Source organism: Dama dama, chromosome 2 (genome assembly GCF_033118175.1).
Source record: "Dama dama isolate Ldn47 chromosome 2, ASM3311817v1, whole genome shotgun sequence".
NCBI classification, from domain to species: Eukaryota; Metazoa; Chordata; class Mammalia; order Artiodactyla; family Cervidae; genus Dama; species Dama dama.
Genome location: NC_083682.1, coordinates 48058627 through 48201959, shown reverse-complemented (window position 1 = coordinate 48201959; position 143333 = coordinate 48058627). Strand labels below are relative to the sequence as shown.

General features: G+C 41.6%; 1 protein-coding gene across 1 annotated transcript; it reads right to left on the bottom strand.

The window, feature by feature from the left end:
• Positions 1-28107: 28107 nt before the first annotated feature.
• On the bottom strand, positions 28108-137412 carry DEUP1 (deuterosome assembly protein 1). Its single transcript, XM_061159767.1, has 15 exons — positions 137298-137412; positions 136800-136952; positions 121298-121467; positions 119163-119258; positions 111885-112019; positions 106618-106731; positions 104428-104670; positions 97047-97192; positions 92286-92391; positions 85028-85225; positions 83042-83128; positions 55236-55259; positions 51684-51835; positions 45718-45832; positions 28108-28426 (listed from the first exon to the last, which is right to left on the bottom strand). The coding sequence occupies exons 1-15, from the start codon at positions 137410-137412 to the stop codon at positions 28250-28252; spliced, it is 2031 nt and encodes a 676-aa protein (XP_061015750.1). The 3' UTR covers positions 28108-28249.
• Between the last annotated feature and the right edge of the window lie 5921 nt (positions 137413-143333).

The following is a 143333-nucleotide window of genomic DNA, read 5'->3' as shown; positions in this document are numbered from 1 at the left end:
CTCAAAAGTGAAATATTTATTTTTTGAATAAAGGAGATAATAGCCTTAAACTGGACATTTGTCTTATTTTGCCAGGAGGTGGTCTTTGCTCTCCGGGGACCACAAGAAGGTGGTATCTGTCTGTGGGGGTCGTCCCCTGGCTGGGCAGTGTCCCTCTGGCCTTCAGTCCCCTGGGCTTTGTCCACCTTGCCCTTCACTCCCTACTGTGAATCACTTCCAATAAAATCATGCTATTTGACTGGCTCATTTTAAGATTGAGAGAATCTTGAGAGGGCCAGAGAGGAGGCATTAATCGGTCTGTTACAGCAAACTAAGAGTTGTCCACAAGCACTTTAGACACCGGTGAGCAAAGAGCACCACAGACCTGGACTTGAAGGGTCAGGTCAGGCTTTGTTCTGGTCCTGCAGAGGGGCCACTGGGGACAATCCAGCTGAGTTCTGGGTGCAGGCTGGCCGTGCTGGACAGGCTGCTTGATTGTATTCCGCGGGCATCGTCCGCTGTCCTGCCTGCTGGATGCAGCGGGCCACTTTGTAAAGTCAGATGCACGGCAGCTGTTCCAAGGGTGTCTGTTCCCTGGTCACTGCTGCCTAGGGGAGGTTTGTGGGGAGAGGAGCACTTATTTAGTCTCATGGTCTGCGTGACTTGCTCCCTGACTGTGAAGGCATGCTCTGAGTCCACTTCCTCCTGTAAAAGTGGAGCTTATCTAGCCTCATAGGATTGCTGAGGGAGGAATCAGTTGAAATAGTGTATTTATGATACCAAGTCTTAACGCCTGGGACCCAGTAGTTACTTGTAGTAATTGATAGCATTTAACATGTGTATGTGTAATACAGGTCATATATGTGTACACATGTTACTTTCCATGTATTCATTGATTTCTCATACAGCGCTAGTAGGTAGGTACTGTTAGTGATTGATTTTACAGATGAGGAAACTGAGGTGCTGGTTTGATCTCTGGTTGGGGAACTAAGCTCACATATGCCTTGGGGCCAAAAAAAACAACAACAACATAAAACAGAATCAATATTGTAACAAACTCAGTGAAGACAAAAATGGTCCACATTAAAAAAAAAAGCAAAAAAGTCCAGGCAATCTGGCTCCAAAGTCTATCTTCTTCATTGTGAAGATCTATTGTGTGTGTGCACGCTTAGTCGCTCAGTTGTGTTCAACTCTGCAACCCCATGGACTGCAGCCCACCAGCTCCTCTGTCCATGGGGATTCTCCAGGCAGGAACACTGGAGTGGGTTGCCATTTCCTCCTCCCGGGGACCTTCCCGATTCAAGGATTGAACCCACGTCTCGAGTCTCTCGCATTGGCAGCTGGATTCTTTACTACTGCATCACCTAGGGAGCCCTGTGAAGATCTATTACTTCTTAATGAAAGCTAATTTCCTCCTCTCCACTCTCCCAGCCTAAAGCAAGTTTCTTGCCCAAAATGTGTGGACAGTCTTAGACGCCGTCTTTGGACCAGCAGACTGTTGTGATTCAGCTTTATCCACCGAGTGTCTGACACCTGCTCAATCTCTCACCCTCATGGTGATGGAAGAGAAAAGCCTGTTCCACAGGCTCCTCGTGAAAGCATCTTAGTGCTCGTGCTTAGGACATTCTGGGGGTAATGTGAGAAGAGTGTGATGCTTGAGAAGCAAGGACCGAGTCCTCCCCCGCCCCCTTGCAAGCCAGGTGACCTTGGTCGTCCACGACGTGAGCTGCAGCTGCCCGCTGCATCAGGCAGGGTCATGTTACTACTGATGCAGAGGGTATTGAGGGGATGCATGGGAACAGACAGGGGCCTGGCCCTGGGCCTCGGACACTAGATGCTCAGTAAACAGCCCTTTCCTTCCTCCTTGTCAATGTGCTCAAACCCCCAGGGCATGCCTGGAGGCCGGCCTCCTGGGCACCGCGTGTCACCCTGGCAGCAGAGCCTCAGGTGGCTTTTCTGTTCACCCACTGCTTCCTCTTCACTGTCCGCCCGGAGGCCTGGTGGACTTGTCTTGGGTTCTCACTGAAGTCACTTACCAGGCAGGCTTGGTGAGAGCAGGCTGAGAATGGACTCCTGGAAGTGAACACAGCTTTGATGTGAGCCCCCTCCTGGCAGGAATGAGACGCCAATTTACTCGGGACTTGCTGGGTGGAACTGAACAGTTCTCAGGGTAAACGGTACTCTCCTGTGGAGGCACTGGGTCATGATTTGATACACAGCTTCTAAATTATGCCCAGTTCAAACAGCTTCAAAGCCAAGCCGAATGGTTTATTAGGAGTGTCACAGAAAGTCGTGCTGTGGTTCTTCAGCAGGATCTGGGGCTCTTGGTTTTTGGAATCCTCATTTCTGAGCCTAAGGTTTCTCGAAGAGCAAATTCCAAAAGAGGAATCAGGTTAGAAACAGGAATAGAGGCCATTATTAGGGTCTTTCCTGGTGGTCCAGTGGTTAAGACTCCTTGCTTCCAGTGCAGGGGCCGTGGATTTGATCCCTTTTCGGGGAACTAAGATCCCGTATGCTGTATGGTGTAGCCAAAATAAGCCCCCCAAAACCATTGTTGTTGGTTTGAAAGGTGTTACTTGATGTGTTTTAAGAAATTTGTACCGAGATGTGTCTGTGTGTCTGCTGGTTCTAAAGTCGCCCCTTTAATTCCTGCCCAGCTGGTTCAAAGATGGAGCATCACACGCCGTCTTCCCTCCTGCATCCTTCATGAGCCACCAGGAAGGAAACAGGAGGCCAGACTCATCTGTAAGAAGGAGATGGTGTTTAACACCTGCTTCAGGGTTGTTCAGGACTGTGAAAGAGATGATTGTCGTCCTCCTTTCCCGCAAAGGATCTTAACATCATTATTTACTTGCTAGAGGCAGAGAAAGAAGGACATCTCTTGAAATTATGGCTCTTAGATTTCATTTTGGAAGTCTGCCATCACATACACATGTGTGGATGTATGTGTATGTGTGTGTACATGAGTATGTTTATCTTTTATAGCTCTATATTAAAAATGCCCCCAGTGCTCCGTCACCTGAAGATGTCTCTTTTGCTTCTTTTTTTTTCTTAGATTTTTCTTGATGCAGACCATTTTGAAAGTCTGTATTGAATTTTTTACAATATTACTTCTGTTTTTTGTGTTTTTGGCATTTTGGCTGTGAGGCCTGTGGGGTCTCAGCTCCCCGACCAGGGATCAAACCCTCCCCGACACCGGAAGGCAGAGTCACAACCTCTGGGCCTCCAGGGAAGTGCCTATCACTTTACTTTGAATACTTTTTTTTTTTTTTGGAACCAAGTTTAATTCTATGTTCTCTACAGTATTTGCCACAGACTTGCTTAAACATTAAAAATGAGATACAGAATCTTTGGATCAAGGAAATAGATGAGTAGCTTCCTCCCGATCCTTCCAGAATATCTATACTAGGATTGTGTAGGTGCTTGCACATACTCTGAAGTTCTGTCCCACCTGCCCTGTGCTTCAAAGACCAGGGAAGCACAGTTGTGAACCTGTGTCCTGCCTCACCCACTCTATTAGGCATCTTTGTGTCTTGCAATAGCCAGGCTGTCCTCTGTTGTTCTGAATATTTGCTCATTATTCTACAAGGCAAATGTTTCTGACTTCAGTGTATTCCAGCTGGGTCATCCATATTATCTCACCACCTGCCGGGTCTGTGGAAAGGAGCCAGTCTTTTCAAAAAGCTTTTAATCTGTTGAGCTGTTGAGTAATAACTTCAGGAAGGTAGACCAGAGGGAACTTTGGGTGCTCAATGATGCAGTGGTTAAGGTCTATGCTTCCTTTGTTCACTTCCCCGTCGTACAGAAGGCTGTCTTTGAACCCTCCCAGGAAGGAAACTTCTCCAGCCTGGAACTGTTCCCTTTCTAACTGGAACAAAGCGCAGCTAGCCACATGGATCACAGCCGCTGTTGCAGAGAGCGCAGTGAGCTTTTTGGGTTTAGGCCCAACTCCCAAGGCATCGCCTTCTTTGGACTGGAACAAATTCAGAAGTCCAGGTAAACTCCTTCTGCAAGGCCCTCCACCTGGAGTTACTTCTACCTCTAACTATGTTACAGCTTCCTTGAAAGTCTTTCCATCTAGTTCCTTCACCTAGATTCTCCAGAGACATTGAAATTCCCTGCCAGGCTGGGTTTTCAAAGATGTAGTAATATCCACAAAAGACATATTTAAAGCCAAAGTATATTAAAGACTGACAAGTAAAAATATAGAAAAAATACATGTCAACAGATTGAACAAAAGCCATGGTGGTAATTTTTTTTTTTTTTTTTAATTTGTTGGAGGCTAATTACTTCACAACATTTCAGTGGGTTTTGTCATACATTGATATGAATCAGCCATAGAGTTACACGTATTCCCCATCCCGATCCCCCCTCCCACCTCCCTCTCCACCCGATTCCTCTGGGTCTTCCCAGTGCACCAGGCCTGAGCACTTGTCTCATGCATCCCACCTGGGCTGGTGATCTGTTTCACCATAGATAGTATACATGCTGTTCTTTTGAAACATCCCACCCTCACCTTCTCCCACAGAGTTCAAAAGTCTGTTCTGTATTTCTGTGTCTCTTTTTCTGTTTTACATATAGGGTTATCGTTACCATCTTTCTAAATTCCATATATATGTGTTAGTATGCTGTAATGTTCTTTATCTTTCTGGCTTACTTCACTCTGTATAATGGGCTCCAGTTTCATCCATGGTGGTAATTTTAACATTAGCAAAACAATTACAAGATGAATATGCTGTAAGGGGCAAAGGGTGTCATATATTATTAGCAACAAATGATATTATGATCATGGATATGTATGTTGCTGCCAATATAGCATCAAAATATATAAAGCAAGTGACTACAATCGACTAGAAAGAGAGCAACAGTTTTAGTTGGAGATTTTAAGTGGATAGATCAAAAGCTGAAAAAAACAAAGATACAGATTTGAATCACAATGTTAACAAACTTGATCTAATAGATAAATATAGATTTTTTTCATTCGAGAGAGAATAAACAGTTTTTAAGCGCACACATGGGACAGAGATAAAAATTAGCTTAAAATTTTTCAAATTTGATGAAAAAGATAAACTCAGAGATTCAAGAATGTATAACAGTTTCAAGAAGACCACACTTAGGCATCTTAAGGTCAGACTTGTGAATAAGGTAACCATCAAAAGGTAAGAGTATAAAGTTTTTGAATGATCAGAGCACATGCAGAAACAAAGGAAACAGTCATATGTAGGAAGTTATTTTAAAACATCAGTGGAAAGACCATGTGTCATGTAGACTATGATGGAAAAAAACAAGACCAAACACCTGTCATGTCTGTAAATGTAAATGGTCCAGATACACTTGAAGAAAAGGACTCAAACTGGATTATAAGGAAAATCCAAGTATACGCTATGTAAAAAAGATACACCTTGAAGTGATTCAGAACAGCTGATAGGCAAAGAGTATGATATGTCAGTGATACATGTGGAAATAATGCCATTCAAGGAGTGCTGAGAGGAACATTTACAGCTTTAAATACTTATATCTGTAATCATGAAAAAATGACATTTTCAGAGAAACTAAAGGGAGGCAGTGTTTACAACCTCACTGTTACAGGTGAATGGTAGCAAAAACCTAAGAGAAAGGATGCATGATGATGAAGTATATAATTCACAATGAAGATGCAAAAATTATAGATATGTATAAAATCACATTTTTCTCATCAAAAATTACAGGGACTACAAACAGTGGTAGAAGCCTATTAGTATTAATAAGTAGAGACTTTAGTTCACCATTTTCAGCTCATGACAGGGCAAGTAAATAAAAAATAAGGATTTAGAAGACCCAAACCACATAATAAAATATCAATAAATCTGACTTATATCAAATTCTGTGTCTAAAAACAGAGGCTCTCTTTTCAAGTTCCAGAAACATTCCAGAAACACATACAAAATGTATGTGTTTGTCTACTTCCTCTAAATGATGAGCTCTGAGATGAGATGGTGACCAGCAAACAGTTCTGAACAGAGAGCACAAGAGGGAAAGATATAAACGGTCAATGAGGGGGGAGGCACATCTTTATAAACAGAGGTATTCCTGTCCAAATAATAAAAGAATACCGCTTTACCTGTCAAATTGGCAAAACACAAAAAATAGCATGCTCTAAATCCTTGCTTTGTATATATAAACGCACACCCAGGTACTGCGTCAACTCTGCGAAATGTCAAGCAGAACAGATAACACGGACAGTTCTTCCCCGTTCCTGATCCTCTCAGGCAAGCATCCAGGGTGAGCCCTGCCCCTGCGGAAACGTGCTGGCTGCCTTAGGGCCTGCGCTTACTGCCCTTTCCTTCCTCAGGGGCCCCGGGCAGGACGGCGTGTCCCCTGAGGCTCACAGCTGCACGTGTATGCTCAGCCGCTGTCGTGTCTGGCTCTCTGTGACCCCGTGGGCTGCAGCCGGCCCAGCTCCTCTGTCCGTGGAATTCTCCAGGCAAGGATCCTGGAGTAGGTTGCCATTTCCCACTGCAGGGAATCTTCGCGACCCTGGGACTGAACCTGAGTCTCCTGTATCTCCTGCATTGCAGGTGGATTCCTTGCCTGCTGGGGAAAGCCCAGGCCCACTGCTGGGGACCACCCATTTCTGAAGAGCCCCCAGGAACTCCCTGCTGAGCTGCCGTCACCTAGCACGTCGAGTCTGCAGCTCTGCCCCAAGGGAGTGTGTCCCCAAGCTGGCATTTAACCTGTTACTGACAAGTCAGGTTGCTACATGAAACTCAGAGCACATTTTCACAAAGCAATAAAGGTGCATATTTGATGGTTAGATTTCCAGACCACCCCACAAAACACTACTTGAACTTCAGAAACTTAGAGCCAAAAGACCCATCTATAGAAATTACTGGTTCAATCTCCTGCCTCCTCCTGGAACACCCTGATCCATTCTGATGAACTATCTATGATTAGGAGAGCGTACAGCTGGGGAGGATGGGCCCCCAATCCTGGTATAATATTGACAAAACAAAAAGCAGGAGAAAAAGGATTTTGAAGAAGATGCCACATCCAAATACTTCCTCCTTCAAGTTAGGTTTGGGATTTGACTTCCCGCCTACTAGCCTAACCATCTCCAGTGAAGAGAACTAATCTCAGCTATATCCAGAATGATCATTTGAGTCCATGTGCTTGACGTAACTATGGGGCTGGGGGCCAAGAATGATGACAAACCAAAACAGAAATTAAAACACACACCCACACACACAAAGAATGATGACAAACCCAGATGTCATGTTAAACCCTTCCTGCCATTTTCATTCCTCATGTGTTGGCTCAGATTATGATGATTTAAATGAAGACTTCTAGTTAGTGATGGTGAGTCAAATACATGCTCTTTCCTGATGATACGACAACAGTGAAGGAAAAAAAGAACTTCATCCCAGGATGAAGACAAAGTGAGCAGCTTCCCCACCCCCCATATCTAGCACCCAGAATGTATAAGGAAGATCATAACCTTAAGATGGAAAGTAAAGCATCTTCTCCAGGTAATTTAATAGACCCAGGAGAAAAGACCTAAGGACACGAATGTTGTCAAAGAGTGATCTACTTGGGATCAACCTTCAGTAGAGCCCTTGGTCGGTAAGCTCCACGAAGCCTCGCCCGTGAACACACAGCTTTCTAGTGCCCTACCCTTAAATGAAATCAGCTAAGGATCACAATGCATTTTTTTTTTTTCAGATGTGCCTCATGACTTGAGGAAGTCTTAGCTCCCTGACCAGGGATTGAACCCAGGCCACTGCGGTGAAAGCACCGAGTCCCAACCACTGGACTGTCAGGGAATTCCCCACAATACAATTTTTTAAAAGAGAGGCCAACATAAATAATTACAATGCAATAGAAAGGAAACAGGCCACAGTGAATGAATAATGATTACTGGAGCAAAGATTTTCTAATATGAATGTGAATATAGATACTTTGTGCATGCATGCATGCTCAGTTGCATCTGACTCTTTGGAACCCCATGGACTGTAGCCTGCCAGGCTCCTCTTTCTATGGAATTTTCCCAGGAACCCTGCTGGAGTGGGTTGTCATTTCCTCCTCTAGGGGATCTTCCCAACCCAGGGATCAAACTTGTGTCTCCTGCATTGGCAGGCCGATTCTTTACCACTGAGCTACCTGGGAAGCCCTCACAGATGCTTTATGGTGTTAATTGTGTGAGTGTGCTGCACAGTGGACAAAACTGAGATTGAAATGGAAAGACTGAGAAAGTGAACACCAGTCTATGCAATTCAAACAAAACTCCTGTTCAAAGAATGATCATATTTACATGACCCACACCAGAGTTGAATAAAACACACACTTGTGTCCATGATGCAGTGAAAATCCAGGAGGTAGGAAAACGGGAGCAGCATATACCTGGGGAAAGTGAGCTTGTGATACAGATATGAGAGCAATGATAAGAGAAAGAGGATTTTGAAGATTCTAAAACCAGAGGGGTTACATATCTGCTGCTCCTATCCCCTTCAGGTTAGCTTTGGGAATGGACACTTGCCATCTAGAAAAGCAATGAAGACACATTTTAAGACCTCTAACTGTGGCCAGATCTCTCTACAGTTTTAACATCTAAGACTCCACTGAATGAACGTATAGTGTTTCTTGTTGTTTGCATTAAGCTCTATAAACTACTACAGCCTGTGGGCCAATTTCAGCCTACCACCTGTTTTTGAACAGATGGAGAGCTAAGAATAGCTACTTTTAAAAAATTAAGCCTTTTATTTTGAGATTATGTCAGATTCAAATGCAGTTGTGAGAAGTAATGCAGAGCGATCCTGTGTTCCGTCTACCTCATTCTCCCCAGGATTGACTTCTTCAAACCCGTAGAACTAGGACCTAGCTCATCTGGGATACTGACATTGGCATGGTCCAGACACAGAACAGAGACCAGAGGATGCTCTGCTCCCCTTTTTAGCGACGCCCACTTCCCTCTTGCCCTCACTCCCCGCACTGTCCCACAGTAACCACTCACCAGATCTCCATTTCTATGATCTTGTCACATGTATTTGTTATTTTTTTATATAGCAAAAATGTAGCCATTTGTGGTTAACTTTTCTGCTCAGCATAATTCTTTGGAGTGTCCTCTAGGTTGTATTTGAATTAATTGCTCATTTTTTAATTGCTGAGTGGTTATTTCATGATATAGATGTACCCTGCAACCACTTGCCCATTTTAAATTATTCACGTGTTGAAGGACATTGTGTTGTTTCCAGTTTGGGGCTGTTATGGATAAGGCTGCTATGAACATTCATGTATAGCTTTTTGTATGTGAACATAAGTCCTTCTCTGGGATAAACACCGAGGAGTGCAATCGCTGGATCATATGGTGGCTGCCAAACTGTTTTCCAGAGTTGCAGTACCACTTTACATTGCTACCAGCAATGTGATCCAATTTCTGTGTGTTCTTGCCAGCATTTTGTGTCATCGCTGTTTTAAAATTTTATGTATTCTGATAGATCTGTAGTGATATCTTATTGTGATTTTAATTTGCATTTCCCTAATGACCAATCATGTTGAGCATCTTTTTATATGTTTATTTGCAACCTGTATATTCCCTTCAGTGAATGTGTCTTCATATCTTTTCCTCATATTCTAATTGGATTGTTTATTTCTTAACCTATTTTTCTGTTGAGTTTTGAGACATTTGTACACATTCCAGATGCTAGTTCTTCTCTGGATATGAGGTTTGCAAATATTTTCTCCTGGTGGTAACTTTTTTCATTCTCCTATAAGGGCCTTTGGGGCTTCAAAGGTGGCTCAGCAGTTAGACCTGCCTCCCAATGCAGGAGACTTGGGTTCAATCCCTGGATTGGGAAGATCTCTTAAAGAAGGAAACGACAACTCACTTCAGTATTCTCTCCTGGGAAATCCCGTGGACAGAGGAGCCTGATGGGCTAGAGTCCTTGGGGTCACAAAAGAGTCAGACACGACTTAGCGACTAAACAACAACAAAACAGGGCCCCTAGCAGATCAAAAGTTTTTAGTCTCTGATGACTTCCAATTTATCCGTTTTCCCTTGTATGGAACATTCTTTTCTTTCTCATCAAAGAACTCTTGGCCTAGCCCTAGGTTTAGGGGTTTTTCCTCATAGATTTTTCCTATATTTTTGTTCTAAAATGTTATAGCTTTACATTTAAGTCCATGCTCCATTTTTGTATAATTAATTTTATAATTTTTATTTTATTTTCCATTTATTTTTATTAGTTGGAGGCTAATTACTTTACAATATTGTAGTGGTTTTTGTCATACATTGACTTGAATTAGCCGTGGATTTACATGTGTTCACCATCCCAATCCCCCCTCCCACCTCCCTCTCCACCCAATCCCTCTGGGTCTTCCCAGTGCACCAGGCCCGAGCACTTGTCTCATGCATCCAACCTGGGCTGATGATCTGTTTCACCCTAGATAATATACATGTTTCGATGCTGTTCTCTTGAAACATCCCACCCTCGCCTTCTCCCACAGAGTCCAAAAGTCTGTTCTGTACATCTGTGTCTCTTTTTCTGTTTTCCGTATAGGGTTATTGTTACCGTCTTTTTAAATTTCATATATATGCGTCAGTATACTGTATTGGTCTTTATCTTTCTGGCTTACTTCACTCTGTATAATGGGTCCAGTTTCGTCCATCTCATTAGAACTGATTCAAATGAATTCTTTTTAACAGCTGAGTAACATTCCATGGTATATATGTACCACAGCTTCCTTATCCATTCATCTGCTGATGGGCATCTAGGTTGCTTCCATGTCCTGGCTATTATAAACAGTGCTGCAGTGAACATTGGGGTGCACGTGTCTCTTTCAGATCTGGTTTTCTTGGTGTGTATGCCCAGAAGTGGTATTGCTGGGTCATATGCCAGTTCTATTTCCAGTTTTTTAAGAAATCTCCACACTATTCTCCATAGTGGTTGTACTAGTTTACATTCCCACCAACAGTGTAAGAGGGTTCCCTTTTCTCCACACCCTCTCCAGCATTTATTGCTTGTAGACTTTTGGATAGCAGCCATCCTGACTGGTGTGTAATGGTACCTCACTGTGGTTTTGATTTGCATTTCTCTGATAACGAATGATGCTGAGCATCTTTTCATGTGTTTGTTAGCCATCTGTATGTCTTCTTTGGAGAAATGTCTGTTTAGTTCTTTGGCCCATTTTTTGATTGGGTCATTTATTTTTCTGGAATTGAGCTTCAGGAGTTGCTTGTATATTTTTGAGATTAATCCTTTGTCTGTTTCTTCATTTGCTATTATTTTCTCCCAATCTGAGGGCTGTCTTTTCACCTTGCTTATAGTTTCCTTTGTTATGCAAAAGCTTTTAAGTTTCATTAGGTCCCATTTGTTTATTTTTGCTTTTATTTCTAATATTCTGGGAAGTGAGTTATAGAGGATCCTGCTGTGATTTATGTCCGAGAGTGTTTTGCCTATGTTCTCCTCTAGGAGTTTTATAGTTTCTGGTCTTACATTTAGATCGTTAATCCATTTTGAGTTTATTTTTGTGTATGGTGTTAGAAAGTGTTCTAGTGTCATTCTTTTACAAGTGGTTGACCAGTTTTCCCAGCACCACTTGTTAAAGAGGTTGTCTTTTTTCCATTGTATATCCTTGCCTCCTTTGTCGAAGATAAGGTGTCCATAGGTTCGTGGGTTTATCTCTGGGCTTTCTATTCTGTTCCATTGATCTATATTTCTGTCTTTGTGCCAGTACCATACTGTCTTGATGACTGTGGCTTTGTAGTAGAGCCTGAAGTCAGGCAGGTTGATTCCTCCAGTTCCATTCTTCTTTCTCAAGATTACTTTGGCTATTTGAGGTTTTTTGTGTTTCCATACAAATTGTGAAATTATTTGTTCTAGTTCTGTGAAAAATACCGTTAGTAGTTTGATAGGGAGTGCATCAAATCTATAGATTGCTTTGGGTAGTATAGCCATTTTGACAGTATTGATTCTTCCAATCCATGAACACGGTATGTTTCTCCATCTGTTTGTGTCCTCTTTGATTTCTTTCATCAGTGTTTTATAGTTTTCTATGTATAGGTCTTTTATTTCTTTAGGTAGATATACTCCTAAGTATTTTATTCTTTTTGTTGCAATGGTGAATTATAAAATTATTTAAAAAATAATAATAATTTTATAATTTTTAAATTGCCAAAAAATAATTATTGTATAAAGCCTGACAAATTCTCTTAGTTTTCCTTCACCCAAGAATATCTTGACTTCATTTTCTGAGGACCTTTTCACTGTGTATGAGATTCTTGGTTAACAGTTCTTTTCTCTCAGCCCTCAAAAATACTGTGCCATTTACTTCTGGTCTCCATGGTTTCTGATTAGACATTCATTTTAATTAAAATCGTTTTCTCTTTAGAGTTAAGGTGTTTTCTATTGCTGCTTTCAAGACTGTTTTGTTTTCAGTTTTCAGATGTTTGTAATACAGGCTTTCCCTGTTATCTAAAAGTAGAGAGTTCTATGAAACATTTTGCATGCCGAAATGGAGTAAAGCAAAGAAGCAATTTTTTTTTCATAAAAGCAAAAATTTTCTTCAGATTGCTTTCAGTTAGTGAAAACAGGTACTAATGTAGGTCTTCTGTTTTAGTGAAGTGGTTTAAAGTAAACTTTTGAAAAGCAGGCAAAACCTGTGTGTAACAATACAGATTTCTTGGGTTTATCCTGTGGGCTTGTTCAGACCCTCAGGAGGTTTACAGGCAGATCTCTTTGAGAGCTTTTCCAGTACTAACCTCTCTCCCCTGTCCTTCCCAGAGTCCAAAGACGCAGCTCTTAGGTCCCTTGTTACAGTGTTACATGTTCCTGAGAGCTGGTAGATTTTGTTTCTAATTTTATTACAACTTTATCCTATATTGGAGTATAGTTAATTAGCAATGTTGCATTTGTTTTAGGTGTACAGCAAAGTGATTCAGCTATACATATACATGTACCTATTCTTTTTCAAGTTCTTTCCCATTTAAATTGTTACATGATATTGAGCAGAGTTCCCTGTGCTATAAAATAGGTCCTTGTTGGTTATCTATTTTAAATATAGCAGTTTGTACAAATCAACCCCTGACTCACAATCTATCCTTCCCCAACCTACCCTTCCTTCCTGGTAACCACAAGTTTGTTCTCTAAGTCTGTGAGCCTCTTTCCCCTTTGTAAATAAGTTCATTTGCATCATTTTTTTTAGATTCCACATATAAGCAATATCATATGATATTTATCTTTGTCTGACTTACTTCACTTAGTATGATTATCTCCAGGTTCATCCATGTTGCTGAAAAGGCATTATTTCTTTCTTTTTAATGACTGAGTAATATTCCATTGTACGTACGTATCACATCTTCTTTACCCATTCATTTGTCAATGGACATTTAGGTTGCTTCCATGTCTTGATCATTGTAAACAGCACTGCAATGAACATTGGGGTGCATGCATCCTTTCAAACTATGTTTTTCTCTGGATATATGCCCAGGAGCGGGATTGCTGATTATATAGCAGCTCTAGTTTTAGTTTCTTAAGGAACTTCTATATTTTTTTTCACAGTGGCTGCAGCAATTTACATTCCCACCAACAATGTAGGAGGGTTCCTTTTTCTCTACCCTCTCCAGCATTTATTGTGTGTGATGACAGTGATTCTGGCTGGTGTGAGGTAATATCTCAATGTAGTTTTGATTTGCATCTAATTTTTAGTGTTGCTAAGCATCTTTTCATGTACTTTTTGGCCATCTGATGTCTTCCTTGAATATATCTCTACTTAGGTCTGCCCATTTTTTGATTGGGTTGTTTGTTTTTTCATATATAGAGCCACATGGGCTGTTTGTCAATTTTGGAGACTAATCCCTTGTTGTTAAAATCATTTGCAAATATTTTCTGCCAGTTTCTGGGTTGTCTTTTTATTTTGTTTATGATTTCCTTAGCTGTGCAAAAGCTTTTGAATTTATTTAGGTTTCACTTGTTTATTTATTTATTTATTTATTTTTTAATTTTTTTTATGGAAGGATAATTGCTTTACAGAATTTTGTTGTTTTCTGTCAAACTTCACCATGAATCAGCCCTAGGTATACATATAACCCCTCCCCTTTGAACCTCCCTCCCATCTCCCTCCCCATCCCACCCCTCTAGGTTGATACAGAGCCCCTGTTTGAGTTTCCTGAGCCAGACAGCAAATTCCCGTTGGCTATCTATTTTACATATGGTAATGTAAGTTTCCACATTACTCTTTTCATTTTTTATTTTCATTTTAGCTGGTAGATTTTAATTATCATTCTGTTTTTTCTGTTTTTCAGGTTAATGGTAACAGTAGTGCTCAGTGACTCTTTGTGACCCCCAAAGTCACATAGCCTGCCAAGCTCCTCTGTCCATGGGATTCTCCAGGCAAGAATCCTGGAGTGGGTTGCCATTTCCTTCTCCAGGGGATCTTCCCGACCCAGGGGTGAACCTGCGTCTCTGTGTCCCCTGTATCGGGTTCTCTGCCCCTGCACCGCCTGGGAAGCCCAGGTTTTCAAGCTGGGTAGCCTCTACTGTTCATTGATTGTTTCTTCCGTCTCCTCCATTCTGCTTGAGCTCCTCCACTGAGGAGGAGTTTTGATTTGATATTGTGTTTTTCAATTCTGAGATTTCCACTCAGTTTTACTTTGCATCTTCTATTTTTTTGCTGAAACTTTCCATATTTTCTTCCTCCATTATATTTCTGATTGCTTGCTGAATCATTTTATGATGGCAGCTTGAAACCTTTGTGGGCTCATTCTGACATCCATGTCACCTCAGTGTCCTGCACTGACTGTCTTTCCTCATTCAAGCTGAGGTCTTCCTGATTCTTGGTATGACAAGTGAGTTTGAATATTTGGGGCATTGTATTCTGAGATTCTGGATGTTATCTAAATTTTATGTTTTGGAAGGCCTATTCTGACAATGTCAGATGGGGTGTAGCAGCATTCCTGCAAATGGTAGTGGAAGCTCCAGTTCTTGACTCAGCTTTTGCTGATGCCCAGGGAAGGGGCTCCTCATTACTGCTGGATGGGGGGAGTTCTGGCCCCCAGTAGTCTGTACTGGTACCACCCTGGCTGAGAGGGGCAGGGTGCCTCATTACTGCTTCCTCCATGGACTCGATCCCCATTGTGGGGCAAAGGAGGAGGACCTCATTACCTCTCAGCTGTGGTTAATATCCTGCCTGTCCACTAGACCTCACAGACGCCCGCAGTGGAGAGGGGAAGGGATGCCTTGTTATCACCTCCTCTGCTCTCCCCACTGGGACTGCTGGGGTGATGCCCCCTCCTCTCCTGGCAGTGATGAAAGTGCTTCTGTCTTGCTGCCCTACTCAGCCTTCCGTACACCACTTTGATGCAGGCTTTGGGTTGAGGCTGGAATTCTAGGTGCTCTGTCCACCTTTGCTGGTGTGGTTGGGGCGGGGATACAGTTCATGGTGTGTGACTGAATGAGTGTTATTGTCTAAAAGGTTTCTACTTTGCTCTGCTGCCCTTGCTTTGTCTTCTGTGTAGAGAGAGCAGGCTCTGCTGGATTTTTTGTTTGTTTGTTCGTTTGGGCCCTTTGCTCTTTCAAGGTTGTCAGCTTTTTCAGCTCCAAGTAAGTGTTCGCCTGGGCTCCTGTACCAAAGTGTTATAAATTGGGTGACTTAAACAGCAGACCCAAAATTTGGAGTGCCTTATACATCTAGCATAGTGTCTTCAGTGAAATAAGGGCATTTTCTCCAAAATGAAGCTGTTATGTTTGGCCATTAAATCCTCTATTTCCTTAAGTACTCATATTTTTAATATACAATAGTGACTAAAACTAAATTTTCTAAGCTCTGAGACTGTTTTTGACTCACGTTCATTTTTGTAAACCACCGTATTGCAATATGATTGACATATAAAAACTGTATATGTTTAACATATACAACTGGATGCATTTGGAGATATGTATACACCTGTGAGGGTTTCCCAAGTGGCTCAGTGGTGAAAAACCTTCCTGCCAGTGCAGGAAATGTGGGTCCGATCCCTGGGTCAGGAAGATCCCCTGGAGAAGGAAATGGCAACCCCCTCCAGTACTCTTGCCTGGAAAATCCCATGGACAGAGGAGCCTGGTGGGCTACAGTCCATGGGGTCGCAGAGAGCCAGACATGACTTAGTGACTAAACAGCAACAAACAACAACAGTGAAACATCTGTGAAACCACCTATGCCATTAATATTTCTGTCACCTCTAAAAGTTTTCTCCCTCTCTATTTATTATTAATTGATTATTTCCAGAGCTTCAAGTGTGTGTATATATAAGTATGTATATGTTGCTTACATATACATACATGTACACACACATATGTATACATGTTTATTCTCCCAAGATTTTCTTGGGTGCAACTCTTATTAATAAAAAAAACTTTTGGTTCTAAACTAAACTTTTTATGCAGCAACTGAAGCGAAAGAGCTGTTTTAGTTTGGTTACTTTTATCCATCAAAGTCATTTCGGAATGACTCATCAAATAATTTATCTCAGTCAAGAGATATGTTTGGGATTTGTAATGGTTTGAAATCAAACAGTACTGATTTTTGGAAGATTTTCCTAAAGCTGATGAATATGAGGAATTTCAAAGCTGTTCTTGTCTTCAGAAACAAACAACAACAAGAAAGAAATCATACCAAAATGGGAAGAATGTTAGCTCAGTTCTTTTCTGTTTTGTTGCTTTAATGTATACAATTTTCTGATAGAGATCTGTTGTGTGCACCTTAAATACAACATATACAGTCCATGGAATTCTCTAGGCCAGAATACTGCAGTGGGTAGCCTTTTCCTTCTCCAGGGGATATTCCCAATCCAGACATCGAACCAAGGTCTCCCGCACTGCAGGTGGATTCTTTACCAGCTGAGCCGCCAGTGAAGCCCAAGATTGCTGAAGTGGGTAGCCTATCCCTTCTCCAGTGTATCTTCCCCAGCCAGAAATTGAACCAGGATCTCCTGCATTGTAGGCGGATTCTTTACCAACTGAGCTATCAGGGAAGTCCTAAATACAACATAGCATCTACTTAGCATGGGCCCTTTGGCCTCATCTTATATAATAATCTTTCAGGAGATTCAGTAGACCTGATAAAAGACACATTGACCAGATGAGGGAGAAGCCTCATCCTTTATTTTCTGTGAAGTGCACAGAGCCCAGTACATTTTATCACTGATGGTTCTTCCCATGAGGAGAGCAACCGTATGGTTTCTGCATGAGAAAACAAAGTCCAGGAGGCCACATATCAGGCTTCTCCTAAGCTAGCAGGGGTCTTGGTGATCAGTTGTCACCTATCACTGTCAAGACAAGTGTGGTTCAGTCTAGCCCCTTACGTCCTTTGCAGGGAGAGGAGGGTGCATCGCTTTGAGTTGTTAGGGGCGGCCTCTGTCACCGGGTGTCTTCCCCAGAGTTGTACTGTTGTTCAGTCACTCAGTCGTGTCCGACTCTTTGTGACCCTGTGGACTGCAGCGCGCCAGGCCTCCCTGTCCCTCACCGTCTCCTGGAGTTCATGACTCATGGAGCTCAGACTCATGTCCATTGAGTCGCTGACGCCGTCCCACCATCTCATGCTCTGTGATTCCCTTCTCCTGCCTTCAGTCTTTCTCAGCATCAGGGTCTCTTCCAGTGCGTCGGCTCGTCACGTCAGGTGACCAAAGCACTGGAGCCTTGAGTTTACCTGAGAGTATCACACTGGGTGGAATGTCTGAGGCGGAGACCCTTGATGGGGTTTTGAAGAAAAAGAACCCTAGGCTGTGGGCAGCGTCCCTACTGCCAGCAACTGAACTCCAGGGAGTCACACGTCTTTGACTAAAAAACCCTAGGCTTGGACAGACCAGGGCTTCCACAGATACATAAGGTCGTTTCAGTGGCGACTCTGGTGAGCATCTGCTTTAGGGCAGCGTGGCCTGGTAGAAGCAGCATGGACTTTGCAGCTCCACTGACTGGTCATGTTCCAGATATCTGACCTTGAGAGAAATCACTCAGTCTTTTAAGTTCAAAGTAAAGCGGGCCTTATTGTTATTCTTACTTTGTCAAGAAGGAAATGGCAACCCACTCCAGTACTCTTGCCTAGAAAATCCCAAGGATGGAGGAGCCTGGTAGGCTGCAGTCCATGGGGTCGTGAAGAGTCGGACACGACTGGGCGACTTCACTTTCACTTTTCACTTTCATGCATTGGAGAAGGAAATGGCAACCCACTCCAGTGTTCTTGCCTGGAGAATCCCAGGGACAGGGGAGCCTGGTGGGCTGCCGTCTATGGGGTCGCACAGAGTCGGACACGACTGAAGTGACTTAGCAGCAGCAGCAGCATTCTTACTTTAAGGGATGATTTTAAAGATTACATTGAACATAAAAAGCAACAATCATCAAAATTGACTCAGGAAGAAATAGAACACTGGAACAGATCTGTAAAAAGGAAAAACACTGAATTAAAAATTAAAATGTTCCCACAAAAAGCCCAGGCCTAGACAGCGTCAGCAGTGAACTCCATCAGATAACTGAAGAAGCAGTGCTAGTCCTTTACAGACTCTACCGGAAAAGAGAAGACTAAAGGAGACTTCCCAGTTTGTTTCATGATGTAAAAAATTACCCTGATACCAAAGCCAGGAAAGAATGGCGAGAAAACTGTAAGCCATTGTTGCTTATGAATATAGACACAGAAATCCTCAACAAAAGGTTAGGAAACTCAATACGGCAAACATGTGAAAAAAGTACTTCACGATCAAGTAGAATTTATCCCGAGAATGCAAGACTGGTTCATCCTAAAGCAAGTTTATATACAATACTATATTGTGGTGGTTTAGTTGCTAAATTGTGTCTGACTCTTGTAACCCTGTGGACTGTAGCTCACCAGATTCCTCTGTCCATGGAATTCTCCAGGCAAGGAATATACTGGAGCGGGTAGCCTTTCCTTTCTCCAGGGAATCTTCCAGATCCAGGGATCAAACCCAGGTCTCCTACAGTGCAGGCAGATTCTTTACCAACTGAGCCAGCAGGGAAGCCCAGTATACTATATTAATAAAGAACAAAAGCTACGTGATCACCTCAATAGATAAAAAACAAATGCATTTGACAAAATCTAACGTCCAATCATAAAAGCTTTCAACAAACCAGGAATAGATGGGAACTTCCTTAACCTAATAAAAAGCATATACAAAAAAAGAAAAAAGCCAACAGCCAACATCATTGTTAATGGTAAAAGGCTGAAGTGTTTTTCATAAGCTCAGGGACATGGCAAACAATTTGCTTTCACTATTTCAAGTTGGAGTACTGGAGTTTCTAGTGCGTGCAATCAGGTAAGAAAAAGAAAGAAAATGCACACAGAAAGGAAAGGAAGAAGTAAAAGCTATCTTTATTTAAAGACAATATGATCTTTATGTAGGAAATTTCAAGAAGCCACACTCTGAGTAAATAAGCTCAGAGGGTCACAGATGGCAAAATTAATGCACAGAAATCGACCACATTTCTATGTAATAGCAATGAATAATACAATAACAGAATTAAAACAATTTAATTCACAATAGTATCAGAGAGAATAAAGGAATAAATGTAACAAAAGAACTCAAGACTTACATCCTGAAAACTGTACAGTGTTTCTAAGAGAAACTAAAGAAGATCCGACGCAGCAGTTAAGAATCCACCTGCCAATGCAGGAGACGCAGGAAAAGCAGGTTCGATTCCTGTGCAGGAAGATTTCCCTGGAGGAGGAAGTGGCAACCCCCTTCAGTATTGTCTGGAGAATCCCATGGACAGAGGAGCCTGGCGGGCTACAGTCCACAGAGTCGCAAAGAGTGGGACACAACTGAGCATGCATGGAAATAAATGGAGAGGTATTTTATGTTCACTGATTGCTTGGATGACTCAATTATTAAGCTGGTAATTCTCCATAAACTGAGATTCAATACTGGTTGATTTGGAGAGAATTGTCATTTTAACCCCTATCAAAAATTCCAGCAGGATTTTTTTCAGGGGAGGCGGTGGGTATAAACTAAAAACCTGACAAGCTAATCCTAAAACTTACCTGGAAATACAGAAGGCCCAAAATAGCAAAAGCAATCTTATAAGCTGGAGGATTTACACTTCCCAATATCAAAAAACACTACAAAGCAATAATTAAGACTATGTGGTGCTGGCATAAGAATAAACACACAGATCAATGGAAAAGAATTAAGAGTCTAGAAATAAGGCCTTATATTTATATTCAGTTGATTTTTCAGCAAAACGTACCAAGACAATTCAATAGGGTAAAGAATAGTCTTTTCAACAAATGGTGCTGAGACAGTGGGATATCCATCTGCATGTAAAAAATGAATCTAGACCCTTACACTATACAAAAATGTTAAACCAAAATGGATCATAAACCTGGTGTAAAACCTAAAACTATAAAACCTTTAGAAGAAAATGTAGGAGAAAATATTTATGATGTTGAGTGGAACAAATATTTCTTAGATATGATACCAAAAACACAATCCTTTATGGAAAAAATTGATGAATTGTACTACATCAAAAATAAGAACTTATGTGCTTCAAAGAACACTGTTAAGAAAATGAAAACAGAAGCCACAGACTAGAAAAAATATATGCAAATCATGTATGTGATAAAGGACTTGTATCCAAAATATAAAAGAATTCTTATAACTCACTAAAAGGGGAATTGATTATAACTTGGCAAAAGGTTTGAAAAGATGTCACCAAAAAAGATATATGAATGCTCAATAAGCCCACAAAAGATGCTCACATGGTTAGTCATAGGGAAATGCAAATTAAAACTAGCCTGAAATACCACTTCACACACTTGTGAAATGGCTGTCACCAAAAAGATAGAGGATATGAGAGAGGATATGGAGAAATTGGAACACTTAGACCTTGCTGGTAAGAAAATGGTGTAGCTACTTAGGAAAATAATTTGATAGTTTCTTTTAAAAGTTAAATATACATTTACCATGTGAATCAGAAATTCTGCTCATAGGAATGTACTCAATAAAAACAAGACATACTTACACACAGACCTGTATGTAAGTGTTCTTAATAGCTTCATTCATAACAGCCCTGAACTGGAGACAACTCAAACGGGCATCAACTAGTGAAACAGTGGTTAAAGAAAATATGGTTTGTCAGTACAACAGAATACAATTCAACAACAATGAGAAGAACAAAATATCAATGCATGCTACCATATGAACCACAAAAATATACCAAATGAAAGAAACCAGATGTAAAAACCCACAGAGTATCTGAGTGCATTTATATGAAATGTCCAGGTAAATCATACAGACAGAAAGTAGTTTAGTGGCTGCCTGGAGCTGGGCCTGGGAAGGAGTGATGGCAAGCGGGCACTAGGGATCTTCTGAGAGATGATGGGAATGTTCTAACACTGGGTTGTGGTGATGTTTTGCACAACTTCATAAATTTAGTAAAAATCATTGAGTTGTACCCTTGAAATGGATGGATTTTATGGTATGTAAATTATTAATAGAACTGGTAATGATTAAAATGAGCTTATATTACAGAGGTTGGCACATGGTCCCCAATAAATGATAGTCTGATTCCTTCAGGATGTATTTCATCTTCTGAGCTCAGACCTGATGCCTCAAGAGGCCAAGGACGGAAAATGCTCACAACTAGCGTTTACTGAGTACTCATCTTTGTAGCCTGGAGAATCCCATGGACAGAGGAGCCTGGAGGGCTACAGTCCACGGGGTCGCAGAGAGCTGGACACGACTGACCGACTAACACTCACTCTTCCAGACTGCGCTTCCCGCCTGCTTTAAGAATCAATCTCATAAGAGTTCTCTGACATAGGTGGTAGTATGATGCCTGCTCTACAGGAAAGGAAATGGAAGCTTCGTTAAGGTCATGGGGCTGTGGCGTGGAGAATCCCGTGTCCCGCAGACTTAACCCGGCCAAACGCCCTGGGACCCTTTAAAACCTAGGAATTCCTAGTCTGCTCGTGGGGCCGGCTAGGTTGTTCGGAGCATCTTCTTTGTTCTATACTCGGTCCTGCTGAAACTGTTGCTGTTTGAGGCCCGCTCTTCCAGGCTACCTGGCAGTTCTGCTGTGTGATGAGACTGTAGCTCAGCATAACAGTAATTGCCTGACTGGCCCTGACTCACGTTTCTCCTTGTCAATACAATATACTAACACATATATGTGGAATTTAGAAAGATGGTAACGATAACCCTGTATGCAAGACAGAAAAAGAGACACAGATGTATAGAACAGACTTTTGGACTCTGTGGGAGAAGGCGAGGGTGGGATGATCTGGGAGAATAGCATCGAAACAAGTATACTATCAAGTGTGAAATAGATCACTAGCCCAGGTTGGATGCATGAGACAAGTGCTTGGGGCTGGTGCACTGGGAAGACCCAGAGGGATCGGGTGGAGAGGGAGGTGGGAGGGGGGAATGGGATGGGGAACGCATGTAAATCCATGGCTGATTCATGTCAATGTATGGCAAAAACCACTACAATACTGTAAAGTAATTAGCCTCCAATTAATAAAAATAATTGGAAAATTTAAAAAAAAGACTGTGACTATGACCCCTCTCTTTTTATGAGGTGCCAAATTCTGTTTTTAGTGAAGTACAGTTGATTTTGGTGGGCTGCAGCCCCTAGGGTGGCAAAGAGTCAAACCCAGCTGAGCGACTGATCACACACGCACACACATAGCTGATTTACAATGTTATCTTAGTTTCAGATTCTTCTCTAGGTTATTACAAGATATTGAATTCAGTTCCCTATGATACACAGTCGGCTCCTGTTTATTTTATATATAGTACTGTGTATCTGTTAATCCCATACTAACGCATCCCTCCACCGCCTTCCCCTTTGGTGACCATGTGTTTGTTTTCCATGTCTGGGAGTCTTTTTTGTTTTGTAAATAAGTTCATTTGTATCATATTTTTAGGTTCCACATATAAATGATATGGTATTTGTCTTTTTCTGTCTGACTTGCTTCACTTAGTGTGATAATCTCTAGGCTCAACCATGTTACTGCAAATGGCATTATTTCTTTTTTTGACTGAGTAGTATTCGATTGTGTGTGTGTGTGTGTGTGTGTGTGTGTGTGTAAAGCACATCTTTCTGTCCATTCATTTTTGATGAACATTTAGGTTGCTTCCATGTCTTTGCTATTACAGTGCTGCTATGAAGCCTGGGGTGCTTATCTCTTTCTGAACTAAGAGTTTTTGTCTTTTCTGTATAATATGCCCAGGAGTAAGACTGCTGAATCATATGATAACTCTATTTTTAGTCTTTTAAGGAACCTCCATACTTTTTTGTATAGTGGCTGCACCAATTTACCTTCCCACTAACAGTGTAGGAGGTTTCCTGTTTCTCCACAGCTTCTCCAGCATTTATTATTTGTAGATTTTTAAATGATGGCCATTCTGACAGGTGTGAGGCGATGCCTCATCGTGGTTTTGATTTGCATTTCTCTGATAATCTGTGGTGTTGAGCATCTTTTCACGTGCCTGTTGGTCATGTGTATGTCTTCTGTGGAGAAATTCTTTTTAGGTCTTGTGCTTGTTTTCGATTGTGTTGTCTGTGGTTTATTGTTGTGGTTGTTGCTGGGCTGTATGAGCCACTGCGACCCCTTTTGACTCGTGCTGGAGGGTGGTGACGTGAGGCGGGGAGCCTCTCAGCACTGCTCACCGGGTTTCTGTGCCTCGGGCCAGTGTGCTGCCTCACACCTGCCTTGGGAGAACCTGAAGTTCACGTTTCCTCAGGCTTTTCCCTCAGCCCGTGGCCCATCCATCATCGTCCTTAGGCCACAGCACAGGCTCTCTGAGGAAGAGCCTTTCATCAGACTGGAATGGTTTACCCTTTAGGGTTCAGCTCTGGGTGCTCTCCAGGTTGCGGGTTAGACAGTGAGACAGCTTCAGGTGCTAGCTGGGCCCAAATCCCTCTCACAACTGCTGCATTCCTGGGGTTGTAATGGTTCCTTTTGTTCTTTATTGGATTCCTATGAGACATTAGTTAACACGTGTAAGAGGAGCGTGCAGACGCTCAGCTGGTCCTGTGTGAGGCTGGGTATGAGTCAAGTCTCCCACACCCACCAGCATTCAGACCTGTTCACACTATTGTGCTCCTTTATGCAGCTGACAGTCTGACGTGGCTAGGAGTTTGTCTCGTATCTAAACTGCCTCAAACTTCCTCTGCTTTTTACCTTTGCGTTCCCCATGTCTGGATTCATTGCACCCTTTAATCCCTGCTTCTCAAATACCTGCCATGACCAAGACCTGTGCTGGGTGCACAGAGGAGGCACAGAAGCCCTTTACTCCTCTTTTCCAGGAGCTTTCAGGCCAGTTGGAGAGACTGGAGGAAGTGTAAGGAGGAAATGTACATTCCCTGAGCGAATGGGATGGGGAGAGGATAACCCCACAGCATGCAGTCAGGTTAAGCATGGCGGAGACAGCGCAGGGATCCAGACAAACCCACCGCAGGGCAGGCCTCTGTTTAGGGAGCGAGGTGCTGAGAGACACTCTCCCACAGCGGAGGGCAGTCTCAGGACCGTGTCCTCCGCTGAGCCGGAGCAGTGCTGCGGACAGGATCCAGAGTTGGCTATCATGTTCATGGAAACGTGGGCGTTCTGTGTTTTTCCAGCAGCCCCCACTCCCTCAAATTTGCTCAATTCTCAAACCAGTTTGCTCCTGGATAATTAAAAGTAAGGGCTTCCCAGGTGGCGCAGTGGTAAAGAATCCACCTGCAATGCAGGAGACATGGGTTGATTCCTGGGTCGGGAAGATCCCCTGGAGAAGGAAACAGCAACCCACTCCAGTATCCTTGCCTGGAGAAGCCCATGGACAGAGGAGCCTGGCGGGCTACAGTCCATGGGGTCGCAAAGAGTCAGTCAGACATGACTGAACACGTATGCACAATCTGTTAAGAAGTAAAAATATATATCTGGCCCACTACGAGGCCAAAGTTAACTCAAGTTCCACCTCCTCTTGGAGGTGATTCCCAGCGGTAGACGGCCTGATGGGTCTTCCTCAAAGGGCCTGTGTCAGGAAGCATTTAACAAGAGGCTTCCTGTGTGCTGTTTGGGATCTGTCAGGAACCCTCTGGCCCTTATTGATTCCTGAATATTCAGGAATTAAGAGGAGAGGCACGCCTTTCCCGGGGCTGAGGAATCCAGGCATTTCTCATTACAGTGATAAGTACCCTCTTCCTTTTTATGAGCCAAATGGTAAAAGGTGATCATTTGCAACTCTCTCTCTTTGATAGGGATCATCTTATGTTTCATAAGTCTGGAATTTTAATCTTTGTCTTTGCTGAGAATAACCACCCTGTAAGACAGTATATATGCCCACGCCATGTTGATTAAAACACCTTTGCTCCATCAGAGCTTTGGTCCCCGTGTCTTTCTTTCTCTCTCTCTCTCTCTATTTCTGGCTAATTCCTTGGAGCGTGGAGGCCTGCTGAGCTCACTTTCTTTTCTTGCCTGGGATTCTAAGCCCCTCTCGAGAAGGCGCACTGTGCCTTCACCCACTCGAGAGGGCGCCTGGTGCCTATGTGCAGCAGCGCGAGCCCTAAGAAACAGGACTCTATTGGCTTTCCACGTAGACCAGGGGATGTCAGCCTCTTTCTCTCTCTTACTCTCGGAACCACTAGGTTCCGGTCCATTAAAGGACCAACAGGCCTGTGGCCCTCCTCTTCCTTCTCCATCATGTTGTAGCTCAATCATGGGCTAAACAGACTTTTTTTTATATTGGTTTAGCCTTTTCCTTTTATTATTTTTAAAATTTATTTTTTTAAATTGAAGGATAATTGCTTTACAGAATCTTGTCGGTGTCACACAAATGAGGTTATAACTACTCTTTGCTGATGTAATAACAGGACCTCTGCCTTTTGTTCACTCCCTCCCACAGCAACACCTGGGGCAATTGCTCCTGGCCTCCTGGATCTGGGGAGCGGGGGAGGGGGAGGGGAAGGCTGAGGGGGAGGGGAAGGCAGAGGGGGTATGGGGGGGAGGGGGAGGACAGGGGAGGGGGGGAGGGGGGGAAGAGGGGGAAGGGGCAGGAGAAGGGGTACGGGAGGGAGGGGGAGGACAGGGGAGGACGGGGCGGGGGGCGGGGGGAGAGCAGGGAGGCGAAGACGGGAGGAGCAGCAGGCAGGCCTCAGTCCTCTCCTTTCGATGTTCAACCAGAGCTGCTTGCTTTTTATCTCAACAGTGTATGTGTTGGGCGCCTCAGCCTATGATTTCTTTTGAATGTTGAATCCTGCTGTTAAGCAAAACCCATTGAAAACCACTGTTTTAAGAAACTGGGTATGAAGAGGAAAGCTGAAATAGTGACTTAAAAGGAGCTTGCTTTGCAAAGCAACTATACGCCAATAAAAAACAGACAAAAAACAAAGGCAAAGACAGAAGTTTGTGATCTGGAGAGGCAAGGGCACCGTCAGTCCTGGACACACTCCACGTTCACGCTCTTGACTCTGTCGTGTGTGTGTGTGCACGCTCAGTCGTGTCCAACTCTCTTGCGACCCCCTAGACTGTAGGCGCCTCTGTCCCTGGGACTTCCCAGGCAAGAATGCTGGAGCAGGTTGCTGTTTCCTTCTCCAAGGGACCTTTCCAAACCAGGGATCAAACCCTGAGACTCCTGCATTGCAGGCGGATTTTTTTTTTTTTACCACTGAGCCACATTGGAAGCCCCCTGACTTGGTTAAATTTTAAGATAATTGTCATCTAGATCTTTGTTTCCGCATGCAATTTCCAACCATGTGTTAACCCTGAAGAGAATGAAATGGCATTCAGACGTAGCATGTTTTAAATTTTTGCATTGTTTGCATTTGTATTAGGGATATAAAGGTTTTAGAATTTGTCCATGGACTGTTCTTTTCCTAAACACAAATTTTCTTTGCCTCTTCTAAAGATAATATTTCCCATCTTCTAAAGATAACACTGAAAAATACCCTTTGTGTCCAGGATAGAAATCACTCAGTAGTTTAAGGAATGATAACGCGGGTTGTTTTCCTCACGTGGAACTCTGTACCTGCCGATGTTCTGTTGTGAAATGTGGTTTCTGCGGCCACAGTGCTACTCACCACCTGCATGCTCTCAAGAGGTGACGCTGGAAAGTGGTAAAAGGCAGAGCCGGGAGTCAGAGGCTGGCGTTTCTCTCTTACTCACCATGATTCTACAGTAAGTTCTTAACAGCTTGAGTCCCAGGAACAAGGATACTAGCCTTGCTGACTTCCCAGGCTTGTTCTGGGTAGAAATAAATAATTCTTTGTGAAGCCTTTTTGCAAATATCAAGAGCTCTACAAATCCACGTGGCTGTGTCACTGAAGTAAACAGGGCTCTGCATCTCCCATGGCAATGACACTCATCTAAAGGACGTCGTGACTTATCTCTCTGTATGTGGAGATTCAGTTTCTTCAAAGAGAAAAATAACACTATAAAAGCTGTAGGGCTTACCTGGAATAATGAAACAAGGATTTTTCATAATCTTTATATAAATGTCATTTTTAAAGAAAGAAAAATGGATTATCACACTTGTTTATTTGTAACTTGAGTTTTATTGTTCACTACCATGCTATTACTCTTTTATACAGATGGAGCATTTGCGTTTTAAGTCCAAAGGATTTCTCATTCCTTTATTATATTTAAAACAGAGGTATTACAAAGGAGAAGGTAACAGCAATGCTTTCTACTTTATCTTATGTCCATGGAGTAATTAGTACATGAAGCATTAATCTTAGGCACATGTTTAAAGCGTGCAGACAGTATGTTCCACATCTTTTTGTGTTAAAACAGAAAGACATTACAAAGATGAATGCAGAAACAGTAAGCTATATGGTTTTTTCTAAAAGAAATTTTAGGATATTTACATAGTTTAAAATACTAAATATTTTTCATTAAAAAAAAAAATCCTTGAAATTTCAAGCCTAGTACAATGGAGCTGCACTTCATCTGTTAATGCTTAGAATATAGTAAAGCCCTTTCCCTCATCATGTGACGTTACAGAGGAAATGGGCTCCCGTACACATGACTAAAGTGGGAGAAAGCTGCATATTTAATTCCAGACAATTCCTTAGACTGGAGGGAAAAAAATCTCTTTTGGAGTAGTCATGTTTATTTTACAGTAACTCTGTAGCTGAACAATTTATTATGTTAATACAGAAATACAAAGAGCTTTATCAGACAAATACTTACTATTTTCTAGCTGCCTTACAGAAATGATTTACTCAAGAAAACAGAACAAAATTTCTCAGTTTCATTAATCAGCTTTGTAAATATTTTGCCAGAGCTTTGTTTCCTGGGGTGGGGGAAGCAAATAAAAACATTTAAAAGCTCATATGTGTCTATTTTGTTTTAGCTTGGTGTATTTATTAAGAGTAAATTCTGTGTGTCTTTGCAGTTCATCAATATGTGTATTTAGAAGTTTTTCAAGTTCTTTTGCTCGCTTCTCCTCCTCCAGAAGGAAATGCTGTGCGGCCAAAGAAGCCGGGAAGGATATATCTGGGGGAGACTAAAGAAAGAAGAAGAAAAAGTTAGATGAGGAACACAAGACCTTTTACAATCTTCGCATTTCTTGGTATGCTTCACCCCTGACCAACTGTCAAACACTGCAGCTCCGAATGAAAAATATATCTTAAGCTGAACTCTATACCAGTGTAATGCAGTCACTGCTAATGAGGTCCTTAAGGAATAAATTTAAAAACTGGCTTAAAAAGGGGGCTCATGGCTGCATGCAGTTAGCCAGGTGAGGCGGGATAAAAGCATGATGTTTGGTAGGAGGGTAAATATTGTCTGTCCAGTTGCAGCTGAGATCACCTCAGTGACGAGTGCCGGGTTGCACCCTTCATGTGGTGTGGAAGTGCTCAGTTAACTGTGACCTGTCTAGTGCTTATTTACACACACACAAAATGTGTGACTGAGGAATAAAGAGCAATGATAGATAATTTTATAGTGCTTCGTTCAAAATTAATGTTTTAGGTTACTTAAAAAAATAAGTTGGGGAAATTTTTACTTTTTTTAGTTCTGCAGCACCCCCAGGCTCTTCTTCAACTTTTTATTGGGAGAATTGGGATTTTTATAAAGCCTAAGAGGAGTCCACGATCTGTATGCAGGTGAACTCTTACAGGGAACCTAGTCCACAAGCCTGGTCTCTGGCAGGGGTGTATGGACTGGGGTGAGGGCGGTGGCATGCAGCCAGCTCACGGGGCAGCCCCAGCGCAGCTGCCGGGCCAAGTACCACGTCTTCACTCCAATAGCATATGGCAGTCTGGGGGCATGGGACGCCGCGGTTGATCTGGTAAATACATTCTTTTTAATACTAAGGAGGAAGGTCAGAAGTAGCTAGCATTCTTCTGGGACAGACAACAGTACACATCTGCGTTCTTGCCCCAACATGATGTTTTATGCTAACGATGCTGTCATAATACACTCTGGAGGAGCCTGGATCAGCTGGACATTCCAAAGACTGCAGATATAGTAACACGAGCGTTGTGCTAAGACATGATGACCAAGAACTGGTAAGCATGCTGAAGGCTCGGAAAGACAGAGGTACTTCAGAGAGTTAACAGGGAAACCCCAGAAGCAATTCAGGGCTTGACACTCTGTTTGTAGGTGTCTGGAGATATGGAGCATGTCAGGACATCTTTTTAAGCACAAATTAATGTACCTTGCATTTCTTATCACTATGAAAGAAGCATAAAGCTTGGTAGCTCTCTTGAAGTTTTGGAGGCAGCATGTTCCACTCAGGAGGATAATCTGAATCATTTATTATGTGATACAGAAGGCTGTTTTGTTTGTTTGTTTTTAAGAAGGGCCCAGAGCAAGAAAGGGCTCAGCAGTCAGTTGGGAGTGGGGCACAAGCCGTCTTGCTCCTTGGGTGAAATGACTTAGCAGATTTCATACTAGAAGTTGTGGTATAGAAAAATTGTGGTAGACTCTCTGTGAAGCCTCTGGCCAGTTTCAAAGGGAAAGCTGTATTACAATCACCTGCAGCAGATCACTATACTGTTTGCAAGACAGTTCCTGTCATGCTCGTGAGCCCTGGCTGAGACAGAGCACCCAAGAAGCAGACAGAATGACTTGGCCTAGCCTCTGATGTAGCTATTCCCATGGAGTTATGCGTGGGTCCACCTGCACCATCTCCCTGCACCCAGGGTCACCTAGCGACTGTTCCTGCTGAGTGTCTGATCTGCTTGCAATAGAGACCAAAGCTGAGCTCCTGATAGGGCACCATCCAAGGAGACCAACCAGACTCTTGATGGCAAACAGATTACATCAGGTCCCTCAAACCTTGGAAAGGGCAGAAAGGGCAGTATGCCATCCTTACCAGAACTGACATGTACCCTACAGTCTGTATCCCCTGCCTTCAGGGCTGTGGCCAGCACCACTGTCTGAGGGCTCACAGAGGAACTGGCGGATTGACCTGAGATCCTGATGAAAATAAACGAACCTACTTTACAGCAGAGGAGTGTGGCAGTGAGGGCATGATCAGGTGTCCACTGGTTCTACCACGGACGGCATATTTGTCCTCAGAGGGTGCGAACCTGATAGGCTTTCTGAAGGCACCGCTGAGGCGTTAGCTTGTCAACCATGTCCTATGAGCACGGCGAGCCATTCATCAGAACATGGTGTGGACTTTAGACCAATGGCTGTCACAGGCTACTGCGTTTGTAACAGTGATCTGGGAACAGAAGGGAGGACGCAGGAATGGCTTCACTCCCTGCTCACCCTCCTGGAGAATCTGTACCTTCTCTCTCTCTGTCTTTCGGCTCTGTTGGTCTACAGGTCTTCAGTGTCAGAGAAGGAATGCCTCTCACCGAGTGAGACCGTGGAGTCTCCGCAAACTTAAAGCTTTGGCAGCATCTAGTCACAGGACTCTTTATGCTGACAGGTCGGAGGGACAGAGAAGAGGTGTGCTACCGGCAGAGGTACCTGACCTGAGCATCATTAGGGGCGAGGCTGTTACTACACGGGGGCAGGGAAGAATACGTCTGGGACTCAGGCAGTCCACGGAGGGCCTCGCTCAGTGCTCTCCTGCCCAGTTTTAAGTACAGATGCAAACCACACCCTGCTGAGGGCACAGGAACAACCGCTTACCCCATGAGTAAGCTGGTCCGGGTGGTCCAGCCACCGGGACCAACAGGAGTGTCGGCTGGTGGGGAGGAGATCTAGAGTGGGTGAGGAGACTCGAGATGGCATCAAGGGCTACAGGTTGTTCCACTGACCCCCCTCCTGTAAGTTTCCTCAGAAGTCATGACCAGTCAGCATCTTGGAGAAGCTAGGCCTGAATGGAGTGAACAGTGTGAAGAGAACATGGGTCTGAATGGTGCACACAGGGGAATGGATGCTGCCCGTGTGTACCCAGACCCTGCCACCAGGCTGGCACGTCTGTCTTCCAGCTGCCCTGGGTTTTGGTGCTAACAGCTCACAGGTGGCCCCGTCTCTGGAGATCGCCCTATGGATGAACTGGAGCCTCCTTCCTCACCTGGGAAGTTTCAGTCCCCCCTCTTCTCAGGGGCAGTGACTTATTGACACGGGGGTACAAAACACCAGTGTGGAAGACGGTGGCATAGACAGGCCCTGAGCTCACCTCCTCTCAAAGGCCTATCAGAATCACAACTGTCTGCAGAGCAACTATCATAGAAAAGGACTGGAATCTATCAGAAAAGATCTACAATGAACGACGTAAGAAGGAACCACAGCAAGACATGTAGTGGATCCATGACACAGTGAAATCTCACACCCCCCGGGGAGTTGGCTCACACATGGGAGAATAATTAAACTGCAGAGGTTCTCCTACAGCAGAGAGACTCCTGAGCGCCACACTGAGATTCCCAGGCCAGGTTACAGTACTGGGAAGAAGAGCCTCCAGAGCATTTGGCTTTGAAGGCCATCAGGGCTTACTTGCAGGAGCCCCACAAGATTAGGAGAAAAAGACTTCACTCTTAAAGGGCTCACACAAAATCTCACGTGTACGAGGACCCAGGGCAAGAGCAGTAATTTGATAGGAGCCTGGGCCAGATATACCTGTTGGCCTTGGAGAGTCTCCTGGAGAGGCAGGGAATGGCTGCAGCTCACCCTGGGGACAAAGACACTGGTGTCAGACACATTGGGGAACATTCAACTGCACGAACACTCTTGGCAGCTGATAACTTGGGTCATTAGCGCCACGACCTGGCCCCACCTAACAGCCTCCATGTGACAGTGCTGGGACACTTCAGGCCAAACAACTAACTGGGGGGGAAACACAGCCCTACCCATCAGCAGACAAGCTTCCTAAAGACGAAAGGACACACAGCCACCTGTGGATACACCTAGACAGGGTCTGGACCACCAGAGGGCCAAGACCCAACTCTACCTACCAGTGGGCAGGCATCAGCCTCTCTTTCTAGAAAGCCTGCACAAACCTCTAGACCAGCCTCACTCACCAGGGAGCAGACACCAGAAGCAAGAAAACTATAATCCTGCAAGGCACACCAGACCTTCCTGGGACTAGCCGGCCCTTGCGGGATCACTATCAGGCTAACACAACCTCCAGACACCTTAGTCCTCATACTCAACTGTATCATGAACTGCCTGCCCCACAATGATCTGAAATGAGCTCTGGGATCCCTGGGCCCTGCAGCCAGACTCCAGGAACTGGGTCTTCCTGACAGTAGGCGGGCACTAACCCCGGGATCTGGCTTTACCTGCCAGTGAGTGGGCAAGACCCTCAGTGTTTGGGACCCTGATCCTGCCCAACAGCGAGCCAGCACTAGCCCCAGCCTCCTTCAGATTCCACAACCAGGCACTTCACGACCATGCCCTACTAAACAGCAGCCAGCACAATCTGCACAAGACAGGGTCTGGCAACCAACCAGACGAGGGCCCGACCAAGCTTCCTGGAGAACCCACACACCCTGCCACAGGAGAAGGACCCATGCAGCCCTCTCAGGGGGAGCCTCTAGCTTGGGCGACAACAGGGGAGTGCACTGCTCAGATGCAATATGACGCCTTCGCCAAGGTCAAGCAATGTTAACTGATCTACTGTATGCATGAAAATACAAATAGCAACTTAGACAAGATGAGCTGGCAGAGGAGTATATTCCAAATGAAGGAACAAGATAAATCTTTATAAGAAGAACTAAGTGATGTGGAGATAGGCAATCTACCCAAGAAAGAGTTCAGAGTAATGATCATAAAGATGATCAAGGAACTCTGGAGAAGAATGGATGCACAGAGTAAGAAATTAGAAATTAAGAGTTAGAAACTATAATTAACAACCAAACAGAGATGAGTAATACAATAACTCAAATGAAAAAATACACTACAAGGAATCAATAACAGAATAAATGATTCAGAAGAATGGATCACTGAGCTGGAAGACAGAGTAATGGAAATCACTGCTGTTGAACAGAAAACAGAAAAGAAATGAGGACAGTTTAAGAGACTTCTGGGACAATATCAAGTTTTGCATTAAATATTAGTATTTGCATTAATATTAATATTTGCATTAAAGGAGTCCCAGGAGGAGAAGAGACAAAAGGGACCCAAGAAGATATCTGAAGAGATAATAGCTGAAAATCTTCTGAACCTGGGAAAGGAAATAGCTACCCATGTCCAGGAAGTACAGAGACTCCCAAATAGGATTAACCCACAGAGTAACATACTAAGACACACAGTAATCAGAATAAAAAATTAAAGCGAGAATACTAAAATCAGTAAGGGAAAAGCAACAAATAAAATGCAAGGAAATTGCCAAAAGGTTATGAGCTGATTTTGCAGCAGAAACTTTGCAGTTCAGAAGGGAGTGGCAAAATATATTTAAAGTGGTGAAAGGGAAAAACCTACAACCAAGAATACTCTGCCCAGCAAGGCTCTCATTCAGATTTGATGGAAAGATCAAAAACTATAGACAAACAGAAAACAAAAACAAAAAACTTTGTAGACAAACAGAAGCTAAGAGAATTCAACACCACCAAAGCAGCTTTACAAACATTAAAGGAACTTCTTTAGGTGAAAAAGGCCATAACTAGAAACAAGAAAATTATGGAAGGAAAAATCTCACTAGTGAAGGAAAACATAGAGTAAAGGTAGGAAATCACACACACACAAAGCTAGCAGGGAGGTTAAAGGACAAAAGTAGTAAAATTATCTATTTCCACAACAAGCAGTTAAGAGACACACAAAACAATTAGATATAAAAATGATATTAAAAATGTGGTAACTGTGAGGGAAGGAGAGTACAAATGCAAGGCATTTTAAATGTGTTTCAAATTAGAGATCAGCAACTTAAAATATTTATATATAACTATATGTAAGGACTGCTATACATACATATATAAAACTATATATATATACACTGCTATACTAAAACCTCATTGTAACTACAACTGAAAAATCTATGATAACAACACACACAATAAAGAAAAAGGAATCCAGCCATAACAGTAAAGAGAGTCATCAAATCACAAAAATAAAGGAAATAAAAGACCTACAAAAACAAATCTGAAACAATTAACAAAATGACAATGAGTACATACATATTAATAATCACCTTAAATATAAATGAACTAAATGCTCCAACCAAAACACACAGACGGTCTAAATGGGTCAAAAGATCCAAGATCAAAAGACTGGCATATTGCTGCCTATAAGAGACCCATTTTGGATCTGGAGACACATAAAATTAAGAGTGGGGGGATGGAAAAAGATATTCTATGCAAAAGGAACTCAAAAGAAAGCCAGAGTTGTAACACTTATATCAGACAAAATAGACTTTAAAATAAAGGCTCTTACAAGAGACAAAGGACACTACATAATGATCAAAGGATCAATTTAAGAAGAAGTATAACAACTGTTAATATATATGCACCCAACATAGAAACATCTCAATATATAAGGCAGATGTTAACAGACATAAAAGGAGAAATTGATAGTAATACAATCGTCCAACAACACAAGAGAAGACTCTACACATGGACATCACCAGATGGTCAACACGGAAATCAGACTGACTATATTCTTTGCAGCCAAAGATGGAGAAGCTGTATACAGTAAGCCAAAACAAGACCAGGAGCTGACTGTGGCTCAGATCATGAACTCCTTATTGCCAAATTCAGACTTAAATTCAAGAAAGTGGGGAAAACCACTAGACCATTCAGGTATGACCTAAATCAAATCCCTTATGACTATACAGTGGAAGTGAGAAATAGATTTAAGGGACTAGATCTGACAGACAAAGTGCCTGATGAACCATGGACGGAGGTTCATGACATTGTACAGGAGACGGGGATTAAGACCATCCCCAAGAAAAAGAAAAGCAAAATGGCTGTCTGAGGAGGCCTTACAAATACCTGTGGAAAGAAGAGAAGTGAAAAGCAAAGAAGGAAAGGAAAGATATACCCATTTAAATGCAGAGTTCCAAAGAATAGTAAGGAGAGATAAGAAAGCCTTCCTCAGTGATCAATGCAAAGAAATAGAGAAAAACAACAGAATGGGAAAGACTAGAGTTCTCTTCAAGAAAATTAGAGCTACTAAGGGAACATTTCATGCAAAGATGGGCTCAATAAAGGACAGAAATGGTATGGACCTAACAGAAGCAGAAGATATTAAGAGGAGGTGGCAAGAATACACAGAAGAACTGTACAAAAAAGATATTCACGACCCAGATAATCACGATGGTGTGATCACTCACACTCACCTAGAGCCAGACATCCTGGAATGTGAAGTCAAGTGGGCCTTAGGAAGCATCACTATGAACAAAGCTAGTGGAGGTGATGGAATTCCAGTTGAGCTATTTCAAATCCTGAAAGATGATGCTGTGAAAGTGCTGCACTCAATATGTCAGCAAATTTGGAAAACTCAGCAGTGGCCACAGGACTGCAAAAGGTTGGTCAGTTTTCATTCCAATCCCAAAGAAAGGCAATACCAAAGAATGCTCAAATTACCACACAATGGCACTCATCTCACACGCTAGTAAAGTAATGCTCAAAATTCTCCAAACCAGGCTTCTGCAATACATGAACCGTGAACTTCCAGATATTCAAGCTGGTGTTAGAAAAGGCAGAGGAACCAGAGATCAAATTGCCAACATCTGCTGGATCATCGAAAAAGCAAGAGAGTTCCAGAAAAAACATCTATTTCTGCTTTATTGACTATGTCAAAGCCTTTGTGTGGATCACAATAAACTGTGGAAAATTCTGAAATAGATGGGAATACCAGACCACCTGACCTGCCTCTTGAGAAACCTGTATGCAGGTCAGGAAGCAACAGTTAGAACTGGACATGGAACAACAGACTGGTTCCAAATAGGAAAAGGAGTACGTCAAGGCTGTATATTGTCACCCTGCTTATTTAACTTATATGCAGAGTACATCATGAGAAATGCTGGGCTGGAGGAAGCCCAAGCTGGAATCAAGGTTGCTGGGAGAAATATCAACCTCAGATATGCAGATGACACCACCCTTATGGCAGAAAGTGAAGAAGAACTAAAGAGCCTCTTGATGAAAGTGAAAGAGGAGAGTGAAAAAGTTGGCTTAAAGCTCAACATTCAGAAAACTAAGATCATGGCATCTGGTCCCATCACTTCATGGCAAACAGATGGGGAAACAGTGGAAACAGCGTCAGACTTTATTTTTGGGGGCTCCAAAATCACTGCAGATGGTGATTGCAGCCATGAAAATAAGACACTTACTTCTTCGAAGGAAAGTTATGACCAACCTAAACAGCATACTAAAAAGCAGAGACAGTACTTTGCCAACAAAGGTCCGTCTAGTCAAGGCTATGGTTTTTCCAGTGGTCATGTATGGATGTGAGAGTTGGACTATAAAGAAAGCTGAACACTGAAGAATTGATGCTTTTGAACTGTGGTGTTGGAGAAGCTTCTTGAGAGTCCCTTGGACTGCAAGGAGATCCAGCCAGTCCATCCTAAAGGAGATCATTCCTGGGTATTCAATGGAAGGACTGGTGTTGAAGTTGAAACTCCAATACTTTGGCCACCTGATGTGAAGAGCTGACTCATGTGAAAAGGCCCTGATGCTGGGAAAGATTGAGGGCAGGAGGAGAAGGGGACGACAGAGGATGAGATGGATGGATGGCATCACCGACTCAATGGACATGAGTTTGGGTGGACTCCGGGAGTTGGTGATGGACAGGGAGGCCTGGCGTGCTACAGTTCATGGGGTTGCAAGGAGTCAGACATGACTGAGCGACTGAACTGAACTGAACTGAATAAACCTTAAAAGTTTTTCACAGAAAGGAAACAATAAAGAAAATGGAAATACAACCTACAGAATGGGGGAAGATATTTGCAAGCAATGTGACCAACAAAGGCCTAATTTCTAAAATATCTAAGCTACTTATACAGCTCAATGACAAAACAAACAAAAATCCAAGCAAAAAATGAGTAGAAGACCTAAATAGACGTTTCTCCAAAGAAGACACACAGATGGTCAACAAACACACGAAGAGCTGCTCAATATAGCTAATTATCTGTTGTTGTTCAGTTTCGAGGTCATGTCCATCTTTTTGTGACCCCATGGACTGCACTGCTAATTATTAGAGAAATGCAAATCAAAACTACAGTGAGGTACTACCTCACACAGGTCATAATGGCCATCAACAAAAAGTATACAAATAATAAATGGCTGGAGGGGGTGTGGAGAAAAGGGAACCCTCCTACACTGTTGGTGGGAATGTAACGGTGCAGCCACTGTGGAGAACAGTATCCAGGTTCCTAAAAAACTAAAAGCAGGGTTACGATCTGATCCAGCAATCCCATTCTTGGGCATATATCTGGAAAAGATGAAAACTCTAATTTGAAAAGATATATGCCCCCTAGTGTTTATAGCAGCACTGTAACAGTTACAACAGTCAAGACATGGAAGCACCTAAATAATGAACAAAGAATATGTGTCCCGCATCTATATACATACACACATAACACACACAATGGAATATTACTCAGGCATAAAAAAGAATGACATAATCCAATTTGTAGCAACATGGATGGACCTAGAGATTATCATACTAAATGATGTAAGTCAGACACAGACAGATGTCATATATCACTTATTACTGGAATCTAAAAAAAAAATGACATAAATGAATTCATTCAGAGCAGAAATAGACTCACAGACAGAAAACAAACTTGCAGTTATCAAAGAGGAAAGTGGGAGAGGGATAAATTGGGAACTTGGGATTAACAGGTACAGACTATTTGTGTAAAATAAACAAGGACCTACTGTTTAGCACAGGGAACTATAGTCAATATCTTGTAATAACCTATAATGGAAAAGAATCTAAAAAAAAATAGACATGCATATATAACTGAATCACTCTGCTGTTCACTGGAAACACTGTAAATCAGTATACTGCAATAGAAAACAAACAAACCTACACTGGCCAAACTTCTTATCTCCATGGGAACCAACTCTTTTGTGCAATCCATGTTCCAACTCCTGGTGAGACCAGACTAAACTAATCTCTAACTAAGATCTCATCCTTATCTAGCCTTCCTCCCCTCCCCTAGCCTGCTTCCCTCATTGCTTCCGCTGAGAATACTCCCTTAGTAAATCACTTTTACAAGAATCTTCATCTCAGGTTCTAGGAAACCTGACTTCAGACCGATCATCTCCTAGATTCTGGCTCGAGTGAGTGGATGACATCAATGCTAGTTATGGAGGGAGAAAGGAAAAGACAGTAAAAGAGGCCCATTAAGGGTAATGTCTTAGTTACTTTTGATTCCCCAGATTCTAGCATAGGTTCTTGCACAAAGTATGCTTTCAATAATTTTTTGAATTAATATGTTAATGAAGGAAATATATTCAACTCTGAATAATGCTGAGTTAGAGGTGACTTGGGATACAGATTGTCAAGTAGACAGTGGGATATATCAGACCCAATCTCAGAAGACAGGTGTGGACCAGAGAGGTATATTTGGAAGTTATAGGTAATAATTAAAGCTGTGACTCTGACTGAAATCATCCAAGATCTGAAAATAAAAGAAGAGGAAGAAATGGAAAAGTGGAATCCTGGGGAACACTTCATTTTAGGCACCCACTCCCACGGTCACGTTCTTGACACTGTCGTCAGTGATAACTGCATTACTTACTAATAAAGATTTTATGTAACCCACCTAGTATGCTTCCGCTGACTTAGTCTAGTATTCCCACTCTCTCATATCTAACTCTCTCATATCTCCCTTTTCTAACTATGCTCGCATTCCATATCCATCATGATAGCCATTCAGCAACTTGTCCCTCCCTTTATCCTAGCTCAATGCTAGACACATGGTAAAACTCAGGCCTAATTAAACTGCTTGCACCGAGCGTGTACCTGAGCGGCTGAACGCTGGGCAAGTGAATGGAGGAGAAATTACATTATACAGGGACTAGTTTCACTTAAAATTCATGAGCGCAAATTCACATGGTCAGTTAGCACTGCCCGGCCATTCTCCTGCGCTTCCCTAGTATGCTCACTTCCTTAATCACGGCCACGAAGCCTTGCCTCTTTCTCAGGACCTCATCCCTCCGTGCCACTAGCATTTAGAGCCGTAGTTTAAGCCACACTGTTTCAGAGACCCTTCCTTCTACCCACACTGTGGATTCTATTCCGTCTTACCTTCTTAATGACCCTGCTTCTACAAATAAACCTCACCCCTTGGGTCCCACTCCACCTCTTTCACCACCAGACATTCCTCTCTCTTTAAAGATTCCCACTGGAGCACTAAACATTATGGTCTAAGGTTTGTCTTGGGAAAGCTTCTTCCATTTACACTCTTCTAAGTATTATCATCTAGTTTGATAGATTTATGTATCAGTCTCATGCTGATTAAAATGCCCCTTTTTTATTTCAAGCTCTGATCTATTCCTTGAACACCAGATTCACATATCCTATTGCTTGTTTAGTTTGCATGTTTAGTAAACACTTAAGTTTAAATGTCTAACCTGGAAATAATGAATTTTCTCCATTAATACTGCTCCTTCCTTGTCTTCCACATCAGAGAGTGGTGCTACTATGTACCTGAGGCTCAAGCAGAGATCCTAGGAGTCATCTCTGAGTCTTCTTTCCCTCATTCTCCACAGCCAATCCACTGTCAAGTCTCATTTGCTCTCCAGAATATTTCCTGGATCCAACACCTCCTGGCTCCACCTCCACCATCTCCTGCTTCAACTACTGAAATAGCCTGACAGTTGTTCTCTCCACTTTTACCTCTGCCCATCTATAATTTCTTTATTTGGTAGTCAAATGGATCTTCAAAAAATTTCAAAAACAGATTATATTCTCTACCATTTGCAACTTTCTCATGGCTTCCCATTGCTTTAAAATAAACTCCTAATAGCTTCCCATGGCCTACTGTCTCTACAGATCTGGAGTTCTCCTGCCTATTTCTCTGTCCCTATTTCATTACATACTTCTTAGCTCCTGACCACTCACTTCCCCTTTTCTGGTTCTCAAACTTAACAAGCTTTGTTTTGCCAAACAGATTTGCCCCAGTCATTCCATCTGCCCAAAACTCTCTATGTCCAGATTTTTGCAAGGCTGGATCCTTTTTGTTATTTAAGTTTCAACCTAAATGTCCCCTTCTCAGTAATCATTTTCCTAGCCACTTAACCTAAAGTCATCCCCCACACTGTCATCACTTCCTATCACATCATTTGCTATCTTTTCATCAATTTTTATAGTATTTATAACTTTTTGATTTTTTAATTTGTTTCTAGTCATTAACTGTTCCCTCTTTTTGGAGATAAAATTCACATAAAGAATAACCATCTCAAAATGAACAATTTGGTGTGGATTTAGTATAGTCACAGTGTATTAAAACCACAATTCTATCTAGTTTCAAAGCATTTTCATCATCCCCAAAGGAAACTGTACCCATCAAGCCTTGCTCTCTGGCTTTCCCGGCCCCTTGTACTCCTGGCAAGCACCAATCTGCAATCTGTTTTAATCAGATTTACCTTTTATGGGCATTTTTATGCAATATATAACCTTTTGTGTCTGGCTTCCTTCAGGTAGCGTGATATTATCCAGGTTCATCCACGTTATAGCGTGTATCACCACTTCTCTCCTTTTCATGACTGAATAGTCTATGGTGTATACATACTACTCTTTGTTTATCCATTCACCCACTGACGGAGTTCCCCTTTTTTTTCACCAGACTGTAGACTTGTCTGTCTCATCAATGAGTGTTTAGAACAGAACATGCCATATAGTGAGTGCTCAATACATGTTTACTCCATCAGTGACTGAGGGGATGATAAACACTAGTAGTTAAGGGACACGTACAGAAGGGACAACCTTGGAAGCAGACTGGGAAAGAGTGATCAGAAAGGCAATGGGACAATCAGTGGAGAATAGTGTCTTAAAAGTCAGAGAACATGCTATCAAGAGAAAAAGATTAAGGAAGATGAGTTCTTTAAACTGTCTATTTAATTAACAACAAGGATGTCATTGGTGGTCCGAGCAGGAACAGCACTGATGCAGAATAAAGAATGCAACAGTGGATGGAAGTCACTGAACTCAGAATGGCAGTCTGGGCCGTGTCTTTCAGAAGCCTCCAGGGCTGCCGTCACAGCCAAAGTTCCCCATGCCCAGACCTACAACAGTAGAGAATTTTCTTTCCTGGATGACTCTGTACTTATGAGCTCCTCAAGTAATAATGTAGAATTTTAGAGGTGGAAAGAAATCCAGTGTTCATTAAGTTATACAACAGACACTCTTGCATGTCTTTTATGTGCCTACTAGTGCCAGCCATTATTTTAGGTGCTAGGGCTAAAACGGTAAGCAAAAATAGAAAAAAAATCCTACTTTAATGGAGCTTAAATTCTAGAGGAAGGAGGCAAACAAAATATGTTATAATAAAGTGCTATGGATAAAACAAAAAACAGAATATGGTGAGGGAGGTGCTACTGTAGGGTAGTTCCTCAGGTGCTTCTGATGAGATGATACTTAAGCAGAAACTAATCATCCTAAAGTCACCTGATATTGGAACAGTGAAGTCACATCACGTGCATGCTCAGTCATGTCCGACTCTTCGTGACCCCATGGTCTATAGCCCACCTGGCTCTTCTGTCCAGGGAATTTTTTAGGCAAGAATACTGAAGTGAGTTGCAATGAAGCCTTTGGCAATTTATCACTTTTTTCCCCCCTCTTGCTGGGTTGGAGTATATGTTTACTTTGGAGTCCTTAAAAAGAGTTTTATTGATACAGAACTTGCTCTTGGAGGTTCCCTTAGCTTAAATGAAGAAGTTTATTTACTTCATTGTTATGGAATTTTATTCTGTTCAGATAATTTTGGCATTTTATGTTGAGATGAAACAAAAGAGCATTGCTGGGCTTTCAGTTCAGTTCAGTTCAGTAGCTCAGTCGTGTCCAACTCTTTGCGACCCCAGAGACTGCAGCATGCCAGGCTTCCCTGTCCATCACCAACTCCCAGAGTTTACCCAAACTCTGTCTATTGAGTCGGTGATGCCATCCAACCATCTCATCCTCTGTCATCCCCTTCTTCTCCTGCCCTCAATCTTTCCCAGCATCAGGGTCTTTTCCAATGAGTCAGCTCTTTGCATCAGGTGGCCAAAGTATTGGAGTCTCAGTTTCAGCATCAGTCCTTCCAATGAACACCCAGGACTGATCTCCTTTAGGATGGACTGGTTGAGATCTCTAAAACTTCCAGAGTTGATGGTTTTAAGTCTTCCTCTTCCACAACAGCTTAACTACTTCTTACTACCAGCAGCTTACTTCTTTCTTACCAACAGCTTCTTACTACCAGCCTCTCCCAAAGCAGCTGACAGATTCCAGAAAGGCAGAGAAGTATTCATGGCACGCCTCGACCAGCTCAAACATTTTCTGTTGTTGTTGTTGTCGATATTGTTGTTTGTTTTTATCATTTGTACCCAATATTGGTATATCATGGACAGGCAGTGAAAAATTACATAATACACTTTGAATACTGTGAAGGTAACTGCAAGAGCACTACTAGTTTCTGATGTAAAAAACCTACATATCTTTGAAAAATGTGATTATGTTCAATAAATCAAATCACAAGGTAGAAAATTTCAGCAAAGAACTGGAAACTAAAAAAAAAAGAAATCAAATGAAAATTCAGGAACAGAAAAAAAGTTAACCTACAGTATGAGGCCACTTGCTCAAGGCTGGGGGCAGTGGCTCTTTATGCACAGACAACAACACAGGAAAGAGAACCGGGGTGCGGAATTTAAAACCTTTCCCACCTGTTTTACGAGGACAGCATAATCGGGTACCAAAGCTTGACAAGGATAACAATGAAACGTTACAGGCTAATTTCTCTCATGAACATAAAGTAAAACTCTAAACCAATATGAACAGATCAAATCCAGTGATCAAGTGTGGATTATTCTAAGAATTCCAAGTTGGGTTAACAATCTAACATCAAGAAAAAAAAAAACCACATTAACAGATCAAAGGAGAAATTATATGGTCATTTCAACAGCACAGGAAAAAGCAATTGATAAATTCAATACCAGCTTGTGAAAACAAATATAGCAACCTAGGAATAAAAGGAACTTCTTAATCTTTTAATGAGGAACATGCAAAATATTTACAGCAAAATTATGCACAATGGTGGCATATTGAATGTTTTCCCTTTGCAATTGAAAATGAGAGAAAGATGCTGGCAATATCACTTCTACTGCTTTACATTTACTAGAGGTCCTTGTGTACAATAAGGCAAGAAAAAGAAAAAAAGGTATAAAGATTTGAAAGAAGGAAGTCTAGCTATCATTATTTTGATTCTGAGTATAGAAAAATCCAAAAGAATCTATAGAACTGGAAAGCATATATAAATCTAATTGAATATTTCCATGGAAACGGGACTGAGGTTGTTCCTTGCACCATATGCAAAAATTGATTCCAGGTCTATAATTAAGTAAAAAAAAAAAAAAGAGCCAAAGCTTCCAAAAGATAACAGATAATATTTTTATAACTTTGGGACAGGCAAAAGTTGTAAATAAGACACCAAAAATATCAAGCATAAAGAAAAATATTTATAAGTATGAACATATTAAAATGAGGAACTTCTGGTTATCAAAACATTCTATTAAGTGAGGAGGCAAGTATGAATGGGAGAAGATATTTGCAATACCTATAATCACCAAAGGGTTTAAATCTAGAATATACAAAGAACTCCTATAAATCAATCAGACAGTTCAATAGAAAATTAGACAAACAGATATCAAATATCAAAATAGTCAATAAATTTATGAAAAGGCACTTACCTCATTAGTTTTCAGGAAATAAGAATTAAAGTCACAATAAGATGTTACTACCCACTGACCATGGGCTTCCTAGGTGGCACTAGTGTTAAAGAACCTGCTTGTCAAACGCAGGAGATATAAGAGATGTGGGTTCAATCCTTGGGTCAGGAAGATCACCTGGAGGAGGGCATGGCAACCCACTCCAGTATTCTTGCCTGGAGAATCCCATGGACAGGAGCCTGGTGGGTTACAGTCCACAGGGTCGCAAAGAGTCAGATATGACTGAAGCGACTTAGCATGCATGCATGCACCCACTGACCATAAAAGGTAAAATTAAGACCAATGTAGTTAAAAACTGCTGGAAAGAATACAGAAAAGGAGAATACTCATAGACTACTTGTAGGGCTGTGAACTGACTCAAACAGGAAGACAGCTTGACAGTAATGCTGAAGCTGACCTTGTGCGTATTCTATGACCTAGCAACTCTGAGTGAGGCGGCTCAGTGGTCAAGAATCCACCTGCCAATGTAGGAGACATTGGTTTGACCCCTGGGTCAGGAGGATCCCCTGGAGAAGGAAATGGCAACCCACTTCAGTATTCTCGCCTGGGAAATCCCATGGACAGAAGAGCCGGGCAGGCTACAGTCCATGGACTTGCAAAGACACAACTTAGCAACTAAAACAACAACAGTGACCTAGTAATTCCATTCTTAGGTATAGATCCAATAGAAACATGTACACATGTGCACCAAAGGACACTTACAAGAATGTTTTTAGGAAAAGTATTTGTAGTCACCTCTGAACAGGAAGTAATTCAAATGTATGTCAATAGTGGAATGGATAAATTGTATCATTATGGATAAGGGTATCATTATATATGGTATTTATATATAATGTAATACTAACAGAGAAAAATGGATAAACTACAGTCAACAATATGGATACTGACTCTTATCTAACAATGTTGAAACAATGGTGGGAGAACGAGTCCATACAAAAGAGCACATGCAGCATGATCCCATTTATCTAAAATTTACAAATGGCTACAGCCAAGTTATGGCCTTAAACGTCAGGACAGTGGTTATCTTGGCGGGAATGACTGGAAGGGCATGGGAAGGGGGCCTCTGGAATACTGCTAACGCTCTGCTTATCACCTGGGCGTAGCTGCCCTTCTCTGTTACCTTTTCAATAATTCATCAAGCTGTCCAGTTCTGATTTGTGCATCTTCCTGTATGTATATCAGAGTCAGTAAAAGAGATTTTTTTTTAAACAGTCACAAAAGATCACTTGTAGCTCTTTAAAATATACAGATCTTTGAGGCTCATGGAATGTCCAGAAGTGACTTGCATATTTAAAAGTCACCAGTAATTTCAGCCTGTACTTGAGGTGAAATACTTCACGAAACATTATGGATGCTTTTTCTTCTATAGATAGTCACAGCTGAATTACTTGCAGACCTATCTTGGAGTCCTATTCAAAGAGCAATATATTTTTTTAAACTACTGTGTACACATCAGTAATATCAGTATCAGTGTAAGAGTATTCATTCCATAAAGGAAAAACGTAGTAACCAACAATCAGGAACTCACCATGGGGAATACCTCATCATCACTGACCAAAGGGCTGGTTACTTCTTTGGTCTGAAACGGCAAAGCCGGCAGTGGAGGTGTGGCACTTCTGCTTGGCTCACGATCGTGGCTAAATCTAAGAGAGAAGGGCTCGGTGTCATTGCTGTTCTCAAGGACACCTGCTTATTTATGGAGCTAAGAATTTAAATGTCTCCAATTTCTAACTGTGAGGAAAGCACAACAAAATATTTGGACTTGTTATTTGGGTATTACTTTGAAAATAATTTTGCTAACAATTTCAATTCCACTTAAAAGACCTAGAACAATTAATAATGAAGCAGGAAACTTTCGTAATTGTTAAAAATATTCTGCCATTCTTATTGCCTATATGGTTTCCCTTTCTGTGTTTTACTGTTTTGTCTCTTTGCTATTTAATTAAATAACATTAAACCAATTTGAGAAAAATTTCGAAATAGCTACCACGGCTGCCCTTGACAATTCTAAATAAATACTCTTTTTCTATTATCATTTTACTTAACCTCACTGGCTTTCTTAACATAATCATTCTTCTCTTTTTTTTGACACTAGAATAAGTCTCTGTACAAAATAATAATTCTAATTTCTATAGAGCTTAATACTTTATAGTATGTTTTCAATTTACATCATCTCCTAAACTCCTCCACACTTAGTTGTATGACCTTGAGCAACAGGTAACTATATCTACTTGTAACTTTTTTTCATTTATAAAGGGTTGTTATGAGAATTGAACTCCACAGTTTGATGAAAAGCACAGTATAGAATTTGTTGTTTGTGCCAAAATATAGGGTAGAAGATTAGACTGAATAAAATGCCAGTGGGATTTTAAATTTTGGTGTGCTGACTAAACAAATGAATAATAAAATAAACAAAAAACCAACTTACCCTGAAATTTCACACAAAAAGGTCCTAACGGTATGGGCTGTTTGGAACTAAATAAGTATCTTCCCTGAACATTAATTCATGAAAATAGGGTTTAATCAAAATCATCAAAGACCATGGAAACATAAAAATCCTTTCAATGTATTTATTTTTACTAACAATTCAAATTCTCTACAGGTATTAATTAACCATTTTCAAAGTCTTCATATTTTAACTTCACACCGTTCAAAAAATTTACATTATTTTTCTCTGTTCTTATCCAAAGACTATCTATATAGACTTCTTTTATTATGCAAACATTTTCAAAGCTATGCATACAAATAGCAATAAAAGTTAAGTGAGGCATCTGTAAATTAGTACATAAAAACAAACAAAATATGCTTTCCATTTTTACTTATCTTGAAATAGATCTTTTTTTTAATCCATTCTTCCAAACCATAATTACCATGGAAACAGAACAGCAAATTAAACTGAAATAACATGGTTTATGATGTGCAAAATAAAATGAAACATCCCACAATTCAAATAGAATTATAACAGTTGCCTTGTACATCTGCATAGAATCTTCAGCTGAACCTTTTAATCTGAATGAGTCCATTTATACTTCAAAGCACAGTGGAAAAAAATAAGATAATTATAGAAGTGGTTCAAGAAATATACATCCCTCTGTAATCTCAATTATACAGAGATTTCAGGGAAAGTATTATTTGCCCTAAATTATCTAAATAATTATCTCAATTATCCATTTTGTTTTGGATGTATAGATACAACTTTATGATCTTAATTACTAAAATTTATATATGAACATTTTCTTTATTGTAAGGTCAATAAAGTGCAGAGAATGAAAGGAAAGACTACATCATGAAGCAAAGCACTTTTGCTTTAAATCATCTTTGTATCTGATAGAAAAGTTCTTCTTCTAGATTACAGCTATTCAAATACTTCATAAAACCACCTTGCAAAAAAATGCTAAGTATATCAATTTAAAAGCTATCTTAAAAATTATTTCAGAAAGCTTTTACTACCATCTCACAAGCTGGTCTATTCAACTAGCTTTTCCATAGACCCTATTCCAAGGCCCCTCCTTACTTGGCCAGGAGAGCAGGAGCCGGCGTCTTTGTTGGAGAGAGCTCTACCCAACTCAAGCCGGCTTGACAGCTGAGTCAACCGCACAGTTTACAGCCAATCCTGGCCCTCCATTAAGTTTACAAGCCTCCCTGGGCTACATACAGCATGAAACGGGATCCCTTCACAAACTAAGCTAATTTACCACTTCTGGCCTCCCCTTCTAACACTCCACATGACACTCCCTTACTCCATGCACTACCCCTTATTTCCTAGCCTGGAACTCTTCAGTTCACTATGTTTTTCTCCTAACTGAGCAAGACCATGGTGCAAAATGGACTCAGCTTGCTTTTTTGCTTCCAGGTAAATAACTATTCATTCCTTGACAAGGGATCCTGTAGAGTGATTATGACAAACCTGACTTTGTGGTGTTTTAGTATTAGAAACTTTTAATTTGCTGACTAGATCTGAAGCAATTTTATTGATTAGCTTGTGATTACCAAAATCTTTCCAGTACATGATATAATTCTTAAAGCCATATATTCAGTTTTAAGTATGAACTGTATATAGAGAGAAAACTCCATACACTACAAAACTGATTTGCCATTAAAATTATATGTTATATATTAATAGTTATATTATATATATTATAATATATAATTATATATTATAAACTATATTATAACATATAATATATATATATATATTTTTTTTGACAGGAAATAGCATTTATTGGTGAGCATGATTAAGGAGGGAACAGAGCTGATGCTCATGAGTGCAGGGCCCGCCATTTGTCCAGGGGACCAGGATTAGGGATGTATTTGACCCCACAGCCGTCTGGGATGAGTCATATATATATATATTTATTTACAAATTATATATATATTTATATATATAATTTATAAAATAAATTATAAAAATTATAATATAATTATAAAATATAATATAGTATAGTATATTAATAGTTATATATTAATAGTTCTGGATACCACTATTCTAAGTTAGCTTGTAAATGATCCTTAAGCCTCAAAACTCTGACTGAATTCTAAAAGCGTTGAAAACATTTCCTACCTCATTGCCCGATTCAGTTTCACCTCAGTCACTAGCCTTGTTTGTGTTTCTGGTCCCATCACACTGCTTGCAGGATCTCAGCTCCCTGACCAGGGACTGAACCTGGGCCACAGCAGTGAAAGCCTGGAATCCTGACCATAAGGCCACCAAGGAACTCCATTAAGTTTTTAAAGTGCTGAAAAACTTTTTCACTGGAAAATAAATCCTTTCAAATATCCTAAAATGCTTCACATTTTAAGTGGATGAGCACAAAAATCTTATCACTTCTAATAGGAGTGAAAAACAACAAAAACTTAGTTAACTTCCAAGTAGACAAAAGATTATTTTAGTAATATATTATACAAATCTTCCTCAGGCAAAAGCAAGAAGGGGTTAAAAATTAGACTACAGACTTTAAAATGCTGTGGAACATTAGTTCATATACCTTTGTCTAAGAGCTTTTTCCTTTCTAAAATACTTTAATAAGACCTTATTGCATTATCCATTGATATGTAAATATGACTGTGTGTTTTTTGACTATTTTCTTCCTAATAAATACATACAGCTTTTAGTATTTGACTTCACTGAGCTGTGCTGTGAGGGAAGGAAAGGACACTGCCTTTTACACTTGCTAAAATTAATAGATATGTGCTTTACAGGTCTCCACCAGTGAGTTCACAGTGTCCTTGCCTCTCAACAATTCTTTCCCCATAGTGGGTTTTACATGGTACTAATTTATTCAGAACATTTGAAATGCTGTTTTCTTTTTTAAATCAGGTCACTGGAGAACACTGAAATCAGACAAGCCATTAAAACAAATTTAATGAAACTTTCAACAAATGAGACTGGCAGGACACAGAGCTCTGCGGTAGGAACCGTCGCCCGAGCTGCTTATTAAGACAGTCTCCTGCTGAGCATTTTACCTCTTACACCGCTCCGTGTCCCCTAGCGCCTTGCTTCAGCTAGGCACTCAACACATTCTGTACTGCCCCAGCAAGCCAAACAATAAAAACACTCTTTAAAAACAGCAAAAGGCAGAGCAGCTGTCTTTTTGTTTAAGCAATAACATCTAGTACCTGCACCTAAGGCTTTCCAAGTTATTCCCAACAAACAAGAACAGGAAACAATGTTCTGCATTAACAGGGATGCAGTACAGGCCAGTGGCTGGAGAAGATATGGTGAAGACCCTTCATAACATCACCAGGGTCCTGTTTTTCTCTTACGAGAGAAAAACTGTATAGAGGGGGTGGGGATGAGACCCATGGAGAAATGAATCCTTGGGCAGAGAAGCACTTTGTAAAGGGTTTATTCTGTATTAGAAATTATATTCTTACCCCCCAAATCAAGGCTAGCTTTTTCTGGACAGATTTTCAGTCACACTGGCCAGTCCGCATGGGGACACTCACCAGAGAGCTGCCCTCTGGCTGGGGCGCACGCCCCTCATCCTCCCCACATCCCTTGGACTCCTGGGGCATGGCCCGAACATACGGCCCCTGGAGCTGCGCCCCTGGAGCAGGCTTCTCATTGCCTCCCCTGACCACCTGAAGGGCGATTAGTTCAGCACTTCTGAGTGCCTGCTGTTTCTTACACTGGGTTAGAACATATCCTCCCGGCACACACAGGGCTAGGGTGGTGACAGCGGGGGAGGATGTACCACACGCACGGGGATGCTGAGCAGACGTGTCGAGCACGCTCCTGGGCTTATGGACTGTCTAGAACTGGGCTGCTTGGTGAGCTGGGCATCACCCTTCCCCAACAGCACACTATCTTCAGAGGAAATGTCAGATTCAGCCATTTGTTTATCCACCAAAATATACTTTTTAGGTACTGGGAGTTGGAGAAGTATTCATATTATTGTAAATATTAACAATTTTGTTAGAATAATAATATCAATGATAATGTCTAACATTTAGGGAATTAAACATTTTACAAAGAAGTAGGTTTTCTCCTATAATCCTCAGAAAACCCTTATAGTTATTATCCCTGCTTGTCAGATGGGAAAATAAAGGTTAAATATTTGAATTCCCCAAAGCTGCAAGTATTAATTATTTGTATGTGAAATTTTCATGCTAAGTATTATGAGCTTTTAAACAAAAGTTGTATTGATGTTAGGTCTGGGCCCATTGATTCACCATTTCTCAGCACCACGGAATGTTAATAAACTTGATATCAAATAAGTTTGGGGAATATTGCACACCATACCTGTTCCTGGAAACTCACAAAGTAATGAGCACATTAATGGCTTTGCAAAATCCTGTAGAAAAGAAACTTGTTTGTTTTGCTGAGCATTTTCCCAGTACTGGAAAATGGTGAAAGGACTCCAGAGACAGTTCTGACTCCAAACATATTTTATTAAAGTTGAAGAAATTAGTCAAATGTTAAGGCTGATGTATTTACTTAAATTTGAAAGTAAGACATTTTAAAGAGCCTGGGGATAATGTAGGCAGCAGGTATTGATTTTCCACATGCTTCTCTTCACTCAGAGAAGACCTCTCTTACACATCCACAGGTTCTTGCCTATGAAACGACCGCAGTTTGTCACCACTGCTGGAGTGTCACTATAAAGTGTACATATATTTGAAGTTAAGCCAGACATGCTATCTTCCTGTATTCCTACATAAAAAAAGAGATTACTTTTGCATATTCTGTATGCCACATCAGGTTCTAAGAAAGCTCTGAACTGACAAAAATTCATTTTAACAGTCTACTCATTTCACTGTTATCCTTTGAAAGCTACTGAGACCATAGAATTTCATGTATCAGTGTATCTAGACTATGGAATTGTCCCCATAAACAAATTTTAAGCAGCTGAAGGGAAAGTGTATAAAATTACAATTTGATTATTTAAAAACAAATTTCACTTGAATGTTTGTACATTTATATCCTTATGTAAGTGGAGCCAGCATACCCATCTTCATTTTTACCCCATTTTTATTTGGCTTTGATAGGCATACCTTCCTGCTTCTTCATAGGTATTTTGATTAGCCCATGTTGATTTTCCACTGGCATGAAGTTTTGCGAGATCATTTCGGAGCCTTTCATTCTCATATTCCAGTTTGTTAATAGATGTATGCCTTGAATGTTCCCTGTTAGTGAAGTCTACACTCTAGAGAATAAAATAAACTATCATTGAAAAAATTGTTACTTACAAGTGACGCATATTTTCTGTGCATTTGCACACATGTTGGAAAGACCCTTTCATGTAAGGTGAGGCGTGGGACTTTACTCCTGTGTACCTCCTAAATGCCTCTCTTCACCCCCACCTTCTCACAACGCAGGTCCTCAGTGACGGCTGCCACTGAACACTTCACAAGGGAAGGGATGCCCATGCTGCAGTACAGAAGAGGCTCACTGCCTGCATTACTGTTCTCCGCAGCTAGAACAAATTGCGAGTTTTAAGACTTTCTGTGTTAATACTGTACGCCTCCTAGTGCTAATCGATTAGTAATGGAACTAACATTACTAACAATACAAAAGAATTAACATATCTTTTAATTTTAAAAGATTTTTTTTCACATTAAAGCAATATATGTCATTATAGAAAATCACATATCAACCCCTCACTGTTGGGTGATATGAAAAATTATATATTAACTCCATATGATGGCAGTCTGATTCTGGGCCATTCTATACCAGGATCACTAGATCTTGGATGAGACTGTGCCAACAACACACAGTCTTGAGCAATGCAGCATCATGAAAAAGTTTCACTGTCTGGTATGGGCAACCCAATGGTTAATGTAATAGAAGAATAAGAAACATATTTAAATCACAACATGAAAAATTTAGAGCAAGATTAAAGATTTCTCATGCTCTTTTAATTAAATGCTGTAAGAAGTTTTTTAGGGAGAGTCTAAACTTTTCTTCTCACAAAATTTTAAAAAACAGGATATATTCTGACATGAAAACTCATGAAAATGCTTTAAATAACCCCATGAAGTCCTTTATAATAAAACAATGATTTGAATACCCATGAATTATGTAGTTGCTGATTAAACAATAGTTCTCTGCTTTCAGAAGAGTAAGTAATATTTTAGTACAAAAAGCATAACATGAGTAAAATATCCTTTTGAAGCTCCAATTTTCTATGTTTAAAAGCTCATAAGACTATAGATGACTATGGCTTAGAACTGTCATTTTTAAGTTTCTAAATTTAAGGCTTTGAGTGGCATTGCATATGGGCTGGAATGTGATAAAGTCACTCAAAAATTTTTGACTAATTGCACATGTAAAATTATTCCTATACTATATTAATATAAATATTGATAAATAAGAATAGAAATGTATATATTAAGCATTTAAAATGTTTACCTGTTTTATGTTTTGCTTCAAAGGACAAATCTGTTCATTAAAACTTCTGTTTACTGCCTAATTATTATGTGTGTGTGTTAGTCACTCAGTAGTGTCCGACTCCTTGAGATCCCATGGAGAACAGCCCAGCAGGCTCCACTGTCCGTGGACTTCTCCAGGCAAGAATACTGGAGTTGGTTGTCATTCCCTTCTCCAGCGTATCTTCCCAATCCAGGGATCGAAACTAGGTCTCTCACACTGTGGGCAGATTCTTTACCATCTGAGCCACCTACACTATACTTTTATAGAAGTTTATAAATCTTTAGAAAGGTCTACTTTTGAATGGAAAAAAAATGCCCCAGGAGGTCAAACATTCTCAAAACAATATTGGCCAATGTGACCTTTGGGAAAGAAGGGTCATTTAAGGTATTTCTCTGCTTGTTAGGCCCTTGCCTTTAGTATATGTTAACTTTGCTCATTTGAGATATACTAGTACAGATAAAAAAGTAATCTATAATCTGCTTTAAAGGAGACAGGATTGCTTATTCTAAAATTTGAGCCCATTTGTGATAAATATAAAGAAGGCAGACCTAATACAATTTTCCTCTCCAAAGGAGAACACTCATGGGCAGATCTGTTTGAAAAACAATCTTGGAAAAGATTGTTTCCTAAAGACATCTCCTAGTCAAAATACATAACTCTTGATAGTCTCCTGCTCTGTTACAATTTCATTCAAAAATTTCCTATAAAATTAGATTTCACCTGTGACTTTTCGGCCCAGTGTTGGCTTAAAGTATTTAAGAATGATAGTAATGATTTTTTTAAAAACCCACAATTTTCTAAATGTACCATAAGTAAACAAACATTGTAAGTATGACCTGAGAGAATTACACAGGTGATGGATGTATACAATTTGTATTTAAAAATATTTTCCATTTTCCTGGATAGCATTTTTGGTGCTCTCTCATTTCATTTTTTTTCTAAATACTTTTCCAATGATTTCAAAAATACATCCTCCAGTAGATGGTTATCATGTGAAAAAAGGCACTGATTAAATTTTACCTATGTATTGTTGATGGGTTCTTTTTACAGGCCCAATCAATTTCTTATTCCCTACCCCCACCCCCCAAACTTTAAGGTTTCATAGTTTTAACTGACTTTTCTTCTTGAAATGGTGAAACCTCATGCTGTCTGTTTACCTGGACACACAGTTGGGTTACTGAACTGTCTGAATGACAGTATTTTATAAGAGTACTTTTTCTCTTAAACAATAGACTAACAAAGTATTTCTATAGAAGGGCTGACTTTAATCATGTTTTAAAATTAGTATATTAATTTACAGCATGTAAATGAATGTTTTAGATGCTTAAAGTTAGTCACAAAATCGTGTCCAACTCTTGGTGATCCCAAGGACTGTAGCCCACCAGGCTCCTCTGTCCATGGGGATTCTCCAGGCAAGAATACTGGAGGGGGTAGCCATTCCCTTCTCCAGGGGATCTTCCCACCCAGGGATCAAACCCGGGTCTCCTGCATTGCAGGCAGATTCTTTACCAACTGAGCTACTAGGGAAGCCTTTTAGATGCTTATGAGGGTACTAATTTTTTAGGTTGTTATTTTATTTAGCAAACTGTATGGATAGTGAAAGGCCAATTAGTCTTAAAAATTACTGTAAGTTCTGAGTTCTGACTAAATCTAATTTTATAACACCTTCCCTAAGTGAAAGAAAATTTAACAAATACAAATATAAGTCTAAGTAAATATGGAATCACAAAAAAGCCTATCATGATAAACTTGATTCTTTGCTAATTACCCAGGAGCAGAATAAAGATAAACCCCTCACTTTTCTCTATATAGTCAAGCTTTTGCACAAATCCATGGAAAACATCTTTTTCAAGGCAATAAACAAACAAAAACACACCAAAAAATATCCAAATAAACCAAAAACCTCTTGCTAATTCTGTCCTTAATTATGTCACTGAGACCAGAGTAAAACTCACATGCCAGGTGGTTAGTTCCATTAGTAAATTTTGCAAAGGAAAATGGGGGTTGTCACAGCTCCAGGTGTGCAATAGGTAAAGTACTGAGTGCAAGACTGCTGTTTCTACTATTGGGTGGGTGTGAACTTTCAACCTTTTTTCCCTAAGTGTAAATAATCAGGGAGCTTCACACTTAAGCAGAAAAGTTATCAAAGCTCTAGTAATTCAGAAATGACCTACCTTCATATCAATAATTCCACTTGTCTAGGAAGGAAAAAATAATTGTTAATTTTAATATTATAGAAATACTACATATTTAGAAGACTTAAAAATAATGATGTAAATATTATGGTTTTTATTGCCTGAGGTAAAATTTCAGCACAAATTATCTAATTATATGCTTACTTATTCATTCCAATTATTTTAGAGAGAATTAACTATCTAATTATGGGATATTAACACATAACAGATATGAATTTTCTTTATGAAATCTTTAAACTAATAAGTGGTAAATAAATGACATAACAGATTATAAAAGCTTAAAAGACACAAGAGTCATACGGAACTCTTTTTTATTATTCAGTAGACACTTGAGATTTTTCTCTTATGACAATGGCTTGACTATGTCAGTTAGCAAAGTTAATTCCAAATCTTCACATATAAAAAATGGAGAGCAGTTATAGTCAGCTTCCTCTATGGGGGGAGCATGTTCAAGATGGCATAGCATAGCATAGCATAGTGTGAAGACCCTGAACTCACCTGTTTCAGGGGCAAACTATAATAACTCCATACACAGCAACTACCTATGGGAACAACCTGAAGACTAGCAGAGAAGATTCTACATGTCTAAAGATATCAAGAAGGAACCATAACGAGATGAGTGGAAGGGGTGGACTAAGAAGGGTGTAGTCAGAATCACATCCCTGGATCAGCAACTCTCAGACTGAAAGAATACCACCACTGCAGACATCCTCCCCAAGCAGCAAGGGACCTGAACCCCACATCAGGCTCCCTAGCCTGGGGGTGTTGTCCTGGGAAGATGAGCCTCTAGGATGACTGGCTTTGAAAACTAGCAGGCCTTACCTTTGAGGAAGCCAGAGGGCTACAGGGAACAGAGACTCCGCTCTTAAAGAACACACACACAATTTCTCATGCTCTGAGTCTCAGCACAGAGGCAGCAGTTTGAAAGGAGCCTGGGTCAGATGGACTTGCTCATCTTGGAGAGCCTCCTGGAGAGGGGCGTGGCAGCTAGGACAACCCTGGGGATGGAGGTACTAGTGGCAACCATTCCTGGGAGCTTACTCTACCACATGGACACCAGCACTGACAAGCACCATTTTGGAGACCTCCCTTTAGCCTCTTTGTGCCAGAGGTTACCTGCCCACCAGCTGGCTGGCACCAGTCCCAGGACTTCATGGACTGAACATTCAGCTGTGCCAGGATCTGGCCCCACCCACTAGAGGGTTGACACCAACCTTGGACTTCATAGGCCCCATGATCGGCTATGCTGGGATCCAGCCCCACCCACCAGTGGAAAGCAGCCAATACATGAGGCAGTGGCTGGCAGCCCCCTTTGCAGGGGGCCAGCCCTGCCAACCAGCATGCCCACAGTGGCTGGCCATGCCACAAGAGGAGGGTTCACACAGCCCACGTATGAGGCAGCCCAAGAGCACATAACTCCAGTGAACACAGGGAGTGTTCTGCGGGGCCCCATAGGATATCTCCAACATAAGGCCACTTCTCCAAAATCAGGAATCATAACCAACCTACCTAGTATGAAGAAATAGAAAAGAAAATTGGGCAAAATGAGGTGAGAGAGGTATAAATCCATATGAAGAAGATGTAGGATAAGCAATCTACCCAGTAAAGAGTTAGAGGTAATGATGTTAAAGATGTTCAATGGACTCAGGAGAAGAATGGATGAATACAACAATAAGTTTAACAAAGAGAAAACACAAAGAACCAAAAAGAGCTTAATAATACAACAACTGACATAAAAAAATACACTACAAAGAATAAACAGTAGATTATATGATAGAAAAGAACAGACCAGTGAACTGGAAGATAGAGTAGTGGATATTACCCAAGAAGAGTTTATGCTGATCCTTTTCAAACTATTCCAAAATACTGACGAGGATGGAATGCTTCTGAACTCATTCTAGGAGACCAGTATCAGATGATGCAAAAACCATACAAAGACACCACAACAAATAGTCACAGGTCAATATCACTGCTGAACATAGATGCAGAAGTTCTCAACAAAATGTCAGCAAATCAAGTTTAACAATACATTAAAAAGATTATACACTGTGATTAAGTGGGATTTATCCCAGGGGAATATGGATGGTCCAATATTCACAAATAAATCAGTGTGACATACCACATTAAAAAATTGAAGAATAAAAGTTATATGATCATCACAATAGATATAGAGAAAGGTTTTGACAAAATTTAACATCCATTTATGACAAAAGTTCTCCAGAAAGTAGGCATAGAGCAAACATAGCTCAACATAATAGAGACCCTATATGACAAACACATAGCCAACATCATATTGACAGTGAAAAGCTGAAAACAGTTTCTCTAAGATTAGGATTAAGAGAAGGATACTCATTCTTGCCACTTATTTAACAGTACTAGAAGTCCTAGCCAAGTAATGAGACAAGAAAAAGAAATAAAGAGATTTCAAATTGGAAAGGAAGAAGTAAAACCATCAATGTTTGCAGATGACATGAAACTATATATAGAAAATCCTCACAATGCCACCAACTATTAGACATAAAAATTAATTCAGTAAAGTTGCAGGATACAAAATTAATATACAGAAATATTTTGCTTTCCTATATACTAACAATAAACAAGAAAGAGAAATTAGGAAAACACCCCTATTTACAATCACATTAAAATAATAAAATACATAGGAATAAATCTACCTAAGGAGGTAAAAGACATACACTTGGAAAATTATAAGACACTGATGAAAGAAATTGAAGATATCACAAACAAATGGAAGATATGCTGTAAATTAGGAGAATTAATATTTTAAAACTGACCTTACTCCACAAGGCAATGTGCACACTCAATGCAATCCTTATCAAAATATCAATTGTATTTTTCACAGAACTAGCAGAAATAATTGTTAAATTTGTTCAAAAACACAAAAAACCTTGAATAACCAAAAAATAATGAGAAAGGAGAACAAAGCTGGATATTTCATGCCTCCCTGAGTCTGGACTGTTCTACAAAGCAAAAGGGGGCGTGGGAAGCAGGGGATGAGATGGTGAGATAGCACCAGCACCCAGGGGGCGTGAGTGTGAGCAGACTCCAGGGGACAGCGGGGGAGAGAGGATGAGATGGTGAGATAGTCCCACCACCCAGGGGGCGTGAGTGTGAGCAGGCTCCAGGGGACAGCGGGGGAGAGAGGATGAGATGGTGAGATAGTCCCACCACCCAGGGGGCGTGAGTGTGAGCAGGCTCCAGGGGGCAGCGGGGGAGAGAGGATGAGATGGTGAGATAGTCCCACCACCCAGGGGGCGTGAGTGGGAGCAGACTCCAGGGGGCAGCGGGGGAGACAGGATGAGATGGTGAGATAGTCCCACCACGCAGGGGGCGTGAGTGTGAGCAGACTCCAGGGGACAGCGGGGGAGACAGGATGAGATGGTGAGATAGTCCCACCACGCAGGGGGAGTGAGTGTGAGCAGACTCCAGGGGACAGCGGGGGAGAGAGGATGAGATGGTGAGACAGTCCCACCACCCAGGGGGCGTGAGTGTGAGCAGACTCCAGGGGGCAGCGGGGGAGAGAGGATGACATGGTGAGACAGTCCCACCACCCAGGGGGTGTGAGTGTGAGCAGACTCCAGGGGGCAGCGGGGGAGAGAGGATGAGATGGTGAGATAGTCCCACCACCCAGGGGGCGTGAGTGTGAGCAGACTCCAGGGGACAGCGGGGGAGAGAGGATGACATGGTGAGACAGTCCCACCACCCAGGGGGCGTGAGTGTGAGCAGGCTCCAGGGGACAGCGGGAGAGAGAGGATGAGATGGTGAGACAGTCCCACCACCGAGGGGGCGTGAGTGTGAGCAGACTCCAGGGGACAGCGGGGGAGAGAGGATGACATGGTGAGATAGTCCCACCACGCAGGGGGCGTGAGTGTGAGCAGACTCCAGGGGACAGCGGGGGAGAGAGGATGAGATGGTGACATAGTCCCACCACCCAGGGGGCGTGAGTGTGAGCAGACTCCAGGGGACAGCGGGGGAGAGAGGATGAGATGGTGAGACAGTCCCACCACCCAGGGGGCGTGAGTGTGAGCAGACTCCAGGGGACAGCGGGGGAGAGAGGATGATATGGTGAGACAGTCCCACCACCCAGGGGGCGTGAGTGTGAGCAGACTCCAGGGGGCAGCGGGGGAGAGAGGATGAGATGGTGAGATAGTCCCACCACGCAGGGGGCGTGAGTGTGAGCAGGCTCCAGGGGACAGCGGGGGAGAGAGGATGAGATGGTGAGACAGTCCCACCACCCAGGGGGCGTGAGTGTGAGCAGACTCCAGGGGGCAGCGGGGGAGAGAGGATGAGATGGTGAGACAGTCCCACCACCCCGGGGGCGTCAGTGTGAGCATACTCCAGGGGACAGCGGGGGAGAGAGGATGACATGGTGAGACAGTCCCACCACCCAGGGGGCGTGAGTGTGAGCAGACTCCAGGGGGCAGCGGGGGAGAGAGGATGAGATGGTGAGACAGTCCCACCACCCAGGGGGCGTGAGTGTGAGCAGACTCCAGGGGGCAGCGGGGGAGAGAGGATGAGATGGTGAGATAGTCCCACCACCCAGGGGGCGTGAGTGTGAGCAGACTCCAGGGGACAGCGGGGGAGAGAGGATGACATGGTGAGATAGTCCCACCACCCAGGGGGCGTGAGTGTGAGCAGACTCCAGGGGAGAGCGGGGGAGAGAGGATGACATGGTGAGATAGTCCCACCACCGAGGGGGCGTGAGTGTCAGCAGACTCCAGGGGACAGCGGGGGAGAGAGGATGAGATGGTGAGATAGTCCCACCACCCAGGGGGCGTAAGTGTGAGCAGGCTCCAGGGGGCAGCGGGGGAGAGAGGATGAGATGGTGAGATAGTCCCACCACCCAGGGGGCGTGAGTGTGAGCAGACTCCAGGGGGCAGCGGGGGAGACAGGATGAGATGGTGAGATAGTCCCACCACCCAGGGGGCGTGAGTGTGAGCAGACTCCAGGGGACAGCGGGGGAGAGAGGATGAGATGGTGAGACAGTCCCACCACCCAGGGGGCGTGAGTGTGAGCAGACTTCAGGGGGCAGCGGGGGAGAGAGGATGAGATGGTGAGATAGTCCCACCACCCAGGGGGCGTGAGTGTGAGCAGACTCCAGGGGACAGCGGGGGAGACAGGATGAGATGGTGAGATAGTCCCACCACGCAGGGGGCGTGAGTGTGAGCAGACTCCAGGGGGCAGCGGGGGAGAGAGGATGAGATGGTGAGACAGTCCCACCACCCAGGGGGCGTGAGTGTGAGCAGACTCCAGGGGGCAGCGGGGGAGAGAGGATGACATGGTGAGACAGTCCCACCACCCAGGGGGTGTGAGTGTGAGCAGACTCCAGGGGGCAGCGGGGGAGAGAGGATGAGATGGTGAGATAGTCCCACCACCCAGGGGGCGTGAGTGTGAGCAGACTCCAGGGGGCAGCGGGGGAGAGAGGATGACATGGTGAGACAGTCCCACCACCCAGGGGGCGTGAGTGTGAGCAGGCTCCAGGGGACAGCGGGGGAGAGAGGATGAGATGGTGAGACAGTCCCACCACCCAGGGGGCGTGAGTGTGAGCAGACTCCAGGGGGCAGCGGGGGAGAGAGGATGAGATGGTGAGACAGTCCCACCACCCCGGGGGCGTCAGTGTGAGCATACTCCAGGGGACAGCGGGGGAGAGGGGATGACATGGTGAGACAGTCCCACCACCCAGGGGGCGTGAGTGTGAGCAGACTCCAGGGGGCAGCGGGGGAGAGAGGATGAGATGGTGAGACAGTCCCACCACCCAGGGGGCGTGAGTGTGAGCAGACTCCAGGGGGCAGCGGGGGAGAGAGGATGAGATGGTGAGATAGTCCCACCACCCAGGGGGCGTGAGTGTGAGCAGACTCCAGGGGACAGCGGGGGAGAGAGGATGACATGGTGAGATAGTCCCACCACCCAGGGGGCGTGAGTGTGAGCAGACTCCAGGGGAGAGCGGGGGAGAGAGGATGACATGGTGAGATAGTCCCACCACCGAGGGGGCGTGAGTGTCAGCAGACTCCAGGGGACAGCGGGGGAGAGAGGATGAGATGGTGAGACAGTCCCACCACCCAGGGGGCGTGAGTGTGAGCAGACTCCAGGGGACAGCGGGGGAGAGAGGATGAGATGGTGAGACAGTCCCACCACCCAGGGGGCGTGAGCGTGAGCAGGCTCCAGGGGGCAGCGGGGGAGAGAGGATGAGATGGTGATATAGTCCCACCACCCAGGGCGCCTGAGTGTGAGCAGGCTCCAGGGGACAGCGGGGGAGAGAGGATGAGATGGTGAGACAGTCCCACCACCCAGGGGGCGTGAGTGTGAGCAGGCTCCAGGGGACAGCGGGGGAGAGAGGATGAGATGGTGAGACAGTCCCACCACCAAGGGGGGCGTGAGTGTGAGGAGGCTCCAGGGGACAGCGGGGGAGAGAGGATGAGATGGTGAGAAAGTCCCACCACCCAGGGGGCGTGAGTGTGAGCAGACTCCAGGGGGCAGCGGGGGAGAGAGGATGACATGGTGAGACAGTCCCACCACCCAGGGGGTGTGAGTGTGAGCAGACTCGAGGGGGCAGCGGGGGAGAGAGGATGAGATGGTGAGATAGTCTCACCACCCAGGGGGCGTGAGTGTGAGCAGACCTCAGGGGACAGCGGGGGAGAGAGGATGACATGGTGAGACAGTCCCACCACCCAGGGGGCGTGAGTGTGAGCAGGCTCCAGGGGACAGCGGGAGAGAGAGGATGAGATGGTGAGACAGTCCCACCACCGAGGGGGCGTGAGTGTGAGCAGACTCCAGGGGACAGCGGGGGAGAGAGGATGAGATGGTGAGATAGTCGCACCACGCAGGGGGCGTGAGTGTGAGCAGACTCCAGGGGACAGCGGGGGAGAGAGGATGAGATGGTGACATAGTCCCACCACCCAGGGGGCGTGAGTGTGAGCAGACTCCAGGGGACAGCGGGGGAGAGAGGATGAGATGGTGAGACAGTCCCACCACCCAGGGGGCGTGAGTGTGAGCAGACTCCAGGGGACAGCGGGGGAGAGAGGATGAGATGGTGAGACAGTCCCACCACCCAGGGGGCGTGAGTGTGAGCAGACTCCAGGGGGAAGCGGGGGAGAGAGGATGAGATGGTGAGATAGTCCCACCACCCAGGGGGCGTGAGTGTGAGCAGGCTCCAGGGGACAGCGGGGGAGAGAGGATGAGATGGTGAGACAGTCCCATCACCCAGGGGGCGTGAGTGTGAGCAGACTCCAGAGGACAGCGGGGGAGAGAGGATGAGATGGTGAGACAGTCCCACCACCCAGGGGGCGTGAGTGTGAGCAGACTCCAGGGGGCAGCGGGGGAGAGAGGATGAGATGGTGAGACAGTCCCACCACCCCGGGGGCGTCAGTGTGAGCATACTCCAGGGGACAGCGGGGGAGAGGGGATGACATGGTGAGACAGTCCCACCACCCAGGCGGCGTGAGTGTGAGCAGACTCCAGGGGGCAGCGGGGGAGTGAGGATGAGATGGTGAGACAGTCCCACCACCCAGGGGGCGTGAGTGTGAGCAGACTCCAGGGGGCAGCGGGGGAGAGAGGATGAGATGGTGAGATAGTCCCACCACCCAGGGGGCGTGAGTGTGAGCAGACTCCAGGGGACAGCGGGGGAGAGAGGATGACATGGTGAGATAGTCCCACCACCCAGGGGGCGTGAGTGTGAGCAGACTCCAGGGGAGAGCGGGGGAGAGAGGATGACATGGTGAGATAGTCCCACCACCGAGGGGGCGTGAGTGTCAGCAGACTCCAGGGGACAGCGGGGGAGAGAGGATGAGATGGTGAGACAGTCCCACCACCCAGGGGGCGTGAGTGTGAGCAGACTCCAGGGGGCAGCGGGGGAGAGAGGATGAGATGGTGAGACAGTCCCACCACCCAGGGGGCGTGAGCGTGAGCAGGCTCCAGGGGGCAGCGGGGGAGAGAGGATGAGATGGTGATATAGTCCCACCACCCAGGGCGCCTGAGTGTGAGCAGGCTCCAGGGGACAGCGGGGGAGAGAGGATGAGATGGTGAGACAGTCCCACCACCCAGGGGGCGTGAGTGTGAGCAGGCTCCAGGGGACAGCGGGGGAGAGAGGATGAGATGGTGAGACAGTCCCACCACCAAGGGGGGCGTGAGTGTGAGGAGGCTCCAGGGGACAGCGGGGGAGAGAGGATGAGATGGTGAGAAAGTCCCACCACCCAGGGGGCGTGAGTGTGAGCAGACTCCAGGGGACAGCGGGGGAGAGAGGATGAGATGGTGAGACAGTCCCACCACCCAGGGGGCGTGAGTGTGAGCAGGCTCCAGGGGACAGCGGGGGAGAGAGGATGAGATGGTGAGACAGTCCCACCACCCAAGGGGCGTGAGTGTGAGCAGACTCCAGGGGGCAGCGGGGGAGAGAGGATGAGATGGTGAGACAGTCCCACCACCCAGGGGGCGTGAGTGTGAGCAGACTCCAGGGGACAGCGGGGGAGAGAGGATGAGATGGTGAGACAGTCCCACCACCCAGGGGGCGTGAGCGTGAGCAGGCCCCAGGGGACAGCGGGGGAGAGAGGATGAGATGGTGATATAGTCCCACCACCCAGGGCGCCTGAGTGTGAGCAGGCTCCAGGGGACAGTGGGGGGGAGAGGATGAGATGGTGAGACAGTCCCACCACCCAGGGGGGCGTGAGTGTGAGGAGGCTCCAGGGGACAGCGGGGGAGAGAGGATGAGATGGTGAGAATGTCCCACCACCCAGGGGGCGTGAGTGTGAGCAGGCTCCAGGGGACAGCGGGGGAGAGAGGATGAGATGGTGAGACAGTCCCACCACCCAGGGGGCGTGAGTGTGAGCAGGCTCCAGGGGGCAGCGGGGGAGAGAGGATGAGATGGTGAGACAGTCCCACCACCCAGGGGGCGTGAGTGTGAGCAGACTCCAGGGGGCAGCGGGGGAGAGAGGATGAGATGGTGAGACAGTCCCACCACCCAGGGGGCGTGAGTGTGAGCAGACTCCAGGGGACAGCGGGGGAGAGAGGATGAGATGGTGAGACAGTCCCACCACCCAGGGGGCGTGAGTGTGAGCAGGCTCCAGGGAACAGCGGGGGAGAGAGGATGAGATGGTGAGACAGTCCAACCACCCAGGTGGCGTGAGTGTGAGCAGGCTCCAGGGGACAGCGGGGGAGAGAGGATGAGATGGTGAGAAAGTCCCACCACCCAGGGGGCGTGAGTGTGAGCAGGCTCCAGGGGACAGCGGGGGAGAGAGGATGAGATGGTGAGACAGTCCCACCACCCAGGGGGCGTGAGTGTGAGCAGACTCCAGGGGGCAGCGGGGGAGAGAGGATGAGATGGTGAGACAGTCCCACCACCCAGGGGGCGTGAGTGTGAGCAGACTCCAGGGGGCAGCGGGGGAGAGAGGATGAGATGGTGAGACAGTCCCACCACCCAGGGGGCGTGAGTGTGAGCAGGCTCCAGGGGGCAGCGGGGGAGAGAGGATGAGATGGTGAGACAGTCCCACCACCCAGGGGGCGTGAGTGTGAGCAGGCTCCAGGGGGCAGCGGGGGAGAGAGGATGAGATGGTGAGACAGTCCCACCACCCAGGGGGCGTGAGTGTGAGCAGGCTCCAGGGGGCAGCGGGGGAGAGAGGATGAGATGGTGAGACAGTCCCACCACCCAGGGGGCGTGAGTGTGAGCAGGCTCCAGGGGGCAGCGGGGGAGAGAGGATGAGATGGTGAGACAGTCCCACCACCCAGGGGGCGTGAGTGTGAGCAGGCTCCAGGGGGCAGCGGGGGAGAGAGGATGAGATGATGAGACAGTCCCACCACCCAGGGGGCGTGAGTGTGAGCAGGCTCCAGGGGGCAGCGGGGGAGAGAGGATGAGATGGTGAGACAGTCCCACCACCCAGGGGGCGTGAGTGTGAGCAGACTCCAGGGGGCAGCGGGGGAGAGAGGACGAGATGGTGAGACAGTCCCACCACCCAGGGGGCGTGAGTGTGAGCAGACTCCAGGGGACAGCGGTGGAGAGAGGACGAGATGGTGAGACAGTCCCACCACCCAGGGGGCGTGAGTGTGAGCAGACTCCAGGGGACAGCGGGGGAGAGAGGACGAGATGGTGAGACAGTCCCACCACCCAGGGGGCGTGAGTGTGAGCAGACTCCAGGGGACAGCGGGGGAGAGAGGACGAGATGGTGAGACAGTCCCACCACCCAGGGGGCGTGAGTGTGAGCAGACTCCAGGGGACAGCGGGGGAGAGAGGACGAGATGGTGAGACAGTCCCACCACCCAGGGGGCGTGAGTGTGAGCAGACTCCAGGGGACAGCGGGGGAGAGAGGAGGAGATGGTGAGACAGTCCCACCACCCAGGGGGCGTGAGTGTGAGCAGACTCCAGGGGGCAGCGGGGGAGAGAGGAGGAGATGGTGAGACAGTCCCACCACCCAGGGGGCGTGAGTGTGAGCAGGCTCCAGGGGGCAGCGGGGGAGAGAGGACGAGATGGTGAGACAGTCCCACCACCCAGGCGGCGTGAGTGTGAGCAGACTCCAGGGGGCAGCGGGGGAGAGAGGACGAGATGGTGAGACAGTCCCACCACCCAGGGGGCGTGAGTGTGAGCAGACTCCAGGGGGCAGCGGGGGAGAGAGGATGAGATGGTGAGACAGTCCCACCACCCAGGGGGCGTGAGTGTGAGCAGGCTCCAGGGGGCAGCGGGGGAGAGAGGATGAGATGGTGAGACAGTCCCACCACCCAGGGGGCGTGAGTGTGAGCAGACTCCAGGGGGCAGCGGGGGAGAGAGGACGAGATGGTGAGACAGTCCCACCACCCAGGGGGCGTGAGTGTGAGCAGACTCCAGGGGGCAGCGGGGGAGAGAGGACGAGATGGTGAGACAGTCCTACCACCCAGGGGGCGTGAGTGTGAGCAGACTCCAGGGGGCAGCGGGGGAGAGAGGACGAGATGGTGAGACAGTCCCACCACCCAGGGGGCGTGAGTGTGAGCAGACTCCAGGGGGCAGCGGGGGAGAGAGGACGAGATGGTGAGACAGTCCCACCACCCAGGGGGCGTGAGTGTGAGCAGACTCCAGGGGGCAGCGGGGGAGAGAGGACGAGATGGTGAGACAGTCCCACCACCCAGGGGGCGTGAGTGTGAGCAGACTCCAGGGGACAGCGGGGGAGAGAGGACGAGATGGTGAGACAGTCCCACCACCCAGGGGGCGTGAGTGTGAGCAGACTCCAGGGGACAGCGGGGGGAGAGAGGACGAGATGGTGAGACAGTCCCACCACCCAGGGGGCGTGAGTGTGAGCAGACTCCAGGGGACAGCGGGGGAGAGAGGATGAGATGGTGAGACAGTCCCACCTCCCAGGGGGCGTGAGTGTGAGCAGACTCCAGGGGCAGCGGGGGAGAGAGGATGAGATGGTGAGACAGTCCCACCACCCAGGGGGCGTGAGTGTGAGCAGACTCCAGGGGGCAGCGGGGGAGAGAGGATGAGATGGTGAGACAGTCCCACCACCCAGGGGGCGTGAGTGTGAGCAGACTCCAGGGGGCAGCGGGGGAGAGAGGATGAGATGGTGAGACAGTCCCACCACCCAGGGGGCGTGAGTGTGAGCAGGCTCCAGTGGGCAGCGGGGGAGAGAGGATGAGATGGTGAGACAGTCCCACCACCCAGGGGGCGTGAGTGTGAGCAGGCTCCAGGGGACAGCGGGGGAGAGAGGATGAGATGGTGAGACAGTCCCACCACCCAGGGGGCGTGAGTGTGAGCAGGCTCCAGGGGACAGCGGGGGAGAGAGGATGAGATGGTGAGACAGTCCCACCACCCAGGGGGCGTGAGTGTGAGCAGGCTCCAGGGGACAGCGGGGGAGAGAGGATGAGATGGTGAGACAGTCCCACCACCCAGGGGGCGTGAGTGTGAGCAGGCTCCAGGGGACAGCGGCGGAGAGAGGATGAGATGGTGAGACAGTCCCACCACCCAGGGGCCGTGAGTGTAGCAGGCTCCAGGGGACAGCGGGGGAGAGAGGATGAGATGGTGAGACAGTCCCACCACCCAGGGGGCGTGAGTGTGAGCAGACTCCAGGGGACAGCGGGGGAGAGAGGACGAGATGGTGAGACAGTCCCACCACCCAGGGGGCGTGAGTGTGAGCAGACTCCAGGGGACAGCGGGGGAGAGAGGACGAGATGGTGAGACAGTCCCACCACCCAGGGGGCGTGAGTGTGAGCAGGCTCCAGGGGACAGCGGGGGAGAGAGGATGAGATGGTGAGACAGTCCCACCACCCAGGGGGCGTGAGTGTGAGCAGGCTCCAGGGGACAGCGGCGGAGAGAGGATGAGATGGTGAGACAGTCCCACCACCCAGGGGCCGTGAGTGTAGCAGGCTCCAGGGGACAGCGGGGGAGAGAGGATGAGATGGTGAGACAGTCCCACCACCCAGGGGGCGTGAGTGTGAGCTGACTCCAGGGGACAGCGGGGGACTAGGACCCTGGCCTGCTATAGTCTATGAGGTTGCAAAGAGTCAGACACGAAAACAAGAACATAGCTACTGTAATTGAAACAGTATGGCTCTGTAGGAAAAACAGTACATTGACCAATGGGACAGACTAGAGCATCCAGAAATAAATCTATACTTATATGGTCAATTAATTTATGACAAAGGAGGCAAGAATACACAATGGGAAAAAGCCTCTTCAGTAAACAGTGTTGGGAAAATGGACAGCTACATGCAGAAGAATCAAACTGAACTACCCTCACACCATGCACAAAATAAACATGGGATGGATTAAAGACTTACATGTAAGGGCTTCCTTGGTGGTCCAGTGGTTAAAAATGGCAGGTCTGCCTGCCAATGCAGGGGACATGGATTCGATCCCTGGTCTGGGAAGATTCCCAGACTCCCTACATATCTTGGGGCAAGATTCCACATATCTTGGGACAACAAAGCCTGTGGGCCACAATGACTGAGCCTGCGCACCTAGAGTCCATGCTCTGCTACAGAAGAAGCCCACACGCCCCTGCTAAAGAGTAGCCCCTGCTGCCCCAACTAGGGAAAACCCACGTGCAGTAATGGAGACCCGGCATGGCCAGAAGTAAATACATAACCCTTAGGAAAGACCTAATGTGAGACCTGAAACCGAAGAACTCCTAGAAGAAAACACAGTATACTTATCAACACTGGTCTTAGTGGTATTTTTTTGGATCTGTCTCCTCAGGTAAGAATAAAAAAGCAAAAATAAACAAATGTGCTTGCATCAAACTAAAAAGCATTTGCACAGGGAAGGAAACTATAAACAAAATAAAAAGGCAGCTTAACGAATGGAAGAAGATATTCACAAATGATACCTCTGATGAGGGCTTAATTTCTAAAATATATAAAGAACTGATACAACTCAACATTTAAAAAAATCCCATTAAAAATGAATAGAGGATATGAACAGACATTTTTCCAGTGAAGACATACAGATGACCAAAAGATATGAAAAGATGCTCAACACTAATCTGAGAAAAGTAAATCAAAACCACAATGCAACCATTTTACACTTGTTAGAAAGGCTATCATAAAAAAGACAATAATTACAAGTATTGGTGAAGATGTGGAGAAAAGCAATGCTTGTGCCCTATTGGTGGGAATATAAGTGATACCATTTCTATGGAAAAAACTATGCAGTTTCCTCAAAAAATTAAAAATAGAAGTGTCATATGATTTAACAATTTCACATCTGTGTATTTATCTAAAGGAAACAAAAAGACTAACTTGAAAAAATACATATATCCCAAAGTTCACTGAAGCATTATTTTGAACAGCTGAGATACAGAAGCAACCTAAGTGTCCATCAAAAGACAAATGAATAAAAAATGATATGGTGTATATATACAATGGAATATTACTCAGCCACAATAAAAAAATGAAATTTTGGGGGGACAACATGGATGAATCTAGAGGCTATTATGCTATGCGAAATTAGTCAGACTGAGAAGGACAAATATATAACCTCACTTATATGTGGAATCTAAAAAACAAAACTAAACAGACTCGAGGATACAGAGGACGAGAGTTGCTGGAGGGGAGGGTGCTGGGGGCGGGTAAAATAAGTGAAGGGGGTTTAGAGGTGCAGACCTCCAGGTATAGAATAAATAAGCAATCATACGTACTATGTAGCATATGGAATATGGTCAATAAAACTGAAATAACTTTATATGGGACAGATGGTTACTGAACTAATGTGGTGATCATTTCATAACACACGCAAATGTTGAATCACTATGAGGTACACCTGAAACCAACATAATATTTTATGCCAAGTAAATTTCAATTAAAAAAAAAAAACACCTTCCTAGGCTTCTCTGGTGGCTCAGTGGTAAAGAGTCCACCTGCCAACGCAGGGGACATGGGTTTGATCCCTGTAAAGAGTCTACCTGCCAATGCAGGGGACATGGGTTTGATCCCTGATCTGGGAAGACCCCACGTGCCACAGGGCCACTGAACCTGAGCACCACAGCTACCAAGTCTGGGCACTGGAGCCCGGGAGCCGTGACTACCCAGCCCGCGTGCCCTGAGCCCCGAGCCCATGCTCTGCCAGAGGCCGGCGCGGTGAGACGTCTGCTCACCACAACTAGAGAAAGAGCCTGCACAGTGATGAAGACCCAGCACTGCCAAAATAAATAAGTAAAGCCACATTAAAATTGTTTAAAAAAACCTTCCTATGCGAAGGATAATCCTCATAAAATATAAATGATTAAGTGCTATTTTAATAAGCATCACGTTGAAGGCTATAACCAATGGCATTCCATTATATGACAGCCCATTAAGCAACCTTTAGACATATATGTTATGTATGTATATGTGTGTGCTAATGTAAAAGTTCTACAGAGATAATCAAATATCAAAAAGTGACTCTGCCTTTATTGAAAATATAATAAAACTGAGTAAAGTAACATGCATGAAAAATAGTAAATAATATAGATATGATGTAATGTATGTGCTAAATTATACTGCACCAATAGGAACCCAAATGTTTTTTGAATCGATCAATGTCAGCAACTACTGGGACTGAGATCATGTAGGAAGTGAGGTAAGACAAAGCTTTGGTTAACTCTTTAATGATATTATCAGTGGTTTCCTTGATAACTTATTCATGTCTCTTAGACAACAGGTGAGTCCCATAAATCCACAGGTATTCACTGAGCCTTGTGTGTGTGTGTGTGTGTGTGTGTGTGTGTGTGTGTGTGTGTGCGCTCAGTTGCCCAGTCATGTCTGACTCTTTGTGACCCCGTGGACTGTAGCCCGCTAGGCCCCTCTGTGCACGGAATTTTCCAGGCAAAAACACTGGAGCGGGTTACCATTTCCTACTCCAGGGTATCTTCCCGACCCAGGGATGGAACCCAGGTCTCCTGCATTGCAGGCAGATTCTTTATTGTCTGAGCCACCAGGGAAGGCCTCACTGAGTTTTATACTATACCAAATCTTATATGAAGAAAAACATGAAATGTAACCCCTTTCTCCCACAAGAACTATGACTGAGACAAAACAGACCCATAATAAAAAATAAAAGAAGACAATTCAAAACTGAGTGCTGAATTGTTATAATTACCACTGCTAAAGAAAGTCAAAAGAGAACTAACTGGGCCCTAGAGTAATGGGAGATGAATTTAAGGAGGAGATAAAATTTAATCTGGTCCCTCAAGGGACTGGTAGGATTTAGTAAAGAAAAAGGTATTTCTTTACTTTGGAAAATGAAAGCACTCAGGCGGAAAACACATAAGGGACTGATTCATTCCTCACTCACTCATCCACTTGTTCATTTACTCATCAAACACAACATTTTTCAGTGCCTCCCATATTCAGGGACTGCGCCAAGTGTTGAGGTATAGTGGTCAACCAGGACCATAACCAGTGAGCCTCCTGGTGAGGGGATGGGTAGCTTACAAAAACAGGCAATTGTAATACTGTGGTATGACAGATGCTAAGGAAAGGATGGCTTCGAGGAATGAAACTTAACAGGGGAAGATCAGAGAAGATTTTGTATGGTGTAAAATTCAGGCAGATAAACTTGAAACATTAATAGGACATGGCCACGTGACGTAGGGAAAGGGGATTTTTTGGTGGAAGGAAAAGCATGTGCCAAGGTCAGGAAGTAAGAAAGAGCATGAGAATGAGAATCACGTACACAGACAGAGTAAGCTGTTCCAGCTGCAGTGGAGGTTTTGTGAGGTCTCCTCAGGGAAACAGAGCAGGTGACCCGGGTTAAGGAAGCCCGGGACGTGCGTGGAAAATGGACAACTTGGAAGCCATTCTGAAGAGAGAACCTGAAGCTATTCTGTGATGCAGAAGAAAGAAGCTGAAGGTGTCTCTATCCTCCAAGGGGAAGCGCACAGCCGGAGGAGTAGAGGACCAAGAACGCAGCGTGGGGGCTGAGTAGGGGCAGCGATGGGAGGGCGGGGATCAGTGACGAGAACAGAACGGGCAGGACCACGGGGTCTGACAGTCAACACTACGCATCTGGAGCTATCCAAACCAGTCACAAGCTGGATGACCTTGGGCAAGTTGTTCTAAAACTGAAAGATCTCATGTCTTTTTCTGTGGGGATAATAGCCTATCCCCAGCTCCCCCACACATGGTATAAGGATGTAGGCATTAATGTACCAAAAGTATCTGGCAGACAGCAAGGCATATAGTAAACAAGCAATGACCAGCAGCTCTTGTTGTTACAGAATTCTACCAGTCTCCTTGACTTTCTGTCTCTTGTCTCTGCACATTACATTACCTTGTGTGCTCAGCCACTCAGTCGTGTCTGACTCTTTGCGACCCAATGAACTGTAATCTGCCAGGTTCCTCTGTCCATGGACTTTTCCAGGCAAGAATACTGGAGTGGGTGGCCATTTCCTTCTCCAGGGGATCTTCCTGACCCAGAGATCAAACCCACATCTCTCAGGTCTCCTGCACCGGCAGGTGGGTTCCTCACCACTGCAGCACCTGCATTATATCACCCTATCATGACTCCCTCCCACCACTGTCTGGCTGGCTGGCTATTCCTCACAAGCCTTTTCTGATCCCAATACAGTGTCAGGTAGCTCCCACACAGCCCCTGCACTCCACAACCTCCTATCACTCTAGCATAACCAACCAGTTAACTGTTTATATCAGAACCGTATGTTTATAGCCACTAACGTTAACCTCCATGAGTTCAAGGATCTAGTCTGACCCATAATCCTAGAATTCTGCTAGACATATATCAGACATTCAATAAATATTTATAGAGTGAATGAAAACATTCTGTGGTGACTGTGGCATGTGATAAACGCAGAACAAAGAATCTAGAAATAAACCCACACGTGTAGGTCAAATAATCTTTTAAAAGGACACCGAAAACACACAATGGGAAATGGGTGGTGTCTTTAACAATTGTTGCTGGAGAACTACATATTCACAAGAAAACATGTAGAACTAGACCTCTATCCTAGACTACTCAAAAACTAACTCAAAATAGATTAAAGGCTTAAATGGAACACCTGAAACTAAAAAACTCCTAGAAGAAAACATGGGGAAATAGCTACTTAGCATTGCCCCTCACAGTGATTTTTTGGATATAACACCAAAAGCACAGGCAACAAAAGCAAAAACAGACAAGTGGGACTACATCAAACTAAAAAGTTTCTTTCACAGCAAAGGAAACCAATTAACAGAGTTAAGAGGCAATCTATGGAATGGGAGAAAATATTTCTCAACTATATATCTAATAAGGAGTTTCAGCTTCAGCATCAGCCCTTCCAGTGAATATTCAGGTCTGATCTCCTTTAGGATGGACTGGCTGGGTCTCCTTGCAGTCCAAGAAACTCTCAAGTCTTCTCCAACACCACAGTTCAAAAGCATCAATTCTTCTGAGCTCAGCTTTCTTTACAGTCCAGCTCTCACATCCATACATGACTACTGGAAAAACCACAGCTTTGACTACATGGACCTTTGTTGGCAAAGTAATGTCTTTGCTTTTTAATATGCTGTCTAGGTTGGTCATAGCTTTTCTTCCAAGGAGCAAGCATCTTTTAATTCCATGGCTGCAGTCACCATCTGCAGTGATTTTGGAGCCCCCCAAAATAAAGTCTGTCACTGTTTCCATGTTTCCACATTTATTTGCCACGAAGTGATAGGACTGGATGCCATGATCTTAGTTTTCTGAATGTTGAGTTTTAAGACAACTTTTTCACTCTCTCCTCTTTCACTTCCATCAAGAGGCTCTTTCATTTTTCTTCACTTTCTGCCATAAGGGTGGTTTCATCTGCATTTCTGAGGTTATTGATATTTCTCCCGGCAATCTTAATTACAGCTTGTGCTTCATCCAGCCTGACATTTCACACGATGTATTCTGCATATAAGTTAAATAAGCAGGGTGTCAATATACAGTTTTGAAGAACTCCTTTACCAGTTTGGAACCAGTCTGTTGTTCCATACCCAGTTCTAACTGTTGCTTCCTGACCTGCATACAGGTTTCTCAAAAGGCAGGTCAGGTGGTATTCCCATCTCTTTCAGAACTTTCCACAGTTTATTGTGATTCACACAGTCAAAGGCTTTGGCATAGACAATAAAGCAGAAGTAGATGTTTTTCTGGAACTCTCTAGCTTTTTTGATGATCCAACAGATGTTGGCAATTTGATCTCCGGTTCCTCTGCCTTTTCTAAATCCACCTTGAACATCTGGAAGTTCTCGGGTTCATGTATTGCTGAAGCCTTGCTTGGAGAATTTTGAGCATTACTTTGCTAGTGTGTGAGATGAGTGCAATTGTGCAGTAGTTTGAACATTATTTGGCATTGCCTTTCTTTGGGATTGCAATGAAAACAGACCTTTTCCAGTCCTGTGGCCACTGCTGAGTGTTTCAAATTTGCTGCCATATTGAGTGAAGCACTTTAACAGCATCAACTTTTAGGATTTGAAATAGCTCAACTGGAATTTCATCACAGCCACTAGCTTTGTTCATAGTGATGCTTCCTTAGGACCACTTGACTTCACATTCTAGGATGTTTGGCTCTAGGTTGGTGATCACACCACTGTGGTTATCTGGGTCATGAAGATCTTTTTTGTACAGTTCTTCTGTGTATTGTTGCTACCTCTTCTTAATATCTTCTGCTTCTGTTAGGTCCATACCATTTCTGTCCTTTATTGTGCCCATCTTTGCATGAAATACTCCCTTGGTATCACTAATTTTCTTGAGGAGATCTCTAGTCTTTCCCATTCTTTTGTTTTCCTCTATTTCTTTGCATTGATCACTGAGGAAAGCTTTCTTTTCTCTCCTTGATATTCTTTGGAACTCTGCATTAAAATGGGTATATCTTTCCTTTTCTCCTTCCCTTTTCATTTCTCTTCTTTTTTCTGCTATTTGTAAGGTCTCCTCAGAAAACCATTTTGCCTTTTTGCATTTCTTCTTCTTGGGGATGGTTTTGATCACTGCCTCCTGTACAATGTTATGAATCTCTGTCCATAGTTTTTCAGGCACTCTATAAGATCTAATCCGTTGAATCTATTTGTCACTTCTACTGTATAATTGTAAGGGATTTGATTCAGGTCATACCTGAATGGTCGAGTGGTTTTCCCCACTTTCTTCAATTTAACTCTGAATTTGGTTCATGATCTGAGCCACAGTCAGCTCCTGGTCTTGTTTTTGCTGACTGCATAGAGCTTCTCCATCTTTGGCTGAAAAGAATATAATCAATCTGATTTCAGTGTTGACCATCTGGTGATGTCCATGTGTAGAGTCTTCTCTTGTTCTGTTGGAAGAGGGTGTTTGCTATGTCCAGTGCATTCTCTTGGCAAAACTCTATTAGCCTTTGCCCTGCTTCATTCTGTACTCCAAGGCCAAATTTGCCTGTTACTCCAGGTATTTCTTGACTTCCTACTTTTGCATTCCAGTCCCCTATAATGAAAAGGACATCTCTTTTGGGTGTTAGTTCTAGAAGGCCTTTTAGGTCTTAATAGAACTGTTCAAATTCAGCTTCTTCAGCATTACTGGTCAGGGCTTAGACTTGGATTACTACGATATTCAATGGTTTGCCTTGGAAACGAACAGAGATCATTCTGTCGTTTTTGAGATTGCATCCAAGTACTGCATTTTGGACTCTTCTGTTGACTATGCTGCCAACTGCATTTCTTCTAAGGGATTCTTGCACACAGTAGTAGATATAATGGTCATCTGAGTTAAATTCACCCATTCCAGTCCATTTTAGTTGACTGATTCCTAAAATGTTGATGTTCACTCTTGTCATCTCCTGTTTGACCTCTTCAAATTTACCTTGTTCCAGGAAACTAACACTCCAGGTTCCTATGCAATATTGCTCTTTACAGCATCAGACTTTACTTCCATCACCTGTCACATCCACAAGTGGGTGTTGCTTTTGCTTTGGCTCCATCCCTTCATTCTTTCTGGAGTTATTTCTCCACTCTTCTCCAGTAACTTACTGGGCAACTCCCGAGCTGGGGAGCTCATCTTTCAGTGTCATATCTTTTTATCTTTTCATACTGTTCATGGGGTTCTCAAGGCAAGAATACTGAAGTGGTTTGCCATTCCCTTCTCCAGTGGGCCACATTTTGCCAGAACTCTCCACCGTGACCCCTCCATCTTCGGTGGCCCTAGACGGCATGGCTCATAGATTCATTGAGTTGGACAAGGCTGTGGTTCATGTGGTCAGTTTGATTAGTTTTCTGTGATTGTGGCTTTCAGTCTGTCTGCCCTCTGATAGGGAAGGATAAGAGGCTTAAGGGACCTTCCTGATGAGAGAGACTGACTGAGGGGGAAACTGGGTCTTGTCCTGATGGGCGGGGCCATGCTCAGTAAATCTGTAATCCAATTTTCTGTTGATGGGTGGGGCTGTGTTCCCTCCCTGTTGTTTGACCTGAGACCAAACTATGGTGGAGGTAATGAAGAAAATGGCAACCTCCTTCAAATGTTCCCTTACACACACTGCCGCACTCAGTACCCCCGACCCTGCAGCAGGCTGGAGACTCCTGGACACTCACAGGCAAGTCTGGGTCAGTCTCTTGTGGGGTTACTGCTCTTTCTCCTGGGTCCTAGTTTGCATAAAGTTTTGTTTGAGCCGTGTGTCCTGTGAAAGTTCTGGAGGCTCTGTGGTGGGGTTAATGGCGACCTCCTCCAAGAGGGCTTGTCCCTCACCCAGGTCTGCTGCACCCAGATCTCCTGCCCCTGTGGCAGGTCACTGATGATCCAAAACTCCACAGGACACACTCAAACACTCAGAGGCAGGTCTGGCTCAGTCTCTGTGGGGTCTCCTGGTGTGCACAAGGTTTTGTTTGAGCCTTCCGAGAATCTCTGGTGGGTTGGAGTTTGATTGTATATGTGATTTCACCCCTCCTACCATCTTGCTGGTACTTCTCCTTTGCCCTTGGACATGGGGTATCTTTTTTTGGTGGGATCAAACATTCTCCTGTTGATGGTTGTTCAAAAGTGAGTTGTAATTTTGGAATCTTGCAGGAGAGATGAGCACATGTCCTTTTACTCCACCATCTTGGAGTGGTATCTACCTATCTATCTATATATATATATACACACATTCTTCTTTATATTCTTTTCCATCTTGGTTTATCTTCACTGGTTCAATATCAAGATGGTTTCATAGCTAAGTTCCTTCTAACCTTTAAAGTCCTGTAACTCCAACATTATTTAAACTATGGCAGACCACTTAAAAAAACAGAATACTCCCTACTTATATTATAAAGCCAAAATAACTGTATAACAAGCCAGAAAAAAGAGAACTATATACAAATCTCATTTACACACACAAATCTTAATTTCTAAGTAAAATATTACCACATAGAAGGCAGTAATATATCAAAACTGTTAAGAGTATGACTGTTATATGTTGAAGCCCCAGCCATTATTGCTACCTTAGAATGTGATCTTATTTGTAAATAGGATCTTTACAGAGGTAACCAAATAAAGAATGAAGTCATTAAAGTGGACTCTAATGCAATATGACAGGGATTCTATTAAAAGGGGAAATTTGGACACCAGAATAGATATACATAGAGGGAAGATGGTATGAAGAAACAAACAGAAAGATGGCCATGTGAAGACAGGGCATTGCAGCAATGCATTTACAAGCCAAGGACTGGCAAAGATTGTTGGCAAATCACTAGAGACTATAAAGAGGCAAGGGTGAATTCTCCTCCAAAGATTTCAGGGGGAGCATAGTCCTATTGAGACTTCCCTGGTGGCTCAGACGGTAAAGCATCTGCCTACAATGTGGGAGACCCGGGTTTGATCCCTGGGTCAGCAAGATCCTCTGAGGAAGGAAAAGGCAACCCACTCCAGTACTCTTGCCTGGAAAAATCCCATGGATAGAGGAGCATGGTAGGCTACAGCCCATGGGGTCGCAAAGAGTTGGACACGACTGAGCTACTTCACTTTCTTTTTCTTTTCATAGTCCTATTGACACCTTGATTTTAGACTTCTGGCTTCCAGACTATACAACAGTAAGTTTCTATTGTCTTAAGACACTAAGTTTGTGGCAGTTTGTTAATGACACCACTTGAAAATGAATATAATAATTAGAAAGGTTAATTCCAGGAATTTAAAGGTAGATCAATATCAGGAAATCTATCAATCACAGTGTATTTACACATCAAAAAACTAATGGACAAAAACTACATGATGTCACGTATGTTGAAAGGGCATTTGATAAAACAGAAGCAAATCTTAAAAACTCTAAGTAATTCAGGAATAGAAAGACATAATAAAGACCATAAATCAAGAATATTATCCTAAATAGTAAAACTCTGAAACGGTTTCACCTAAAATCAGAAATTAGACAAATTTGCCAATAATCACTATGACTACTTAATATTCTCTTGGAAGTTTCAGCAAGTTCAATATGACAAAAATTACTAACATGAACAGTAGAAGAGATACAACTATTTTTGTTGATACAACTGCATATCTCAAAACACTTAAGAACCTCTAGTAAAAAGCCTACTAGAATTAAAAGATAGTTTGGCTTTTTTTCTATATTAACAGTAAGTTTTTGAATATGGAAAAAGGAAAATATTCCACTTACAATAGTGACAAGAATTATAAAATACTTGAGAATAAATTTAAAAAGAAAGGCACAGAAACTATATGAAGAAAATTGTAAGGTCTTATTGAAAAGCATAAAATAAGAGATGAAGAAATAAAAAGCCATGCCATATTACTGGATAGGGAAATTTACTATTATAAAAATGCCAGTTCTTTCAAAGATAATATATAAGCTTAATTCAATTCCAAATAGAATCCAACAGGAAATTATCAGGAGAAACTGGATTAACTGAGCTTAACATTTATTATAAAAATCTTTAATTGGATTCCTATTTTATACTACATGCAAAAGTGTAATTCAAATTAAAGATTTAGATGAAAAATATAAAAATCTTTGAAGAAATTATACATATTGTCCAGAAGTTAGAAGAACCATGTTACATAAGGAAGGAAATTCAGGAGATATAAACAAAAAATTGTACATGTTTGATAAATAAAAGTTTAAAACATTTCACATGACAAAAGATACAAAAGTTAGAAACAACAAATTAGAAAAATGCTGTTACAAACTAACATGAAAAAAAGAAAGCCCAAAGAAAATGAGTTTCAGCTTTGCCCAAGAAAAAAGATCAAAGAATATAACTAAGTCATAGTACATTACCAGTAAATATGCAAAAATATGCCCTCTGCAAGTCAGGGGAATGCAAATTAAAGGACTATTGAGAAATCACTTTACACCCATCAGACCAGCAAAAATTTAAAAGAGCAATAACACCTATTGTCAGTAAGGATGAAAAGAAAAGGTTACTCTCATATAGAGATGGTAGAAATATGATTTGACAAGAAACATTTTAAAATTAAAACATACATATTGTTTGAATCGGCAGTTCCATTCTCAGGAAGCTATTCCAAGATGTATGGACAGGGATGTTTTTCACAGTACTGTGTATCTGTGTAAAAATCTAAACATAGAGTTGTTAATTATGAATGAATTACAGTTAACCCCTGAACAACGAGTTTGAACTGTGTGGATTTGTACACGTATTTTTTTCATTTTTCCTAAATATGCACCATAGCACCACATGTCCGCAATTGGTTGAATCCTCAGATGTGGAAGAAGGCTGGCTGTAAAGTTAGCTGCAGACTTTTAACTGCATGGAGTCAGTACCCCTAACCCCTGTGTTGTTCAAGGATCAACTGTAATTCTGGAAAAATAGCTGAATAATTTTTGATACGTTCACATCATGGGATATTCTTAAGCTACTATATATAATCAGATAAGACCTAAACCTGCTGACTTATAAGGATTTACAAAGGATAAAGAACACAGAGAAGTGTACAAAATGCAATCCATTTTTTAAAAAAGTTAAAACCCCTGAATAGGTATATGACTACACACACACACACACACACGAAGAACATAAAACGATGCATACCGAAGAGTTAATGTGTTATCTAATGGATCGGTTATGAGGTGGCTGGAGAAATGGAGGGAAGGGAAGAAACAAGAGAAAAAGTGACAACTCTAAAATCACTGGTATAGGAGTTGTGCTTCAATTCATTAAAATTTATATGCATTTTACATGAGTATATATGTTTTTTCTGAGAAATTAAGAAAAATTAAAAGATGTTTCTCTACTGACTTATAGAGATATCCATGATATATAGTCAAAAGACAGTTTAGAATAATGTATATATTGTTGTTATTGTAATCATCTAATTACTTAGTCATGTGTTACTGTCATCATCTAACATTACTGTCATCATCTAATCACTTGGTCTATCTCTTTTGTGACCCCATGGACTGTAGCCTGCGAGGCTCCCCTATCCATGGGATTCTCCAGGCAAGAATACTGGAGTGGGTGCCATGCCCTCCTCCAGGGGATCTTCCCAACCTAGAAATCAGACCTGAGTCTTTTACATCTCCGGCACTGGCAGGAGGATCCTTTACCACTGAGCCACCAGGGAAGGCCCAATGTAAATATTATACATGTATTTCTGTAAAAGAACACTCAACTCATCCCATCTAAGTGTTTGCACAAGCAAGGAAAACGTTTTATAGAATGCAATATACTAGTTGGTTAGCATTGGGTATTTCTGGAGTCCAAACTGGGATTGGGGATGGACATGAGGATAATTAGCTGCTTATTTACACATCTTTCTGTGTTTTATTTCTTGAAAAATTGAAAACAAATAAACAAACAGAGCCAAATGCCGATAGGGGTCAAAGTGAAGCAGGCTTAGTGGGGCCTATAGTGAAGCAGAATGCACAACTAAAGACATTCAGACTGAAATTTTGAAAAATAACACAAAAACCACTTTTTTGAGAGAGAGAGAGAGAGAAGACATAGATGAAGGCATAATCCAATTTAACTTTTTTGTGTATACAGTTTAGGAAAACAGTCCTTGCATCACACAGACTTTCTGTAGCTGACAGGGAAATCACACATACCTTATTTTTATCTATACTCCAATGGGGTTTCCCTGGTGGCTCAGATGGTAAAGAATCTGCCTGCAATGCGGAGACCTGGGTTTGATCCCTGGGTTGGGAAGATCCCCTGGAGGAGGGCATGGCAACCCACTCCAGTGTTCCTGCCTGGAGAATCCCCATGGACAGAGGAGCCTGATGATCTGCAGTCCATGGGGTCCAAACAGTCAGACACAACTAGATGACTAAGCATAGCACAGCGCATACTCCAATCACAGGATCCATAGCAAGGTGCAAAGAAGAATGCAGAAAGCTTCCAGAACGATTCTATTCTTTGAGGCTAGATTATGGACTATTAGGAGAATTAAGGACATACTATCACAGAAATACAGCATCATCACAGACAGAACATTTTGATGCAAATTGTAGCAATATTTTTTGCATCTATCTCCTGAAGCAAAGCAAATAAAAGCAAAAATAAACAAATTGGACCTAATTAAAAGGAAACTAATGACAAATTGAAAAGACAACCTACTGAATGCAAGAAAGTATTTGCAAATGATAATGGTCAACAGGGGTTAATATCAAAAGTATGTAAACATCTCATACACTCAACATCAAAAAAACAAACAACCCAGTTAAAAAATAGAAAAACTGAATAGATATTTTTCCAAGGAGAACATTCAGATGGCCAACAGGCACATGAAACATTGCTCAACATTCTTAATCATCAGAGAAATGTAAATTAAAACCACAATGAGATTATCACCTCACACCTGTCAGAATGGCTACCATCAAAAAAAATACAAGTAACAAATGCTGGTAAGAACGTGGAGAAAAGGAAACCCTCATACACTGCTGATGGGAACGCAAATTGGTGCAGCCACTGCAGAAAACAGTATAAAGAAGTTTCTCAAAAAACTAAAGATAGAACTATCATATGACCCAGCAATTTCACTCATGGGTATATAAATATCTGAAAAAAACAAAAACATGGTTCAAAAAATACATACACCCCAATGTTCATAGCAACATTATTTACAATTGTCAAGATATAGAAGCAACCTAAGTGTCCATCAACAGGTGAATAGATAAAGATGATGTGGTACGTACACACACACACACACACACACACACACACACACAATGGAATACTTAGCCATAAAAAGAATTAAATTTTGCCATGTGCAACAACATGGATGGACTTGAAGGGTATTATGCAAAATGAAATAAGTCAGAGAAAGACAAGACTGTATGACACCACTTCTATGTATAATATAAAAAATATAACAAATACTGAATATAACAAAAAAGATTCACAGATATAGAGAGAGCAGGAGGGAATTAAGAGGTACAAATTATTATGTATAAAATAAACTATGAGGATATATCACACAACACAAGGAGTTTAGCCAATATTTCATAATAACTATAAATAGAGAATAACCTTAAAAATTGTGAATCACCAAGCAGTATACCTGTAACTTACATAATATTGTAAACCAACTCTACTTCAATTGAAAATTAAAAATAAAAATATTGACAAAGAAAGAAATACAGTATCCTGACTTAAGAAAGGACCATGGAGAATGCCTAGTCCAACTTTATCACTCTACAGTGAGGAATCTGAGGCCAGGTGAAGCAACTCAGATCCCCTGCATTCGCGGAAAATTATTTTATCTCAGAATTTTGACTCAGAACAAATAAATGATAAACAAGTAACTATGATATTTTATTAGTTCAATAAATAAACATTCTCCTATTTTACATGTAAAAAACCAAACCTCAACTGTTGTATTAAACAACTGAAAAGAAAGGCACATAACCTGTTTAAGTTGTCTTGTGTAAGCCTGTAAAGACACCAGTTAAAAACCACAAGATCAGATCTCAATCGTTCACTCACCCATTCTTCTTTTTATTCAACCAACGGTCTGTAGCCCTGATGCTGGGAGGTGTTGGTGATACGTTAACAAGGCACCATTCAGTCCTTGTTCACCATCTGGGGCGGGGGAGTGACACGCTATGAAACACATCGGCCCAAGTGCGGCTGGGACTATCTGTTCCGACTGGAGTCTCAGGGGCACGTCATCAAGCAGACCTGACAGGAGTCGGGTCATGCAGGGTGTAGGAGACCAGACGCAAAGGCAAGGACAGTTACATATGTTTGAGGAAATAATTTAAATTGAGCCCAATTCAAGAAAAGGACAAGGAGAAAACCAGAAATTCAAATGTTCCAGCCTGCAAGATAAAAGTAAATTCCATCCAAGTGTGAGATACTTTGTCAGCCCGACTTCTACACGCCTGACAGGTGGAAGGCATTCAGTAAACAGCATCTGGCCAAGGAGGCAAGCTCTCTGTTCAAGCTACCGAGCGGCGTCAGCACATTACCATGTACCGTCCGGGGTCCAAGTCTCCCATCATGCCTTTCAGGTGTGCGTTTTCAGTCCTGACAGCTCTGTACCTCGTATCCGACATCTGAAAGGAGATTAGTAGTTAAAAGTGAGTGTAAAATTCGAAATAAGAGCCCACAATTCTATGAAAATTAACTTTGCTTTGTTAATATAAATATTTTCCAAGAGTAGCAAAGGGAGACACTTAGTTAGGCAGGCTTGTCACATTGGGTATTCTCGTTCAGTTCTCTGATCTTTGGCAGGCCCCACTGGACCCTCCTTTCCTGACTGCTGCCAAATTAAAAACAAACTATACTGATTGATTATCCTTTCCCATTCCCAAATTCCATTTCTCACTTCTATTTTTTTATGGTATGCAAGTTACCACCAGAAAAAAAAAAATCATAATTTTAAAAACATGCTTGAATAACACTGTCCATTAAGTTTCTTCATTACCTGATTAATTTTTACAACATGCAAATACAATTTCTTGTTTAGTTTTGTTCTTCCTGATACTCCTACCAAATTTCCTTCCTTTTTGAGACTACTTAATTTTGTCTCCTAATTTATTTTCTCCCTAATTTCTTCTACTTGACAGTACTTAAACACAGCATCTGCCCTCTTATTTATCTAGGGTTCATTTCTACATAAAGCACTTTCTTTAAAAAGATTTACTTTTGTAAATTACAAAATATATTCTCTTTGACAAAGTAAAAATATAGAAGAGTATAAAGGTTAAAATAAAAACCATTCATAATCCAACTACCTAGATCACTGTTAACACCTGTAAAATATCATTTCCTATACAGTGCAGCCAATGCTATCATCCCATCTATGTAGTTCTCCTGTGTATTTTACAGGTTAATCACACTTTAAGGCTTATAACAGGGCAAAGCCAGAATCTTTTCTTATTTTTACAATACAGAGGATTTAAATAGCCCTGTTACTGACTTTTTGCATGGACTGGAGCCCACCAGGTTCCTCTGTCCATGGAATTCTCCAGGCAAGAATACTAGAGTGGGTTGCCATTCCCTTCTCCAGGGGATCTTCCCTACCCAGGGATCAAACCTGGGTCTCTCGCATTGCAGGCAGATTTTTTACCATCTGAGCCATCAGGGAAGCCCCTGTAACTGTCATAGATCTAGAAAATTATTGAATGGTGTTCTCAAAACTATATTTGGGGTAATAATGCAGAGAAACCCTACACTTTCAGCAGCAGGTCACCAATTTGACAATGAGTACAGGATTGAGGTGGTGAAGGAAACGGCAACCCACTCCAGTATTCTTGCCTGGAGAATTCCATGGACAGAGGAGCCTAGTGGGCCAGTGCATGGGGTCGCAAAGAGTAGGACACGACTAAGTGACTAAACCACCACCACCACCACCACAGGATTGAGGGAATTTCAAAATAAATAGGAGGGGAAGGAAGAAGGAAGGGAAGACTTAGAAGTCACTTGCAGTATATGAACAGTAGAATGTTATAATCACTATTTTTTCCCATGAACCATGCTATGCATTAAGTGAATATTCAGTGCATATGAACTAATCTTCATTTTCAATATCCATTTTTCAAAATTGTAAGATAAAGATATGAAATGGGAGTGAGAAGTATCCACGAAAAGCTGGAGTAAAAGCTCTTCTTAAGTTAAAAATGTTAATTGACGAGAACTAAGGAAAACAAATTCAGGAAGCAATCTGTGACCACTGCATGCTGACGATGTTGGGGGTGATCAGAATATGGGTCACAGGAAAACGTCAGCATGAGATTTACAGAAATTATCTTGTGCTGTCACTTGCTTCCCTGGTTTTTGGTTGATGACGCTGCGTTATCTCACCAAGGTGTTATGTGACCCCACAAAGCATTTCTGTGCTGTTAGACTCAGAAACCGTAGAAGAAATAGAACGCTTTCAGTAATCAATAAGGAAGGTGACTCTCTGCACTAAACAAGAGTGACCTGGACAGGCGCTCCAGCCCCTGGCATACCTGTTGTTTCGATAGCATTTTCTCTTTTATCTCTAACTCCATTTTTAACTGTCTTTCCAGAAGGGCAGCTTTCTTCATGACAGTTGCTATAGTGATCTCCTTCTGATGAAGCTCCTGTGTTAGGTCAGAGATTTCATTCCTCATTCTTTCCTGCTCAGAGCTGTGGTACTCTTCCTCCTGATAGAGATGACTTCTTATCTGCAGCAGATATTTTCCAGAAAACAGCAACAAATCCTTCAGAAGGCAGCTGAAAGGGTTCGCTGGCCATGTGCTGTCTTTCTATCCCATCTTAAACTTAGGCAGGCCGCACCTTACCCTCCTTTTCTGATCAATGCTGAATTAAAAAGATACTTACAATAATGATGCATTTACTTTTTCCTTCCACTTTCAAAATTTCTTTTTCACTTCTACTTCCTATTGTATGTAAGTCATCACCAACTACTGATACCACTTCGATGACTACTTTGACGGGAAGATGGGGAATGTATTATCTAGCACTTTCCCCCCAGCTTCACTGACGCATACTTGGTATACAAAAAGCTGCACAGAGTTCAAGGATAAAATCTGGTGAGTTTGGACACAGACATAATACTCATTACAGTTGCCTCTACAAGTTTCTCTGTGTCCCTTTGTGGCTTTATGAATAATTGTGTGTGTGCAGTAAGAACGCTTCAGCTCTGCCTTCCTAGCAAAGCTTTCACCGCACAACACCGCCCCGCCGACTGTGGCATTGTGCTGCGCAGCAGATGCGGAACGTGCGCGTCTTGTGTGACTTACTTTACACCCATTAAACCACCACTCTGGGTTTGGTGCCATGGAAGGGTGCTGGACCCACCACCCAGAGACTGACGAGCCAGTTTTTAGGGAGGAAAAAGTTGGCTCAGAGAAGGGACTTGCTCAAAGTCATGAAGCTATTAACCTGGAAGAATGAGGTATAGAACTTGGGACTGTTGGCTCTAAATTCTATGCTTTTTTTTTGGACTAAATTGTGCTGTACTATTTGTGACTGAACACTGTGTTTTTCAGAATCATGTTATAATAAATTTCAAACTTCATGTGTTCACGAAAAAGCATCACCCACTTATCTTAGCCTGTGGAATCTCATATTCTTAACACTCGCTAAACCTCCCATGGTAGAAACCGCTGGATCACCCTGGACTCCTCCCCTCCTTCATCCTCCGAAATCAAGTCAGGTAGGAAATCATGTCCTCCTCTTTCAGCCTCTCCTAAGTCCTGCCTCTGGCTCTCATTCCTACTATCTCTGTCTTAGTTCAGCCTCCTCTCATCTTCCTAGAAATCATTTGCACGCCTGCGGACCACAGCCCACCAGGCTCCTCTGTTCATGGAATTTCCCAGGCAATAATAGCAGAGCCGGTTGCCATTTCCTTCTCCAGGGGGTCTTCCCGACCCAGGGATCAAATCCATGTCTCTTGCGTCTCCTGCATTGCAGGCAGATTCTTTACCACTGAGCCATCTGTGAGGCCCTTAGAAATCACTCACAGTTTCTAATTCACTGTCTCTGATTCTTGACATTCTGAGATAAAGTACATAATTACTGCTCTCAAAAAAAGAAAATGGCCCATCAGGGGAGGCAGGAAAATAAACAGTTACAACAGGGTGAAGGACCAGTACCAGCGGCTTGTGGTGGAGAAGGGCTGACTCCAGCCCTCGGGTGTCAGGACAGGGTTCCCCGGGACTGACACGGAGGGGTGAGCGGAAAGCCCGAAGGAAGAGAGAGATGGGGCGGCCCCCAGGCAGCGAGTGCAGCCAGGAGAGGTGTCAGAGGCGGGGCGCGCTCTGTGAGCCAGAAGCAGCCTGCCAGTGCGCTGTGAGAAGGAAGGCTGGAGGTCAAGCAAGGGCCATGAACAAAGCGATTTATATGAATTCACACCAGGGAACTTACTTCAAAAACTTTTTTTCATCTCATCTTTAAAAATTTCAAGACATAATCTCTAAAAGATTAAGAGTTGGCTCTCTCTCTTCAAACATACCCAGAATAATGTCTTAAAAATATTAACAATTCCTCAATATCATATAATACCCAGGCAGTATCAAATTTACATTTGTATCAGAGGTGTGATGGATGTTGTTAACTTTATCTGTTTGAGCTGAGATCTGAATGTGGTGCACGCATGGAGACCAGCTCCTCTACTTTAAAGCCTCTCTTTGCGCCTGCGTGCATGTGTGTGTTCTCTAAATGCTCTACATATGTCATCTTACTTAATCCCCACAAGCTCTAGTTTCCAGATTAGCTAGAAAATTAAGATATGTGACTGTTCATAAGTCACGTTGCTGGTACCAGGCAGTCTGATTACACCGTGCCATGTCACCTGTCCGGGCAGAGCCCTGGAATGTGGTCCCCACACTGAAAACAAGCCAGAGAGGGATGCCCTAACATGGAAAGTGCTCAGGTCAGGAAGGCAGGTGGTCCAGCCTCAGGCTTCATAAGACCAACCTCTCACCTGGATCTAGTCTTTACACTAACATTTTTAGAATTTCAGAGTTGGATGTAACCTTAGCAATCACACGGTCTAACCCCATCACTTAAAATAATAAATGGGAAAAAAAAAAGACTCTCAGGGAAGGAACTGGCTGGCTCTAAATTACCCAGTTGTAAGAGCAGAAGCATAGACTAGGAGGCTGGAGTACAAGCACGATCACCCCAGAACAGCATCACACATCTCCTGTTGTCTCCCATCTCCCCTCTCCAATTTTTTTCCTTACAATTTATCTGATGAACACTGGGGTTGTTCTATAATGTGTCTCAATTTTGATTTTATGATTGCATCCCCGTGATGTAGAATACACAGAACAACTATACAAAACAGATCTTCATGACCCAGATAACCACAATGGTGTGATCACTCACCTAGAGTCAGACATCCTGGAATGTGAAGTCAACTGGGCCTTAGGAAGCATCACTACAAACAAAGCTAGTGGAGGTGATAGAATTCCAGTTGAGCTATTTCAAATCCTAAAAGATGATGCTGTTAAAATGCTGCACTCAATATGGCAGCAAATATGGAAAACTCAGCAGTGGTCACAGGACTGGAAAAGGTCAGTTTTCATTCCAATCCCAAAGAAAGACAATGCAAGAATGTTCAAACTACTGCACAATTGCACTCATCTCACATGCTAGCAAAGTAATGCTCAAAATTCTTCAAGTAAGGCTTCAATAGTACGTGAACAGTGAACTTCCAGATGTTCAAGCTGGTTTTAGAAAAGGCAGAGGAACCAGAGATCAAATTGCCAACATCCGTTGGATCATCAAAAAAGCTAGAGAGTTACAGAAAAACATTTACTTCTGCTTTATTGACTACGCCAAAGCCTTTGACTACGTGGATCACAACAAACTGTGGGAAATTCTTCAAGATATGGGAATACCAGACCACCTGACCTGCCTCCTGAGAAATCTGTATGTAGGCCAGGAAGCAACAGTTAGAACTGGACATGGAACAACAGACTGGCTTCAAATTGGTAAAGGAGTACGTCAAGGCTGTATATTGTCACCCTGTTTATTTAACTTATATACAGAGCACAGCATGTAAAATGTCAGGCAGGATGAAGCACACGCTGGAATCAAGATTGCCAGTAGAAATATCAATAATCTCAGATACGCAGATGACACCACCTTTATGGCAGAAAGTGAAGAAGAACTAAAGAGCCTCTTGATGAAAGAGAATGAGGAGAGTGAAAAAGTTGGCTTAAAATTCAACATTCAGAAAACTAAAAAAAAAAACCCAAAACTAAGATTATGGTATCTGGTCCCATCACTTCATGGCAAATAGATGGGGAAACAGTGGAAACAGTGACAGACTTTATTTTTTGGGCTCCAGATCACTGCAGATGGTGACTGCAGCCATGAAATTAAAAGACGCTTAATTGGAAGAAAAGCTTCTTGGAAGCTTCTTGGAAGAAAAGCTATGACCAACCTAGACAGCATATTAAAAAGCAGAGACATTACTTTGCTGACAAAGGTTGATCTAGTCAAAGCTATGGTTTTTCCAGTAGTCATGTATGGATGTGAGAGTTGGACTATAAAGAAAGCTGAGCACTGAAGAACTGATGCTTTTGAATTGTGGTGTGGGAGAAGACTCTTGAGAGTCCCCTGGACTGGAAGGAGATCCAATCAGTCCATCCTAAAGGAAATTAGTCCTGAATATTCACTGGAAGGACTGATGTTGAAGCTGAAACTCCAATACTTTGACTACTTGATGCGAAGAACTGACTCACTGGAAAAGACCCTGATGCAGGGAAAGATTGAAGGCAGGAGGAGAAGGGGACGACAGAGGATGAAACAGTTGGATGGCATCACTGACTCCATGGAAATGAGTTTGAGCAAGCTCCAGGAGATGGTGATGGACAGGGAAGCCTGGCATACTGCAGTCCATTGGGTCACAAAGAGTCGGACACGACTGAGTGAATGAACTGAACTGATGTAGCTTAACATGTTCTCTTAAAATAGTATTTCTAAGATGTGAGAAAAAAATGAATATACTATCATGAAGAAGAAGTAAGTTATTTTTTATTATTTTCACAACATTTAGATATTAAAGCATGCTATACTTCAAAACTCTTTAAATGAGCTTAATTTATCTAGCTCTAAATGACTTTTGGCTTTATTAAAAATGTCAATTTTATCACAAAATTAGTGACTAAAAATCATTCTATATTGAAAAAAGAAAAATAAAATACTTGCAAGATTCATAATATATGGCTCTTGTTGGTTTTATTACAGAATGAAAATGCTCTCTCCAAACACTTCCTGGAAACTATAGCTATTTATACACAATTTATTTGCTGGCTTTTCTGCACAGCAATGCGTCATCTAGAGGCCTCCCAGAGCCTGTGCAGAGATTTGTGCCTGGCATTCTCTCCCTCCATATCAAAACTAGGCAGAACCAGTAGATTCCATCTATCACTAAGCTGTATTACTCTACCTAAATCTGTAAGGTTAAGAACAGTATAACTATACTTTGGGAGGCTTTAATCAACCTTTTATCATAAGGTATTCACTGGGGTCTCCAGTAAAGAGTAGTTTAACAAATTATATTTTAAAATATCAGTAAAATTAGTTCCAGGAGATTATGTGAAAAGCATAAGAAAAATGTTCATTAATTCATAACAACTTTTTCTACACTTAATAGTTGTCTCATAGTCAATTTTTCAGGAGATGGGACTTGTCTTTTACATTATTGTATTTCCTACAGAAATAAGAAGAATAGCACTAGTCCTGAAGTGAAGTGAAAGTCACTCAGTCATGTCTGACTCTTTTTGAGCCCATGGACTACAGTCCATGGAATTCTCCAGGCCAGAATACTGGAGTGGGCAGCCTTTCCCTTCTCCAGGGTATCCTACCATCCCAGGGATCGAACCCAGGTCTCCTGCATTGCAGGCGGATTCTTTACCAACTGAGCCACTAGGATCCTACTAGATACTCAAGAAATGTTTGTTGAATTTATACAAATAACAGAATTTATGACCCTATACAATTATGGGAGACCTCAGCATTCATATTGATTTGGTCGCTAAATATTTCTTTTCCCTCATTGTGTTCAGGCACTGTGCTGAGCACTGGATGATAATTCAAAGCCATGCCCAGGTTTTTCCTAGTTTTAACAATTGTTTAGACTATACAGTAATGAATATTCTGTGTAATCCTTAAACATAAAGAATAGGGAAGTGAGTAGCAGCCATGATGAACTTATGGGGAAAAAAGCCACTATGGAATTTTACTAGAGGAAGAAGAGAAGATACTTTTGAAGGAGAGTTGAAACCCACAGGGTCTCCCAGGGCAGTGCCCAGGTCTTATTCATCCTCCTGTTCCCAGCTTCTGGAGAAGTACTTGCCACATGCTTGGTGTAACCAACAGCAACAGCAGCGGACATCTATTAGGTGCTTCCCCTGAGCTCGGGAGGCCCTGTTCTAAGCACTGTACTTGCATTGTTTTCTGGATTTTAACTTAAACGAAGAGTATGAACTCTAGAGCCAGACTGCCTGGATTCAGATCTGGCCTCTGCCACTTATTAGCTATAATATTGGTGGAAATTACTGACCTTCTCTGTGGTTTAGTTTCCTCAAATATAAAAGAGGATAGTATTAGTACCTACTTTATCAGATGGGAGGGCTTCCCTGGTAGCTCAGTGGGTAAAGAATCCGCCTGCAATGCAGAAGACCCAAGTTTGATTCCTGGGTTGGGAAGACCTCCTGGAGAAGGAACAGCTACCCACTCCAGTATTCTGGCCTGGAGAAATCCATGGACTGTATAGTCCATGGGCTTGCAAAAAGTCGGACACGACTGAGTGACTTTCACTTTATCAGACGGTTGTGAGGAATATAAGAATCAGGTTTTGCTAAGTCCTTAGAACAGCTTCTGGCACATGGCAAGAACAATTTAATGTTAGTTACTCTGTTGTGTCCAACTCTTTGCAACTCCATGGACTGGGGCTCCCCAGGCTCCTCACTCCATGGAATTCTCCAAGCAAGAATCCTGGAGTGGATAGCCATTCCCTTCTTCAGGTGATCTTCCTGACCCAGGGATCAAACCGGGGTCGCCTGCATTGCAGGCAGATTCTTTACCATCTGAGCCACCAGCGAAGCCCAAGAGTTGTTTAAGTAGCAGCTAGAATTAGCTCGTTTACTCCTCATCATGATCTTACGACGTGAACTGAAGTGAAGTCAAAGTCGCTCAGTCATGTCTGACTCTTTGCGACCCCATGGACTATACAGTCCATGGAATTCTCCAGGCCAGAATACTGGAGTGGGTGGCCTTTCCCTTCTCCAGGGGATCTTCCCAACCCAGGAATTGAACACTGGTCTCCCACATTGCAGGCGGATTCTTTACCAGCTGAGCCACAAGGGAAGCCCCATGACCTTATGAGGTAGGACTAATTAGCCCAGCCCCTTCCTAGAAACAGGAACTTGAGCAACTGGCACAGGCAACTTCCTCACTTATGCCCCTGGCGTGTGGCTGAGTGCCTGGCTGAGCTCTCGCTCTTGCCAACAGCTGCCTTTCAAAGAGCCCAAGGCCCTCCACCTGCTAAGAGCAGCATCCCAGCAGCAGAGTGATGACCTGAAGTTTGTGTTCCCTATGGCTTCACACTGAGAAGTGTCAGAATTAGCAGTGTGGTAGGTTACTGTCTCAGGAGAAAATACATCAATAGTGGGAGGAAGAAGGGAGCGAGAGGGAAGATTTTTCCCCTTTGTATTCAAAGATTTCAGATCTGCCTGGAAGAACCGAACTCCTTATTTGCCATACCTTGTTCAACTCTTTTCCATGATCTGGTGGATCTGGGGACACTGAAAATAGCTCTTTCCTTTTTTTTTCTGATTCTTTAATAGATGGTGAATAAGATGATTCAAGTCTACAAATTAAAATGAATAAAAATTAAACTTGATAAATTGTTATGATTACATTGTTAATTTAGGCCTTTGTAGGCTGAGAGATAGATTATTAGTCTTCTGGAGACATTTCTAGTTACACACATGGCAAGTTCTAATACATTCAGGTCCCGTAAGTATTTACATATTTAACTGAGTGCAAATAATAGTGTTAGTGAAAATAAAACACAATAATTAATATGGAATTTCAATTATACATTAAAAATTGGCTAAATACTCAATTTGCATATGTAGATAAGATTTTTGGATAAGAAGAAAAAGACTGTTGCATATAATAAAATAGCTTGGGAGCCAGTTTAAAAAAGGAAATACAACCTGACCTGCTTCTACATTATGGAAAGGAACTATGTCAGGATATGTCCGAGGGGAGCAACTACTCCATAAAAGTGATCCAAAATGATTAAATCTGACAGCCTACCCAGAGAAAGCTCAAACAGTCTATTCTTCAGTTGCCCAATTTATAAACTGGAATAGCAACCACATATGGGCACTAGAGAAGAAAGGCAGGAACTAGTATGAAAAGTAAAATTTCCACAGGAAATTTGAAGAATTAGAAACAGGTAATGTTCACTTCCACATCAGGGAGATTGGTAAAATAAAAAATCACTGAAACATGAAAAATAAAGATAACCATGCTGCCAAAGAATTAAACAGACATTTCTCCAAAGAAGACATACAGATGGCTAACAAACACATGAAAAGATGCTCAACATCACTTATTATCAGAGAAATGCAAATCAAAACCATAATGAGGTACCATCTCATGCCGGTCAGAATAACCGCTATCCAAAAGTCTACAAACAATAAATGCTGGAGAGGGTGTGGAGGAAAAGGAACCCTCTTATACTGTTGGTGGGAATACAAACTAGTACAGCCACAATGGAGAACAGTGTGGAGATTCCTTAAAAAACTGGAAATAGAACTGTCATATGACCTAGCAATCCCACTTCTGGGCATACACACCGAGGAAACCAGATCTGAAAGAGACACGTGCACCCCAATGTTCATCGCAGCACTGTTTACAACAGCCAGGACATGGAAGCAACCTAGATGTCCATCAGCAGATGAATGGATAAGAAAGTTGTGGTACATATACACAATGGAATATTACTCAGCCATTAAAAAGAATACATTTGAATCAGTTCTAATGAGGTGGATGAAACTGGAACCTATTATACAAAGTGAAATAAGTCAGAAAGAAAAACACCAATGCAGTATACTAACGCATATACATGGAATTTAGAAAGATGGTAACGATGACCCTATATGCGAGACAGCAAAAGAGACACAGATGTAAAGAACAGTCTTTTGAACTCTGTGGGAGAAGGTGAGGGTGGGATGATTTGAGAGGGTAGCACTGAAACGTGTATATTATCATATGTGAAGTGGATCACAGGTCCAGGTTCGATGCATGAGACAGGGCGCTCAGGGCTGGTGCACTGGGATGACCCTGGGAGATGGGATGGGGAAGGAGGTGGGAGGGGGGTCTGGATGGGGAACACATGTGCGCCCGTGGCTGATTCATGTCAATGTTTGGCAAAAACCACTACAATACTGTAAAGTAATTAGCCTACAATTAAAATTAATTAATTAATTTTAAAAAAAACTTAAAAAAAATAAAGATAACCATGCAAGAAACTTAGCATGCTTTCCACTATTGCTGGACTAACCTGATAGTGTCTGGGGTTTTGAGGAATGTACCTACCTATAACTGAGCATGATTTTAGATTTCCAAAGAGTCTTTAAAACAGTTCCACAAATCAGAAACTTAAGCCACACATACAAACAAAACAAAATCTGAGAGATGAGAGAAATCATTAATGAAAAGATGGGAAATAAAGGGCTCTTTTGAAATGTGTAAATTATACATGTATCCATTCTCCCCCATACTTCCCTCCCATTCACGCAGAGTTTCCTGTCCTATACAGTAGGATCTTGTTGGCTCTCCATTTTAATACAGCAGAGTGTATGTGGATACATGTTTATGTATGGCTGAGCCCCTTTCCTGTCCACTATCACAATACTGTTAACTGGCTATACTCCAATATAAAATAAAAAGTTAAAAAAAATAAAAGGTATAAATTAATAGTGATATCCTTGAGGTGCATGTGTCTGGATTAGACTACTTTTTTTTGGTCATCAAGTATACATGTTAACTTTGTAGAAAACAGAGTTTATCAGAGTATATATACTGCTATAAATTGTCATCTAGGAAAAACCACTGTCAGCATTTTTGTGTATACTGTCTTTTCTGTCTATGCATATGTGTAGAAACAAGTTTCCCATACAATTAGCATGTACTGTACACACTGCTTTTCAGGCCCCTTTTGTTTCCCCTCAGTAATATATTGTGAGCATTTTATCCAGTATTCCCATAAAACATTATTTTAGGATCAATCTTAAATTTGTCCTCTTTGCTATGATTTTTAAATGGTGAAAAATGAAATTTCCTATTTTTAATTCTTTCTAAGCAATTCAGGGAGTGGAATGCTGAACTGAATGGTAAAAACCCCATAATGATCTCATAAATTTCAGTGAGTGAGTGGAACAAACATCAAGCTTTGATGTGGACAAGTTCAAGAAGAAAACAATAATCATGTTAACACAAAGACATAAAGGAACTATCATTTATCATGTAAGAAGGGAATGTAGGAATTGTTTTTAATAACTCTCAGAACATGTCAGCCCAAGATGCTTCTATAAGTAAAGAAAAGAAAAAGCTAACAAAATCTTGGCATTAAATGGAGAAAAGTTTTGAAAATAAATAAAAACACTACAATGCTACTGTTATAAAACTATTGTGTGTTTATACTCAGTAGCCTTGGCTGCTTCACCCTAATAAAACTGTAAAAAAGCAACAGAATTCAAACAAAAAAACAATAAAGAGGACAGAATCATGTTCAAATGAAAACAAACTAAAAGGATTAGAAATTTTCAATGGGAAAGATGAAGGCTGAGAAGACTATGCCCAAAGTCTAAAATACAATAGAAGCTGTGAAAAGTTAAATACCTATTTTTCATCGAATCTCAGAATACTAGAACTGAAGACTATCCTCCAAATGAGAAAAATGTAGTTTGGAGACCAAAATATATACCAGCTTAAATAGAAAATGGTAAGCAGGCATAACAGAAGAGTTGTATTGGCCAAATATGCAAATAACTGCAAGATTTTAGATTAAGTCATATATTCAAGGAAAGCTGGCCATGTCTGGAATTAAAAATTGACTGTGTGAGATAGAGCTCCAGAGTAAATACCTACAGTGCTCTTCATAAACCAAAGCTAGACATGGGCTGAATGGTTTGCTCTTCTAGGAAATTTCTTATGTTTTTAGGCATACACATTCCATAAGTGAAGACATTTTTCACCAACTCACCACACTGGAACAGTGTCTTGCACATAATATATTTCCAGTGGATTTATTAATGATCAGTGGTGATGACATATAGCTTGTATATCTGACCACTCTAAAACGCATACTGGCTAATAGGTGTTCTACCACCCTTGGTTAGATAGATGGACAAGAGGTTACTTTGGGGAATATTAATTTGCTATTTGAAGACCTCAAAGGAATGCTAGCAGGTCCTACAGCTTTGAAAAAATAATGCTTCCCTTGGTGGCTCAGATGTTAAAGAACCCGCCTGCAATGCGGGAGACTCCAGTTCGATCCCTGGGTCAGGAAGATCCCCTGGAGGAGGGCATGGCAACTCACTCCAGTACTCTTGCCTGGAGAATCCCATGGTCTCTGAGGAGCCTGGTGGGCTACAGTCTGTGGGGTCACAAGGAGTTGGACAAGACTGAGCAACTAACACTTTAGAACAATGCGATCATCTTTCAGTAAATGTCCATCATCGTTTGGGTGTTCAGTGTCTGAAGTCCTATCACTGATCTGGCATTACCCTTCAGATGTGAGAAGGACTCAAGGTCTACTCAGAACCAGAACAGCAGGGAAGAGTTAGAACAGTCTTATTCACAAATATAAACATTTAATAATCCTCAGCAGTGCCATTTCCTTTGTGGTTATACAGTACACAATTCCTGACTTTAAAAGAGGAAAAAACATCTGCCCTAACAAAACTCTTAATGGAACTGACAAGGTGATGAGTTTGGAGGCCAAAATAAATAAAACATTTATGAGTGAAAAGTTGAGGCTTAAGGCCATCAACATAAAAACATTTGAAAAACATAGTAAATTTTATTTATAAACACTGATAATTAAATATGAGCTCTATACTATTGTTCATACAATATTCTGAAGAATAAAAGTTCTAAGAAAGTCTTTGACTTCATAAGTATCCATAATATCAGAACATGCTATAATTTTCCAGGTAAGTAAAAACATTGATTTTGAAGATAAAATATTCAATAACTTTATTTTTAATATCTAATATTATCTAATAATTAGTAGTATTAATAATTAATACCTAATATTACCTAATAATTACCTAATAATAACTTTGAAGATAAAATAATCACTAGCTTTATTTTTAATATCTAATATTACCTAATAATTAATACAAAACAGACTTTTAATTCTAATTTCAAACATAAGACTCTTAAAAATATTTAAGCATCATACTTTGAACAGTTCTTCTCAGGTTGCTGAGTATAAAAATATACCTTTTCTTATTTTCTTGAGTACTTTGGGACTCTCCTAGTTTTAACAGTTCTCTGTGCAACTGCAATCGTTCCATTTCTATAATTCTCAAGAGATCATCACGTGACTGTAACTCACTTTTCACTTCTGAGAGTCCTGCTTCCATGGCCTAAATAAAAATATCAAAAAATTTCAATGCTCACATTTGGATATCATGATGTATGCAATACATTTTAAAATATTTAATATCTATGAAGCATCCTAATTTCAAATGATCTGATACCTAGTCCTTTGCTGGCTCAGTCTTACAGAATTTCATGCATTTATTCAACAAATATTTACTGAGCTCTTAACTGTGCTCAGCACTGAGGATACAGGCATAGGATCTGTCCTCATGAGCTCACAGTCTAGTGATAAAGACAAAGAATCATCCACATACAGCCATACTATATGAAAGAGGGAAACATAAAAGCATTTGAGTACCAATGCATAAAATTTGGATTAATGCAAATAATTGTGAATGGCCAAGAAAAACCTAATTTCAAAGCTGGTCAACAAAGTGAATTATAAACTGTGGTCTACGGCTCCATTATTGCCCAATAGTAGCCCTACTTTAGCTGGTAAATAGAAACACCAGCAATGCTGTGAGCCCCGTGTTTTATTTGGATAATAACAGAGGCTTGAGCAAGTTTAGAAGCTGTTGGGAAGGATCCAGCTGGGAGAGAGAAGGGTTAATACTGACGGTGTCATGGTCCTGAGAAGGTGGGCGAGGTGGGTCCCAAAGCACAAGTGAAAGAACTGCCTAGAGGAGGAGAGCCCCGCTGCCCTCTCCACAGGAAAGAAGGAAGGAAGACAGAATGGGGACGCACGGACGCATCTGGAAGGCGGGGTAGGAGAGGGCCTATCTGTTGGCTTGTATTGTCCTTGTGAAGGACAAAGGCAATGCTAGTGGAAGGAGAGGTGGAGGTGGGGCTTGGGAAGGGAATTTCTGACAGTGGGGAAGGTTTGAGATGGCCTGCAGTGAATCAGTCATCAAATCCATTGCCATTTTTACAGATGAGTAAATTGAGGGCCAGGCTTGGCCCAAAGTTACACAGCTCATAAGTGGCAGATTCTGCAATGGAAAAATCCAAATCTTTTGTCTACTAGTCCACTTAGAACATTTAAGACTCAAAAATAATTATTTCATGAAAAATGAGTAAAAGAGGCCTGTAGCTTATTGGTAAAGATGGGGGCAGGGCTGTTCTTAGGGCACTGCTAATAAAGACCATAAAAACACTATTGATATTTTCAGAAAGTCATTTGTTTAATAATTCTTTATACATCAATAACAGATTCATTCAAATATAATCCATATACCATAATATTCACCCACGTAAAGTGTACAGTTCAGTGGACTTGAGCATATTCACAAAGTTGTGCAAGTATCACACAACTTAATTCCAGAGTATTTTCATCACAAACCCATCAGCCACCACACCTCATTTTCCCTTCCTTCCCACCCCCGGCAACCACTAGTGTATGTTTTGTCTCTATGGAATTACCTATTCTGTACAATTCAGACAGATAGAATCATACACTGTGCGGCCTTTTTGTGACTGGTTTCTTTCTCTTGATATGATGCTTTCAAGGCTCACCCGTGTTGCAGCAGGTATCAGTACTTCATTCCTGTTTATTGGCTAATAATACTTAATTGTATTGATATATCATTTTGTTTACTCATCAGCTGATAGACATTTGGATATTTCATCTTTTTAGCTATTATGAATAATGCTGTTATGAAAATCACATATAAGTTTTCATGTGGATATATGTTTTCTTATTAATTCTTATCCAAAATTTCACAGCTTAGAATTATAATTGTGTAGACACTATAGGACATATGAGGTCCCAGGTAAACATTTTTTTAACCAAAGTCTTAAATATAATATATTGTTTTCCAGGAGACCTAGAGATATTCCTAGCCCCAGATATTCCTAGCTGATTTGGAAATAAGTAGGAAAATATGTTCAAACAGATGATTTAATAAAGTTCCTGTCTCAAACAGTGCAGATTTTTCAGATGAGATTACAAATCCAAAATAAACAAAAGAAATATGAAACAAGAGATTAGCAAATAGACAAATAAACTTGACGTGAATGTCATGCATTACTTTACTCAATTGAAGAAGGTATTCTCTGGGCTCCCTGCATTGCAGATTTGCCACCAGGGAGCAATGGAACGTGAAACTGCATGTAGAGGAGTATGCCTGCCTTCCTTGGGGAAGAGGGGTCACAAGAGGGCTCTAACTCCAGACCGGCGAAATGTAGTATCACCATGGGTGAGAACTGACAAAAATTCTGTAAAATCTGAAAATAATGGAGTCTATTTATGTACTGTCATTAGACAATAATACCTAAAAGCGTGACATTTGGAGATATCATTAAGGGATAAAGGCTTATCTGTGATCCAGCTACACAGATAAGAGAAGTTAAAACTGAAACTTACAATAAATAATGATTTGACACATTTTTCTAACATGTAGGAATATGTGAAAGCTTTTAATTGATAGCAATATGTAAATTTACTATAGAGTATAAGAAAAGAAGCTTTACTGATAATTGATAGATCGAGTTGCTTTTTTGACTTATGTAATATACCTTTGAATTCAAAGTCAATAGTACTGGGTTGACACAAGAATTGGGGATTTAACTTAGATGTAGTTTAAAATTAGCATGCTTTTGTATAAAAAGTCAAATCAATTATTTGCCAATGTGGATGCAAATATTCAGGAAAATGATTCTTTGGTACTTGATTCAGTTATTGGAACACTGTCAAGTTTATTTGGAACAACTTGTGTGTGTATGCAAGTCTAAAATTTTAACTGTAAATTTTATAAAATCTAAATACAGATAAGGTACTTCTGGTGATACTTAATATACAAATTGAGATGTGCTGCAAGTGTAACATATACACTGGATTTTAAAGGCTAAATATGAAAAGAAATGTAAAATATCTCATTAATAATTTTCTGACATTGATTGGATGTCAAAATGATAACACTTTGGATATGTGTTGTGCTGAATAAAATATATTACTATTATATATTAATTTTACCCATTTCTTATGATGTTTTTTTAATGTGGCTACTGGTAAAAGTTTAAATGACATTTGTGTATTATATTTCTAAGGACTGTGTGGCTCTAGTACCTTAATGACACAATAATGAGCAAACAAATAAGGTCATATTTTTTGGCATAGATATTATAAAAATTCAGAACAATTTATTTCTGTCACTGACTACCAATGGGAAATATTGCACACTTTCAAAATGTGAGTGTAGCGCAGCACAGAAAATAAATATATATAATTATGGAATAGATGTGTCTGCTGACACATTTCAAGGTTGTAGAAAGACAAGTGAGAAGATGTGATTCTGTGAAAATTCAGATGCAGCTGGCATTAAAGTATGTTGTAAATGAAACAATTTTACATACAATAAGTGACAGTAATTCAGACTGAAATGGTTCTCTTTTTAAATGTATGTGCAAGATGTGGAGTACTAACATATGACAGTTTTGCAAAAAGAGACAAGAAACTTCTTTCTAAAAACACGCACTGGTTATAGTGATTATTCACCTCTAATTATTCCCATTTGGTAAAACGTAATTTTTGTAAAACAAGTTTAAGGCCCATCTGTTTAGTTATAAAATTTTTAGACATCTTGAAGTTTTTGAAGCAAATTATTTGTCAAAAGTCTTTTCATTAGAACTATAACACTTTCTGGTGTGTGAAATTTAATCCCGAATAGTCTGAATTGCTTTTTTTAAATAAGTGAATCCTCTGTAAAGTATAAAATGGAGATGTTTAAATTTACTAATGCTCCTAGATCCAAGGATATATAGTTTTTACACTAACAAAACTCTGTAAAACTAATTTTGGTACACTTTCTCATAGAAATTGGTGGATTATGAATAAATAAATTCCAGTCACAGTAAAATTTATCATTAACTCTGGAAAACATCACATGTACAGTTAGAGAATTACTGGTGAAGTCTATGAGAAAAATAACATTTCAAAATTTAAAACAAGGTCTCTCAGCCTGAGCAAAATTTACATTTGGTCTGCACAATTCTTCATTGTGGGGTTTGTCTTGAGCATTGTGAGACTGTTAGCTGATCAGCAGCAAGCCAGACCTGTACCCACCAAATGCCAATAACACCCCTCTTCTCTGCAGTGATGACCAAAAACACATGCAAGCTCTGCTGAGTGCCGCTGGGCAAGAAAAACCACCTCGCAGAGAGTCACTGATTTACAGGAGCATCAGCTCCCGGGTGGCTCATGGCGGAGATGGTTAAGAATCTGCCCGCAGTGCAGGAGACCTGGGTTCGATCCCTAGGTCAGGAAGATCCCCTGGAGAAGGGAATGGCAACCCACTCCGGCATTCTTGCCTGGAGAATCCCATGGACAGAGGAGCCTGGCAGGCTACAGTCCATGGGATCTCAAAGAGGCAGACACAACTGAGCGACCAACACTTCACTTTCAGAACAATTAGGCAATTAAGATAGTTATATTTATAAACTTCAGTATAAATATCAATCAAATATTTTATAATTATATTGACTTGTATGAGTAGCTGGGTTTTTATTTTTTTGGTATATATTTAGGAATGTTAATAAGTTAAGTACATTAATAAATGTCTATAAGCAAAAGTCAAAGTGGGTGACATGGACTTTCATTTTTTAAAAAATTTTATTATTGGAATATAATTGCTTTACAATGCTGTTAGTTTCTGCTGTATAACAATATGAATCAGCTACAGGTATACATATTAGCCCCTCCCTCTGAGCCTCTCTCCCACCCAGCCCTCATCCCACCCGCCCAGATCATCATAGCACCGAGCTGAGCTCCCCGTGCTACCCAGCAGCTTCCCACCGTCCATCCATCTTACACGTGGTGCTGCATATATGGCAGCGCTCCTCTCCCGGTCTGTCCCACCCTCCCTTTCCCCTGCAGGGTCCAGGAATTCATTCTCTGCATCTGTGTCTCTATTCTTGCTAACATGGACCTTCCTCAGCCCAGACAACCTACAGAGCCTTCTCAGGAGGACAGGTAAGCCCCCCACTCCAACCCTGCAAGTCTGTAAAGATCTTGGGTGAAGGATGAGTCATATCATGGGTTAAAAGGGTTAATCAATATGGCAATCATGCTAAAGGATGGACACCATGGCCTTGGCCATCGGGAGGTTCACGTCCTCTACCTCCCAGTGATGCATTCACTCTCGGGCTGCACTTTCTCACTTGTCCACAGGAGCCCGAGTGTGACAGGGTGAGCAGCACAGGCTCGCATTGCTCACACAGAGAGCAGGGGCTGTGATCTGGACCGGGAATGTTAATTTATTAATGCTTCTCAATGCACACACTTCCTCCATTTGCAGCCTTCTTTCTTTTAACAAGATTCTCCAGTGTACTTCTTGGAAAAGTATAAAAGATGAAGTTCTGAGAAGGAGAAAAGTGGGGTTGATAAAGGAAAGCATTATAGAGAAAGTCAGTCACGCTGCCATGAAAGGGGAACAGAACCTCTTCCTAGAATACTGGGCAAGAATAGAGATTTCTATTCCACATGTGAGCCAAGAACCAAAAGCTGAACCTCTGTCTATAAAAGACAATGTTCTTGGTCCGTAATAAGTCCAAACAGAACTCTTTGGGGGGAGATTAAAAGGAATTAATGTTCTTGAAGAATCAGGACCTCACTAAAAGGTAGAACCAAGCTTCATAACCAGAGCTATGGAAGAAATATGTTTCAGGCAAATCAACGAAAACAGAACAAAATAGGTCGGAGCAGAAAACAGATTCCTAGGGACCAGAGCCAAAAAGACCTCAAGAAAGGACAAAGAGAAGTCCTCAGTCTGAGCAGGATAACCTGAAGCAAGGGGAGAATATTCAGGGAATAGCCAGAAAAACAATTTCATTTACTGAATGTGACCCTGCTGCAGGATTCAACCACTACAAAGACAGCTACAAAGATGTAAATATAAGTTGCCTTTGACGCAGGGCCAGAGGCGTGACCGGTGGCTCCTATCCCGGGAGATGAAGGGGAAGCAGGCCCCAAGGGGAAGAGAAGCCTGTGAGAACCGCTGAACCGCAAACCCAGCTCCGCCAGCACTGCGGGGCTGAGCCCTAGAGCACAAGAGGAGGTGCTCGTCTCATTCACCTTCTAGAAGCCAGAGAAAACAGCATCAATGTCTTTTCTGTTTCTAGAAACTGTATGAGGTCCTCAGCATTGAGTATTTGTGGTTTAACTTGGCTTGTTTGTTTACATCTGCTTTCTCCTGTGCATTCGAATAACAGCCCCTCCCTCCTCCAATGGAGCTGGAGTTTGGAGTGGGGAGCTGTACTTCTCTGAGAAGTGCCGCAGGGCAGGAGAAGCTGGCAGTCTGTGTTCTGACCCCTTGCCAGCCTGGGGATGGGGGACACAGAAGGTGGATGTAGAGAAAGAAGGGCAAGGATGAGGCCCACGTGTCATCTCACAGACAGCGCGGCAGGAGGAGGGAGGCAGTCGACCCAACACTGAGAAATGGCCCTGGAAGAAGGGCCTGAGGCGGAATACCTTAGAGACACAGTCAGGAGGTGACCTGGAGCCCTGATCTCCACCTGGGGAGGAAGAGAGTGGGACTCTGAAATGGGCTGACACAGAGGAATCGGCAGAAAGAGGCTGAAGTTTGCAGGGGGGAGGTCTGATGGAGAATGCGAGAGAAAACCACTGAATGTGTCAAGTGACTGGGACTGCCATGAATATGAAGTACACACTTCGGCAAGAAGTTGGTGATGACCAGTTTTAACGAATGCTACATAACCTTCTTAGTGGTTCCAAGAGAGAGACAAAAAAAAAAGTTTGAGTTAAAAAAATTAATCCTTGGAAAAACCACTGATCATATCTATTAACATGGAGTCACCTCAAAAAACAAAACTCTGGGCTACTATTTGGTAAACCATTATGATAAACCTAACAATGATAAATCACAGGGAGTGATCCACATGCCTTTCATCGAGGTGATTAGAGGGTCAAACCCTCAATGGTTTCCTGAGAGTCAGAGGCACAGGGTCAGAGAATGAACGTGGGTTCAGAGGCTGTGGACTGGCTAAAGAGCCACGGTGTTTGGGAACAGAGGTCTGTGAGAGACCAGTGTCCTATTGCGCTGGTAATTACTACTGCATTGCTGAAGGTCCCAAGAGCACCTCGCGGGGGACAGTAGGCACAGGATCACTAAATTCACTCATCAAGTAAGAATTACTTATCAAGAGGAAGTGTGAACTGAATTTACATGTGTAATAAAAAAAATTAGCTTTCTAATCCATATACCTGTTGAGTCATCATTTGTATAACTCAAGGGCAGTATCAGTTGAAAAATAAATAAATCTTTACCTGGCACTGTCTTTGGTACATTTTCAGTTCTTGTAAGAGCTTCTGATTTTCATCTTGTAACTTATTCCTGCTTAATGCTATTTCACTCACAGCTGATTTTAACTTTTCAATAACGAATTCATCTCTTTCACTGGTTTCACAAGTGGAATCTGGTTCACATATCAACCGAGGAATTTCAGGGCTGCTGTCTTCTATGTCCTGTTTTTTACCGTTTAGCTGAGTTTGGTAACTTTGTGCCTGTTTCTGAGAAATTTGAAAACTGTGTCAGTGAAGTGGGGAATATCTAAGCTTATATATAAAGTTCAAGAGTGACTGAAAAAATTAGGAAAAAATCTTTAAATATATTATTAGATAACGAAGCTCTGTCCTTCATAATTCAGCCTAGTATTTATTCTAAAACCTCAATTTCAGATGGCATAAAGAGAAGTCATATTTCTATAATCTCAGAGCAAAGATGCAGAGGGCTTTGGGTAGGAAATTCTTATTCAGCAAAAAATAAAATATAGAAGATATGAAAAAGAGGAAAAAAGTATGGGTTTAATTACACAATAGTTGAAAATATCTCTATGACCCAAAATAAACAAATCTGGATTGTAAAAAAAGTTGTCAACACATATAACACGTGTAATTCCCGAAGTACAAAAACTTCTACACATCATAAGAAAGGGCAAATAGCACAAAAGAAAAGTGGGCAAAGTCTGTGCACAGGCAATTCACAGAACAGGAAATGAAAAAGGCCAAGAAACACACGAAGAGATGCTCAACCTTACAAGCAGTCAGAGAAACATAAAGCAAATCAAGCCAACATTACTATCAGTTTCTCAAGTTGGTAAAAATCAAAATTCCATGTTGACAAGACAGGAGTAGTCTTTGACTGTTCATGAACTGTAAATTGCTATAATTTTTTTTAGAAAATAACCTGCTAATATTGATTAGAAATATGAATGAACATACCCTTTGACTCAACAAACATTTCTAAGATTTTTATTTAACAAAATGAGAGTATTGGTATTTAAAGATGTTTATACAAGGACATTTGTTACACTACTGTGTAACAGCAGAAAACTGGAAACAACCTGAGTGTTCATTAATAAAGAAATGTTTGAAAGAATTATGGTATATCTACTATATACTATGGTGTATATGATATATACATACACACACACACACACATATAATAAATACTCTGAAATATAATTAAGCAGCGACTCAAAAGGCTATCCACAGCTTATTAAGTAAAAAAGCAAAATTTAAAAAAGAAACATAATTTCATCCAAACAGATTTTCATATGTGTACAAACAAAAGAAAAATTATGTGAAGATAAACACCTAATTGTTTAGCTTATTGGTATTAAATGGATAAGAATGGAGTAGGGGATGAGGTTAGCAATTTTGTCAGATTATTTTGTGCTGTTCAGGGAACACGTATAACATATTCAAGTAACTTAAAGAAAGAATGAAAAAGCAGCATATACGAAACAAACAAAAGAGCGTCTTACTGGCGTGAATAAACTTTCCAACTCCCTAGGCAAGCTTCCGGCTGGTTACCACCTGCACCAGCCCCCAGGCCCGCCTCCCACGCGCCCTCCACCCAGCCGGCCCAGTTCCCGTTCCGCGAACTCGCCTTCTGCTCTCTTGCCTCAGGGCTTTGCTCTTGTTATTTCCACTACCCCGATCCATTCTCTCCTGTCTCAAAATACCTCCCTTCTTCCCTTCTTCAAGGCCCACGCCGCGCTTCACTCCTGCTGGAGGACGTGTCCTGACTATCTCAGTTCAAATTTTTCTCTTATTTCTGTGACCTCGAAAAGGATTTGAATCCTTTCCATTCACTTGTCATTAAGTATCTGTCGACCTGTACCTGTATTATCTGTGTCTAGACTGTAAAGTTCTAGGGGGCAGGGACCAAGCCTTCTTAAACATAAATGACTTGTCATATGCACACAAAAACATGCTATTTAATGACACAATAACAATGGAGACTTTTAATAGCACCACCTTCTGGGACATATAAAGTCATTAACGATATTTCATGCACTTATAACTCTACCTAGTGTTGGACCTACTCTGGTGATTTTCCATTGCTTGGCATTTCTATCTGTAGAAAGATTACATGCTGAGTGGTAAAGAGAGTAATAGTGTTTAACCTCTAATTTTTTCTAATTTAGTATTAGACAGTATTAGAAAACGTACCTGAAATTGATTACACTTCTCAGATAATATTTTTTGTTGAGCATCTAAAGAAACCAGATGAGTCTGATACAGTATCTCTTGTTTGTCCCATTCTCTTGATTTTGCTCTAAATTCCTTTAATAGAGAGAGAAATAGAAGCTAAAAAAATGATTCATTTTAAAGCACAATAAGACCTTTCATTTGCACCTTTGTTCTGAGAAAAAAGTATGCAACTTAATCTGCATTTTTTTTAAGAAATAAGGATTTTGTTAAAAATGTTTTTCTTGTAACAAATACTGATTATTAATAATGGAGTTTTAAACAACTCTTTGCATCAACCAGTACTTCCTTTTTATTTCCTAAACGGACACCAGAAGTTTTTTTCCCTTCTTTATACTCAGTCACCAAACGTGCTACCTTGTTTGTGAGGGGTGGGGCTTGGGCTAATTTAGTGACTTTGTCCCCTGTGGCTTTCAGGGGAAGCCAAGAGCAATCCGTTCTCAAGAATGGAGCCGCCATCTCAGGCCTCCCTTAGGCAGAACCAACTGGGCTGAGCTGAAAGAAGGGACGCTCAGTTCTTCACGCTTTTGCTCAAGTTGTGTCTTCATGGAGAATGATCATCTATTCACAGATTTACAAGACAAAAGGATGTGGCTTTGGGGACCCTGAAGAAAACTTCAGGGCTTCGGGCTTCCCTGGTGGCTCAGCTGGTAAAGAATCTGCCTGCAATGTGGGAGACGTGGGTTCAGTCCTTGGGTTGGGAGGATCCCCTGGAGAAGGGAACAGCTACCCACTCCAGGATTCCTGTCTGGAGAATTCCATGGACTGTATAGTCCATGGGGTTGCAAAGAGTCAGACATGACTGAGCAACTTCCACTTTTTCTATTTTGCCTGGGGCTGGCCGTTATATCTTCTCTTTCTGTCCAGGCTGTAAACAACTTAAGACTAAGTACTACAGATTTCATTACTTTCATATTGCTTCATTTCTTGAATGTACAAAGAAAAGCACAGTACTAGTATTTCCAGAAATGTAAGCAGTTCTCACTAAATTTTGCAAAGAAAATAACACGGCTGGAAACAAACTCTATAGCTACTGAGTCCATATGAGATATTACTGAATGTAGATACATGGCATGAACATATTTGATGTTTCCAATCATCAATTCAGCAGTATTAAGCATCTAGTGTCCAGCAGGTACTGTGGAAAGAGGAGGATTTAAAAATAATACATGCTTAAAAGAAACAAATTTTTCAAAGGAAAAAAAAACAAGGACTGAGGGCTTCGCAGGTGACTCAGTGGTAGAGAATCTGCCTGCCGATGCAGGAGACCCCGGAGGTGTGGGTTTGATGCCTGGGTCTGGAAGATTCCCTGGAGGAGGGTGCTGGCAACCTACTCCAGTATTCTTGCCTAGAGAATCCCATGGACAGAGAAGCCTGGCGGGCTACAGTCCACGGGGTCACAAAGAGTCAGACACGACTGAGCACACATGCATATAATAAAGTAGGGAAATGTACATGTAAACAAATGATTTTACAGTATCAGTACAATAACAGTGCCACGTAAAAGTCACACAGATGATGCCACGATTATCTCAGCCATCTCCAATAATACATCAAATTGGAAAAAAGTTCATTTGAACTATTTTGAGAGATTGGTGGTGTTTCAAAGATGGCTGAAATGACTGGATTGGCTATCCAGGAAAATAAATATACTAATTTAGAGAATGAAAGCTATATCGTGTTTAAAATGAGAATATGCATTTCACGTTTTCTACAGAGTAATGATTTTAAAGAATTTGGGGGGAAATCTTCATTTTATAAATCCACAAGCTCCCAAATAATCAGTGAGGGAAGAGTTCACTACTAAATTAGTAGGCTTTTATAGTAATTAAGTGACCTGAAATTGAGTGATGGTAATAAAGTTGGAGAAATATAGATAGACCCTGTTTTAAATGTATAATAATACCCTGATACATAGACTATATTTATTAAGATAAATGGAGATAGTTCATTTAAAGTAACTGACTTTGATTCTGACATTTGACAATTTTAAATAAGGTACATGAAAACAGGGTCTTCAGAAATAGTGACAAATTTATAAAACTAGGCTCTAATAAAAAAAATAGGTTAAATTTTCAAATCAATCCAAGGTGCATTTTAAAAAATGTTTAATTTAGGAAGGAGTTTTTAGAGTCTGAATTAAAATGTGGCTAAGGTTGACTTGCACAGTTCACATCTTGCAATAATATGATATGAACTGTGCAATAATACTAATACTTATAGATATACATGCAATAATACTAATATATACACCCAACAACCTCAATCTTGAAAATAAACATTTCCTAGCATGCTATAAGAGAAGGCAGGAACACTGGTGTCTCCCTTAAAAATTCTACAACAGGTAGAAATGAGGCCAAGAATGAGGCCAAACAAGGCTACAAATGTGTGTCATGAACATGGCAGCTGGTACTTATAATAGTCCTGGCTTTCTTGGTCTTAGATGTATTGGTTTCAAGCACACACTATCCAGTTGTTATGGGGCCATGCAGAGACTGAGAAAGAGACTGTAAGAATTTTGTAGAGACTGGAGATATTAGCCGAGGGTCCAGTTCTGGCACGTCTGTACACTTGTCTAACCCTTCAGATTAAGTTCTCCATGGATAGAAACCTTTTCTGGGTCTTTAAGGTTGAGAGTGGATCAGAGGCATTAAAATCAGTTTATAGCAGAAGTTATATTGTTAAATATATATTTTAATCCCTCTACTAAATCTTGAGATGTAGAACGAACATTTCTTTAGTGATTACTATAGGTCAGGGACTCTATGAACCTTCATTTGTAAGATAGTTTTAACTTTTTCTTATGAAAATTTTCATACTTATATAAAAGCAGAGAGCAAAACAAGCTCCCATGTAACCTACACCCAGATTAACTCCTGTCAAGTCAGTCCATCTGTATCTCATCTCTACCTTTTTCATTCGAGTATTTTAAGGCAACTTTCAGGCCTCATGTGTTTTTACCGCAGATGCTTCAGAGAGCATCTAAACACACATACACACACATTTTCCTCTTCCATAACCACAACGTCACTTGTAAGACAATCTTAACCCCCATTTATTGGTGAAAAATGTAATCTCCGTGAGGTCATCAGCTTGTCCAAAGGTCACAAGGCAAATAAGCGAGACAGTCAGGCCCTATTTTAAGCTGTAAACTGTCAAGTTCTTTCACTGGAGCAAGCTGTTTCCCACTGTTCAATCACTGTATCAGATAAATGTTTGTCCCAAAGGAGAAACATGCTTAGATGTAGGCTAAAACTGGAACAGTCCATCTCCTACACATTAATTTTTCAGCTGCCTCTAAACAAAGACAGGTACATGAAGTGTTTCCTTTATGATATAGATGAAACTGTATTTACATATTATGCTTAAAATTTTGTATAAATACAAATATATCACATATTTGGTACTAATTTCCACTATAATTTTATGAGGTACATTTTACGTATTTAGATCTCTAAATGTAAAGTGTGCACAAAGTACTTGATACTAATTTAAGGCTTTTTCTTTGAACAATTTATATGAATGTAGTTCTCCCACTAATCCCCATAAGTCAATCAAATGAAGAGTCAGTGATTTAACTGCATTTTCAGTGAAAGCCCATGTATATTATATCACAATCTTTGAGCATTTTCTGTGAGACCAGAATATTCTAGAAATAAGTCTAGTTACACCATTGCAAGAGGCAGGAAGTTATACAAAGTGCATTTTCCTAGAGGGTCATGCCTACTTAGTGGTAGCAATTTTATATTTTTTAAAATGTATGTTTCTTATGCAGTACAGTATAAAATTTACCGGAATTTAAAAACTAAAGCCAAACACTTCCAACAAAATTCTTGAAATAGGCTGGTTTTAGGGCTGTAGTTTGAGTGTTTTGTTTTGTTTTTTTTTCCTGCTCTGAAAAATATTTTGGAGGAAAATTTTGAGAAGGGCTGTTAACTGAAGAGTTAGATGACAAAGATGAAGAAGCATAAAACAGGACAATGACAGTTAGGAGGAAGACAGAGATAAGAGGCATTAGACACAGAAAGGGGCAAATCTGGGCTGGAATAGGAGTAGTAAGAAAGGAAAACATCAAAGATTCCTAAGAGATTTCTACCTGGCTAATTGGGACGCACAGTGAGTGAAGTCAAAGTCACTGTCATGTCCGACTCTGCAAGCCCGTGGAATTCTCCAGGCCAGAATACTGGAGTGGGTCGCTTTTCCCTTCTGCAGGGGATCTTCCTAACCCAGGGACTGCACCCAGGTATTCTGCATTGCAGGTGGATTCTTTACCATCTGAGCCACTAGGGAGGCCAAGAATACTGGAGTGGGTAGCCTATCCCTCACCCAGTGGATCTTCCTGACCCAGAAATGAACCCGGGTCTCCTGCACTGCAAGCAGACTCTTTACCAGCTAAGCTATCAGGGACATAGAGAGCCATTAACCATGAACAAAGCAGAAGAAACTGAAATCACTGGCTGGCTGTGGGGAAAAACTATTGCTTAGGGCTTGAGAACAATGGGAAAACAAAAAAAACCGAGTGGGATAACATGATAGGGGTCAATTTGAGGTCAATTAGAAAACAATAATTGAGCCACAGTGGGAATTTAGCTAAGGTTAGAAAAGGAACTCACAGCAGACTATCTGCTGTTTCATGGCCAGTAGCAGGAGTGCACAAGGGCACAGGGAAGAAAAATCGCTTATTTTTTCCAAGGTTGGAAAGTTAAGAGGATTTAAATAAGTGTTTCTATGACATGTTTAACCTTTTTAGCGACTGAGATTTTAGGAGTTCTGGGTGACACAGGGTCGTTATATTGGAGTGAAACTACCTTTAAAGAAAAGATCCTGAAACTTCAAGTTTTGTTCTGAAAATTGCTATGAGGCTTCATTAAGACTTAAGTACCTAATAGTTAAACAGCCATTAAAAGATTTATTAGACACTCTCTTTAACTGACCCCAGGGATGTCCTTCAATTTCACTCAACATCTGCAGTTTCTTTGAACATTTTTTTGCTCTTCAAAATGCTGATATGTACGAAAGATGTATAAATTAAAGTGATGTTTTAATTGACTAAGTGCCTGAAGGAAGGTGCACTAAGAAAATATCTTCAATGGGAAGCAGGTTTCTAATGGCGCTTTGTTACCACAGTGGTGCATGCCACTGTGCATTCTGGAGACAAACAGCCCTCAACAACAACAACAAAAACCATCTTAATACAAACAGGGGTAAACTAAGACAACATAGCTTACCTCTAATTTCTGGTTCATATTGTTCAGTTCAAAGGGCATTTCCTCTTTGAGGTGTGGTACTTCTTTTCGTCGAAATTTATTTTGTTTCATCTGGTGTAATCTCAGTTTTTCAAAGCTATTAGTTAGTTTGGAAAACTGTAAATAATAGAGAATGCTAACATTTTACTATTGGTTATTTATAACTTGATTTCTTGATAGTTCTCTTGCAAACCTCTTTCAAAATTTAAGTCATGATTAGGGAATGCAGTAAAGCTTAAATGTTCCAATTAGTGAAGCTAGAACCAGTTATTAAAACTAAATTGTTGAAGCTGAACACAATTCAGCTTTCAAGTAAATTTGGAACTTCATTGACTGCACAGTTTAGCAACAATTCACTTGATAAAATGTTTTGTTCAGTTTTATCTTAACTATATATAGAAAAGCTCACAATTTAAAACAACCAAGTTTTTTTCTTACTTTTATTTAGTGCCATCTTGTGTTGACAATTTTAATTTCAATAACTCAATCTATAAAATGACCAACTTACACTTCTTTTAAGGAAATGGAGGACTTAACATAAAAAATACAAACACACTTATGTCAATGTAAGTTAAAATAAAATTAAATATAAAGCTTGATATAATCTCTCTCATCAGTAATTCTTGTTATAACTTAAGACTGTAATTTTTTTCTCTTGTTCTACCTTCAAATAATAGATTAAAAGCCTCATGATCTATCAACATCTGTTAGGAAATTTCTAAATAACTGTTTACAAAACTTGTTTTTCTTTTTTCTTTTGAAATAATTATAGATTCGCAAGAAGCTGCAAAGATATTACAGAGAGATTCTGGGTTCTCTCCACCCAGTTTCCCCCAATATTTACATCTTAGTGAATTTTGTACAGTATCAAACTCAGGAAATTGATGTCAGTACAATATGCGATCAATGTAACAATAGTTCACTCCTTTTTATTGCTCAGTATTATACCATGGCATAGACGTAAACACAGTTTGTTTGACCATTCACATATTGAGATATTTTTGGTTGTTTCCAGTTTTTGACTATTACAAAGAAAGCTATGAACAATTGTGTCTATTTTATATCTGATAGTAATGCAGTCATTTCTGCTTCCTTTTTCTTTCTCACATAGTTTTAAAAATTGAGATATAGTTCACCTACCATAAAATTTAGAGTATTACTTCACTGGTTTTTAGTATCTTCAGTTGGGTAATCATCACATTATCTAATTTCAGAATACTTTCATCATCTCCAAAAGAAACCCTGTATCTATTAACAGTGACTACACATTTCCTCCTTCCTCAAGGCCCTAGCAACACTAATCTCTGTTTCTATGGATTTACCTATTCTGATCATTTCATATTAATGGAATCATACAATATGCAACCTTTTGTGTCTGGTTTCTTTCACTCAGCATAATGCTTTTAAGGTTAATCCATGTTGTAGCAGGGGTCAATATTTCATTCCTTCTAATGGCTGAATAATACTTCATTGCATGGATATACCATATTTTGTTTATTCATTCACCAACTGATGAACATGTGGATTGTTTGCACTTTTTCAATATTATGGGGAAATGCTGCTATGAACATTTGTGTAGAAGATTTTGTGTGGATATAGGTTTTTATTTCTCTTGGTTATATATACCTAGGAGTAGAATAGCTGAAACTAGAAACTGAAATGTAGACACTGTAAGTTTAATTTTTTAATGAACTGCCAAACAGTTTTCCAAAGTAGCTGTACCATTTTCCACTTTTCAGTGGTAATGTACAGGGCTCCAATTTCTCCATATCCTTACCAATGCCTGCTTTTATCCATCATTTGATTATAGCAATTAGCAGGTGTGAAGGGATATGTCATTATGGTTTTGATTTGCATTTCCCTAAGGAGATGGCTGGATGACATCACCGACTCAATGGGCATGAGTTTGAGTAGACTCCGGGGGTTTGTGATGGACAGGGAGGCCTGGCGTGCTGCGATTCATGGGGTCGCAGAGTCAGACACGACTGAGCAACTGAACTGAACTGAAGTGACCTGAATGACTAATGGCATTGGGCAATTTTTCACATGCTTATTTGACCATTTATATATCTCCTTTGGAGAAATGCCTATTTATATCTATGCCCATTTTAAAATTTGATCATTTGTCTTTTTACTATTGACTATTAAGAGTTTTTTTTTTTAATTCTGGATATGAATACCTTATTAAATATATGATTTTCAAATGTTTTCTCCCACTTTGTGAGCTTTTTTTTTTTTTGGTGTGCTTTGAAGCACAAAGGTTGTTAAAATTTTGATGAAATCGAGTTTATCTAATTTTCTTGCACTTTTGGTACCAAATCTAAGAAACTGTTGCCTAGTCCAAAACCATGAGGATTTACTCCTGTTTTCTTCTAAAGAGTTTTACAGATCTAGTTTTTAAATTTAGGTCTTTGATTCATTTTGTGTTATTTTTTGTCTATGGTTTAGGTAAGGGTCCAATCTAGTTCTTTTTCATGTGGATATCCAATTGTCCTGTCACTGTTTGTTGAAAAGACTATTCCTTTTCCACTGAATTATTTTTGCACCACTTCTGCTTTCTTTTGATTAGTATTTGCAGGGTATATTTTTTCTATTTTTTTCTATCTTTTTACTTTCAACTTACATACGTAGTTATATTTGAAGTGAGTTTCTGGAACAAAGCATACAGTTGGGTCATATATTTTTTATTTACTCTGCAAATCTCTTTTAACTACTATATTTAGACCATTTTCATTTAATGTAAGTATTGTTATATTAGTGTTTAAGCCTGAATTTGTTTCATGTTTGTTGCCTAGTTTTTGGTTGATCTGTTTTAGTTTTCCTGTCTTTCTCTGCATTCTTTGAACATTTTTTAGAATGCCATTTTAATGTATCTATAGTATTTTTGAATGTATTTATTTGTTTAGCTTTTTTAGTTACTGCTCTAGGTATAATATTATACATACATAGCTTATTACAGTCTACTGGTGCTGACATTTTACCAGTTCAAGTGAAGTTTAGAATCTTATTTCTCTTTGCCATGACCCATTTCTGACATTATTATCTTAATTATTTTCTCAGTATACATTAAGAACCACTTTAGCTATTATTATAATTTTTGCTTCAGTTGTCAAAAAATTTAGAAAACTCAAGAGAAGTAAAGTCTATTGCATTTATCCATGCTTTCACTTTTCCAATTTTTTCTGATCATTTCCTTCTTACCAAGGAGAAATTCCTTTAGCTATTCTTCTAGGGTAGATCTATTGGTAACAAAACTTCTTTGTTGTTGTCCAGTCGCTAAGTCACATCCGACTCTTTGTGACTCCATGAACTGCAGAACGCCAGGCTTCCCTGTCCTTCACTATCTCCTTGAGTTTGTTCAAACTCATGTCCATTGAGTCGGTGATGCCATCCAACCATCTCATCCTCTGTCATCCCCTTCTCCTCTTGCCCTCAATCTTTCCCAGCATCAGAGTCTTCCCCAGAGAGTCAGCTCTTTGCATCAGGTGGCCAAAGTATTGGAGCTTCAGCTTCAACGTCAGTCCTTCCAATGAATATTCAGGACTGATTTCCTTTAGGATAGACTGGTTGGATCTCCTTGCAGTCCATGGGACTCTCAGGGTCTTTTCCAACACCATAGTCCAAAAGCATCAATTCTTCCACACTCAGCTTTCTTTGTAGTCCAACTCACATCCATACGTGACCACTGGAAAAACCATAGCCTTGACTAGACGGATCTTTGTTGGCAAAGTAATGTCTCTGCTTTTAATATGCTGTCCAGGCTGTCTTGGTTGCTTTTTAATACGCTGTCAGATTGGGTAATTTCTATTGTGCTGTGTTCAAGTTCACTCACTATGTATGTCTTCTATCCTCTCTATTCTGCTTTTGAACCCATCTATTGAATTTTTTAGTTTGGTTATTGTATTTTTAAGTTACAAAATTTCTAGCTGCTTGTTCTTTATCTTTTTCTTTGCTAAAACATTCTGATTTAATTTGTTTCAAGCATGTTTGTAATGGCTCATTGAAGCATTTTTATAACAATTACTTTAAACTCCTTATCAGATAATTCTAACATCTCCATCAACTCAGTGTTGGTGTCTCTTAAATGACTTTTCTCATTCAAGTTGAGATCTTCCTTGTTTTTGCTATGATGCGTGTTTTTTTTTTAATTGAAACCATTTTGGGGTATTGTTATGTGACTCCAGATTTTGTAGAAATACTGTGTTTTAGCAGTCCTCTTCTGATAGCGCTCCAGCAGGGAAGATAGAATGGTGCCTCACTGCTGCCTCGTGGGAGTGAGAGTCCAGGTCTTAACTTGGCCTCAGCCGGTCACTGGGGGGAGGCAGGTGTTCCTTGTTACTGCCCAGTGGGAGCGGGAGCTCAGGGTCCGCACACTTTCACTGGCACACGTTGACGGAAGGGGCACAGATGCCTCGTGACTGCTTCTCGAGTGGCCTTCAGCGGTACTGTGGTGAGGGAAGGAGCCCTGTTAGCACAGAGGCGGGAATGTCCAGACCCTCGTTAGGCTTCCCCAGACGCCACTGCAGAGAAGGGCGCGGCACCACCGCCAGAGGCGCAGAGGAGCCCAGGTTCTCCTACGGTCACCCTGACACCACGGACTGCGTTTCCACTGTCTGCTCTGACTCCCCGAGGCTGTGGCCTGGACTACCTCAGTAGAGGAGGCGAGGGTGGAGCTGAGGCTGTCAACTCGGTCTCTGCTGGTGAAGTGGGTTTGCAGCTGTAGTCCTTTTCTGTGCCCTTTGGCTAGAGTCATGCAGTTATTATCAAAAAGCTTTTAATCTTGGTAGGCTGTCTTTCTTCAGGTCTTTCAGTTGCAAGGAGGAGGCTTTCTTCCTCTTTTGGTTTGTTTGTGCCCACGGGAGAGTCTTGCCTGCTGGCTTCTCTGTTATCCAGTCTGATATGAGAGGCAAAAAGAAATTCCAGGAACTCAACACCATGTTTTGCCTTGGGTCCCAAGGTCCTAGTTGGTCTGTCTTTCCTCTCCACTTCTCAGTCTTATGTTGTTTTATAAATAATGTCCAGGATGTCTAGTTGCATTTAGCAGGACGAATAGGGGAAAGTACATTGACTCCACCTTTCCAGAAGAATAAATCTCAAATGCATATAATGCATATAAAATTATAGTTTTATAATTTTAGAAGGAAAAGAAAATACACCATTTTAAAAAAGGAAGCAATTTCAAAAGAAAGTTTTGTCAGAGTTTTTTAAGGCAGAATGTGATAGAATGTATCCTTAAGATATTTTAGGAAAATAAGGTTGTAAATAAATGAAGAATTTCAAAGAAGGGAGCAGTAGAGTGAACTAGCAGCAACAAAAGCATGTTTGCCACAAACTATCATTTTCTGCTTAGAAAAAATGACATATTACTAGCTATTACACAAACTGAGGCAAATACACAGTACTTTTCTCTCTTCCTTTTACCCCTTCTTTCCTCTTCCTTCTCTTCTGCTTTTCCTCCCTCTCTCCCTTCCTTTCTTTTAGCCACAGGAGAAAAGAAATGTGGAAAACTGCAGTGGAAGCAGATGGCTGTTCTCTCAACAACAGCGTAGTGTTTCCAAAGTGTATTCTATGAAATACCTCTTCATGGTGTTTACATTGCAGCTGGGCTACAGTGTTTACTGGTTTTAGTATAAAAAACAAAAGGGTTCCATGGTCAAATATGTTTGAAAAACGGTGGATTAAAAAGGCTAGATGGATGTTTTCAGAGCAGGGCTTCTCACAGCCTATAACATGCTCCTATGTACTGTAAATGTCCAGCACCAAAGGCGTAAACAGCGTTTCCTAAGCTCTCTGTGCTGGTGCACACAGCAAATTTTTGTGAAAACTGCTGTAAATAGAGTTGCTGGCTAGCTGGCAGCCAAGTGACAAAACAGATGCAAAGCATCAGATGGTCAGGATTCATACAGTGAACGACCACTCAGTGTCTGTAAACAAGCCCAACACTTTTTAACAATAGACATTAAAAAAAAAAACCCAGAAATTAAAGATTTGGTAAGCTGTGACTGAACTAGTTAAATGTAATTTACAGATGGTACTTAACTTGTATCTAGATCTCTGTATTTTTTTCAGACTTATTCTAGATCATGTTCTCTTTGTTTACACTGAATTATTATAGTCATTCAATATTTATGTTGCTATATTACAGCTTCATCTTTATATTAATAGAAAAAACAAGGTTGTTTGACTTAAGTGTCAAATGCTTCAAATCTTAGCTAGGAAAATAAGCATATTCATATTTCATAATTCAAGTTACCATCTAGCAGAAGCTATTTAAATTGAAGGCAAAATATATAGATAGACTTAAGAGCTAGTCTTGTAAGATAATACCCATTAAGTGCATCAAATGCTTCATAATCCTATCATAATGGCTGATCACTTCCCTAAAAAGGTATGTTAGGAGGAGCTTTAACTACCTTGGGCTGCCTTAACCATATTACCATTTGTGAAATCTCTGCACTTCAATAAAAGTTGGTTGTAAAGTAAAATTCATAATCAAACCACTTTCCCCGTTGATTAATTTACTAAGTGAAGCAAGGATGTAGTTAGTGCCTACTAGACCTGAGATGCTTATTGCCCTATGTGTCATCTGTGTGAAGAAAGAAACTTTTTGCTTGTCAGCACAGTGGGGAGTATGACATAGGGATAAATCAGAAAGAAAGCCCTCTCACCATATAAGCAGAAGCCCTCTCATTTATCAAACACCTATGCGTAACAAAGCAATAAAGATCAGTTTTGTTCTTTCAATGATCTATTTTATAATAGCGAAAGTCACTCAGTCATGTTCAACTCTTTACAGCCCACAGACTGCAGCCCGCCAGGCTCCTCTCTCCATGGAATTCTTCAGGCAAGGATACTGGAGTGGGTTGCCCTTTCCTACTCCAGGGGATCTTCCTGACCTCCATATTTTAAACTGCCATAGAAGAAAGGACACCCCTATTAGGGAGCAGTGACTAGTAAGTTGATATTTTGTTGTTGGTTTTCACATAGCTAATTATGATAAGGTAATCAGTTAGTCACTTGATTAATAGAAAGCCATTAGTCTGGCAGTGTGCTAACAGGGATAGAGAGCTGACAATCTAACACAAGAGACAAAAATAATACTTGGAAAACAACGAAAGACAGGACCAAACATATAACCTGTACTTAAAATACAACAACTTTTGCTTATATTAAAATACTTAATTTTAGCAAAATTAACACAATATTATAGGTCCAAACATATATTAAAACATGATACTAAATTGTAATGCATTTCTTTACTTGAGCTTTCAGGGTTTGTAGTTGTCCTTCGTAATTTTGAGTCATTGCTAAGTTACATTTTTCCAAACTGTCCAACTTCTGTCGAAGTAACCCCACCTGCATTAAGAATAAAATTTGATTTTAATTTTTCTAAATTTTGCCTGACAAAATCAGAAAATGTACAAAAGAGGAATACAATTCAAATAAAACCACTATACCAAACCAAGAATAAATATTTGTACTGTGGTTCTTAGAATAGTCATTAATAATTAAATTCACAAAAACCAGATGTTGCTAGGGCTATTCCACTGGGTACACATTAGGACAGTATGGCATGGATGTTGAGCCTTCTCACTGGCACATTAAAGCAAGATTTAAAATTTACTTCACATTATGTTTTTGGGAGACTTATGTCATCACTCTTGGGGCAGAACCCCTGCCAACACATTTCAGCCTTTATTTCAGGCTCTGCTGCCTTCAGTGGGAGCCCTGTTTTAGTGGTGTTATGGAATAATTGTTACCTTCTTTTTTTTTTTTTTTTAATAAAAACTAACAAATTGAAAAGAAAAATAGGACTTCCCTGGTGATACGGTGGGTAAGAATCCACCAGCCAATGCTGGGAACATGGTTCGACACCTGGTCTGGAAAAATTCCATGTGCCTCAGAGCAAGTAAACCCCTGCTCCACAACTACCGAGTCCATGCTTGAGACCCCGGGCTCTGCAAGTGCAGAGGCTCACGCTGCAGTTACTGATGCCCGTGGGCCCAGGGGCTGGGCCCTGCAACAGGAGCAGACGCCGCAATGAGCAAGTGCAGAGCCTCATGCTGCAGTTACTGACGCCCGTGGGCCTAGGGGCTGGGCCCTGCAACAGGAGAAGACACTGCAATGAGAAGCCGGTGCAGCCAAGAGTAGCCCCTGCTCACCACAGCTAGAAAAAGCCCAGGAGCAGCAAAGAAGACCCAGCAGAGTGAAAAATAAAAAAAGAAAAAGTGTCCAAGAGGAATTCATAGGGATTTGGCTTACAGAATTTGTCTGCTTAAACAGCACGTGAGCCTTCTGTTTGCACATCTGGGTTGTGACAGGACCAAAAGTCAGAAAGTAGCCCTTGCATGTGCAATCTCATGACCTGCCCCTACTGATGACTATGTTAACTGGGCCAAACAATAACAGAATTAACCAAGACAAAAACTTAAGTTCCACTGAGAGTCCATTAGAGGTAGAAAAACAACCGCAAAACAAGTTGACTGTTGATATTTTAGTTATTAGCATATGATCAGTAAACATGTCTTATGCCTTATCCCAAAGAAAATTCACAGACATGAAAGCCCATCTCAGGTGAAGCGCATGACTTTGTTGAACTCTGCAGCAGGCCCGTGAGCACTCAGACGTCCCTCCAGCTTCACCAGCTTGGCCGCAAGCAGTCCCCCCAGGCCCAGGACGCTCCTCCTAAGTGGTGCACGTGCTCGGTCACTCAGCCAGGTCTGACTCTTGGCAACTCTACGGACTGTATGTAGCCCGCCAGGCTCCTCCATCCACGTGATTCTCCAGGCAAGAATACTGGAGTGGGGTGCCAATTTCTATTCCAGGGGATCTTCCCAACCCAGGGATCAAACCTGTGTCTCTCGTGTCTCTTGCTTTGGCAGGCAGATTCTTTATCACTGAGCCATGTGGGCACCCAAGTATACACATACCCACTTCACCGAACTCTTTTCTCTCTTGACCTACAATCAAGGTCTTTATCTTTCACTTCTTTTAGGAAAGACTTTTCTAGCAGATGAGAAAAGGCAAATGCTCCTGACCTCGGCCTGCTCCAAAGGCACACCTCTGATGGCTACTTTGTTTCTGTGGCAGCAAAAGCACTGACATCCTTGCTTGAAAACAGTATTTCACGTACATGTCAAATATTTACTTTCCTAAGATGGCATTGACTGGACTCTGTCTGTCTGCATTGGCAAATTACTATAGGTTTAGGCTCTGCTTGACACTTATTTGATAGAACACATACATTTAGCACATTGTGACAGAATTTCAGGGCATTTCAAGCTATTGCTGATGCTTATACAAAGTATGTGTGATGAAAAACACATTCTGATGGAACTAGCACTATTTGTAACAGTCTGAGGAATGAACAATTTATTAACACAGCTATGCAGTACCTCTTGACCTTTCTGTTCCAGACACGTCTGTGCATTTGCCAACTCTTGATCCCGAAGATCTAGTCGTGTCTCCAGAGCCCGCATCTTCCTTTCCCAATCCAATTTTTTGTTGTTTACCATGATGTCAATTTGTTCCATTAATTCCTGAAGCTCAGCCTCACAAGGAGAAGCTCTGGCAATTGTAGAAGAGTGAAATGCATTTTAAAAGACTGAAATGTGACAACAAGAAAACTTATGATTTTGCTTTGAATATCTTGTTATTTTCTCAAATTTTTCAATTACTTAAATGGGAAGAATTCTGAAAACTAGAGGCTAACATTTTAAATTAAAACTAAAAGCTAATTTCAGAGCTAACAGAGTATATACTTTTCAGTGGCATTTAAAAAAGTACAGCTGTGCCATAATATAATGCAATATATTGATAAAGTTAATATATTGATACAGTTACAATTTACATTTCTCTTCCTACGTATCATGTGGATTACATCAGAAATAAGGCCACCGTAAATAAAGTTAATTTAAATACAATAAATTTTAGACTGGGCTAATTTGAGGAAAATTCTAATTATAACAAATAATCCCAGGGACTTCGCGCATGGTCCAGGAGTTAAGAATCCATCTTGCAATGCAGGGGATGTGAGTTCGATTCCTGGTCTGGGAACTAAGATCTCACATACAGCAGGGCTACTAAGCCCACGAATCACAACTACTGAGACTTCATGCTGCAACTAAGACCTAATGCAGCCAAAAACAAATAAATACATAAATATTTAAAAAATAATTCCATCCTCTTACATGTCAATATACATATACCAATGTGCTTATCATAACCTGAGCAGGTTTGATGGCAGGCTAAAAAATAATTCCATCCTCTCACATGTAAATATACATATACCGGTGTGCTGATCATAACCTGAGCAGGTCTGATGGCAGGTAACTGGGGCCTCACAGGGCCTGCCAGGGCCAGAGGAACAGACCCAGGCAAGGAAGGACCAGTTTCACAGGCACCTGGGCTACACTGCTGCTCCTTCAGGACAGAAGCTTGATGCCATCTGGCCGGTGGTGTCTGCTGGAAGAAAGCTGATTGAGCAGGTGTGGGCAGAGTAACGTAAGATTTTAGACAGTGCAGATATTATTGGTCAGAAAAGTAGCAATAGCTGGACCTAGGAAGGTCTACGGTGTTTGAAACAGGAACCTTGGTGCAAACTAGCATAATGGAGACTGAGAGTTGCTGAGGTTGTAAGTGCTCTCAGGGCAGGGTTCTCCTTCAGAGAAGCCACAGCATTCACCAGGGACCTGGTGTTAGTTCACTCATTCAGTCCAGATAAGCAGGCAGACACGAAGTCTCAGGCTTCAGCTTAAGACACACACAAACGTTCAGGTGAGAGAAGCAAGTTGCTTCACTACCCATCTGTTCAGTGGTGATGGGGCTTCTGGTGTATTTGTGTAGCTGGGAGTAAGGCAGGAGAGGCAAGTGTAAAATGACACCATTTCCTCCATTTAGTCTCACTGAATAAGAATTTTAGGGCTAATTAAGGATCATTTAGCATTTTACAAAAACTGAAGCCCAGACACATCGAGGTCACAAATTGATTAATGGAAGAGCCAGAACTAGACCCTAGACAGCTGCTTCTAAATTAAGTGCCTTCCTGTATCCACAGCAAAAGACAGGGTGTTTTTCTTCTTCCTCTCTCTGTTTAGTTATGGCTTTGTTTGTAATGTAACATGCAGAGTTGACAATCTTCATTTTCTCTAGTAAAGTGTTGAGGACAGTGGTGACAGGGGACACTGGCCGCAGAGCTGGTGGGCTTACTGTGACTATTGCAGTTACTGCATGGTCTACATTAGTACCATCTTCACGTTTTGAATAAGAACTTCCTTGAAAAATGTAGTACAAATGAGCTCTGTTGCGATAAGGTTCAAAACAGGTACATGAACTCAAAGGACTCAGAACTTCTAGAATCCCTTTCTAAAATACCCAGAGCCAACCTGAACAAGGGATGTCCCTTTGGCTTTGACTGGCTTATTCAACAGCCTTCTTACCAGTTGTGACACCAGAGTGATTTTAAGCACAAAAATGCATCCTGAAGTCTTCCAGCATTCCTGGGCTAAGGCCCAAAGGCTCTCAGTTTTTACTTAAAACCTAAAACCTGTCTGAGGAGAGGAATTACTAATTCCTCTATTAATAACCTGACTGGATTTTAATTGGAATTCTGATGTGGAGAAAAACAATAGAACAAAAAGAATGGTTTTCACACCATTTTTTTTTTTTTTGTAGCAACATGTATCCCCTTTACTGTAAACACAATTTATTTTTTTCTGCTGGTGTAAACTCTGAAAGGAAAAGGACTGTCAGTCTTGCTCATCACCATCTCACCAAGACTGAGCACAGTGCCTCAGCAAATGGTAGATGCTCAGTGAATCTTTGTGTCAACAAACAAGTGTTTTCCATTACTATCTCCCGGGCATTTAGGAGGGAGCCACGCCTATGGAATTAAAACACAGGCCTAAAGAACGTGGCATTACTATGAGGCACTCAACCAATACTGTTAAATAAATGAATGAAGGATTTATTTCCTGCGTATGACTATGTTATACAAAAGTAAGAATATTAGACTTCAGGGTGGGAGGACTTTTACAAGTCATCTAGTTCAACTACCCACTCGGTGTTTGCATACCTTGCACAGATTGGAGAGAATCATCTATCACACCCGCACTGATCAGATTCAGCAAATCTAGGACAGACACCAGGTTCTGCATTGGTAACAAACGTATCAAGTGCATGCCATTTGGTGTTGCTTAGCCGCTAAGTCGTGTCCGACTCTGGTGACCCCTTGGACTGTAGCTCATCAGGCTCCTCTGTCCATGGGATTTCCCAGGCAAGAATACTGGAGTGGGTTGTTATTTCCTTCTTTAGGGGATCTTCCCCACCCAGGGATCAGACCCCGTCACCCTCATTGCAGGAGGTCTCCTGCATTGCAGGCGGATTTGTTAACATTAAGCCACCAGGGAAACCCCCTCAGTATCAATATTTGCTCCTAAATCTAGTGAACTTTAAAATAAAAGACAAAAGACTTAGTTTAGCCTCCTTCATTATCTGGACACTAACATTATTTATATTTTCATTTCTTTATTTAGCTAAACGCTAACACTACGCTAATTACGCTGCTGTACTTCCTCTCATGAATCCTCACAATATCCCATAAAGTAGATCTTATTCCAACTTTATAAAAGTTGATTGAGGAGCTGAAAGAGGAAAAAAAAAAAAACATTTCTCTAAGCCTTTCAGCACTGGAGACTGGGTGGACTGTGTCTAATACACTATGTAAGACAGATAACCCTGGTCCTAACTATTGGGTTTATCCGTGGAAGCAACTCACAAGTGCAAGATTCTGAGAAAGGCTAGAGGTCTAAATGCATTAAGCCAGAAAGGAAGGCGCACACTGAGACTTGTAGAGTAACATACCAGTCTGAGGATCCTAGAGTTAAAAAAATCAGGACATCATTACTTGGAGATGGAGAGCAAAATAGAAAACTGATGCTATAAAAGGAGGCAGTAGGGGCAAGTGTGTCGGGAGGAATGGCAGGGGGATGGATGTGGAGAGAGGCACTCAGAGAAAAGGAGCCGGGTGAGACCCATGGACATGCCTGTCACGCCAAAGTCCTTTAACAGAGGCCGAGGGGCTGCTTCTTAAAAGGCAGCACTTAATCAGACAGACAGCTATGGTGACATACGATCTGTTCATTAACCCAGGATAATTAACCCAGGATAATTTTAAAAGTGAAAAGGTAACTATTAATTATTATTTCAGGACAACAGATGCAAACAGTGACAGTTCTAGGGAAACTGAAATGTAGGGTCAGTCCATCCATCAACAACTGGGAAAACAGAAGTGGGTTGTTTATTTAAAAAAAGAGTGAGCTTAGTTCAGGACATGAGAGATATCTGACAGAAATGGATCTTTAGCTTGGGAGAGAGAAGAGGGGATTCAGCTTAAAAGACAAATATAGAAGTCATCATGGAGAAAGGGGAGGGGGGAAAGGAAGCATGGGGAAAGAATAAAGAGGAGTCGGCTTCATGCATCGTGGATGAGCCTAAGAAAATGAGTTTCCAAAAAACTGATGAGCAATCTTATCAGGTTTTAACTTTTCCAAAATGTTTCAATAAAACTCATTTTTAAAATGTATTAACATATTATTTGTCTTAGGTATATTACTATTATTTAGCTGTACTCACTGGAAAAGGTCAGTTTTCATTCCAATCCCAAAGAAAGGCAATGCCAAAGAATGCTCAAACTACCGCACAATTGCACTCATCTCACACGCTAGTAAAATAATGCTCAAATTCTCCAAGCCAGGCTTCAGCAAAACGTGAACTGTGAACTTCCAGATGTTCAAGTTGGTTTTAGAAAAGGCAGAGGAACCAGAGATCAAATCAAAAAAGCAAGAGAGTTCCAGAAAAACATTTACTTCTGCTTTATTGACTATGCCAAAGCCTTTGACTGCCTGGATCACAATAAACTGTAGAAAATTCTGAAGGAGATGGGAATACCAGACCATCTGACCTGCCTCTTGAGAAACCTGTATGCAGGTCAGGAAGCAACAGTTAGAACTGGACATGGAACAACAGACTGGTTCCAAGTAGGAAAAGGAGTACGTCAAGGCTGTATATTGTCACCCTGCTTGTTTAACTTATATGCAGAGCACATCATGAGAAACGTTGGGCTAGAGGAAGCACAAGCTGGAATCAAGATTGCCAGGAGAAATATCAATAACCTCAGATATGCAGATGATACCACCCTTATGGCAGAAAGTGAAGAGGAACTAAAAAGCCTCTTGATGAAAGTGAAAGAGGAGAGTGCAAAAGTTGGCTTAAAGCTCAATATTCAGAGAACTAAGATCATGGCATCTGGTCCCATCACTTCATGGGAAATAGATGGGGAAACAGTGGAAACAGTGTCAGACTTTATTTTTTTGGGCTCCAAAATCACTGCAGATGGTGACTGCAGCCATGAAATTAAAAGATGCTTACTCCTTGGAAGGAAAGTTATGACCAACCCAGACAGCATATTAAAAAGCAGAGACATTACTTTGCCAACAAAGGTCCGTCTAGTCAAGGCTATGGTTTTTCCAGTGGTCGTGTATGGATGTGAGAGTTGGACTTTAAAGAAAGCTAAGCACTGAAGAATTGATGCTTTTGAACTGTGATGTTGGAGAAAACTCGTGAGAGTCCCTTGGACTGCAAGGAGATCCAACCAGTCTATCCTAAAGGAGATCTGTCCTGGGTGTTCATTGGAAGGACTGATGCTGAAGCTGCAATTCCAACACTTTGGCCACCTCATGCAAGGACCTGACTCATTGGAAAAGACCCTGATGCTGGGAGGGATTGGGGGCAGGAGGAGAAGGGGATGACAGAGGATGAGATGACTAGATGGTATCACCGACTCGACGGGCATGAGTTTGAGTAAACTCCAGGAGTTGGTGATGGACAGGGAGGCCTGGCGTGCTGCAATTCATGGGGTTGCAAAGAGGTGGACACGACTGAGTGATTGAACTGAACTAAACTGAACTGTAATATACAATGGCACAATATATTCAAAGTGGTGAAGGAAAAAAATTTCAATAAAGAAAACTAACTGGCAAAGTTATCATTCAGAAAAGATACAGAGTTTTCCAGAAAAGCTAAAGGAATTCATCACCACTAAACTGACCTGACAAGAAATGTTAAAGGAAATTCTTTAAGCTGAAAAGAAAGGGCACTGATCACTAACAAGTACACATTTCAAATAATAAATCTCACTGGAAAGGTAAATATATAGTAAAGGTAGTGGGTTAATCACTTATAAAACTAGCATGAAGATTTAAAAACACAAACCATAAAAATATTTTAATAATTAAGGGACAGACAAGATGAAAAAATGTAAAATGTGACATCAAAAACATGAAATGCAGCAGAGGGAAGAGTAAGAAGGTTAAGCTTTACAGTGGTATCAAACTTAAGTTATTTACAACTTTATATCGACTGTTATAAATTGTTAACATGCAAACCTCATGGTAACCACAAAGCAGAAAAACCACAGTAAATACACAAAAGGTAAAGAAATATAAGCAAACCGCTAAAGAAAGTCATCAAATCAAAAAAGGAAGAGAGCAAAAGAAGAAGAAAGGAACAGACAGGAAACACAAAAACAGCCAGAAAACTATTAACAAAATGACAGTACGCGCACAGCTAACAATAATTACTTTAAATGCAAATGGACTAGATTCTCTAATCCAAAGACAGAGGGAAGAAAAAAAGACAGAGTGGATGAATAGATGAGAAAATAAGACCCGTCTGTATGCTGCCTACAAGAGACTCACTTTGGATGTAAGGACACACATAGACTGAAAGTGAAGGGATGGAAAAAGAGATCTCCTGCAAATGGAAACTACAAAAAAAAAAGTTGGAATAGCTATATTTTTATCAGATAAAATAGACTTTAAAACAAAGAGTGTAACAGGAGACAAAGAAGAGCATTATATAATGATACAGAAGTCAATCCAACAAGAAGATGTAACATTTGTAAATATTTACACAGCCAACAGGGGAGCATCTAACTAAAGCAAATATCAACAGACCTAAAGGAGAAATTGACAGCAATACAATAACAGCAGGAGACTATAATACTCTACACTTACACCAATGGATACACAGGACAGATAATCAACTAAAACACATCAGCCTTTAACAACATCTGAGATCACAAATATTTACAAAACACTCAATCCAAAAGCAACAGAAATGCATTCTTCTCAATATTTCCCAAGTATATTATATGTTAGGCCATAGAACAAGCTTACTACATTTAAAGAGACTGAAATCACATCAAGCAGCTTTTCTGACTGCAATGGTATGAAACTCAAAATTTAATTACACAAGGAAAACTGGAAAATTCACAAATATGTGGACATTACACAAGATGCTACTAGACAGCCAAAGGTTCAAAGAAGACATTAAATGAGAAATTTAAAAAAAATACCTGGGACAAATGAAAATGGATATGTAACACACTAAACTTTATGGGATGCAGCAAAAGTAGTTCTAAGAGGGAAGTTTACTGTGATAAATACTTAGCCTCAAGAAACAAAAAGGCTCAAATAAATAATCTAACTTTACACCTCAAGGAACTAGAGAAAGAAAAACTAGTAGAAGAAATAAAATAAAAAGATTAGAGCAGAGAAAAGTAAAATAAGGGCTAAAAGACAGTAAATAAGATCAATGAAACTAAGAGCTGGTTCTTTGAAAAGATAAATAAAATTGACAAACCTCTAGCTAGATTCACCAACAAAAAAGAGAGGGGACTCAAATAAAATCAGAAATGAAAGAGGAGCTATTACAACAGGAATTACAACAGATATTGTGAAGTGAAGTGAGTGAAAGTCACTCAGTCATGTCCAACTCTTTGCCACCCCATGGACTATACAGTCCATGGAGTTCTCCAGGCCAGAATACTGGAGAAAGGGAAAGGGTAGCCTTTCCCTTCTCCAGGGGATCTTCCCAACCCAGGGATCCAACTCAGCTCTCCCACATTGCAGGCAAATTCTTTCCCAGTTGAGCCACAAGGGAAGCCCCAAAACAGATATTACACAGAAATAAATAGATTATAAGAGACTACTAGGAACAATTATAAATTAGCAAATTGGACAACCTAGAAGAAAGAGGTAAATTCCTAGAAACATACAGTCTACCAAGATTGAATCATAATGAAATAAAAAAGCTAAACAGACTGAGTGCTAATAAGGAGACTGAAGCAGTAATCCAAAACCTCCCAACAAACAAAAGTCCGGAACCAGATTGCTTCACTGGTGACGTTTACCGAACAGTCAAAGAATACTATCATTCTCAAACTCTTAAAAAAAAAAAAAGGACAAAACTCTTCCAAACTCATTTATGAGGCCAGCATTACCCTGATACTGAAACCAGATAAGAACGCCACAAGAAAAGAAAATTACCTGGTGAATGCAGATGCAAAAATCCTCAACAAAATATTAAATTCAACAGGCATACACTGTGATCAAGTGAGATGCAAAGATGGTTCAACAGCCACAGACCAGTCATTGTGACATGTCACATAGACAAAATAAAGGACAAAAATCATGTGATCATCTCAATAGACAGATGCAGACAACAGACAGCATTTGACAAAATTCAACATTCATTTATGACAAAATCCCTCAACAAAGTGGGTATAGAGGGAATGTACAAAAGTACTTCAACACAGTAAAGGCCACATATGATAAGCCTACATCATATCCAATGGTGAAAAACTGAAGTCTCTTCCTCTAAGATCAGGAATAAGGATACCTATTCTTGACAATTTCATTAAATATAGTATTGGAAGTCCTAGCCAGAGCAATAAGGCAAGAAAGAGAGATAAAAGGCATCCAAATTGAAAAGGAAGAAGTAAAACTATTACTATATTCAGATGACATGATATGTATATGTGTGTGTATATATTTTATATATATATATATATATATATATATATATATATAAACCCTAAAGACGTCATCAAAAACTAACAAATTTGGTAAAGTTGCAGGATACAACATCAATACACAAGAACTTGCTTATTTAAATAAATAATGAAATATTAGAAAGAGAAGTTAAGTAAACAATTCCATTTATGATTACATCAAAAAGAATAAAATACCTAGCAATAAATTTATCAAGGAGGTGGAAGATCTGTATATTTTAAACTATAAAACATTAAAGAAATTGAAAGCAATACAAATAAGTGGACAGATATCCCATGCTCACAAATTGGAAGGATTAATATTGTTAAAATGTCCATACCACCCAAAACAATCTACAGATGCAATGCAATCCCTATCAAAATCCCTATACCAATGGAATTTTTCACATAAATAGGACAAATAATCCTAAAATCTATATAGAACCACAAGAGACCCCTTAAATAGCTAAATCAGTCTTGAGAAAGAATAAAGCTGAAGGCATCACACTTTCAGATTTCAAACTATGTTACAAGCTATAATAATTTAAACAGTATGATATTCATAGAAAAGCAGACACATAGATCAATGAAACAAAATAGAAAGCCCAGAAATAAACCCACATATGTATGGTCAAATAATGGGGAAGAACAGTCTTTTCAATAAATGGTGTTGGGAAAATTGGACAGCCACATGCAAAAGATTGTAACTGGACCAACACTTTAACACCATGCACAAAAATTAACTTAAAATGAATTAAAGACTTGGGTGTAACACCTGAAACCATAAAATTCCTAAAAGAAAACACAGATGGTAAAGCTCCTTGACATATGCCTTGATGGTGATTTTTGGAATCCCACACCAAATGCAAAAATAAACAAGTGGGACTACAACAAACTCAATAGTTTCTGTATAGCAAAGGAAATCATCAATAAAAGAAAAAGGGAGAAAATATTTGCAAATACCCAAAATAAATCAAGAACTCAGACAACTTAATACACAAAAAGTGATTAAAAAATGGGATCTGAATAGACACTTTTCCAAAAAAGACATACAGATGGCCAAAAGACACATGAAAAGATGCTCTACATCATTAATCATAATGCAAATTAAAAACATAATGAGATTATCACCTCATGTGCTAGAATGGCTATTATCGAAAAGACTAGAAATAAAGAGTATTGACAAGGATATGGAAAAAAGAACCCTTGTACACTGTTGGTGGAAATGTAAATTGGTACAGTTTCTATGGAAGACAGTATGATGTTTCCTCAAAAAATTAAAAATAGAACTATCATACAATCTAGCAATTCTATTTCTGGGCATTTATCTGAGGAAAATGAAAATACTAACTTGAAAAGATACACACATCCTCATGTTCATGAAAGCATTCTTTACAATAGCTGAGTTATGGAAAAACCTAAATGTCCATTGGTGGATAGATAGATAAAGAAAATGAAGTACACATGTGTATACATGTGTGTGTGTTCACAAACATACACACAATGGAATATTACTCAGTCACAAAAAAGAATGATATCCTGCCATTTACAACAACCTGGATAAACCTTGAGGGTATTCTGTTAAGTGAAATAAGTCAGACACTAGAAGACAAATACCATATATACTCTCTTATATGTGGAATCTAAGATATAGATATGAAAATGAAAGTGTAAGTCACTCAGTCAGGCCTGACTCTTTGCAACCCCATGGACTACAGTGTCCATGGAATTCTCCAGGCCAGAATACTGGAATGGGTAGCCTTTCCCTTCTCCAGGGGATCTTCCCAACCCAGGGATGGAACCCAGGTCTCCTGCATTACAGGTGGATTCTTTACCAGCTGAACCACCAGGGAAGCCCAAGAATACTGGAGTGGGTAGCCTATCCCTTCTCCAGGGGATCTTCCTGACCCAGGAATGTAGATATATATACATATATATATATGTGTGTGTGTGTGTGTGTGTATATATATATATAAAATCGGGTTCATAGATACAGATAACAGATTGGTGGTTGCCAGAGGCTAGGAGAAATGGGTAAACGGGCTTTTTTCAGTTTCAAAAATAATAATAAACAGATAGAGTTTAACTTTCCTATGGGGGCTCACAGACCCCATGTGCGCATCATACACTGCACCACAGAAACATAATTAGAACCAAAGGGAGAGACTCCAGAACTCCCAGAAGCCACTTTCACAGACGTGTCTGTGGTGTCAGTCTGTTCTTTAGCCAATCGTCTCTCCTGAAACAGTAAATGAAAAATTTATCACTTCATGATTTTCAGGTCATAGCTTCACGGGTGTCCTTGTTCCAAATTAATTATTGAATTATAGTTAAAAGTAACTTTTTCTCAAGCACTCTTTTTGTTGTCCAAAAAATGTTATTTATTGTCACCATGAGGTTTGCTGACATAGAGGCATTGCAATGCCTATTTTTACTGTATACCCGTGATGGGGGCTCATATTGAGTCCATTCTTCACTTTCATTTGTGATAAGCTTAGTGTTAGAATGTGGAGGAAGTATAAATCCCCTATTCCAATAAAGCATGCTTAAACATACCTATAATGGGCTTATCCTAAAGCCTTCATCATAATAATCAAAGAAAGAAGTTTATAGAAATAAAATGCAATGTCACAACTTTCAAGTCTCTATCAATGTTTTTAAGAAGTCTAATTCTCATTTTTAAGTTCTAAAGAGAATGGAAGTTCTGTTAAAAAGCCTTCATTACAGATAAAGTTTTTCTTGAAACTTCTCTATAATTATTCACATTCTAAGTAACATCTTACGTAACAGCAATACGTGAACCATGAACTTCCAGATGTTCAAGCTGGTTTTAGAAAGGGCAGAGGAACCAGAGATCAAATTGCCGACATCCGATGGATCATCAAAAAAGCAAGAGAATTCCAGAAAAACATGTATTTCTGCTTTATTGACTATACCAAAGCCTTTGACTGTGTGGATCACAACAAACTGTGGAAAATTCTGAAAAAGATGGGGATACCAGACCACCTGACCTGCCTCTTGAGAAACCTATATGCAGGTCAGGAAGCAACAGTTAGAACTGGACATGGAACAGCAGACTGGTTCCAAATAGGAAAAGGAGTTCGTCAAGGCTGTATATTGTCACCCTGCTTATTTAACTTATATGCAGAGTACATCATGATAAACGCTGGGCTGGAGGAAGCACAAGCTGGAATCAAGACTGCGGGAAGAAATATCAATAACCTCAGATATGCAGATGACACCACCCTTATGGCAGAAAGTGAAGAGGAACTAAAAGAGCCTCTTGATGAAAGTGAAAGAGGAGAGTGCAGAAGTTGGCTTAAAGCTCAATATTCAGAGAACTAAGATCATGCATGGCATCTGGTCCCATCACTTCATGGGAAATAGATGGGGAAACAGTGGAAGCAGTGTCAGACTTTGTTTTTTTGGGCTCCAAAATCACTGCAGATGGTGATTGCAGCCATGAAATTAAAAGACGCTTACTCCTTGGAAGGAAAGTTACGACCAACCTAGATAGAATATTAAAAAGCAGAGACATTACTTTGCCAACAAAGGTCCATCTAGTCAAGGCTATGGTTTTTCCAATGGTCATGTATGGATGTGAGAGTTGGACTGTGAAGAAAGCTGAGCACCGAAAAATTGATGCTTTTGAACTGTGGTGTTGGAGAAAACTCTTGAGAGTCCCTTGGACTGCAGGGAGATCCAACCAGTCCATCCTAAAGGAGATCAGTCCTGGGTGTTCATTGGAAGGACTGGTGCTAAAGCTGAAACTCCAATACTTTTGCCACCTAATGTGAAGAGCTGACTCAATGGAAAAGACCCTGATACTGGGAAAGATTGAGGGCAGGAGCAGAAGGGGACGACAGAGGATGAGATGGTTGGATGGCATCACTGACTCAATGGACATGGGTTTGGGTGGACTCCGGGAGTTGGTGATGGACAGGGAGGCCTGGCGTGATGCGATTCATGGAATCACCAAGAGTCGGACACAACTGAGCCACTGAACTGAACTGAACTGAAGTAATGTCTTGGTTCACAGATCACATGAGGTAAACAGACACTGAAATGTTAGCAAGCACTAACCCTCTTTCTTCAGGTGATTTCTATAACCATCTAAAAGTTTAAATAATTATCTGAAAATTAATTTCATGTTAATACATAGAAGCATATGGTATAATTAATAATAAATAAATGCTTACACATGCATTAGCTTAGATTCCTTTTTGTTTTTCATATTTCCTTTCTTAAGCCTATGGGAGAGGCTGAAATTAAAGTATATTTGGACATCTTATAAAGCCACTGAAAAAGAATAAACTCCAAGTCTAATTTGTATCTAAAGTATACTGTTGTCCCATTTTCAAAATCTAAAATTACCCTTGGTTCTTTTTTTGATTACTTAAACATTTAATTATTGATTTCCACCAATAACCATAGCTTGGATTCCATAAGCCAATCTCTAAGATAATTAAAATTCCCTCCTGCCAAAAGATCTATTTAATGAAAGACTGTAAAGTGAGTACATATGAGGACAGTCATTTCACTCTTTTTCTATTTAAAACTACAGCCAGCTATTTCACTAGATCCTAACAGTAGAGTATTAGGCAAACACTGATGAAATCTGTTTTTCCAATGCTAGAAAACTAAGAAATACACTGTTTCTTGTAAATAGTGGAAATTTCTAATGAAACTTGAGTGCTAGCTTGTTCCGATAACTTCCTAATCAGTATCCGCAGCCTGAGCTGCTGAACTCTGGACTTCTCTATCCAACTACCTAGCCAACACTGACGTTCCCACAGGACATCTATACACATCTCAGTCTTTACAAGTTCAAAACAGAGTGAGAGGCTCCTTGTGCCACAAACCTGCTCCCACTCCAGTCCTTCCATCTCTTTAATTGGCACCACTGCTACAGTTGCTCCAGATAAAAACCCTTCATGATCCTAGATTTGTGTTTTCCTCAAACCCCAGAACAACAGTTCTATCGGCACTGCCTCCAGTATTCTAAATCCTGACCACTTCTCACCATATCCAGTGATAAAACCCTAGTCTGAGTCATCCTTACCACATGTCTGCCTCCATCCTTATCACCTACGTGGCTGGCTGTCTCCTCAACATACCTCTCCCTTTCCCCCATGCTAACAGAGCTCTAATGTGTTATTCAGTATGGAAGTGTCTGGCTGAGGACATGGCTACATTTCCCAGCCTCCCCTGGAGCTGTGCTTGGCCATGTAATGAAAGCTAGCCTATGAAATCTAAGTGGAAGTTATCATGGAGCTGTTGAAAGGAAGGCCGCAGCAGTTGCTGTTGATGTCCCACACATCTCTCATGCTCACCACTTCTGGGCACTAAGCCTGATTTCCAGTGGACAGAACCTGCATTTCTTTGCCTGAGTGATTCTCTTCCTCTTTGACTCCCGTGTGATAGATCGGTCAGAAGTGATTGGGAACTGAAGCCCTTCTGGGAGCAACCTTCAACCAATAACTGTTGGCTACTAGTGTATAAACTCTCACTTGCTTTTTGGATGGAATAACTCTAAGGGGTGTGACTGATACAGTGTTTCAGAATTTCCCCATCAGGGTTTTGCTGCAGTCACCCTCAGTTGTAACTTGCTTTGATAACCTGCCCTTCCTTGTTTCAGTTCCTCAATCCTGTAGGTGACAGGATGAAAAATGGCCCCCAAAGATATCAGATCTGAATCCCTGAAACCTACAAATGTTATTTTATTTGCAAGAAAGTTCTTTGTCTAAATTAAGTGTCTTGAGATGGGGAGATTACCCTACATTATCTGGGTAGGCCCTAAGAAAGAGGCAGAGGGAAATCTGACACACACAAGAGAAGGGGATATGAAGATGAACCAGAGAGAGAGGTGAAGGTGCTGGCCTTAAGGGTCAGGGTGATGTAGCCACAAGCCAAGGAATGCTGGCAGTCACCTGAAGCTTGAAGAAGCGAGGAACAGATTCTCCCTAGAGCACTCAGAGGGAATGTATGTAGTCCTGTTGACACCACAATTTTAACCCAGTGGTACTGATTTCAGATCTTTGTACCCTAGAACTGTGAGTGAGTAAGTTTTGATTGTTTTAAACTACCAAGTTTGTGATACAGCAGTCATAGGAAACGAATAGTCCATACTTTCATCACCCAAATAAACATCTTGTATCCACATCTCTATTTCAGAGCTTTGGCTTCTGTAGGAGCTCCAAATAAAATGCTTGCAGTGTTCTTCCGTGTTTACTCACTGCCCTTCCTCTGCTCCCTTCCTCGAGGCAGATGTGTTGCTGGAGGCGGTTCAACCATCTTGCAGTCATAAGGTGATGCCAAACATTAAAGCCACACACCGAGGGTAATAAAGCAGAAAGGTACAGCTAGACCTGCACACACAGCTAATCATCTGAGCTTCACATGGATATATAACAGGCGTCTCCAACCAAGCTTACATTTTCTCCAGTCTCCCTTATTTTAATAAATGACAATCTTATTATTCCAACTGATGGGCCAGAAGTCCACTATCTCATTTCCTTCCTGCTTACCCCATATCCAGTCTATGATTTCTTAATATTATCAGCTCTTCTGTCACAACCTCCCCATTTGTCACTATTTCTACCAACCTGATCCAAATCACTGCCATCTCGCACTGAATTAGTCCAGCTTGTCTTTTTCTCCTACCCTTGCCTTGAAACGGCCTAGTCTTCACATAGCAACCAGAACAAGCCTTTCAAAACATGAAGTCAGAAAATGTCACTGCTTTACTCAAAGTCTTCCAGGGACTTCCCATCCCACACAGTGAAATCTAAAGTCTTTCCCAGGTCTGCAAAGCCCTATTTGCCTCTCTGATGTTCCTCCTGGCTTCCTCCTCTAACCCGCTGGCCTATTTTTTTTTTTTTTTTTTGTTCCTTCAAAATACTAAGTATGTTCCTGCCCCAGAACCTTTGCTTTTGCTGTTCCCTCTGTCTGGAAGGCTACCCCCAGGATGTCCATACAAAGACAGTTCTCTTCAAATGTCACCTTACCAGGTTTACTCTGTAACTCTCTAGTCCCATAATAACCTGCGGAACTTTTCCTCAGAGCAGCCATCACCACCCCCTGACAGAACGTATCCTCTCTGATGTGTGGTAATCTGTCCCCCTGCTCCATCGTCAGCTGCACAAATCCCTGATGGTACCCTACAGCCAGAGCATAGCTATGAACTGCCAACCTCCAGAAAGATAAAACCCCTAATGTGTTTGGGTACTGTGTTCTAAGACTCTGGGTCTTATGTGAATGCTGTATTTAACGCCTTTTCTGAGAAGGCTCCGGCAGAGGAGTGGGTGCTGCCTCATCACTGCCAGGCGGGGAACCCGATGCCCATGCCTACACGTCTGCTGCTACTTGGGGATGGGACTCGCGTCACTGCTGGGTGGTGGGGTTCAGGCGGCCTGATGGCCAGGGGCCACCACCACAGCGGACGGCAGGGGTGCCTCCATGGCCCCAGGGACACTGCGAAGGTGGGCGGCCTTGTTATCATTCACCCCTCAGCGTGTCCTGCTTTTCTTTGCCACTGTGAGTGTGGACGACGGTGCAGATCTCCCGTGGGACTGTCCGCGAGCTGAGATCCGATGTGGGCATCCAGGGCTCTGGGGTCATAGCACCCCACTCTGCAGCTTCTCACATGATGGGACAGACCACATCTGTACTCTGACCGGCTGTCCTTACGAGTCAGCTATTTTGCTGATCCACCCATTTCTCATATTCTTGAACTTTTTAAAAGTAGTATATAGCTTGAAAACCTTTTTAAAAGTAGTATATAACTTGAAAACCATAAGATTAACATAAGATACTTGCATTTATTTCTCTTTTATTAGAGAAAAACTGGAAGCCATTTCACTGCATGATTCTATAAGGCAGCTGGCTCTGTTAAACTCTTTGTACAAAGCTTTTACATGAATGCTGTCTAATGAAACCACTTCCTCCCCCCACACCCCACGCCAAGAGAGAGAACTGACAAGCTTCTGTTTCTACCACCTTCATGTTTTGGCACCTGTTTCACCAATTCTCTGACAAGAGGTTCGCAAGCATTCCAAAGTGCCAGACTGCTGAATACCTGGAATGCCAGGTCAGGCTGAGTGTGCCTGAGTCCTGATATATATGCCTAGGTTTACACATATCATGGCTTTGTCCTTTTTAAAAAATAAAATAAAATAAAATGTAACTTGTAACCAATACAACTAACCTTTTGTAAACACTGTCCTATAAAAAGTACTATCTCACACAGAGGTAATTTTTAATCTTTGCCTTAACAGGAGCTTAACAAGTCTTTCAGAGGAATCTTTCTTTTCCCCTCTTTCCTTCCTCCCTCTATCACCTTCCTTCCCTCCCCTTCTGAAGTGTTTTCCTCTCCTTCCAAAATCACTCATTGAATTTTTACAATCACTTACCACTGTGCTAACATTTCAGGATCTAACTTCAAACTCTGAGATATCAAAATTTTACCCTAGGTTGGGCTTCCCTGGTGGCTCAGACCGTAAAGAATCTGCCTGAAATCAGGAGACCAGGGTTCGATCCCTGGGTCAGGAAGATCCCCTGGAGGAGATGGCAACCCACTGCAGTATTCTTGCCTGGAGAATCCCATGGTCAGAGGAGCCTGGCGGGCTATAGTTCATGGGGTCGCAAACAGTCAGACATGACCGACTAACACTTTCACTTTTTCACCACTTTACTTTGCTTCTTCAGAGAAATAAGAAACAGGAACTTGTTAAATGTGATTACTCTAGAAAGGAATATGTGTATTTTCTGGGAGATGAAGTACGATGGAGGAAGAATAATGAGGTATAGCCTAGGCCATTCAGATACCACGAGAGTCAATCAAATTAAAAAGAATTTTCAGTGGGCAAAAATAATACATTACAATTTACTAAACTACAAGTATATGTTGACTAATATTAGAATTTTTACAAACTATAATTAAAACTGTATTTGACTCATAGGAAACAGGCAAGTGAAGTTGTGATTACGAACATCTCTCAGAGGGAAAGGACACTCTGAAGGTTGAGAAAGTTGTACATGTAGAAGAGCAATCCTTTGAAGGGTTTTTCTGAACTCCGATGTGAGAACGTGCTTTAATATTCATCTGCCTTGGTCTCTGAAAATACAACTTTCACAGCAGATAAAAAATTTTGGTAGACCATGTAGCACCTAGATTTTTAGAAAGGATTTGACAAGATTCTATGAACAAGATCAATGAATAAGATATAAGTCACAGAATAAAAAGTAGAAATAAATGATTCAGTAGAGAAAATGAGATTGACTGAAGACGGAGGAACAAACAAATTTTGCTTCCTTCCCAAATCCTACTAAAATAAAGCAAAGGAATATTTTTAACCTAACAGGTTAGACCTATAAGGACAAAAAAAAAGGAGCTGGTACTGGAGAAAACCAAGAAGCAACCTATTAGGTATTTCTGAAAGTCAGGGGTGAATGCTGGCTGCCCAACTTACACCCTGTAAGCAGAAGAATTTAGAATCATCTTCTCTGGAAACTGAGCAGCCTGAGACAGAAGAGACTAGCCTAATGACCAGACGGCAAAGACCCTGGTCAACAAGCCCTGCTCATGTACACTGGAGCTTCTGGTCAGCTTTTGATGCCATTATTCCTAAATAGGAGCAAGCAGTCAGAGATCACAGGCATCTGATGAAGCGGTTCACACAGAGAGGTCTAATACAAGTGGAAAGACATTATTTGAAGAAAATTACACAGAAAGGGGAAAACTTCAAACAAATTTATAATCAAGATACTAGAAGTATTAGTTCCAGGAAAAAACTAAAAGTACAAGAAAGGAAAAGCAATCACGGTATACTGTGATATATGGCTCAGAGGTGAAGAGTATTTATAAAGCTAGAGGTATTTATAAAGTCATAACAAGGCAAACCGAATACTGACCCAACCAAAATGACAGTGTATTGGGAGAATGGAGGAAGGGGAAATGAGTGTGTGTCTGTATGTGCCCATGTTCACACACGCAGCAGGTAACATTATGAAAAATAAGTATTGTGGATGTCAACAGATAATGATCGAAACTGAAATACCAAGAAGTAGCAACGTAGGGTTGTTAGAGATATGGAATAAATATCAAAAGAATCAGCCAAAAGGACTGAAAGTGATTGCTTCTGGGGAATGGAAAACTGGAGCAGGAACAGGGAACTGCATTTTTTTTTGGTAGCAGTGATAACCAAATGGGTTTTTTAAATTACATACATGAATAAGTAAAGGAAAAATCTAGATAAGTGTTTTTCAGTTAGAAAAGGTATTTTAAAGAAAAATCCATCATATGTGCATTCACTTATACAAGGAAATGACATTTTTTGAAACGTCACTCTAGAATTCAGACATTTGGAGACTCTATATATGTGTTTTTATTGACCTTAGCATTGTTCAATGCATTTGTAGAATTCTTATTTAGAAGTGACCTTCAGAGATAAGTTTATTAAACATGAGATTTAATAATCTTAAATATATTAGACTACACAGCACATTGGATGGTGGTTACGCTGAGCCCTCAGGAAGTTGTAGCTGCACTATAATTGGTGGACTGATTTCTCAGGAAAACCTAATTGATTTCTCTTCGAGAGTAGCAGAGGTTGGGAGAAAGGCTGGGCTGTGGAGCAGTTGGGGTTTGGAAAAAGACAAATTGAAGGATGAAGAGAAATATACCAGAGCTACACCCACAGAATGACTGTAAAGGAGTTAATATAAGAAGCAAAAGATCACTTCAAACACTTCTACCTATATTTTTAATGAGTCAATGGTGTATTATATTAATAAAGAAAAGCAATTTACTAAGTAAAAGGAACAATGAGATAAACATACAAAAAAGAAATATTGAAAGTAAAACCATTGTTGTCAATGCTAAAAATCTCAAGAGAAGCAATTAAGAAAAAAAAAAAAACCAAGTGCAATCATTGATGAAATAAAAATGAGAAAATGGAAGAAATTCCTCCACAACGTAGAGCAAAAGAGAAAATGATAGAAATTATGAAAAAAAGGAAAAAGATATAGGTGTTCTAGGAGATGAGAATCAAACAAGATGGGGGGAATCATTAACCAAAGAAACAGAAGAAAAATTCACTGTGCTGAAAAGCTTTGAATCTTTAATAATAAAAGTGCTCACCAAATGCTTTGAAGGGATTGACAGAGGATCTATACCCAGAAAGTTATCCTGGTAAATTTGTAGATTCCAAGGATAAACAGAAATCCCATAATTCTCAAGATGCTAAGAAAGAAAGAAAGAAAAAAAAACCCCAAGAGAGAATGAGACTGGTATTGGACTTTCCACGTAAAAACTTTACACTGTAAGACCACGGGACCAGTCGTTCTCACAGGATTCCCGTGTGAGAGCGACAGGAAGGCATCTGGACATGAAAAAAGTTAAGAAGCATACCACCTCTGGCCATTTTCATTAAAAGACTACCTAAGGAGGTACTTCAGTCAAATTAAAAACGAATTTTAAAAAGTTTAAATTAAGAACAAGGAAGAGTCTATAAAATAGTAATAATCAATGCAATCAAATTTACAGCTTCTAGAGAATTCTTAAAAGAGGAATAAAATAATTAACATTATCCTATATGTAATCATTTATATATAAGTTAATAGTCATCAGGACTAGAAATCCAGATTATTTCTTGGAGGTGGAATAAGCAAATGCAGAAGCAAAAACAGTACTGAAGATGAAGTCTTACCAGGGTTGAGAAAAGTCAAAGTTACAGTTAAAATTCGGGAAGCCAGAAGAGGGATCCGATTTTAAATGTTTGTAAAAAATATAAATTAACAACGTGTAAAATAGGATATAGAACTTGTAAGAGAAAAAGAAGAAAACTAGATAAGACTAGTAAATATTGAGAAAGCAAAACGGATCCAATGTTAATATATTAATGATTATAAAATCCTCTCTTTAATGGGGAGGGAGGTGGGAGGGGGGTTCAGAATGGGGAACACATGCACACCCATGGCTGACTCATGTCAGTGTTTGGCAAAAACCACCACAATATTGTAAAGTAATTAGCCTCCAATTAAAATAAATACATTTAAAAGAATACAAATAAAAAAATAAAATCCTCTCTTTAATTGCAAAGACCTTCCAACTGAGGTGTATACACACATTAATCTAACCATATGCTACTTATAAGAGACACATATGATGTTTAAAAAATGACTGAAAATGAGGGTATGAGATAATAGAAAATATATATTAGTCTCTATACCTGGTTCCGGCACAGAGCTCCTAAAACCCTTTCAGTTTCCTAAGTGAAGAACACTAGGGGCATCTTTTGCTCTAATATTGGTCTTAGACCTTGGTTCTTGACACCCAAGTAATTTTCTGGGTGACAGGAATTTCTTTTGATCTGATGAGGCAACTCTGGGCAGGCTCCTAGATGATTTCTGGATTACAGCTGATCATCTGAGAGAGTCAGAGAGCTGAGTGTTGTGCCTGGCATACAGTCAGTCTTCCATACCTTTTCCGAAAAGAATGAATGAGAATGATGAGAGATAGCAGTCTCCACGGCCTCAGATTTGCAGGACTGAAGTGCTATCTGGTACCCAGCCCGAGGTTTAAGACCTTCGATCTGCATCTTAGCTTTCAGTGCCATTGTCATACCAGGGGTCTACCCCCTCTCAATCCAGAACCCTAGTCTGGCTGTGCTACGGACACCAGGCAGGCCGCTCCCCACGTCTTTCTGCCATCCATTTACAGTGCAGCGAGGACTGCTAGGATTGGAGCCGGACATATCTGAAATCAAATCCCACCTCCTCCAGTGACCCAGCTGTGTATTCTAGGCAAATTCCTGCTTTATTTCTCTTTCTTTCTACCATTCTAAATTCAGTGTGACAGAGGCTTCTAGTTGTCCACTAATATCCATTCTTCTTCCTTTCATTGTGTGTGTGTGTGTTCAGTTGCTCAGTAGCATTCAGCTCTTTGCAGCCCCATGGACTATAGCCTGCCAGGTTCCTCTGTGCATGGAATTTCCTAGGCAAGAATACTGGAGTGAGTTGCCATCTCTTACTCCTTTAATTATAGTTCCTCTAAACTTTAACTGACTACATGGCTGCCCAGTTAGAGACCACACTTCTCAGCCTTCCTTGCAGCTAGTCTTGCCCAGGGCTAAGCTCTGGCCAATGGGAAGTGAACAGAAGCGAGGCTTGCCACTCCCGGGTCATACTTCTAGGAGGACTGGTCTTCCTCTCTCCTCCTGCTCTTCCCCCTTCCCTCTGGCAGAAGCACAGTCATGATGGTGGGACCTAAAGCAATCATTTTGGGCCCAGAGTTGGAAATCAAGTAGTGAGGTTGGCAGAGCTGCCCTACCAGCCCTGGTCTGTTCGTCTCTGACTTTGTACATGAAACAGAAATACTCCTCAGTCTTTTTTAAATCCCCATATTTGGGGGGGTCTCTTTGTCAACAAGAACTTAGAGTATGCCAACCTCTAATACACTCAATTCTATTAGTTGTAGAATGAGGGCTGTTCTGAGGAGGAGTATCCTGTAGAAGTTTATAAGGCATAGCTTATTACCCAGA

Bases quoted from the DNA above. Each gene is read 5' to 3' on its own strand.
- DEUP1 (XM_061159767.1), bottom strand. From the start codon at position 137,412: ATGACCCCAGAGCCCTGGATGCCCACATCGGATCTCAGCTCGCGGACA. The intron at 92,392-97,046 runs GTATATTTTTAT...TTTAATTTGTAG, and splicing joins ACTCAAGAAAATAAGAAAAG to ACTTGAATCATCTTATTCAC. The intron at 55,260-83,041 runs GTAATGTGCTGA...TTTCCTTCCTAG, and splicing joins TGGACCCCGGACGGTACATG to ACAAGTGGAATTATTGATAT.